The 144,179-nt window shown below is 41.4% G+C and overlaps 3 protein-coding genes across 3 annotated transcripts; all 3 read right to left on the bottom strand.

Moving 5' to 3' along the window:
- Nucleotides 1–31,000: 31,000 nt before the first annotated feature.
- LOC110489000 (mitogen-activated protein kinase kinase kinase 5) lies at nt 31,001–67,142 on the bottom strand. The gene is made up of 28 exons (XM_021561532.2): nt 66,657–67,142; nt 66,337–66,476; nt 65,467–65,654; nt 65,035–65,203; nt 61,290–61,396; nt 60,741–60,911; nt 60,212–60,324; nt 59,624–59,783; nt 55,503–55,653; nt 53,762–53,866; nt 53,330–53,382; nt 52,521–52,616; nt 51,805–51,889; nt 51,002–51,135; nt 50,162–50,289; nt 38,980–39,116; nt 37,269–37,374; nt 36,951–37,108; nt 36,485–36,677; nt 35,911–36,082; nt 35,382–35,553; nt 34,639–34,824; nt 34,106–34,211; nt 33,655–33,898; nt 33,233–33,345; nt 32,441–32,538; nt 32,042–32,118; nt 31,001–31,749 (listed from the first exon to the last, which is right to left on the bottom strand). Exons 1-28 carry the CDS (start codon nt 66,985–66,987, stop codon nt 31,635–31,637), a joined length of 4,008 nt encoding a protein of 1,335 aa, XP_021417207.2. The 5' UTR covers nt 66,988–67,142; the 3' UTR covers nt 31,001–31,634.
- A 6,276-nt stretch (nt 67,143–73,418) lies between these two features.
- Nucleotides 73,419–88,201, bottom strand: LOC110488991 (smad nuclear-interacting protein 1). Its single transcript, XM_021561519.2, has 4 exons — nt 87,894–88,201; nt 76,020–76,143; nt 75,225–75,841; nt 73,419–74,757 (listed from the first exon to the last, which is right to left on the bottom strand). The coding sequence occupies exons 1-4, from the start codon at nt 88,058–88,060 to the stop codon at nt 74,478–74,480; spliced, it is 1,188 nt and encodes a 395-aa protein (XP_021417194.2). The 5' UTR covers nt 88,061–88,201; the 3' UTR covers nt 73,419–74,477.
- A 3,798-nt stretch (nt 88,202–91,999) lies between these two features.
- gnl2 (guanine nucleotide binding protein-like 2 (nucleolar)) lies at nt 92,000–122,890 on the bottom strand. Its single transcript, XM_021561508.2, has 16 exons — nt 122,654–122,890; nt 122,102–122,192; nt 121,798–121,892; nt 121,432–121,571; nt 110,436–110,620; nt 110,059–110,125; nt 108,771–108,929; nt 102,801–102,914; nt 101,887–102,015; nt 97,675–97,779; nt 96,702–96,860; nt 95,922–96,029; nt 94,859–95,361; nt 94,391–94,467; nt 92,819–92,901; nt 92,000–92,662 (listed from the first exon to the last, which is right to left on the bottom strand). The coding sequence occupies exons 1-16, from the start codon at nt 122,715–122,717 to the stop codon at nt 92,519–92,521; spliced, it is 2,223 nt and encodes a 740-aa protein (XP_021417183.1). The 5' UTR covers nt 122,718–122,890; the 3' UTR covers nt 92,000–92,518.
- Nucleotides 122,891–144,179: the final 21,289 nt, after the last annotated feature.

The following is a 144,179-nucleotide window of genomic DNA, read 5'->3' as shown; positions in this document are numbered from 1 at the left end:
ATGACATTTCATTTTCAAGAGATGAAGAGTAAATTAAGAATTAATATCCTTCTGCCTTGCAGTCAGGCATAGATTCATGTACAGTGGAGAGCAATACGCTTATAAACATGTGAGATTATTATTAAAAATGGGGGAAATACTTTACATTTGGTGTTATGAATTTAATATAACATAAGAGCTCATGTTACATAGACTGGGTTGGACATGCTCATAGCTCAATGTTGCATAGTGCAATAACCTAACAACTGTGTTGGCAAAACAGGTTGACTTCGTATGTTCTCTTTCTGAATACTAGAATGTGCTACTGTGAGTGGCACAAGCTGGAGTCCAAGAACATTGTACAGTTAGACCTTTCAGCATGACTTCCCTGCATGCAGTATTTGGGGAGATTTTGGGGGTTTAGTGAAACAGTTTAAAAGGTTAATTCACTACCTCTTTCGAGCTCCTTGCTTTGGCTTTGTCATTGTAATCACAAAGTTTCTGCCAATCTAGCAATGTTGCTGTACTCACACAGAACAGTAAAGAGCAACTTGCCATGGGTAATTTAATGAGGAACAATGCTTTTCTCAATTAGCCCTCTCCGTGATAAACTACTCTTCGTACTTTGCCTGTGTTGTAACTACCCATGGCGGAACAGGGATGAAATGGCATGTGAAGAATTTGATCAACAATACAAAAGCACCCTTTTCTTATTTCATCCTGTTTACTCAACTTGAGAAACCTTTTAACATCCTTAAAATGTTTCACATGGACTGTAGCTGAACAAATGTTCACTTTTTATTTGTCACATGCTTTGGTAAACAACAGGTGTAGACTAACAGTGAAATGGTTACTAACCAACAATGCAGAGGGGAAAAAAAGAGAAATAATAGAAGAAAAAAATGATGTAAAAAAAAAAAAAAAAAAGGAGAAGATTAAAGGATCAGTGTAGAGTTTAGCACACGGAACAACATTGTGTTCGTGCCATTTCTAATGTGTCAATCTTTGCAGAGGAATTCCGGTCCCAGATCTGTTTGTGCTGTATAACCAACTCATATGGTTGTTATCAAGGCTATACAGCACAAACAGATCTGAGACCAGGCTAAAGTGAACTCGTTGGTTTGATCACACATTTTTATTTGTCTCAGTTCTGATGACAAGAAAAACACGCTTTTAAAGAAAGGTTTGTAGATTGGGCCAATCTATAGGCTCATAATACATAACTGTGACAATGACAGTAAAAGTAATATACATGTTTTAGATAGTCTCCTACCTGGAAGTTACTTAGTAAGCTTTTCATTTCAAGAGCCTTTTTCTACTGCCCTCTCAAACCCAAGCTTGAGGGAGAAAAGCAGTCTTCCACCCTTTCATTCTATGTGTTGGAGGACACTTCTTTTTAAACCCCCTTTTCAAGAGATCTGCAAATGCACCTAATCTTTTGTACCCCCTCTTTCCAGGGTATACAGACCCCCACCCCCCCCCCCCCCCATCCTTTCATCTGTCTCTCAATGACCCCGCGCGCGCAGTCAAACATAGGCTTAATATTTTGGATAGATCTTTTGAAAAACATGCATTTGCTAAAGCCTGCAGTGCCAGCGAACTTATTTCAACTGAATTATCTTGATTGCGTCATGCATTGGGTGTGCAGTGGATCTAAGTCTTCACCCTATCTTAAAAAATATGAGTATGACTGTTTCTCTATGCGCTAAAGTAATGGTTGGTGATAAGGCCACACAAAGGAGCCAGTTACACTTGTTATAAAGTTGGCCTCCAAAAATACAGTACCAGTCAAAAGTTGGACACCTACTCATTCAAGGGTTTTTCTTTATTTTTACTATTTTCTGCATTGTATAATAATAGTGAAGACATCAGAACTATGAAATAACACATATGGAATAATGTAGTAACCAAACAAGTGATAAGCAAAACAAAATATATTTTACATTTGAGATTTGTCAAAGTAGCCACCCTTTGCCTTGATGTCAGCTTTGCACACTCTTGGAATTTTCTCAACCAGCTTCATGAGGTAGTCACCTGGAATGTATTTCATTTAACAGGTGTGCCTTGTTAAAAGTTAATTTGTGGAATTTCTTTCCATAATGCCTTTGAGTCAAATAGTTGTGTTGTGACAAGGTAGAAGTGATATACAGAAGATAGCCCTATTTGGTAAAAACCATCAAGCGATATGATGAAACTGGCTCTCATGAGGACCGCACAGGAAAGGAAGACCCAGAGTAACCTCTACTGCAGAGGATAAGTTCATTAGAGTTTACCATGCTCAGAAATTGCATCCCAAATAAATGCTTCAGAGTTCAAGTAACAAACACATCTCAACATCAACTGTTCAGAGGAGACTATGTGAAATCAGGCCTTCATGGTCAAATTGCTGCAAGGAAACCACTACTAAAGGACACCAACAAGAAAATGAGACTTGCTTGGGCCAAGAAACACGAACAATGGACATTAGAGTGACTTGATTCAAGAAGCAAGGTGTATGTCGCAAGACAACTTCATAGGAGAGCCATTTCAAAGTAAAAACAATTTTTTTAATCAAAATGTGTTTCTTGGCATAAATGCCTTCTCAAACATGTGAATTTCCATGTGCCTTAATAACAAACCTGTATGCCATCTGTCAATAAAATATATTTTTTAAATTACGAGCCTTGTTGGTTAAGCCACAGAAAAAGTTAGCAACCTTCCCACTAGCCATGATTGATAAAGATAATGAGTGGGCTGGACATGCCGAGAGAGGAGTTCGGATTGGTCTGCCATATAGAAGGCTTCTGTCTATTTGAGCTGGCTCCCTAGCTGATGTTATTATTTGTTTCCCAGAGATGTTTGCTTTTCTAGTTAGAGCCTAATGTTTTCTAGCTAACATTGAACCTGGTTGATTAGGTCCCAGCACTGTGGCATTGTTGGCACTTTGTTTATTGTTGTTTAACTAGCTAACCCGTTAGCTAACATTACGTGACGTGTGTACAACACCCATTGAATATGACCGGTGTCAGTAAACTTCTGCAAAAAAAGCGTTATGAAATTGTTGCCAGCAGAGCTGGTTAGGCTGTTTTATCAGAAAGGTATTTGCGTGGTTTTTACACTAAAATATTACTGTCCTGAATCAGTCACTCAGTAAACTTGTACTGCTTTGTACATGAGCTATGTAGATGAGGTTAATATATTGGGGGTCTGTCCTTAATGCCTACAGTTGGACACTCATTCTCACCGCTGTACCATAGCAATAAAGTCCTCATTGAAAGGCCACTACACAACACAATGTTAGGTAAATGTTTTGAGGTCCTAGCCTCCAAAGAATATGACAAACTTGAACCACAAGGATGAAGGGACTGTCATTCTGGTAATCTTTATTGTGATTTGTAAAGTGTGACTAAGAAAAACAGCTAAACCAAGTGTGTAGCTCACAACATGATATATATATATATATAAAACAGTCATCAACCAGAGGAAGAGAACACGTGTGCACATATTTTCCAAACCACATTCCAACATTTACTGTAGGGTGCCATGCGTGACAGCAGCAGCATCCTGGAAAGACACTTTGACAGTTGTTGAGCATGTCTATAGCAACTCTGGTTGCCCTGTATGCTGACATGTTTCTTGGGTCCAGGAAGCTGGTGTCCCCTTGTACCAGTTGTCTCCAATCTCCTGGACACAGGTCCCCAGTGGGTGTGGAGTGGTCAACAAGCGTGGGTGTGAATGTACCGCGTTGATGACTTTGTTGCCAGTGTCTACAGTGCAAAGGTAATTGTGGAGTGCCACGCAGGACTTCACAATGGTCTCAGCTTTCTCCGGGGCAACCTCAAGGGCTCGTTCCAGGATCCTCCATCTTGCAGCAAGGATCCCAAAGCAGCTTTGAAATTGAGAGTGGTGGTAGTTGTAGATATTCTTGACGTCATCAAGGCCAGAAGAATCTTTAAATAAAATAAAAATTTCCATTAGTATTGAACAACGACATGAAGGCTATCAAATGTGTTCTGTAATAACCGTGTGGCCTATGCTTTGGACATAGGTCTTTATCCTCTTACTGGGATGCCAGATCACTTTTATGTGAGGCATATAATTACAACATCTATATGTATTTAGCGTACCTTACCTGGATATGGTCACATTAGGTTTACCATCAGAGGGAATGCTTTGTCTCCCACGAAGACATATGGGCTCAGTGTTTGGGTCCATCGGCAAACACTCTGGCCTTGATAGCGGCAGCTGGCCGAACTTGCTCCAGACTATGCGGCAACGTCGATCATGGTGAAGCCCATTTTGCCAAGGAGGGATCGGCAACAAAATCCTCCTTCAGGACATGCCAGATGGCACGGCACACTTCCGTGACGATGACACAAACTGTTGAGATCCCTAGCTTATAACTCACAGTAATACTTTGCTGTTTGCTGCCAATTGCCAAAAGCTGAAGGGTCACAGACAGCCTGCATCAATTACGGGCAAGCTGTGAGTTCTCGCGCATACACGATGTGAGAGGCAAGCCGCTGAAGCAAGCCATCAGATCTGGCAACAGACAGCCGAAAGTATTGAAAATGTCTTTCCTCGTCAATGCTTTGCATAGGTTGGACAAGAGACGTGTATATTCTCCATCGTCCCCTCTTGTAGGGTTCAGTTTTTTTTCTTCTCCTCCTGAAGAAGTAAGAGCAGTTCTAGCTCTTGCTATTCAAACTTTAGCAAATGCAATTCATAGAGAGACATGTTTGCTTCTGTAGCTAGCTAGCTTTCGGAAACAGACATATGACACCGGGTGCCGAAGTTCAAATGTTATTGCTAGCTAGAGTCAAAAAGAGTGCTTCGGCCCCTCTTGCTTGGTAAGCTACACTGGCTTACCCCAAGCCCCCTAGTGGATATATACCACACAAGGCAGACTTCTTCTCTGGGTGTAACGCAACGAAAAGAGTCTATGCACATAAACCATGTAGCCTGCTTTTAGACTTCATTGCATTGCACACACTTCACTGCACACAGGAAGAGGGGTCCCACCCTCCCCTCTCTCATCCCTCGCTTATTCACTGACTGCTCAAGATAGGGCTTGATTTGAGAGTCGCAGCTGCACTCTCTTCACCCAAACACTCAAAGGGAGAGGGAGAGGCCCTCAAACTCAGACACATTCATAATCACTAATAGGAACAAGTGCACAAGCAAGCAGGACAGTAAGCAAGCCGAAACACACACATGGAGTCACACGTCGCTCATTAAATTGCTACTGATTGCTTTGAGTGGCGCAGGCCTGAGGCCCAGCAGTTAATTAAGGAAATTGGGAAATAGGGGGGTAAATAAATGGCACTGAGATTTTTAAACTATCACTGAGGGAACAAATGAACAACAAACAAACAATAGAAAGACAATAGAAAGAACAATAGAAAAGCAGAGGAAATACAGATGATACATGATGATAGCAAACAGACAGATCACAGATCTTGCCATAAAATTATGGAGAGCCTTTGCAGGGAGACTGAAAAGCGACTGATACCACAAAGAATGAAAGAAAGCCACGCAAGATAACTTATCTACAGACAGATAACACTCGAAACTCGCCTGATCTGATTATTTATTTGTACAGTTCACTTTTGAGCATTATACTCTTTGAACATATTGGCTATGGTTGTCCCTAATGGGTAAAGATATAGGCCACAAGCAAGGTTGGTTAGGTTACTTTCTAAATGTAATCTGTTACAGTTACTAGTTACCTGTCCAAAATTGTAATCAGTAACGGAACTTTTGGATTACGCAAATTTAATAACTTAATTAATCTTTCAGTTACTTTTAGATTACCTAGAAGACAGGGTTCCAACAAACACATTTGGTGTGTCATCATAGTCATCTCTGACTTGTGGTCAGACTCAGGTGGAACAAACTTAAACTTGCGCCTTTTTTCAATGCTGAATTGAATGTCATTGAGGAAAGAGAAAGGTGTCATAATGTATTTTTTCACAAACATCCTTTCTGAATTTAAAAGTAATCCAAAAAGTAATTATCTAGTTTTTCAAAAGTATCTGTAATCCAATTACAATATTTTTTTACTGGTAACGAAACTGATTACAGTTACATTTTTTGGGGGGTCAGATTACATGATTACATAAAATCAATTACTCCTCAACCCTGACCAGAATATATTTTAGAATGTGTTTTTTTTACAAAATGACAGCAAAAAACAGATAGCTGTGTGTGTCTGTGTGCGTGCGCGCGCGCGCAAGTGAGTGAGAGAACACTCATTTTAGAGGGTGCAGTGCAGTGGCCACAGACTTGTTCTGGTCTCTATTCCACGGAGCCTAGTGTTCACCGCCACAATGAGTTTGGACTCTGGAGGTCAGCTGCTGTGAATGGCCGAGGTCATCCATGGCCCCTTAATGAAATAACAATAGCAGGAATGTCCAGAATGTCCCTGGAGAGCGTACCCCGAGCCAGCTCGTATAGTCTACTGAACATGCTATCTCTGTCTGTCGCCAATGCTTTCTGTAATACATGGGTAGAGTAGCATCAAGGAAGCTTGGTCAAGACAGTAGTTAGCTGTCAGCATATATGCTGGATTTCATGGTGTCTGAATTTATTTTCATGCTAACCCGAAAAGCACAAATTGCATAATTGTTGCTATACAAAACTATTGGTCAGAAATAAGTGTTTCGTTAATGTTTTTTATTATGTGTTATAACCTATAATACAACCCTGAAATTACTTACCAGCAACAGACACGGGTGTTTGTACAATGCCTTCGAAAATGATAAGCGTAATTACACAATAGCAGCACATTGAGCATGTTAAGACCTGACGGATACATGTGAGCTGAGCCATCCAAACATATGAGTTTGCTTTTAAATTACAGGTCTGGACGTGCAAAATATCCATTTTGACCTGATATTGTTCTGGCTGCCCACCTCTGGAAGTGTTCCGGAACAATCAAGTGCAACGTGTCCCGAGTAATGTTAACTATTTATGTTGTGAGAGGATAGCCTAAATATCCTGTAATTAACATTTTATACTATGTGTAGGAGGCAGGGGTGGGCAACTCCAGTCATCGAGGGCCTGATTGGTGTCACACTTTTTCTTCATCCCTAGCAAACACAGCTGATTAAATTGCATTCTAAACTGAAGATCATGATTAGGTGATTATTGGAGTCAGGTGTGTTAGCTGGGGCTGGGGCAAAGCTGTGACACCAATCCAGCCCACGAGGACTGGAATTGCCCACCGCTGGTATACAGGGAGTACAGGAGGGGACTGGGAACTCACCCTTGTGGGGCCCCCGTGTTGAGGATCAGTGTGGAGGAGGTAGTGTTCTCTACCTTCACCAACTGGGGGCTGCCCGTCAGGAAGTCCAGGACCCAGTTGCATAGGGAGGAGTTCAGACCCAGGGCCATGAGCGCAGGGATGATAGTGGACATCTTTTTTTTTTTTATTCTTTAAAAATATATATTTATTGAATATTCGAAACGTACAATATACCTGCAGTGAAGCCGCTCAATACCTACATCATACCAGTCATCCAACAGATTCCCATTCAGAGCGACACACAGAAGCATCCAGGGTCAATACCCTGCTCAAGGGCATGTTGACCGATCTACCACAAGGCCAAAAACGGGAACCCCGAACCCTCCAAGATCCCCCCACAGTTCCCCAATAGCTGTCGCTCAACCATTCGAGACCCCTCCAAAAGTCACCCCCTCAAGGAAAAATAAAAAAAATAAAAAATACAATTAATTCCATTCCCCACCCACAAGAACCCCCCAATGCACCAACAACCAAGATAATTAACTAAAGAGAAAATAGGAAAGACAGAAGAAAATGGCAAACAACAATGCAAAAATGTAAAAAAATTAAATAATAATAATACATTTAAAACAAAGGACATCAAGGGCAACTGAAATCATAACAGCAATGCCTACTTTATGTGTTTGTATGCATGACTGGCATTATTACATGTATGTGTGTGTTCTTGTATGTGTTTATTTGAATGATAGTGTGTGTATATGCATGTGCACAAACACCTGCACGGCATCAGCCTCAGGCAAACCGGCATTAGTTGTAAAAACACTGCCACTTAGTGTCATTCATATGTACTTTTATTATGTTTTCTTTTGACTTTTTTTTCTTTTTTACTTCTACCATCATTCTCTCTCACACACAGCAAATCCACTCCCACTTGTCTCCCATTCCACATACCAACCCTCAGCTTCCTTCAGCCCATCCCCATCTATCTCTGCTGGCCACCCACTTCGGGTTTCTACTCAACACATATCTTTCAACTATGCTGTGATGTTTAATGTACAATTTCAATCTATCTAAATTGAAAAGAATCCAGATTGCGAGTTGAAGATAAATACTTTACTAAGAGTATTAGTGTATTAGTAACTGGCTGACCCGGTCTCTCCAGATCTCCTAACAGTACTATTTCTATGGTCAATTTTATATCAATGCTATGCATTTTCAGCTATTCCTGAACCTGAGACCAGAAACAGGCTACCTGAGGGCAATACCAAAATAAATGGTCTATTGATTCTGTGTCCTCACAACAAAATCTGCAGAGCTTCGATGATTTTATGCCCCAAATATTCAACATTTTGTTGGTGGCAAGAATTCAATATAATAATTTAAACTGAAAAGCACGAATTCTTGAATCTTGAGTTGTTTTATATATCAACTCATACACCCAGTACCATGGAATCGGTACATCAAAAATCTCTTCCCAACTATTTTGCAATCTGCATGTAAGAATTTGTTCTTAACTGACTTGCCTAGGAAGGGGAGGCCCATCCTCCTCAGTGAATTGAATAAAAATATAAATAGTGAAACATTAAAAAAGTTATCCCTTTTAGATTAAACTACACTAAATATAGTCACATCACTAAATTATTGATTAAAACACACTGTTTTGAAATTAAAGTCACCCCCCTTCATAGACATACACAGTAATTATGACAACTTCCGGAGGACGTCCTCTAACCTATCAGAGTTCTTTTTTGTTTTGTATTCAAGTCAATGTACTCAGAGGAGGCTTGAAGCTATCTGTCTTTCGGCTACACCATGGTGCTACCCTACACTACTGTACTGTTGAGGCTTTGCAAAATAGGTGTTTCAATCAATTATTTGGTGACGTGATTATATTTAGTGTCATTTTACCTAAAAAGGATAACTTTTTAAAAACGTTTTCGAAATTTTTATCATGAAATTCACTGAGGAGGATCTTCCCCTTCCTCTTCTGAGGAGCCTCCACTGCCGCAGTGAAACTTCATTCCATGAGGAACTTTTCCTTATCACGGAGTGACGTTTGACTGCGGTTAACTGGGTTGTACTGGGGTAAAAATCCCTCAAAATATGGTGTTGGAGACCATTCAAATTAGCCCCAAGGTTGCCTTATTAAATCTTGTTCATTCTCTCAAACTAAATACCATGACTGTTTTCTCATTAGCTGGAAATGTTATTTGATATGTCTGATGCAACATAATTTGGTCGATATCATTACCAAGCTACTGCATACTCCATAAACATATATACATGTCCTGTGCAGGGTGTGCTATTAGCATTGCTAGCATTCACTGGTTGAAGTTGAAGTCACTTTTGAGTATAATGACATGAATATCATTCACAACATTTTGACAGGAGTTATAATAAAGTTATAATACCCCCCAAAATGTAACTATGGTGTGTCAATATTGCTTTAATTCAGGCTTGGCTGAACTGCTCTCAATTGGGAAAGGTTTGCCCTTTCCTCGATTCTGTGATTTTCAATGAAAAAGTTACTTCCCCATGTGGACCTATGAAAAAGTTATGGACTCCAATTGAAAATAAATGGTTATCTTTCTAATTGGCATTATGGCTGATGCTAACCAGATTAGCACCTATTTTCTTAGAGTATATCAGATAACATCTATACACGCAGTACTTCCGCATTCCACTGGGCCAGCTTGCCAACTTCTTGTGCTACTGAAAGCTAGCCACCCGAGCCACTGCCTGTTCTCCCCGCTTCCATCACCCGCCCCTCCCCCACCCTGCCTGCTGCTCCCCCCCATGGACATTTACACCCTCCCCCGCTGTAATCAAATGGTTACCCGGACTATCTGCACTGACTCTATTTTGCACGAACTCCATATACACTTACAGGACTCTATCCACACACTCAAGCTGACACTCTTACACAAACACATGTACACATTCACAAATGTCATACGCTGCTGCTACTACCTTGTACTCCTGCACATTGATATGGTACTTGTACCTGCACATTGATATGGTACTTGTACCTGCACATTGATATGGTACTTGTACCATATCAATGTGCAGCTTCCTTCTTGTGTTTTATTTATCTTGTTTGTCTTTTTCTTATTTTACATCTGTATCGTTGGGAAGAGCTTGTAAGCAAGCGTTACACTTGTTGTATTTAGCACCTGTGATAAATAACATTTGATTTGACATTCAAACGTAAACAACCAGTCCTCAGCTAGCTAGCTAGTTATTCCAAATAACATCTGTTCTGAAACTAATGTCAAGATGACACATTGTAAACTATTCAAGTAAACTGTCAAAAACAAAAAGCAAATGGAAACTTGGTCACAAAAAAAAAAGCACTTTAAATAAATACATTTACAAAAATCTACAGGAGTGATCAGTCATGACTAAAAAAAATAATAAAAGGAATCCAGGGTTATGTGGTAATTATGTGGTTCTAGACCTTATAGTTATGTGGTACTTTTTGGTTAATTACTTCTCCTGTGGTAACTCAAACAATGAAAATGATTTTAAACCAATAAAACCTATTGACATAAATTGTAAGAAATTAAGAAAATGAATATGACTTAAGAATTAATTATACAGATTTAACTCAAATTCGTATTTATTTAATTATTCCCTATAAACAAGTTCCCAGTAAACCAAAATTGGTTCTGGGAAAGTTCCCAGAACATTCGTTAGGTTGCCGCAAATGTTCTCATAACCCAAAAACTGTCCAGTCGTGATGATGATTATAGAATGTTTGTATAAAACACTTACCTGATGTTGCAAGAAGGTTCCTGGGAACAGTCTGGAGAGAACAATTTGGGGACATTACAAAAGATATGTTCCCAAAACACAAAACTGTCCAATTGTGTGGATGATTCTACAATGTTTATTTTAGGATTTCTCGTAATGTTCCCAGAACACATATAATCTGTTCTTTCAAAGTTCACAGAATGCCTCAATAGGTTTTGGGAACAGTCTGGTGGGAACATTGTGGGTGCATCACAAAATATATCTTCCCAAAACACAATAACTTTCCAGTTGTGCGGAGGATTCTACAATGTTTATTTTAGGTTACAAAAAAACATTCATCTGATGTAACAAGAACATTCCTAGAATGTCTGTTCTTTAAAGTTTCCCAGAATGTTTCTTTAGGTTGTGGGAACATTGTGGGGACATGACAAGACATAGCTTCCCAAAACACAAAAACTGTCTAGTTGTGCTGAAATTCAGATGATGTTAGTATCAGGGTGCAAAAAACATTCATTTGATGTTGCAAGAATGATGACAGAACAGCCTTAACTAAGTTCTTTAAAGGTTCCTAGAACTTTTAATGAGGTTGTGGGGGTGTTGTTCCCAAAACACAAAATATGCTTAGTTGTGACATTGATACAATGTTTAAGATAAGTTGCACAGGACATTCCAAGAATACTGTTAGAATGTTGACAGAAGACCTGGTCTAAGTTCTTTAAAGGCACCCAGAACATTTAATTACGTTATGGGAGCTGTCCGGTATGTTGCAAGAATATTCTTGTGATTTTCACAAAGGTTGCACAGGACATTCCCTTTATGTTGTAAGAATGAAATAAGTTGGCTTTTATGACATTAATAGCATATTTGTTTTAGGTTGAACATAATATTCCATTGATGTTCACGCAATATACATTTTACCTCATCTTGGAACACTTCAAGAACATTTTTACAATGTTGTATTTAAGTTTAACCCAATAATACCATAACATTCTCAGCATGCAAATTAAAGCAGATTGGAATAGATCTCCATTATGTTTTCTCCAGATTGAATGGCAATTCGCATTTGGGGACTGTTTTTGAACAGCATTTAATGATAAACACATTTTTTTACACTACATATGTTGACAATCTTCACATGATTTCTTTCATAGGACATTTGAACAGCAGTTACTCATTCAAACACAACCATATTTTTTTACGCTTCATATATTGACAATCAGAACATGTGGGATTTAATGTTTGTTTCCCAAGCCATGTCTTTTATCTTAGCTAATGTTATGGGAATGTTCCCGGTTTGCTGGGTTCCCTTTCATTGGAGTTTTTGTTTGGTGCAGCTCCCTCAAGATATTCAGATACAGATTGCCCCGTCTACAATTTTATTGATTATTAACGTTTAAAAATACCTAACTATAAAAGTAGTTTGAAATATTTTGGCAAAGTTTATAGGCAACTTTTGAAATATTTTATGGTGACGTTGCGTTTTTGTAAGCTGTTTTTTTTCTGGATCAAATGCGCTTTATAAATGGCCATTTTGGATATATATGAATGGAATTAATCGAACAAAAGGACCAATTGTGATGTTTATGGGACATATTGGAGTGCCAACAAAAGAAGCTCCTCAAAGGTAATGCATGTTTTATATTTTATTTCAGCGTTTTGTGTAGCGCCTGCAGGGTGTAATATGCTAACTCCTTTGTTCACTGCTGGTGCAGATGGTGCAGGCTATCAGATAATTTCACCGAAAAGCATTTTTAAAATCTGAGATGTTGGCTGGATTCACAATGAGTAGCTTTAATTGAGTATCTTACATGTGTGATTTAATGAAAGTTTGAATTTTATAGCATTTTATTTGAATCTGGCGCTCTGCATTTCCCCTGGCAATTGGCCAGTTGAGACATTTGCATCCCGCCTATCCTTAAGAGGTTTTAATGGCTGTGATAGAAGAAAACTGAGGATGGATCGACAGCATTGTAGTTACTCCACAATACTAACCTGAAAAGAAGGAAGCCAGTACAGAATAAAGATATTTCAAAACATGCATCCTGTTTGCAATAAGGCACTAAAGTAAAACTGCAACAAAAAGAACTTCATGACCTGAATACAAAGCGTTATGTTTTGGGCAAATCCAACACAAAACATCACCAAGTACCATTCATATTTTCATGCGTGGTGGTAGTTCCATCATGTCATGGGTCTGCTTGTCATCGGCAAGGACTATGGAGTTTTTTTAGGATAAAAAGAAACAGAATACAGCTAAGCACAGGCAAACTGCTAAAGGAAAACCTGGTTGCCCAGCTGCTGGGTCAAGCTACCAACCCAATTTGCTGGGTTTGTGGCACAACCCAACACACTGGGTTGATTTAACCCAGTAATACAGTCCAATTTACCCAGCAGTTGGGTCAAGCCCTCAACCCAAGGCACTGGGTTGAATTAACCCAATTCTGTGTTTGTCCGATATTGACCCAGTGCTGGGTTGTCGAAATTACCCAAATTGGGTTATTTGTAGCCAAGCATTTTTAAACTAAATTTGTACCTTTTAAGACGCCAAAATATACATATTTTTCAGTAGTTGTTTTCATTATCCTCATTTATTTTGATTGTTTCAGTACATGCATTCAACAAGCTTTGGATGAAGGACTTGGCCTTCATCTCTCCTCTACTCTCCGAAGTTCACTCAAAAAGACAATAGTTCTGAAATGGGTTTGATTTCGTTTTGGTTGTTTTAATTACTCATATTTTGTTGATTCTCTTTTAAACTTCCATTGGTTAATCTATTGCTCAGTTATCATTTGGCTCATGTAAATAATTCTGTAGTTGTCCCTTTAAACATCCTAAGGTCAACATCCCCATAGTGTTCACACTTCTCTCATGTAAATGTTGTAGCTACATAAAAAGATTAAACCATTTATTTGTCTTTGCTATTTTCTTCATTACCATGCTGATGATTTCAAGTCGTATTGGATTTATTTTTTATATGTTAAAAGACATTCAATGCATGTTTTAGTAAATATATACAGTATATTTACTACATTTAGTATGTTTAGTTTTTTTATTTGAAGTAAGTTCAAAGTTACGTGATTCGATTTATTTAGATATATTTCATGTTTAACACACAGTAACCAAAAACCTGATCTGATTTGCATATTCATACTGAGTTCGCAGTAAACAAAATGTTCGCCAGAAGTTTCCCAGAATAGTTTGCCAGAAGTTCAGAAGTTACCCCAACAGTTGGCAACAAAACAAATGTGCATGTGAATATGAGTTGGCCGCAAATTTGTGACAAATTGGCCAAAGGTTTGCCACAACTGTTTGTCAGAAGCCTGTGTTTTTTGGTAAGGGTCTACCATATTAAGTTAAGCATTATGTAAGTGGAAGAAATTATACACATTTCAGACTAATGTGATGCCAAACGTGTTTTCTGTTGGGCAACAGGGCACAGGAGGCTAACTCCAGACCGCTCCACAACATGTGGGCCTGCATGGTTCCATGCACTCAGTCCACCTTGCCTGCCCTCAGGGTCCCGCGCCATACCCCCTTTTCACCACCTTTATCCTCCTTCTGCTTCAGTGCACTCCATGTTTATATGACTGCAACGCTCCATTTCACTGGACCCCCCCCCCCCCCCTTCACATGCACACAACCCCCCTCAGCAGCAGCTTAAAGAGCCTCCCTCAGTGCCTTCATTACCATGACAAACCAGAGAGAAAGAGAGAGAGAGGGAAAAATAAATGAGAGAATGGCACCTCCTTCCCTTGTCCTCTGGTTGCAGCTGAACATTTTAATTCTCCCTCCTCTCCTACTGGCCCTAACAGAGTATTCCTTAACCTCCATTGTTCAGCACATTTATGAATTTTTGTGTGTCAAGAAATGTAATTGCGTGTATTTAGATACACTCTGAACAAATCATTTAATTAGAGTGGGAGTACATCAGTGCTTTTCATTTAGAAGGATGACCAAGAGAAGGACAGATTCATGCTGTTAGGAAAGACAAAATGTTTTTTAAGGAGTGTATTAATGTAAATAATTGTCATTAAAAAAGAAAGAAACAAGCAAGCGTGGTGCACTGGGTTTATAGACTGAGCTATTAGGTAGAAATGCTCACATTTGCTTTGCCGTCTGCAGCCAACTGTTGGGCTTAGGTCACTGTTCTGTGAAAAAAATGTATTGATTAGATGTCACATGGCCAGACAAGTGTAAAAGTGTCACACAGGTACAGCAGGTTGAGATAACTAAGGGGAAAGGTTAAAAGGTCAAGCCCTGGTGACTGTGACACTCCATTTTCCATTAACCTTCACACACACACATACACACACACACACACACACACACATACACATACACACACACGTCGTAATGAGTAGACCAAGGCGCAGCGTGCGTAGAGTTCCACATAATTTTTATAAACCGAAACTCACCGAACAAAAACAACAAACCAAACGTGACTCTACTGGTGTGCACACAGGCAACTACGTAACTAGACAAGATCCCACGAATAAACATGGGGAAATGGCTACCTAAATATGATCCCCAATCAGAGACAACGATAAACAGCTGCCTCTGATTGGGAACCATATCAGGCCACCATAGAAATACATTTCACCTAGATGACCCACCCAAGTCACTATCACGCCCCAATCAACACAGAGAATAAACAGCTTACTATGGTCAGGGGCTGCTGCCTGCCTGCCACGCACGCACAGACGGACGCACGCACCCAGGCACTATGGGTGCATTTGGACAGCTGGCAGATGAACAGATTTTCTTATGACAATGTCTGTTACAGTAATTAATTCTCTCTCATCATTGTCCATATATCATCCCATTGCCGCCAACATGGTCATTAAAAAGTCCCATTCCCTTTTAACTGGCCACCACGAGACTCAGTCAACCAACTGAAATACAGGCCAAGGTCCCTTACCCACGGGAGTAATCACATTCTTATCATCAAAAGGGAATGACGACACTGAGGAGTGAGCTCACACGCTGCCTGCTATATGCCCTCGCTACACAGTTATAGCATACACACTCAGAAGATAAGAGTCTGTGCTCTGTGTAGAATGTGGTGTCCGTGTTAGGACAGCTTCCACCTTGGGATGCACCACATACACACAAGAGCTCAGTAGAAGCAACACAGCATGTTATTGATTTTGAAAATTGTCTGTAGTTTGCAGTATGATTAGGCAGATGAGTTGGTTATTTACCAGCTGTGCCCCTCAATATGACCAGATGTTGGAATTGTATGTACTCAAGAGGATGCAGTCTTTAAGATGCAGTCTTTAGGATGCAGTCGTACAGAATACACTCTACTTGTATACTATTAGTCCAAAGAGATGTTTACAAGCAGTACACCAGAATGATCTATTTTAGCACAACACCCCCCCCCCCCCCCCCCCCCCCCCCCCGTGTTAGTCCCCAGTGGTTTAGACCGGACTCTTAAAGAGACCCCAATCCCCTTGACATAGATTCTCATTATTCGCCTATCAATGGATTAGCCCCACCCTCCAGCCAGCACTGCAGAGGGGGAGGATGGGGAGAGAAGAGGATTGAGGAGTGTTATAGGTTATAAGCAATGAAAACAGAGCTAACTGTTGTCCTTAGTTTACCTATAAACTTAGAAATGCAAACAGTACATTTTAATGTAATACATAGTGTATCAAATATGAGAGCAAGAAGAACGCTGCAGGCTTAGTATTCAATTTTCAGTTAAATACAGTCAATTGGGCCTGTCCAACATCCACTGGTGCAGTGTTGGCAGCTAAAATTAGTTTATAGACCGTTCCGTCACTCAGAGTACATAAAAACCTTTTAAAAAGCCCCACTATCAACCAACCATCTTACATTGAATTTCCTATCCGCATTACTGTCAATTGGTTTTCTGTCCCACATCAGATTGGACGCAATCATGTTTACACAGAGAAACTCAACATAATACCAATAGAATCCTACAGGAATGACTTCTGGCGACGACAACAACCATTTTTTTTTTTTATCCCATTAGATGGACATGCTTAATACCACTGAGGTACAAAGCCTGTTACAGCAGCGACTCAAGGGCTTCTTTTGACTTTACGTTCAATTATCCTATGAGGAATGCCTTTGAAAAGACAGCTGCAGTCAGCGCAGCCTGCGACAGTGCTGACTGTCATGGCATTATGTGATGGAACCATGGTAACACATCAGCCAAGTCATAGGATGTGGAAGTGATCACACATCACAAGAGACACCTATCAATCTACATTTACCAAATGTACATTTGGATGCCATCCTGACTTATACAGAGTTAAGTCTTGTAATGCAAAATAACAAAGAGGTTGCTATTTAAGCAAGATCATTCTAAGATAAGACATTATAAAAGGTGTTATTCATGCTTATATCAAGTCTTACAATGCATAATTTGACCCATCATAATGCACTATACCTGCACACTATCAAAGGTTTTACTGAAATGAATATTGGAAAGTCGTGGACAAAGTTTGTCTGCTGACACCTTGGTCCAAGGACACAGCAGCGAACGCCTGGCTCGATTTATTGGTTCTTTAACCAATGTGCAGTATATTGCCACAGAGAGAGATTAGTACTGATACTCACAAGTCTGGTCATGGCAGAAAATATTCTCTCGAATAAGGGGCGCTTGTTCCTCTTCTCCTTCTCGGACAAACAGGAGGCAGAATTCACCTCTTGTGCAGTCTGTGGTGTCATAGCGCTGCAGGCTGAAAACAGAATATTGTCTGCCCTACATATACAAACAAACAGCATTAGGATATCTTAAATAATTGTGGAAATATAGACCTGTAAACACAGATACCATAGGAGGAAGTATCAACTATGAATAGTTATGATGAACTTCACTTTTTGGTTCAATACACAACTTTCCAAGTCAAATTTCCTCTCATTCAGTGCGGTGTGGTCCTGCCTGACAAAAATGCATACAGTTACACGTTTTTTGATGTTGTGGCTATTGTCTCCAAATCCAAGAGTCCAAATTCCAATATGGCTGCCACATTATCATTAAATGGTGGTTTAATCACCTGTATATGTACACATTTTAAATTCAGAGCCATTTTTCAGATTTGTGTACTGCACGTCTGACCTGTACTCAAGATTATTTTGTGTAAAAAAGTATGGGCATTCAAATGGAGTTGGTCCCACCTTTGCTGCTATAACAGCCACCACTCTTCTGGGATGTCCTTCCACTAGATGTTGGAACATTGCTGCTGGGACATGCTTCCATTCAGCCACAAGAGGTCGGGCACTGATGTTGGGCGATTAGGCCTGGCTCGCAGTTGGCATTCCAATTCATCCCAAAGGTGTTCGATGGGGTTGAGGTCAGGGCTTTGTGCACTCCAGTCAAATTCTTCCACACCAATCTCAACAAACCATTTTTGTATGGACCTCGCTTTGTATATGGGAGCTGTCGTGACGTGATTATCATTAATCTGATGACTGTTATTTATTTGATCAACTAACTATGTTGAATTGTTACTTGACTAAATTAATCATGTAACAATTAACTCATTAGGAATTTGGGGCACCACTGGAAAAGTTGTTTAACGAGTTACTATCTCCCAACTCTAAAGATATATAGTTATTTCTTACATCAATAACAGTCACTTATTAATCCTTACCTCATCAGTCTCATTCTGAATGTCGCATACTCCTTGATATCTGCAAGAACCTTAACCTTATTGATGAATCACTAACTAACTAAATAATAACACAGAATACAAACACACCTACATGAGATAAAAGTCCCTAGTAGACTGACAAGATATGATGGCTTGTTATACATTTGGACAGGGAGGGGTAGGTAAAGAGAGGGAGAGACATAGAGAGAACACTTGGATACACTTGGAACCTATGTTCAAAGGAATAGTACATACATTGCACATGAACCACCGCTCATTCGGATAAGAAATACAATATATATATATATATATATATATATATATATATATATATATTTATGCGTAGATGTCTTTCTAGGTCGTCTATCTGTTGAAACCAATCGAGCCGTCTATGGGGAGTGGCTCGATGTAAGGCTCTGGTCGTCCACAAGAGGTCACAATGGCCTTCTAGGTTGTAGAGTTTCTCTGGTAGTGAAGCGTTTGTTAGAACAGCTACTTCAGATGTACCAACGGTTGTCGGATGGGATTCTCCTTCCCACCTTGTGTCTTTAGAAAAAGTTCTAGATGACTTTACATGCCAGCTGCAGACTGATATGATAAGGTCTAGTGAGTTCATCTTCTTGTGTAGAGGTTGAGAGCTTCAGAGTTTCTAACCATTTCAATGTGTGGACCATGGCCTCACGTCTTTTGGTCTTGTAGTGATCACAATGATTGATTAATCAGGGTTCATCTCACAACCACTTTACACGCCAGTAGTAGCCCGGCAATGTCCTGGTCTCACCATTTTCAGCCATGTAGCCATCGCTCCACGCTTTCTGGTATTGTAGTTTTAACCATTCGTGATGTGCGTCTGCTTGGTCGCGCTGTACATCGGCTGGGCTTTTATCCTCGGGTAAAAAGAGGGATGTTTCATCACGCCGACACATTGTCTGTGCTCACTTTGGCGTGGTTATTGACTGGGCACAAATTGAAATGATAAACTCTCATTTAGAAGGCTAAAATCACGTTGCTATCTTCACAAAAGTATTCTCATATTTAATCATATATTTTAAACAACATTTAGATGTAAAGTTGATACATAGAATGCTTACACTTTCAGAGTTACAGTTACTTTGTAATACAATCCTTAATGACATCACAAAATAATAAACAATATGACATGATTATCCTTTTGATCCCCACCGACGATTCTTAACATTTGGATGTCAGGAATAATGTTCCAATGTTTCCCTTTTATTGACGTAAATGTTTTGGTGGCAAAGAGTCTCATTATTCCTCCACAACCAAACTTTATAGTTGGCACTATGCTTTCTGGCATCCACCAAACCCAGATTAGTCCGTCGGACTGCTAGATGGTGAAGTGTGATTCATCAATACAGAAAACGTGTTTCCTCTGCTCCAATGGCGCCAAACTTTACACTAATCCACCCGATGCTTAGCATTGCACATGGTGATCTTAGGCTTGTGTGCGGCTGCTCGGCCATGGAAACCCAACAGTTCTTGTGCTGATGTTGCTTCCAGAGGCCGTTTGGAACTCAGTAGTGAGTGTTGCAACCGAGAACAGATGATTTTTAAGCACTATGTGCTTCAGCACTCAGCAGTCCCATTCTGTGAGCTTGTCTGGCCTACCACTTTGCGGCTGAGCCGTTATTGCTTATAGACGTTTCCACTTCACAATAACAGCAGTTACAGTTGACCAGGGACGGTCTAGCAGGACAGATATTTTACCAACTGACTTGTTGGAAAGATGGCATCCTATGACGGTGTCACGTTGTAAGCCACTGAGCTCTTCAGTACGGGTCATTCTACTGCCAATGTTTGTCTATATAGATTGCTTGGCTGTGTGTTCGATTTTATACACCTGTCAACAACAAGTGTGAAATAGCCAAATCCACTAATTTGAAGGAATGTCCACATACTTGGCCATGTAGTGCATGTTAAGAATCCAATATGCCCACCATAAACACTCAAACACCTTTATCTGGATAATTAAACGGCAGCAGACTGCTTGGCATGGAAACACCAATTATTCCAAGTCACAAGTCTTCTTTGAGGATCAATGAGGCAACAGGGATGCTCCAACGAATGGAAAGAGATTCCAACCCTGACACCCTCTCCCTAGCTCTACAACTTGCCCCCACTGTGGTATAACTTACCCCTCCAGGATTGCTAATTCTTAAGTCACCTGCTGATCATTTAGAAGTGAGCTTTGATTCATTTCTAGTCCAATACGTCTGCCTGAATCCAACATGACCTTCTGCTGGCTCACTACAATTGCACATTTGGATGTTCTGGTGCACTCATCTTGTTTGGGTTGAGCTAGCACATTGCTTCTGCCAGACAATCATGTCCACCATCCTGGCTGTTTTATGCTGGGGTGACTCATACATTGGTCTGGGAAACTGTGCAGTAATCCCAACAAGGACAAAAAGAGGTACAACTTGCTTTATGTGATCGTTTATGGTGGTGCAAAAATAATAGGGATACTCCAAGAGGACCCCGTTGTAGCACTAATAGTGATATTGTCAAAGTACGTCTCCAATCTCACAGAGTACCAATAAGTTGTATCAGAGGAGGAGCAATCCTTCATGTGGAACAACAAACTGTTCAGAAATATACTGACCTCCATGGAGGTTTCAGATTTTCTCTCCCAAAGATTCCTCTGTTGTATTCTCTGATAAGTAAGAGAGGTCAATAGTACCAATAACCTTTTTGGTCCTCGTGTCTACGTGGCCTTGGTATGCCTCCTGGGCATTGGCAGACAGGGAATGAGAACTCTTGCTGAGTTTCTCACAAAGGTCCCAATGCCTTTACCTGGGTCTCTGAAAGTTTATCATTCTCCTTGGATGGAAGTACTGTATATAATTGATAGGAACAATGGAAATGGCAGCATGGTTCAAGTCATCCTGAAGCTCCTCAGGTGTGGTTGTGTCTTCTTGAACTGGAAAAGGCATCTCTAAGTCCAAGTCTTTATCTAGTCTCAACATTCTGGGAAACTGATGACAACATTTGGAGTTTGGAGTGTCATGGGGCACTGATTTTGGTGGTGAGTAAGGCTTGTTGAGGATCAGACAAGGACCTCACTGACACCACTAATGGCCATGGTCAAGTCCTCCATCGATGCCTGTTGTGCAACATGTTGGTCAACAAGGGAGCTGAACAGTGACTACTGCCACTAGCTGAGCAGCTATCTGGGCATTAGCCGTTGGGAGTTCTAGCCATGTTGCCCTAAGCCCACTAAGGTTGGCCAGGGTCTGCTGTATACGGTCCGATATAAAAGCATTGATCTGCTTCACCACAGCTATGAGCGGTCTGATCTCCCAAAACAGATCTGTTTCAGCTTGGAGAAGTGTTGTACTCACCATCCTGTCCACTATATACTCACGGCCCTGGCCTTAAAGATTAGTCCTTGGTGACTTCGAAAAGCTTGTTCAATGGGTCGGCCAAAGCTCAGATGCAAATTGCTTTGCCCTCGGAGTTTCCAACATCCTAATTGTGAGCCTGGTCTTCTTCAGTAAGTGGTCTGCAACAGACATTCAAAATCAGCATCATATTGTTTTGGAATAGGTTAGGTAGTTTAGACAGCACAATACAGCTCAGTACCACGCTCAATTCCCCCAGGGGGCAGGAGCAACCTGGTCCAAGTGCTGAGCCTGGTTGATAAGCACATCAGGTGCTTATCAAAAGACCCCTGGTGGGATGTCTGGTGGGGTAAGTGTATGCGTGTGTCACGCAAACAATTTGGGATTTAAAACATTAATGTTTCTTATAAAAAGAAGAAGTGATGCAGTCAGTCTCTCCTCAGCTCTTAGCCAATAGAGACTGGCATCCATAATATTTATATCAGCCCTCTGACTATAAGGAAGAGCAAGGCATGCGGCTCTGTTCTGGGCCAGCTGCAGCTTAACTAGGTATTTCCTTGCACCACACGACAGGACAATAATCCAGACAAGACAAAACTAAAGCCTGCAGGACTTGCTTTTGGGAGTGTGGTGTCAAAAAAGCATCTCTTTATCACAGACAGACCTCTGCCCATCTTTACAACCATTGAATCTATATGTTTTGACCATGACAGTTTACAATCTAAGGTAACAAGCAATTTAGTCTCAACTTGTTCAATAGCCACACCATTCATTACCAGATTCAGCTGAGGTCTAGAACTAAGGGAATGATTTGTACCAAATGCAATGCTCTTAGTTTTAAAGATGTTCAGGACCAATTCATTGCTGGCCACCCATTCCAAAACAGACTGCAACTCTTGGTGATGGAAGATCCTTCACATGGGAAACCGTCCAACATCATCAGGACATCTTCGGACTTGGCTCCACAAGCCTCTACTTAGAATTTGTATTCTGAGCTCCCATTGAGATACAATAGGACACTGCAAAGGCAAGGAACACTATCTGTATAAAGAGCATGATTTACAACTCTTACTTTGGTCATTGTCCATTGTCCGCCAAGATGTGCATGGTGTACAATCCTAAACAATTAAGCACTATGGACTGTGACGCGACCATATACAGTTGAAGTCGGAAGTTTACATACTCCTTAGCCAAATTGAGTTTAACCTCAGTCTTTCACAATTCCTGACACTTAATCCTAGTAAAAGTTCCCTGTCTTAGGTCAGTTAGGATCACAACTTCATTTAAAAAATGTGAAATGTCAGAATAATAGTAGAGAGAATTATTTATTTCAGCTTTTATTTCTTTCAACACATTCCCAGTGGGTCAGAAGATTACATACACTCAATTAGTATTTGGTATCATTGCCTTTAGTACAATCTTTGTCCCCATGTGCAGTTGCAAACCGTAGTCTGGCTTTTTTTATGGCGGTTTTGGAGCAGTGGCTTCTTCCTTGCTGAGCAGCCTTTCAGGTTATGTCGATATAGGACTTGTTTTACTGTGGAAATAGATACTTTTGTACCCGTTTCCTCCAACATCTTCACAAGGTCCTTTGCTGTTGTTCTGGGATTGATTTGCACTTTTCGCACCAAAGTACGTTCATCTCTAAGAGACAGAAAGCGTCTCCTTCCTGAGCGGTATGACGGCTGTGTGGTCCAATGGTGTTTATGCTTGCGTACTACTGTTAGTACAGTTGAACGTGGTACCTTCATGCATTTGGAAATTGCTCCCAAGGATGAACCAGACTCTACAATTTTTTTTCTGAGGCCTTGGCTGATTTTGATTTTCCAAAGATGCAAGCAAAGAGACACTGAGTTTGAAGGTAGGCCTTGAAATACATCCACAGGTACACCTCCAATTGACTCAAATTATGTCAATTAGCCTATCAGAAGCTTCTAAAGCCATGACATCATTTTCTGGAATTTTCCAAACTGTTTAAAGGCACAGTCAACATAGTGTATGTAATCTTCTGACCCACTGGAATTGTGATACAGTGAATTATAAGTGAAATAATCTGTTGGAAAAAGTACTTGTGTCATGCACAAAGTAGATGTCCTAACCGACTTGACAAAACTATAGTTTGTAAACAAGAAATTTGTGGAGTCGTTGAAAAACAAGTTTTAATGACTCCAACCTAAGTGTATGTAAACTTCCGACTTCAACTGTATCACTGATTCAGCTCCACGGTCATAGACAGCGCCGCGTACAATTTGGCCAAGATGGCTCGCCTCTTTATTGACACTGCTGCCACTTCCCATTCCTCTTCCACCTAAACCTAGGTTGTAAAATGGCGACACGCATCTCTACGTGCCTGGCAGATATCTCAGCTTGGATGTTGGCCCATCACCTCAAGCTCAACCTCGACAAGACGGAGCTGCTCTTCCTCCCGGGGAAGGCCTGCCCACACAAAGACCAACCATTATGGTTGACAACTCCAGTGTCGCCCTCCCAGAGTGCGAAGTACCTTGGCGTGACCCTGGACAATCTTCCCAAGTTCTCCCATGTCACCCCGCTCCTCTGCAACCTCCACTGACTTCCAGTCGAAGCTCGAATCCACTACAAGACCACCTCTGGTCTCTCGGCCCTCCACCCCTACAGGGGGGCAGCTCCCACTCAGCCCAGTCCAAGCTCTTCTCTGTCCTGGCACCCCAATGGTGGAACCAGCTTCACCCTGAAGCAAGGACAGCAGAGTCCCTGGCCATCTTTCGCAAGTACCTATAATCCTACCTCTTCAAAGAGAATCTTAAATAATAACCCTCCTCACCTCGACCCACCCCCCAACAAAAACAACTTCCTAAACCAACACTTGCACTTGACTGCCCCCCTTTCTAGCTCTGATTTTGCTGACACTTACTTAATTGAGGAAAAGTTTACTTACTGTGCCTGTGATATGTGGTTGTCCTGACTAGCTATCTTAAGATGAGCTGTAAATCGCTCTGGATGAAAGCGTCTGCTAATTGACTAAAATGTAAATGTACTATTTTTTATTCTGAACTAATTTCTCTGGATGTTTTTAATCATGTACCCTCATGTGCTACATCCAATAGCAATAGGGTAAAACACTCTTATAAAGACAAGAAAGGAGAGGACTTAAACATTTATCTAAATAAAAAACAGACATTACTGTTACGCCTTTGTTGGTGTTTTTCATATATTAAAGTGAACCAAGCCCAGTCCCTAAATGACTTCATATCCCTTATGACGCAGTGTTTGAGTAGACTTATACTTCACTAGCCCTCTAATAGTTTCCGCACTTATTGTAGTTATGAAAATAATTGACTTCATTGTCCCATCTCACCAATTGCATGTAGGACCATAGAGAATACTGGGGAATAATTACACAACTAAATGAATGAAACACACACAAACACAATGTGTAGACATATGGCCTGAGATAACAGGAAGGCCCAAACACTTGTCTCCATGGTGATGTCAACAGTATGAAAACAGATGGGGAAGCATGTGTGGAATTTTACAGTGTGGGCACCACTGCATCACTTCTTCCACCAGACTGTGTGTCTGTGTGTGTGCGTGAGTGAGAGCAGGGGCGTGTGTACACTGTACACTCACATGCAAATATGATCATCTTTCCTTCTATTGATCTTTCAGCGTGTGGGTCTTTCTATAAACTAGGGTACCAGTGAACATTTCTTGTAGTGGGAAAATGTTTGGAGCTGTTACAGTCATGAATAATACTCAGCTCTTTCTTCATGTGAACACATTAAGATATAAAACTGGGAACATACAATCAGTGGATAGTTTATTAGGTACACCACCCCGTTCACGGAAATAGTCTGCTCCTACACACAGTGAGTAACGGGGCTTGCTATATAAAGCAGGCAGATGGACATCGAGGCATTCAGTTACTGTTCGAACGAATGTTAGAATGGGCAAAACGAGTGACCTAAGAGATTTTGAGCGTGGTATGACCACTTGTGCCAGGCGAGCCCGGTTCCAGTATCTCAGAAACGTCCGGCCTCGTTGGGTCGTCCGGAGACCATGGGCCCATCCTGCCTGGTGCCTAACAGTAAAGGCTAGTGTCGGTTGTGTAATGATGCGGGGAATGTTTCCCTGGCACACCTCTGACAACCACAAACAGTTTTGATCCTAATAGATGGACATGCTTAATACTCAAGTTTTTTTTTAACCCTCCTCATAGGATAATTGAATGCAATGACTTTGAGATGACAGCGACAGTCGATGCAGCCTGCGACAGTGCTAACTGTCATGGCATTATGTGATGGAATCATGGTAACACATCAGCCAAGATATAGGATGTGGAAGTGATCAAACATCACAGGAGCTACCTATCAATCTACACTGGTCCCATGTTTCATAAAAGATCCCAGTAATTGTCCAAATGCACAAAAAACGTATTTATCTCAAATTTTGTGCACAAATTTGTTTACATCCCTGTTTGTGAGCATTTCTCCTTTACCAAGATAATCCATCTACCTGAAATGTGCAGTTTTGTCACACAACACCACATGCAATTGGCATGCTGACTGCAGGAATGTCCACCAGAGCTGTTGGCAGCTAATTGAATGTTAATTTCTCTACCATAAGCTGCCTCAAACATAATTTTAGAGAATTTGGAAGCACGTCCAACCGGCCTCTCAAAACGCAGACCATGTGTAACGACACCAGCCCAGGATCTCCACATTCAGCTTCTTCACCTGCAGGATCATCTGAGACCAGCCAACTGGACAGCTGATGAAACTGTGGGTTTGCACAACCGAAGAAACTGTCAGAAACCGTCTCTGGGAAGCTCATCTGCATGCTCGTCATCTACACCAGAGTCTTGACCTGACTGCCACTTGGCGTCGTAACTGACTTCAGTGGGCAAATGGTCACCTACGATGGCCAATGGCATGCTGGAGAAGTGTACTCTTCATGGATGAATCCCGGTTTGATAGCAGACAGCGTGTATAGCATGATGTGGGCAAGCGGTTTGCGGATGTCAACATTGTGAACAAAGTGCCCCATGGTGGCGGTGGGGTTATGGAATGGGCAGACATAAGCCACTGACAGGACAACGAACACAATTGCAATTTATCAATGACAATTTGACTGCTCAGAGACACCGTGATGAGATCTTGAGGCCCAATGTCGTGCAATTCATCTGCCGCCATCACCTTTAAGCATGATAATGCCATGTCGCAAGGGTCTGTACACAATTCCTGGAAGCTGAAAATGTCCTTGTTCTTCTATGGCCTGCATACTCACCCATTGAGCAAGTTTGGGATGCTCTGGATCAATGTTTACGACAGCATGTTCCAGTTCCCGCCAATATCCATCAACTTCGCACATCCATTGAAAAGGAGTGGAACAACATTCCACAATCAACAGCCTGATCAACTCTATGCAAAGGAGATGTGTTGTGCTGCATGAGACAAATGGTGGTTACAACAGATACTGAATGGTTTTCTGATCCACACCCCTACCTTTTTTTAAAGTATCTGTGACCAACAGATACATACAGTATCTGTATTCCCAGTCATGTGAAATCCATTGATTAGGGCCTAATTGATTTATTTCAATTGACTGATTCCCTTATATGAAGCGTTCAGTATAATTCATGAGTAAAATCAAAACCTGTTTAAACCTTTTCTCATGTTTGGAATTTTCATAGATTTGGCAAAAATGGTGATAAAACACTACTTTCCTTTTTCTTACATTTATAATGCTGTTTGTTGTTATATCATATACTAAGCATTTAACAATGTACTTACATATTGAATTTGATCCTGTAAAATTCCTGGAGATTGCTGTCGGACACTTTTTTGTATGGAGAACTCAGAAGTGCACTGTCACCTCGTAACATTTCGTATCTCTCTATGTTACATTGTGAAAACAGTTGATGGGCACACATATCCAAAATCATGTATACGATTGCAAAATCAAATGCATCTAACAGAAAGAGTAACTAACATGAATAAAAAATGTGATACTGTCATTAACAGGGTTCTTCAATAATTACAGTGTCAAGAAAAAGTATGTGAACCCTTTGGAATTACCTGGACTTCTGCATAAATTGGTAATAAAATTCTAAGTCACAACAATCGACAAACAGTCTGCTTAAACAAATAAACAATTCTACGTTTTCATGTCTTTACTGAACACACCGTGTAAACATTCACAGTGCAGGGTGGGAAAAGTATGTGAACCCTTGGATTTAATAACTGGTTGACCCTCCTCTGGCAGCAATAACCTCAACCAAACGTTTTCTGTAGTTGCGGATCAGACCTGCACAACGGTCAGGAGGAATTTTAGACCATTCCTCAATACAAAACTGTTTCAATTCAGCAATTTTCTTGGGATGTCTAGTGTGAACCGCTCAAGGTCATACCACAGCATCTCAATCGGGTTAAGGTCAGGACTCTCCAAGACCACTCCAGAAGGCGTATTTTCTTCTGTTGAAGCCATTCTGTTGTTGATTTACTTCGGTGTTTTGGGTCATTGTCCTGTTGCATCACCCAACTTCTGTTGAGCTTCAATTGATGGACAGATATTTTGCAGGAGAATGTAAGACGTTAAGATGTCTTAATAAACTTGGGAATTAATTTTTTCTGTCGATGACAGCAGGCTGTCCAGACCGAGGCAACAAAGCAGCCCCAAACCATGATGCTCCCTTCGTCATACTTTACAGTTGGGATGAGGTTTTGATGTTGGTGTGCTGTTCCTTTTTTTCTCCACACAGTGTTGTGTTCCTTCCAAACAACACAATTTTAGTTTCATCTGTCCACAGAATATTTGACCAGTCACGCTGTGGAACATCCAGATGCTCTTTTGCGAACTTCAGACGTGCAGCAATGTTTTTTTTTTTTGGACAGCAGTGGCTTCTTCCATGTTGTCCTCCCATGAACACCATTCTTATTTAGTGTTTTACGTATCTTGAACTCGTCAACAGAGATGTTAGCATGTTCCAGAGATATCTGTAAGTCTTTAGCTGACACTCTAGGATTCTGCGCTGTGCTCCTGCAGTCATCTTTGCAGGGCGGCCACTCCTAGGGAGAGTAGCAACAGTGCTGAACTTTCTCCATTTATAGACAATTTGTCTTACCGTGGACTGATGAACATCAAGGCTTTTAGAGATACTTTTGTAACCCTTTCCAGCTTTATGCAAGTCAACAATTCTTAATCTTGGTTCTTCTGATATCACTTTTGTTCGAGGCATGGTTCACATCAGGCAATGCTTCTTGTGAATAGCAAACTAACATTTTGTGTGTTTTTAATAGGGCAGCGCAGCTCTAACCAACATCTCCAATCTCGTCTCAATGATTGTACTCCAGGTTAGCGGACTCCTGCCATTAGCCTCGGGATCCACTTATTTTTTTCCAACCTACACTGTGAATGTTTAAATGATGTATTCACTATAGACAAGAATATATTAGTTTACAATGGTTGTTGCACAATAGTTGTTTGATGCGCATTTGATGTCTGGCTGTTTAGTATGAGGGGACATTATCGCACTACATCATCTGATTCAGGATTTTTTTGTGGAATGACAGTCAAGCTCCTGTTATACCGCATGTGATTGAACAACAGCCAAAGTGCAGGAATGACTGTTGATCTCCAGGATTGACAGAACATTCTTGTGTCCATGTTACAGCAGTCAACATAATTAGCCTACTTCGTGGACAACATTAAGTCAGGATTCCTGAGATAAGATTACAGTCAGTGCACATTTTCCTCGAGTTACAAAGAATGTGAAAACAGCCAAATTTTTGTTTTGGAATAAAAATATTTAAAATGACTTTCAAATGTTCACGTGTGGGGTTTAACGTGGAATGCCTGTCATTGGTCAAATGCACAGCTAACACTTCCTGTCCTTTCAAAGTAGGAGTTCACCCTTCCAACTCCATTCTATGCATCTATTATTTATGAATGACTAATCAGCTACACAGAACTGCCGGATAGGTGTAATCTGGACACAGCCACGGCACCATGTGCAAATCCGTGTGTACAGCAATGGAATTCACCACAAACACAAAGGGTTGTGGGGTCCTGTCCAGAAACAACCTCTTCCCCTAGACACTTGTGGAGATCTGGGCAACAGGTAGTCAAGTGGTTAAGAACGTTTGGGCCAGTAACTGAAAGGTTGCTGGTTTGAATCCCTGAGCTGACTATGTGAAAATTCTGTTGATGTGCCTTTAAACAAGGCACTTAACCCTCATTCCTCCTGTAAGTTGTCAATGGATAAGTGTGTCTGCTTTATGACTAAAATGTGCAAATGTAAGCAATATGAGAAAAATTCAACCAAGGTAGGTAGATCTTTCACCATGTCACCACCCATGGGTATTATGGTAGCTCAGTCCCTCACTCACTGTCACTGTCTGTCAAATACTTGCTTCCTCTGTCCTCATCTCCTTCACTCCCCTCTCACCTTTTTAATCCAATGGACTTTGAGGCGGCGAGAGGACGCGAGGATGCAATTGAGATTCTCCCCTGGTTTCCTCACCTCCCTTTCAAAGCACATTGTGGGAGAGTGACGGATCCTCCCCTCGGGCCCCAATGCACTTTCAGAGAGGCAAGGAGTGAAGGAAACAAGGACAGAGAAAGCAAGCATTTGATGGCTAGTTTTCACTCAGCCAAACAAAATGCTTGATAAATTCACAGATTATATAGATTTAATTATTGATCAATTTTCTTGACAGGAACCATTGTATTTTATAAACTATAAAAACATATAGAAGCCGTTTATCTTTTCCATTCTTCAGAAATGTTTAGCATGGCTATAAATTATAGAGAAGTTGACTAAAGCACAAACAGACCTGGCTACTAGGCATGACAAAGAAACATGCAGTGTCCATGTTTCATGTGACTTTTTGAATGACATGTAGATGTTTTGTTGTTGCTAGGTGGCGTTAGTGTCATTATGCCTACCTAGACTTTTATTCCTGTACCTACCCATGTGAAACTGAAAGAAAATCATATTTAAAACATGACAGTTTTTAACATGAACATTGGCACCTTTCTTTATCAAAAGACCCATATACACATCTTACAGACACCACCACTATTCCCACTTATTTTAATGACCAGTCAAGTCACCAGTGCAGACTCGCAAAAGTGTATATTTACCATCAATAACATACCTTTTCTTCAAGCTTTAGGCCCTTCTAAGATCTCAGAAAGGGTGTACATTAAAGAGGTACAATAGAAATAAGTTATTTTGTTTTATACTACACACCAAACTAACAAAGGAATATAAAGTATCCATGCAGGCATGGAGTGTCTGTTGAGGTAAAAATATGACAGCTGTTGGCCCCAAATATTCCCCTTTCCCCTGCATATGCATTTCAAATATCAGAGAATTGTCAATGGTTTAGAACGCCATTTCAACCAATCAGATTGCAGATTTCTCAAACCCGTTTTTATAAGTATAGGTATTCACAATAAGAAATGACAGAAACACATATCCTTTACTGTTCATCCATCTTTCTGTAACCATTTCAGTTTCAATATAACATCTTTGGGGAAATACTAAGGTAGGTCCACTTTTTATGACATGATTATCTTGTTCTCAGAAAACTGCACATGCGTACACACACACACACACACACACACACCTTAATTATGAGATAAATTCACTCAGTAAATCTGTACCATGTTGTGCTTATAGGACCAGCCTATTCGTGGAACATGTGACTACCCATCCGAGAATGTGTCCTCGCTCTCTTCAGAGTGTGTGCTGAGCTGAGATTTGAGCTGTGACTTCCTCCATGTTGTGATGGCCGCCCAGATACGACAGAGCATCCCTCCTCTGTGGAGAAACAGTTACAGTAAAGAAAACAACCATTACGGTACAGACCCTTTGTGTGTGGGTGTGTGTCCATGTGTGTGTGTCACATCCGTACACCCTCACACTGCACAGATCCCTAGTCACATCCACATTGACAAATCTCAGCAATCCACAGTACTTTCACAGTCCTTTGAATAACAACATAACAACCATCCAAACAGAGAACAGCGGGTTTTCCCTCATTAAGCGCAGATCAGTTGTTTCCTGTTTCTGCTTTAAGGATGTGTGAACATGATTGGAGGAGGCAGGTCACCTTATGGCACAGTACATCAAGTCATCCCTGCAGGCCATAGTGAGGAGACAGTCCAAGGTGAACTCGTGAGAGAGTAACTAGAAACAAAAGCACAGCATGAATTCTACTTACACAACATCGGTGAGAACAAGCCTCTAGACTCACGCAAACACTGACTGAAACTGAGCTACATCATAAAGAGAATATTGTCATAATGGATTACGTCCTCTTTTTTTCAGATTTTTCGTGGTCTAGACTTTTGTGACTTGTCATATTATTATAATGTGAATAAGTCTCACTCTTCTCACCAGTTAGATGGTTTATTCCATGCATGTAGTTACGCATCAATCAATAGTCACACCATATTTTGGTAACCAATCCCACATCATTAAATCACAAGGTATTTTTGAAGTTCCTTACCTTGTCTATGGTGTCCTGATCTACTGGGATAGCCTTCAGCCAGCAAACCAAGGACTTGACTTCTGAGTTCGAACTAATCTGCAGGGACAACTCTGTATCTACAGGAGGATGAGAAGACAAGTCGGCATGATCTGGTCACCAGTTTGCACCATCATGCTACTAAGCTGAACAGTATGAGTATTTCAAATACAGATTTTCAGTAATGGTTAAGGTGTTAGCCCCAGTCTGGGATAATCGCGACAGTATATGTTAACATGGTAACTAGGTAATTAGGGTCTAATAAACAAAAACAGTCCAACATTTTCCTATGCCAGTTTCTAAATCATTATTATGACTGACACATCTGGTTCGAACTCTCGTATCTCAGCAGCAATGAGCTATACGCCTTAAACTCAAACCAGTAGAGCAGAAATCCACTGCCTGAGGGTGAGGTGTGGAGATAGATCTAAAAACACAGGGTGTGAATCACAAGGCCTACCAAGTGTCTCAATGGCATTTACATATCTCCATTTTAGGAATATTACAGTAGGCAGGCTGTAACTTGTGGGCCTTCAACCTCCAGTATCTACATGTATACAAAAACAGAGGATTTAACGGCTGATATTCATTACTTGTTGGGCAAGGAGTGTTTGGCCTTGCTACATACTAAGGCGTGGCAGAGTGACACAGAATTTGGCTCACTAAAGGTACCTCACCCAAACCTACAATCTTTACCAACACTCTAGCCTTATATGTGCTGACATTAGCAATAGTCAGACTGCTTTGGGGCGGAGTAGGAGCAGAAAACATTACCTGTGGGTTCTGATGTGTTCCTGGTAGTGTCGATCTGACCCTGTCTACTCTGGACAGAGTTCCTCAGTAGCTCCTGGTATTCTCTCTCTTTCTCACTCAGCTGGGTCAGCAGTCTAAAACACACTTAGTCATTATGGACCAGGCCTGAAGTAAACAGTACATTTCACTATTTACACATATCACTTCACTGTCCATTTTGTAACTGGTTGCGATGTAATCCTTGGTGGTGTGCTGGCATTGTTCACTGAATCTGTAGAAATGACCTTATTTTCTTTACATTTTACAGCCCGTTATACTAAAGGTGAAAAAAAAGGAAACCCCCACGTTAAAAGGTGGAACAAAGAATAAAATGACAACACAAATGCATTTATGCCACACCAAAAAGCAATGTAATATAAACAGCTAAGTAAATGGTACTGAACCTGCGCGTCTCTAGCCGTAGATCTCTCAGTTCCTGACTGAGGGGACAGTTAGTGTTGTACTGGAGGCCATTGGGTAAGCAGGGGCTTTCTGAAACCTCCTCTATGGGCTCTGTGTCGGCTGGCGCCGCCACCTGGTCATCTGAGAGGACTGCAGGCAAAAGCTCTGCTAGCTCACTGGGCTGCTGCTCTCTTTCTGGGCTACTCTCCTCCGTCTCAAAGGAAGACTGCAGCTGAAGCTTGAGCTCTGAAAGTCATCGAGGTGTGTGTGAGCAAGTGTGTGTGTGTGTGTGTGTGTGTGGAGGTGGGACGGGGGTTGGGAGGTGGTGAGGTATTTGAATGGCGGGGTTGGACTCATATCATGAAATTGAACTGTAGTTCTATGAGGAATTTCCATGTCTAAACAACTGATAGAAGTTTAGATGGAATTAGGCCTGACTCTGCTGGTTCTTACCTGGTAACAGCACAGTGATGGCGTCCTGTACGGCCTGCCTCAGAAGGTTATCCAGAGCAAACATCCAGTGAGGTTTCACCCGCTGCTGCCTCAATACCTTTTTCACCTGCGCACACACACACAAGGGAGTGAGAAGAATGGGTTAGCACAATACTACTGGGTGTGACACAGAGCCTGTGGTCGAGTGGTAAATCTCTTGCCTATTGACACATATAAGACTCCCCCTGTTTAATTCCACATCCACCCTTGCCTTGTGATTACTAACTATCTAATACTTGAGGAACCATGTGTGTGAAATATATGGCCAATCAATGACAGTACGCAATCTTTTACATGCCAGGGAGAAATGGAAACTGGCAGGGCTACTGCCCTCAAGGACTGGCTTTGCAACTCCTGGGTAATGTTCATTATGTACCAAATTTTAAAAAACAGGGAGGGACTACCCGAACTAGTCCAATAAGATGTTGCAAGATGTTTATAATGTTTTCCGTTGCATACCCTAATGAACACAACCGTGACCTCCAGTGACCTACCGCATCCTGGAGGCTGAAGAGCACAGCTCGCAGGTTTTTGAGGGGTACTGCAGTAGCAAGCAGTGTGGAGCGCAACTTCAGCAGGCTGTTGGTCAGCTGCCTTCTGTCTGGAGAGCGGATGTTCTCCCGCAGGCAGCCAATCAGCTCAGAGATGTGCTCTGAGGTCACGGACCCAACGTCTGTTTGCTTAGAGGCAAGGAGAGAGGAAACGCGATAAAATAATTATAGGCAAAGAAACCTACAAATGTAAAATGCAGACATAAACACTCATTCTTTCACACCTAACATGTACAGACGACTCCTGTTCAAGTGCCTTGTGGCCCTGTGTAGCTCAGTTGGTAGAGCATGGTGCTTGCAACGCCAGGGTAGTGGGTTCACTTTCCTGGGACCATCCAGACGTAAAACGTATGCACGCATGACTAAGTCTGCTAAGTGACATATATTATTTCACCACACATTGTCTTTAATTGCTCTAGATATATTCATGCTCAGATCGGTTGGGTGCATGCCCTCATAACAATCACAAGCCATTGCATTTATCAGGAGTTGACTATCTCAATTAGGGATAGACCCTTCTCTGGGCCCATAATCAAAAATGGTCAAATACTAGAAGTACTGATCTAAGATCAGGTCCATCCTGTCTTATTCATTATGATCTAAAAGGCAAAACAGATCCTAAAATCAGCACTCCTACTCTGACACTCTTGATACATACATACAGCCCAAGATCTCTCGCTCTCTACCTGAGGTAGTGTGTTCTGGATGTTGTGCACCACATCGGTGATGTACTCAGTGAGGATCCTGTGCAGTGTGGCCCTCCTCTCGCTGTCCTTCCTCAGTAGGAACAGGCCCAGGTTCTCCCCTGACGTGGCTGGACTAGCCATCATGTCCACAGTACTGGGCTCCTCTGACACCCTGGCCACCACAAGGGGGAGACAGATATACACCAATGTCACATAGATAAAACATTCTGCCATACAAATATGGTCTTTGGCAATATATAGCATGGGCTCTATCTCAATTGCTTGAAAATCTGACCTCTCCTCTACTCCCCCCTCTATCTGCAGTGATTGGAAAATAAGACCACATGGTGGAAGCTCATCACGGAGCAGCTGGATTTTTCAGACAATTTAGGAAAAGCCATGGTCTATCTTGAGGTTATCTATGGCATTATATTGCATTTACAGTAAGGCAGTGATCTACAATGAAGTTGCGTCACAAATCTGATGTAATCGAATGGGGAACCAGAGGGTATAGGATGTTTTGACCTACAGCAGGAAGCCTCTGGTGCTGGGTGGGCTCTTTGTAATGTCCTTTCCTCTGAGGGGGGAGATGGTCCTCCGGAGGTCCCATGAGCACGACAGGTCCATCCTGTCAGTGTCCCTGTCTGCATCTGTCACACGTATAGACACTGGGACAGACATACTCCGCTGGTAGATGTCACCTACAGGACACAAAGCAGGGCAGTCATTAATTACCCCAATAATGGTGACGGAATGGCGATGAGCGTAGCATTTCTAAATTAGGAAGACTATACACAGACAAGGGCTGTAATAATTAATATTTCAGACAATTATGAAAATAATGAGTGTGGTGATTGAAATTAGGATCCCCTTTTATATTTTATCTGTATTTTTAAAAGAACACAGACAAACAGCCAGCCTGAGAGGCCAAGAAAGGGATTGTGTTCCCATCGTCGGGGGGGTATGTGGTCCAGAGTAGGCAGTGCTACCACAAGACTGGACTGGCACTGATGATGATGACGACTATAAAAATGATAAATATGATGATTAAAATAACACTCTCTCTGATTATGATGATTACAATAACAATGAAGATGACTCACCAGCATCTGTAGGCAGTGTTTCAGGCTCTGGCTTGGCCTTCCTCCGGGATGTGGATTTGAGGAAGGAATCCTTGAGCAGCTCAGAGGCCGTGGCCCTGTTGTCTGGGTCCGGTGTGAAGCAGCTCATGATGCAGCCTTTGGCCTCAGCTGACATACACTCCGGCACCTCCGGATGGATCTTGAACATACCAACCTAGAGGGAGATGGAAACAGAGTATGTACACTTCAAGGTTGTGTTCAGTAGGGCACGCAACGTAAAACATTTTGCAATGGACATGTTCAGGTAGTCCCTCCCTGTTTCAGTATATCTTCAGTTTGAAGCTTTATGAACACAACCCTGGTTTCAGCTGGTAAAATTCTTTACAGTCCAGTATTTATCTAGTATTCACAAGTACTAACAAAGTATAGGTTACAATGTAATAACATACTAATTATCAAACCTTCTGGTTTCCAAGAGAAAGATTACCTTGAACATGGCTGCCTGTGGGCTGCCCAGCTCGTGGAAGGGTGGTTTCCCCGTGGCCATCTCTATGATGGTACAGCCCAAGGACCAGATGTCTGCAGGCTTCCCATAACCCCGCGGGCCCTGGTCGATGATCTCTGGAGCCATGTACTGCAGGGTCCCTAAAACACCACAGTGACGTTTAGACACCCACCTACACAAACATGTAGGCAACACATGTAAATAATATTCATACCAACAAAGTTAAATATAAATGTTCATATGAAAAAAGCATGGCCACATACCCAACCACACACATACACAAGCATCAAACACACACACCTGTAAAGGTCTCTGTGCAGGGGTTGATTCCCGCCAGTCGTTTTGAGGTGCCAAAGTCAGAGATCTTGAGAACACCACTGTAGGTGTTAATCAACACGTTGTCACCCTGTGAGAAAATGACTCGTTTTTTTTTACACTGTAGAGGTCGACCAATTAAAATCGGCATGGCCAATTAATTAGGGCACCTTGTGGCTGCAAGGAGCCATGGTAAGCTGCTAGCTAGCATTAAAAGTATCTTATAAGAAAACAATCAATCTTCACATAAATCACTAGTTAACTACACATGGTTGATGATATTACTAGGTTAACTAGCTTGTCCTGCATTGCATATAATCAATGCTGTGAGTGTTAATTTATCATCGAATCACAGCCTACTTCAACTTCGCCAAACGGGTGATGATTTAACAAAAACACATTGCTGAAAAAAGCACAATCTTTGCACAAATGTACCTAACCATAAACACCAATGCCTTTCCTAAAATCAATACACAAAAGTACATATTTTTTAAACCTGCATATTTAGTTAAGAAATTCATGTTAGCAGGCAATATTAAGTAGGGAAATTGTGTCACTTCTCTTGCATTCAGTGCAAGCAGAGTCAGGGTATATGCAACAGTTTGGGCCGCCTGGCTCGTTGCGAACTGTACACTAATTTGCCAGAATTTTACATAATTATGACATAACATTGAAGGTTGTACAATGTAACAGTAATATTTAGACTTAGGGTTGCCACCCGTTAGATAAAATACGTAACGGTTCCATATTTCACTGAAAGAATAAACTTTTGTTTTCGAAATGATAGTTTCCGTATTTGACCATATTAATGACCAAAGGCTTGTAATTTCTGTGTTTATTATATTATAATTAAGTCTGATTTGATATTTAATAGAGCAGTCTGAGCAGTGGTAGGCAGCAGCAGCAGGCTCGTAAGCATTCATTCAAACAGCACACTACTGCATTTGCCAGCAGCTCTTAGCAATGCTTGAAGCACAGCGCTGTTTATGACTTCAAGCCTATCAACTCCCGAGATTAGGCTGGCAATACTAAAGTGCCTATAAGAACATCCAATAGTTAAAGGTATATGAAATACAAATGGTATAGAGAGAAACAGCTGACGTGTTATAATTCCTACAACCTAAAACGCATTAACTGGGAATATTGAACCACCAGCTTTCATATGTTCTCATGTTCTGAGCAAGGAACGTAAACGTTTTTACATGGCACATATTGCACTTTTACTTTCTTAAAACCAAATTGAATATGTTTCATTATTTATTTGAGACTAAATATATTTTATTTATGTATTATATTAAGTTAAAATAAAAAACTGTTCATTGAGTATTGTTGTAATTGTCATTATTACAAATATATATATATATTTTTTTTAAACGTCCCATTAAATCGGTATCGGCTTTGAAAAATCATAAAATCGGTCGATTCCACTGGATTCACTTTCCCCATAAAACATGGTAACACAGTAGTTGAGTAAGCAACATACACCAGGTTCATGCTCAGTGGGGCACAAAGTAGCAAAACGTTTAGAAATGGAAATAATAAAGGAGCGTTTCTCAAGTCCAGGAAGTCCCTTCCTGTTTCACTCCAACACAACCAGCTTGGACTGTGTGAATTCAAATCTGCTGTGGCATTGGAACTTTTTTGAACATTTATTTAGCAGCAGCAACAACAAACGGTCTCCTTGAGGACACCTCACCTTGATGTCTCTGTGGACTATCTGGTGGTCATGGAGGTACTTAAGCCCTTCAAGGATCTGTTTGGTGTAGAAAATGACGGTGGCCTCGTTGTCTTTCAGGGGTCCCCATTTGGAACGCAGGAGAGAGGACAAGCTTCCTACATGGGAGAGATGACATTGGAATGGGTTACAGTTAGATATGCAAGGGGTTCAATTTAGGATTCGCAACACCTCTGGGCCTCGTTTCCCAGTTGCGATGTAACTTAAGCGTTACGATGACGTACCAGACACATCGTTATTTTACGAGCCAACTTTACGAGTGTTTCCCAGACAACCACGTAAAGAGAAAATTTGCTTAGTGCGTTGTTATACCGCGTGTCGACACTGATAGGATCAAAAGAAAAGCAGCACTGCTTTCAGGTCAGATTTCTCCATTCAAATCTTAACATTACAACGATTCCACAATACTGACCAAGGATCAGCTCCTAGAGATATTACCACCTACGGCTGCAAATAGGCTATTGAGGCAGCTTATTATGCTTACCCAACAATACTGCACTACATCACAGATTGGGCACATTATTGACCACGTTGTCACACATCATGAAACACTTAAGCAAAAATAATAGACAATACCCTAGTCGAAAAATATAACTTAATTGATGGAAATAGCCCATGTAGGCTATGCATCTTTAAATGCAGTCATCTCAGTTTTCATTCCAAACATCATTTTTTTCTTCACTTGTTGTATTTGTAGTCAACAGCTGTCACAGTCAGACAGAAAAAAATCTAGATGTTTATGCTGTGTTTAGCGAAGATCTTCTGTGAATAAAGTGATGCGAAAGGGCAACAAAAAAAAAAGCACCTAATGATGCACTTTGGCTGTGCTACGAGTGGTCTGGATCACTAGATGTGCCACGTTACTAACGAAGGAACTGGGAAACACCTCGGCTACGAAACATACATCGTAAGAAGGTTGTAACGATGATCTTAACGCTATGAAGGCTCTGGGAAACAAGGCCCAGAATATTCACAAAGATAAAATGTCGGAAGCTGAAATAAAACATTACTTTTTAAAAGTATTTTCACTTTCTTTAAACACTGGTACATCAGTGACTTGATTGCATTGTGAAATCCATTTTTCCTCTATCGCTGGGATACTGGAAACACCCACACATCCGGTGTGATATCCTGCCTGTAGCTATTGCATTGAGTTACACACACACACACACACACACACACACACACGACCTCCAGACTTCCTGAAAACTAAAATATGATCATTTCGTAATATTCCAGTGGGTTTCACTAAGCCTTCACAACAGTATGTAGCTGAAATTGTAGGGATTTGTACAGTCCTTTTTTTACAGTGCATTCAGACCCCTTGACTTCCACATTTTGTTACGCTACAGCCTTAATCTAAAACGGATTACATTTTTTTTCCCCCACATCAATCTACACACAATACCCCATAATGACAAAGCGAAAACATGGTAAGACATGTTTGCAAATGTATTAATGTTTTTTTTTAAATATTTTAAATACCTTATTGCCATTAGTATTCAGACCCTTTGCTATGAGACTCAACATTGAGCTCAGGTGCATCTTATTTCCATGAATCATCCTTGAGATGTTTCTACAACTTGATTGGAATCCACCTGTGGTAAATTCAATTGATTGGACATGATTTGGAAAGGCACAAACCTGTTTAAATAAATGTCCCACAGTTGACAGTGCATATACAGTGGGGCAAAAAAGTATTTAGTCAGCCACCAATTGTGCAAGTTCTCCCACTTAAAAAGATGAGGCCTGTAATTTTCATCATAGGTACACTTCAACTATGACAGACAAAATGAGAAGGAAAAAAATCCAGAAAATCACATTGTAGGATTTTTAATGAATTTATTTGCAAATTATGGTGGAAAATAAGTATTTGGTCAATAACAAAAGTTTCTCAATACTTTGTTATATACCCTTGGTTGGCAATGACAGGGGTCAAAACTTTTCTGTAAGTCTTCACAAGGTTCACACACACTGTTGCTGGTATTTTGGCCCATTCCTCCATGCAGATCTCCTCTAGAGCAGTGATGTTTTGGGGCTGTTGCTGGGCAACACGGACTTTCAACTCCCTCCAAAGATTTTCTATGGGGTTGAGATCTGGAGACTGGCTAGGCCACTCCAGGACCTTGAAATGCTTCTTATGAAGCCACTCCTTCGTTGCCCGGGCGGTGTGTTTGGGATCATTGTCATGCTGAAAGACCCAGCCACGTTTCATCTTCAATGCCCTTGCTGATGGAAGGAGGTTTTCACTCAAAATCTCACGATACATGGCCCCATTCATTCTTTCCTTTACACGGATCAGTCGTCCTGATCCCTTTGCAGAAAAACAGCCCCAAAGCATGATGTTTCCACTCCCATGCTTCACAGTAGGTATGGTGTTCTTTGGATGCAACTCAGCATTCTTTCTCCTCCAAACACGACGAGTTGAGTTTTTACCAAAAAGTTATATTTTGGTTTCATCTGACCATATGACATTCTCCCAATCTTCTGGATCATCCAAATGCTCTCTAGCAAACTTCAGACGGGCCTGGACATGTACTGGCTTAAGCAGGAAAACACGTCTGGCATTGCAGGATTTGAGTCCCTGGCGGCGTAGTGTGTTACTGATGGTAGGCTTTGTTACTTTGGTCCCAGCTCTCTGCAGGTCATTCACTAGGTCCCCCCGTGTGGTTCTGGGATTTTTGCTCACCGTTCTTGTGATCATTTTGACCCCACGGGGTGAGATCTTGCGTGGAGCCCCAGATCGAGGGAGATTATCAGTGGTCTTGTATGTCTTCCATAATAATTGCTCCCACTGTTGATTTCTTCAAACCAAGCTGCTTACCTATTGCAGATTCAGTCTTCCCAGCCTGATGCAGGTCTACAATTTTGTTTGTGTCCTTTGACAGCTCTTTGGTCTTGGCTATTGTGTTATAGAGTTTGGAGTGTGACTGTTTGATTGAGGTTGTGGACAGGTGTCTTTTATACTGATAACAAGTTCAAACAGGTGCCATTAATACAGATAACGAGTGGAGGACAGAGGAGCCTCTTAAAGAAGAAGGTACAGGTCTGTGAGAGCCAGAAAGTGTGCTTGTTTGTAGGTGACCAAATACTTATTTTCCACCATAATTTGCAAATATATTCATAAAAAATCCTACAATGTGATTTTCTGGATTCCCCCCCCTCATTTTGTCTGTCATAGTTGAAGTGTACCTATGATGAAAATTACAGGCTTCTCTCATCTTTTTAAGTGGGAGAACTTGCACAATTGGTGGCTGACTAAATACTTTTTTGCCCCACTGTAAAACCAAGCCATGAGGTCAAAGGAATTGTCTATAGAGCTCAGAGACAGGATTGTGTCGAGGCACAGATCTGGGGAAGGGTACTGCAGCATTGAAAGACCAAGAATACAGTGCCCTCCATCATTCGTAAATGGAAGAAGTTTGGAACCACCAAGACTCTTCCCAGAGCTGGTCGCCCAGCCAAACTGAGCAATCAGGGTAGAAGGGCCATGGTCAGTAAGGTGACCACAAACTCAATGGTCACTCTGACAGAGTTCCTCTGTGGAGATAGGAGAACCTTCCAGAAGGACAACCATCTCTGCAGCACTCCACCAATCAGGCCTTTATGGTAGAGTGGCCAGACGGAAGCCACTCCTCAGTAAAAGGCACATGACAGCTCTCTTGGAGTTTGCCAAAAGGCACCCAAAGCACTCTCAGACCATGAGAAACAAGATTATCTGGTATGATGAAACCAAGATTGAACTCTTTGGCCTGAATACCAAGTATGACGTCTAGAAGAAACCTGTCACCCTCCCTACTGTAACAATTGCTTAACACTATGGGCTACTGTATGTTTAAGCTTAAACTCTATTGGACCAGTTAGGTTCACTACTGGAACAGTAGGGAGAAATGAAAACTGCACAACTGAATAATTTAGGATAATAATGCCTGCTTGTATTTTGTAAATAAAAATATTTACAAAAAATTAATCACCTCACACATCCATATGTGAAATTTGTACAATGAGCTCAATATGAATGAAATACATAAATGGTACTATAGACTTAGATATCAGCCATATATCCGGCCTATAGTTTACTAGGGTGAGAATCTCTCAGATTTCAATATTCAAAATTCAATAGCAATACAATAAACATGAATCCACAGAAAACACAAACCAATTCACAAATACTGACATAACCCACTATGAGATGGAATCAAATGTGAGTAACTGTGCCCACCAAGAAACACTAAGGTTTTTAAGTGTAGGATCTTATAACTGTCCCACAGCAATGTATGATGCAATGACGTCTTGCAAGAAAAATCCTATCACACCATAGTATGGCAGTGCAAATTCAGTGTTCTCCATGGAAAATCTTCGCATGCAAATCTTCTTATTTATGTCCTGGATTCGGGCGGCTCACCATCCTTGGTGGAACTGAATCCATAATCATAAAACCTGACCCGTCTTACAAAGAGGATCACACAATATATGTGTGTGGATATATATATATATATATATTGTATATATATTGTATATATATATATATATATATATATATATATATAGTATATATATTGTATATATATATATATATATATATATATATATATAGTATATATATATATATTGTATATATATATATAGTATATATATATATATATTGTATATATATATATATATATATATATATATAGTATATATATATATATATATATATATATAGTATATATATATAGTATATATATATAGTATATATATATATATATATATAGTATATATATATATATATATATAGTATATATATATATAGTATATATATATATATATATAGTATATATATATATAGTATATATATATATATAGTATATATATATATAGTATATATATATATATAGTATATATATATATAGTATATATATATATATAGTATATATATATATAGTATATATATATATATATATATATATATATATATATATATATATATATATATATATATATATATATATATATATATATATATATATATATATATATATATATATATATATATATATACACATACATACAGTGCCTTGCGAAAGTATTCGGCCCCCTTGAACTTTGCGACCTTTTGCCACATTTCAGGCTTCAAACAAATATATAAAACTGTATTTTTTTGTGAAGAATCAACAACAAGTGGGACACAATCATGAAGTGGAACGACATTTATTGGATATTTCAAATTTATTAACAAATAAAAAACTGAAAAATTGGGCGTGCAAAATTATTCAGCCCCTTTACTTTCAGTGCAGCAAACTCTCTCCAGAAGTTCAGTGAGGATCTCTGAATGATCCAATGTTGACCTAAATGACTAATGATGATAAATACAATCCACCTGTGTGTAATCAAGTCTCCGTATAAATGCACCTGCACTGTGATAGTCTCAGAGGTCCGTTAAAAGCGCAGAGAGCATCATGAAGAACAAGGAACACACCAGGCAGGTCAGAGATACTGTTGTGAAGAAGTTTAAAGCCGGATTTGGATACAAAAAGATTTAAACATCCCAAGGAGCACTGTGCAAGCGATAATATTGAAATGGAAGGAGTATCAGACCACTGCAAATCTACCAAGACCTGGCCGTCCCTCAACTTTCAGCTCATACAAGGAGAAGACTGATCAGAGATGCAGCCAAGAGGCCCATGATCACTCTGGATGAACTGCAGAGATCTACAGCTGAGGTGGGAGACTCTGTCCATAGGACAACAATCAGTCGTATATTGCACAAATCTGGCCTTTATGGAGGGGTGGCAAGAAGAAAGCCATTTCTTAAAGATATCCATAAAAAGTGTCGGTTAAAGTTTGCCACAAGCCACCTGGGAGACACACCAAACATGTGGAAGAAGGTTCTCTGGTCAGATGAAACCAAAATTTAACTTTTTGGCAACAATGCAAAACGTTATGTTTGGCGTAAAAGCAACACACCATCCCCACTGTCAAACATGGTGGTGGCAGCATCATGGTTTGGGCCTGCTTTTCTTCAGCAGGGACAGGGAAGATGGTTAAAATTGATGGGAAGATGGATGGAGCCAAATACAGGACCATTCTGGAAGAAAACCTGATAGAGTCTGCAAAAGACCTGAGACTGGGACGGAGATTTGTCTTCCAACAAGACAATGATCCAAAACATAAAGCAAAATCTACAATGGAATGGTTCAAAAATAAACATATCCAGGTGTTAGAATGGCCAAGTCAAAGTCCAGACCTGAATCCAATCGAGAATCTGTGGAAAGAACTGAAAACTGCTGTTCACAAATGCTCTCCATCCAACCTCACTGAGCTCGAGCTGTTTTGCAAGGAGGAATGGGAAAAAAATTCAGTCTCTCGATGTGCAAAACTGATAGAGACATACCCCAAGCGACTTACAGCTGTAATCGCAGCAAAAGATGGCGCTACAAAGTATTAACTTAAGGGGGCTGAATAATTTTGCACGCCCAATTTTTCAGTTTTTGATTTGTTATATCCAATAAATGTCGTTCCACTTCATGATTGTGTCCCACTTGTTGTTGATTCTTCACAAAAAAATACAGTTTTATATCTTTGTTTGAAGCCTGAAATGTGGCAAAAGGTCGCAAAGTTCAAGGGGGCCGAATACTTTCGCAAGGCACTGTGTGTGTGTATGTGTGTATATATATATATATATATATATATATATATATATACATACACACACACACACACACAATCATATTATACTATATTGCACTATATATATATATATAGTGCAATATAGTATAGTAGCTATATATACATACATACATACATACATACATACATACACACACACCCCATAAGTACCTTTCATATAACCATTAATATAGTGCTTAGCTTTAATCTCTTCAGGACTAAGAAATCAAACTTAGTCAAAATACTTTACACTTTTAACTACAGCACCCGGCTCACGCGGACTGAACAATAAAATAGCCTGGGTAAATGAAAAGTACTAGTGCTTACACCTACACGTCATTTATTATAAAGTAATCTAAAACATAAGTGTACCAAAATGGATTGTGATACTAGTTAATCACATTTCATAAAAGTATGAAAACGAAAATAGTTCGCCATGCATGATTAGCATGCTCACTAACGTTTGCTATTTCAATTGATCGATAGCTGAGCTAGCCTAAATGTTAATGGCTTGTGCGTATGCTTGGTTCAGTATGAACGCGCACAAAATGCTAGCAATAGTTTAGCTAGCCTAATCATTAGCAGCTCGTTTTCCTTATGAAAACTCACCAAATCCTGGCATCAACCATTCCCTCAATCGCTTCACAGCACATTCGTACAGATAAGTGAGTGTTAATATCCAGGTCTCTCTTTTTAGTTCAGTTTTATAAAACTTCTCAACGATTTGAAATGTTATTTTTCTTCCATGGAATGGCGGTAGCTCATCACGGTCCGTTCTAGCTCATTTTCAGCATGTTTGCGCCAACTGGTGTATAACTTGAGGTTAGGAGAGGGACTAAGAGAATATTGATTGGCTCAAAATAAACTGCACGTCATGCAGCTTCTGACAGCTGATTTGTAATATCGCTCAACTTAAAACATATCAATAGCAATATAGTATAATATGATTGGTTACTGGAATCTCACTAGTACATATAATTATTCGACATTAGTTGACCTGCGTTACACTATGGTGAAGCATGGTGGTGGCAGCATCATGCTGTGAGGATGTTTTTCAGCGTGCCTGGGAGACTAGTCAGGATCAAGGGACAGATGAATGGAGCAAAGTACAGAGCGATCTTTGATGAAAAGCTAATCCAGAGCTTTCAGAACCTCAGACTGGGGCGAAGGTTCCCCTTCCAACCTGACAACGACCCTAAACACGTAGCTAAGACAACGCAGGAGTCACTTCTGGACATGTTTCTGAAGGTCCTTGAGAGGTCCAGCCAGAGCCCGGACTTGAACCCGATGATCAAACATCTCTGGAGAGACCTAAAAAGAGCTGTGTCGAAACTCTCCGCATCCAACCTGACAGAGCTTGAGAGGATCTGCAGAGAAGAATGGGAGAAACTCCCCAAATACAGGTGTGCCAAGCTTGTAGCATCACACCCAATCAAGAAGACTCAAGGCTGTAATCGCTGCCAAAGGTGCTTCAACAAAGTACTGGGTAAAGGGTCTGAACACTTGAGTAAATGTGATTTTCCTCTTTTTATACATCTGCAAAAATTTCTAAAAAACTGTTTTTGCTTTGTCATTATGGGTATTGTATATAGATTGATGAGGGGAAAGACAATTTAATACATTTTAGAATAACAAAATGTGGAAAAGTCAAGGGGTCTGAATACTTTCCGAATGCACTGTATAATTCTAACATATGAATCCTATCCCCTCCTCTTTACTCTCACTTATGTGATAGCTCCATAGTCCAGTCAGTGATGCTTCCCAACATGGGTGTGATGGCAACGCCTTTTTCCCCCTCAAGAGGCTGAAAATATTTGGCATGGGCCCTCAGATCCTCAAAAATATGAGAGAATATTGACTGACTGCATCACCACTTGGTATGGCAACTGCTTGGCATCTGACCGCAAGGCGCTACAGAGGGTAGTGCGTACAGCCCAGTACATCACTGGGGCCTAGCTCCCTTCCATCTATACAAGGCGGTGTCAGATGAAGGCCCTAAAAATTGTCTAAGACCCCAGCCACCCTAGTCATAGACCGTTCTCTCTGCTACTGCACAAGCGGTAACGGAGCACCAAGTCGTAAGACCCCCAAGCCGCAAGACTGCTAAACAGTTACTGAAATGGCTACCCAGACTATTTACATTGACCTACATTTTTTTGTACTGACATTCTTGCACTGGCTTTATGAACACTCACTGGACTCTACCCACACACTCAAGCATACTACACTGACACTCCAGACACACACAAAGCATATTGAAGCCACACACACTCACACTGCTGCTATTCTGTTTATTATCTATCCTGATTGTCTAGTCACTTTTACCCCTACCTACATGCACATATTACCGCAAACACCTCAACTACCTTGTATCCCTGCACATTGACTCAGTACTGGTACTCCTTGTACAGTTGAAGTTGGAAGTTTACATACACTTAGGTTGGAGTCATTAAAACTAGTTTTTCAACCACTCCACAAATGTATTGTTAACAAACAAGAGTTTTGGCAAGTCCATTAGGACATCTACTTTGTGCATGACAAGTAATTATTCCAACAATTGTTTAAAGATAAATTATTTCACTTCATCACAATTCCAGTGGGTCATAAGTTTACATAAACTAAGTTGACTGTGCCTTTAAACAGCTTAGAAAATTCCAGAAAATTATGTCATGGCTTTAGAAGCTCCTGATAGGCTAATTAACATAATTTGAGTCAATTGGAGGTGTACCTGTGGATGTATTTCAAGGCCTACCTTCAAACGTAGTGTCTCTTTGCTTGACATCATGGGAAAATCAAAAGAAATCAGCCAATACCTCAGAAATTAATTGTACACCTCCACAAGTCTGGTTCATCCTTGGGAGCTATTTACAAACACCTGAAGGTACCACATTCATCTGTACAAACAATAGCACACAAGTATAAACACCATGGGACCACGCAGCCGTCATACCTCTCAGGAAGGAGACGCGTTCTGTCTCCTAGAGATGAGCGTACTTTGGAGCGAAAAGTGCAAATCAATACCAGAACAACAGCAAGGGACCTTGTGAAGATGCTGGAGGAAACAGGTACAAAAGTATCTATATCCACAGTAAAACGAGTCCTATATCGACATAACCTGAAAGGCCGCTCAGCAAGGAAGAAGCCACTGCTCCAAAACCGCCATAAAATGACCATCTTTATGTTTGGAAGAAAAAGGGGGAGGCTTGTAAGCCGAAGAACACCATCCCAACCGTGAAGCACGGGGGTGACAGCATCATGTTGTGGGGGTGATTTGCTGCAGGAGGGACTGGTGTACTTCGCAAAATAGATGGCATCATGAGGTAGGAAAATGATGTGGATATATTGAAGCAACATCTCAAGACATCAGTCAGGAAGTTAAAGCTCGGTCGCAAATGGGTCTTCCCAATGGACAATGACCCCAAGCATACTTCCAAAGTTATGGCAAAATGGCTTAAGGACAACAAAGTCAAGGTATTGGAGTGGCAATCACAAAGCCCTGACCTCAATCCCATAGAAAATTTGTGGGCAGAACTGAAAAAGCATGTGCTACAAGGCCTACAAACCTGACTCGGTTACACCAGCTCTGTCAGGAGGAATGGGCCAACATTCACCCAACTTATTGTGGGAAGCTGTGGAAGGCTACCTGAAATGTTTGACCCAAGTTAAACAAGTTAAAGGCAACGCTACCAAATACTAATTGAGTGCATGTAAACTTCTGACCCACTGGGAATGTGATGAAAGAAATAAAAGCCGACATAAATAATTCTCTCTACTATTATTCTGACATTTCACATTCTTAAAATAAAGTGGTGATCCTAGCTGACCTAAGACAGGGAATTTTTACAATGATTAAATGTCAGGAATTGTAAAAAACTGAGTTTAAATGTATTTGTCTAAGGAGTATGTAAACTTCTGACTTCAACTGTATATAGCCTCATTACTTATTTTATTGTGTTAACATTTCCTTTAATGTTATTTAATTGTATTATTTTTTAACTCTGCATTGGTGGGAAAAGGTTTGTAATTAAACATTTCACGGTAAAGTCTACACCTATTGTATTCGGCACATGTGACAGTTTCATAATTAGGGGGGCAGAGAAAGATGAGCAATAGTGAAATTATTGATGAGAGAATACAGTACCAGAGTGTGTGAGTGGTAGACAGAGATTGAAGGAAGGAGAATGAGTAGTAGAGAGACACAAAAACTGAGAAGTGAAGACTGAAACCATTAGTTGTACGGCAGTTTAAAAGTTAAAGCAGGACAGTATAAGATTACCAAAGCTTTCGTCAGTGAGAGAATGAATGAATACTGTACATACTGAGTGAAGGAGTGATATAAAGACTTGTCTAAAGACTACTAATTTGTAGTGGACAGGCACAAAAATCTAAATTAGAACACTGAATGGTTCTATGTGACCTGGTTTATGGGACATTAGAAACAGAATGAGATTTTAATATAGAATTAAATAAATTATATTTATATCCTCTGTACCTCCAGGAACCTCCTCCATAAAGATCTTGATGAAGCCGTCCTGACTCATAGAGCCCAGGTACTGAACGATGTTCCTGTGCTTCAGCCTCTTGTGCAGAGCTATCTCCTCATGCAGAGGCTGGGAGTAACTGAGATTCACACGCAGATGGGGAGAGAACCAACAGTTAACATTGGCACTAGATTTAGCATAGCATTAGCAAATGGAACAGTGTTCATCTGCCGTTATAACAACATTGCTACAAAACATAAACAATGTTAGTGCTAGCTGTGCCGTCATTGAAAAACAACAAAATTCACACTCTAATCTGGCAGTTGTGCTGACATGGTGTAGCTGTGACCCATACATACTGTATGAATATGATGAGAGATTTACAATCACCCGTCATGTGCTGCTTTGGCCTATGTGGCCATTAGTTCTGCAGAGGAACTTAGTATTAACATTTCTTGAACTATGGGGCTAAGCTCTTAGTCGAGGTCGAAGGCTCGTAAACAAGGAATGGGAAAATCTAAATAGACATCCATCTCTTCAGGGAGTAGATTCCGGTGTAGCTATGGGGATACTGGACAAACATTACACATTTGGAATGTTGAGGAAAACATATGCACATTCATTATTCTCATCATTAATCGTGAATGGTTTCGCTCACAATTATATAATATATTATACATATTAGGCTCAAATAATAAATTGGGATTTATGGTATAATGTGCAAAGAAAAGTAGCCTGGTCCCAGATCTGTTTTGTCGTGTCAACAAGTATGGTCATTGTTTGACAATACAGAAAAAACAGATCTGGGACCATTCAAAAAAAAGTAAAAAGGGGAAATGTGTTTTCCATACGTTCTGTCTTTCTCTGGGATCTCCTTGATGGCGATGCGGACTTGGTTGCTCAGGTCCCTCCCAGCATACACCACGCCATAGGTTCCTTTACCCAGAACCACCTTGTCTCCGTTTTCGCTGGTCTCATAGATAAACTGCAGGAGGTAAGGGAGAAGGTTTAATTCAACAGGAAGACGGATGTGAAACTAAATGTGTGTGAGTTTCATAAAAAAATGAGTTTTAGAGTGTGTAGGTTAGAAATATTGTAAAGAATTTCACAGGCAACCACAACAGAAAAAGGTTGAGTGAGAGCACAAAGCAATGGAAAAATATGTTAATTTAGAAACCTTCTGCTGCTCTGAACTGCAGTGAACTGAAATACTATTTCAAATTATTTCAAATAGTATTTGAACCCATGTTTGCTGGAGTGACATGCTGGACTGAATCCAATGTTCTGTGAATACCAGGAACTTAACACACAAAAATGAGGGGTCGGGAATACGTTAACCATTGGGGAGCGGTTAAGGGAAACTTTTCACCTTTTGACCCCATCATGACAGGGCTTGTTTGTGTACTGGTAGGGTCGAAGGGGGGTCAGAAACAGAAAAGCAGCCTCGAGAGGGAGGATTCTAGGCTTCTATGGCCCTATCTCAATTTGTCTCTCCGCAATTCCTTGAATCCTTTCTCCTCACCTCCTTTTCAACCGTATTGGAGGAGAAGGTCCAATGTCTCTCCCCTCGAACCATGGTTTCCAATGCGCTTTCAGAAGGAAGCAAGAAAAGAGGAAATCGAGGAAAGATGAATTGAGAAAGAGCCTAGCTGACCTCCAGTAATCCTCCAGTGAGCTCGCTGGGGTACTCCACTGGGGCTTCTGCCTGGCTTAGGAGAGAGTTGACCAGCTCACAGAACCTGATGGAGAAACAACACACACAAGAAACTAAATCATATTGAAAGACAGTCATATATTCATGGACCTCACAGGCAAGTCCTAGATGAGACCTGCTGAAACACACACAAACAAATTCAGTACACAGCACTGTTATCAATCTTATATGTCATGACATGTCATGACATATTAAAGGGGACCTTTCAATTGCTAGTTATTTGCCTTTCACTGATTCCGCAAATACTACTATGAAAACCACTTCCTATTTCCTTCCTTCTCAGAAGGTCTTGGATAACACTGAGTATTTACTGTTTCCCAATACACAACACCTAGATAATAATGTACTGTATAAGCACACAATGTAAAATACATACACCTATCAATCCACACAGAAAGGGGAGAGAGAAGCAGGCTCTATTTCCATATGCCAGTGTAAAATAAACATTAACAGTTGTCATGTCAACACAATCAAATAATGTGATAATGGTCGAATGAACAGGCCCAATCTGTATGTACGTTTTATGTGGGGAATGAATCATTGGTTGATATGGTTGGTTGTTACGCCAGTTCCTGCTAGACAGCTGGGCTAAAGGCTGTCTTTTGGTGTGTGTTTGTGTGTGCGTGTGTCTGTGTTTGTATGTGTGTGGGACCCACCCTTTACAGTGCAGTTCGCTGGGAAAGCAGAGTTGGAAGTCATCCGAGTTCTCCAGGACATACAGGAAGCAGCTACGCTCGTCAAACTTGGAAACACTGAGCAGGTCAAAAAGGTTAAAGAGGAGGATTAGGAGCTACACAACACTTCAAAGCGAACTGCGGCATCACAACAAGTACTCTCAAAATAGCAATGCAGGCAAACAAAGTTAAAAGGAATACGAATCAAGACAAGAAAAGCCAATAATAACACGTGGCTCTGCAATTCAGAGAAAAACTTTTTCTTTGTATCTCATATAGATTGAAATACTGATATGTTTCAAGCCACCGGTTGATAGTGTTGCAAATGCAAACTGAAATAAAATAAATATATCTACTGCCCCTGGAGGCAGTTCGGTAAGCAAAAAAAGGGGAAAATACACAGTGACCTCCACAGCCAAATAGACACGGACTCACACACACATATCCAGTCACAGTCTTTGAGAACAGCACAGACAAAAACACCCTGATGGCCAGTGGCCAAGTCCGCCAGACAGTTAAAAAGTGTTTAGACTCAGTAGACCGCAACCTGGGTTCAAATACTATCCTTTGAAATACTAAAGCTGGGCTTGACTGAGCACAATGGAACCAATAGAGTAGTCACAAACCTGCAAACTCCACCCATCAGGCTAAAGCAAACGCTGAAATATTTCAAATAGTATTTAAATCTAGGTCTGGTAGACTAGCCCTGATGATGTGTATGGGCTGCAGGCGTGAACACCACACACCCACACAGCAAATGTTAGCACACTCTGTACTGTCTGTTACCGTACCTCACTCCCCGGATTTGCGAGGCAGGGAAAGTCCACTGGGCTTTCTGGCCTTTCTATGGAAGGGAAGACATGGCAGACTGTCAAAATGCTCACTCAACAACCTAAACACACAAAGTATGCACGTGCCTGCACACACTGGCGGCCTCGCACGCACACTTCCTCATTAGGCTTGTCTTCTTTCCCCATCACTGACGTGGTGCCGTTAAGAAAACACTCCACGCCTATTCTAGTTAAAACACACCATTCTGTCTCACACCATTCCTGAACTACCATTTTCAATGTCTTGACACGTTGAAAAATGTAGACCTGTACAGTATAGCTCAGTAGTTAAATATCTACGAGGCGGTAGGGGTCCGTTTACCTGGTCCCAGATCTGCTTGTACTGTATTAGCCAACTCTTATGGTCATTGTCATGCCAAACATGGTCTGTACCTTCAGGGGTGTGATGTGGTTGAGCTGAACTGTGCAGCTGTCGTCCTCCTCACTCACACACACTATGGTGGGTTGGAGCACTTTGGTCGGCTCCAGGATCAGAACCTGAGGAACGGTTAATGGTGCTAACAATTTTTATAAATACTTTTGCTGCAGAAAGGCACCTAAAATTGTGAATGTGACAAACTATCCCGGCAGGGTGACGCCAAGTGCCAACTTCGTTAACAAATTATCTAACCATGACGGTGCAGTTAAAATACATGTTAAAGCAAATATGTTTTTACTGCTCTGCATTTGAATTAGAGGTCGACCGATTCTGATTTTTCAATGCCGATACCGATTATTGGAGGACCAAAAAAGCCGATAACGATTAAATCGGCCAATTTTTTTTTTTTGTAATAATGACAATTACAAAAATACTGAATGAACACTTATTTTAACTTAATATAATACATCAATAAAATCAATTTAGCCTCAAGTAGATAATGAAACATGTTCAATTTGGTTTAAATAATGGAAAAACAAAGTGTTGGAGAAGAAAGTAAAAGTGCAATATGTGCTATGTAAGAAAGCTAAGGTTTAAGTTCCTTGCTCAGAACATGAGAACATATGAAAGCTGGTGGTTCCTTTTAACATGAGTCTTCAATATTCCCAGGTAAGAAGTTTTAGGTTGTAGTTATTATAGGAATTATAGGACTAATTCCCTCTATACCATTTGATTTTCATTAACCTTTGACTATTGGATGTTCTTATAGGCACTTTAGTATTGCCAGTGTAACAGTATAGCTTCCGTCCCTCTCCTCGCTCCTCCCTGGGCTCGAACCAGGAACACAACGACAACAGCCACCCTCGAAGCAGCGTTAGCCATGCAGAGCAAGGGGAACAACTACTAGAAGGCTCAGAGCGAGTGAAGATTGAAACGTTATTACTGCGCGCTAACTAGCTAGCCATTTCACTTCGGTTACAGGGAGTTGATAGGCTTGAAGTCATAAACAGCGCAATGCTTGACGCACAACGAAGAGCTGCTGGCAAAACGCACAAAAGTGCTGTTTGAATGAATGTTTACGCGCCTGCTTCTGCCTACCACTGCTCAGTCAGATACTTGGATACTACTAGATATTATCTAGCGTGCATCAACCATGTGTAGTTAACTAGTGATTATGATTGATTGTTTTTTATAAGATACATTTAATCCTAGCTAGCAACTTACCTTGGCTTACTGCATTCGCGTAACAGGCAGGCTCCTTGTGGAGTGCAACGAGAGAGAGGCAGGTCGTTATTGCGCTGGACTAGTTAACTGCTCGGATCCCCCGAGCTGACAAGGAGAAAATCTGTCATTCTGCCCCTGAACAAGGCAGTTAACCCACCGTTCCTAGGCTGTCATTGAAAATAAGAATGTGTTCTTAACTGACTTGCCTATTTAAATAAAGGAACACAAAAATAATAATAATATATATATATTTTTTTAAATTGACAAATCGGCACCCAAAAATACCGATTTCCGATTGTTATGGAAACTTGAAATCGGCCCTAATTAATCGGCCATTCCGATTAATCGGTCAACCTCTAATTTGAATGCCCAGAACTGTTATATACTAGACAGAGAGAATCTATTGAGATCTCACAAAGCAATGTGGGTTTGAGGAACTGGGAGTGTTGGAGTCTGACAGAGTGTCTTTGCAGCGGTCAAGACACTAACTAAATAAAGCTGAATGGACTGGGAGCTGTGGTGAGGTCTTACTGGGCAGCGGTCAGTGGAAACAGTAGGCTTGCAGGCTTGCAGCATCAGCTCCATCCAGAAGTCCACAGTCTCCTGTTTAGACATTTTCACCTCTGGGGGCTTGGTGAACTGACGATACAAGATGAACGTCTCCATGATCGAGCCCACATACCTCAAAAGAAAGATGCGAGTAAGTATTTGAAAATCAAAATAAAGTTGACCTTAAGGAGACATTGACCTTAAAGAGGCCATATCAATATTTTTCTTAGTGTCCATTTAGGGGACCCCTTTCCCCTATCTTTAACATTAAAGGTCCCGCAAAAAAACATGTTTTCCATCAAATGGATGATATTTGGATGAAACCAGATCAGAGTTGGATGACCTAAGTATGAAAAATGACTGTTGCTGGTACATTGATCAAGTCTGATCATAAAGTTACTGGTCCCCTCCCCCGTTGTCAAACACTTGAATTCAGATGGTGGAATTATTTAGGGCTTTGTGTTCCATCACATAAAGCCCTAATTTGAATATACCAATGGTAATGTCTTATTCTTTTACCTAATTTAAATAAGTACCGCCTGGTAACCATCAGCACAGAAGGTGTGTTTGCATAGCTAGCCAGTCTACTGGTGCCAAAATTTGACTGCAGGGTGACATCAGATTACAGGTTTCTCCTATTCATCTATGGCCAAAAAAATGATACGTTTCCCATTTCATCTGTGTCTGGTGTTTGCTAGTTACTGGCTAGCTAGTTCTTTAGTCATCATGGAACAAAGGGGGGGGGGGGGGGGGTCGTTCAAAATTCAGAAGCAGTTGTCATGTAATATATCTGTCAGTGCTGCTGCAAACTGCAACAGAAGAGGCATGGCAAATGGGAGATTTTGACATCATTGATAGTCATGGTTTATGAACATGGTCTGGCAGTCAACACACACACACACATATACAGTGCCTTGCGAAAGTATTCGGCCCCCTTGAACTTTGCGACCTTTTGCCACATTTCAGGCTTCAAACATAAAGATATAAAACTGTATTTTTTTGTGAAGAATCAACAACAAGTGGGACACAATCATGAAGTGGAACGACATTTATTGGATATTTCAAACTTTTTTAACAAATCAAAAACTGAAAAATTGGGCGTGCAAAATTGATCAGCCCCTTTACTTTTTGTGCAGCAAACTCTCTCCAGAAGTTCAGTGAGGATCTCTGAATGATCCAATGTTGACCTAAATGACTAATGATGATAAATACAATCCACCTGTGTGTAATCAAGTCTCCGTATAAATGCACCTGCACTGTGATAGTCTCAGAGGTCCGTTAAAAGCGCAGAGAGCATCATGAAGAACAAGGAACACACCAGGCAGGTCCGAGATACTGTTGTGAAGAAGTTTAAAGCCAGATTTGGATACAAAAAGATTTCCCAAGCTTTAAACATCCCAAGGAGCACTGTGCAAGCGATAATATTGAAATGGAAGTAGTATCAGACCACTGCAAATCTACCAAGACCTGGCCGTCCCTCTAAACTTTCAGCTCATACAAGGAGAAGACTGATCAGAGATGCAGCCAAGAGGCCCATGATCACTCTGGATGAACTGCAGAGATCTACAGCTGATGTGGGAGACTCTGTCCATAGGACAACAATCAGTCGTATATTGCACAAATCTGGCCTTTATGGAGGGGTGGCAAGAAGAAAGCCATTTCTTAAAGATATCCATAAAAAGTGTCGGTTAAAGTTTGCCACAAGCCACCTGGGAGACACACCAAACATGTGGAAGAAGGTGCTCTGGTCAGATGAAACCAAAATTTAACTTTTTGGCAACAATGCAAAACGTTATGTTTGGCGTAAAAGCAACACAGCTGAACACACCATCCCCACTGTCAAACATGGTGGTGGCAGCATCATGGTTTGGGCCTGCTTTTCTTCAGCAGGGACAGGGAAGATGGTTAAAATTGATGGGAAGATGGATGGAGCCAAATATAGGACCATTCTGGAAGAAAACCCGATGGAGTCTGCAAAAGACCTGAGACTGGGATTTGTCTTCCAACAAGACAATGATCCAAAACATAAAGCAAAATCTACAATGGAATGGTTCAAAAATAAACATATCCAGGTGTTAGAATGGCCAAGTCAAAGTCCAGACCTGAATCCAATCGAGAATCTGTGGAAAGAACTGAAAACTGCTGTTCACAAATGCTCTCTATCCAACCTCACTGAGCTCGAGCTGTTTTGCAAGGAGGAATGGGAAAAAATTTCAGTCCCTCGATGTGCAAAACTGATAGACATACCCCAAGCGACTTACAGCTGTAATCGCAGCAAAAGGTGGCGCTACAAAGTATTAACTTAAGGGGGCTGAATAATTTTGCACACCCAATTTTTCAGTTTTTGATTTGTTAAAAAAGTTTGAAATATCCAATAAATGTCGTTCCATTTCATGATTGTGTCCCACTTGTTGTTGATTCTTCACAAAAAAATACAGTTTTATATATTTATGTTTGAAGCCTGAAATGTGGCAAAAGGTCGCAAAGTTCAAGGTGGCCGAATACTTTCACAAGGCACTGTGTATATATATATATATATATTATATATATATTTTTTTTAACCTGGGTTTAGGAGAGGGAGAGGGAGAAAGAGAGGGGGAAGCCATGATCTATACTCATGAGAGATACCCAGACCTCACCCTGTCCAGTTTCAACTGAAATTGTCCAAGATGAACTAGCTACAAGATGAACAAGCTAGCTATCTTCATGATCTCACTGCAACCACGGCTGTCATGACGTGGACCTTTCTGGGTGTAGATCATGGCTTCCCCCTCTCTTTCTCTCACTCTCCCTCTCCTAAACCCAGGTTTTATTGCCCCAGGTCGTAAATACCACAGAGACTCTCCCTGACCATGCAATTGAGAGAGAGTTTCACAGTAAGACAAAGGGATTCTCCAGCCCAATTCTACCATGTCCCAACATTAGTTAGTTAGTAAATAAATAATTAAGCCAATTGGTCTATGGATGATTCATGGTGTAGGCTGGGTTTGTGCATATAACCAAGAATTCTACGATGTTTGAAATGAGACTGACGTAAGGTAAAGAATAATTCAGTAATTGAAGACTAATTGATCAGATATTCAAAGATTAACTTTGTAATCTGAAGATTTTCCATGGTGCCCCAACTTCCTAGTTAATTAAATTTACATGATTAGTTTAATCAAGTAATAATAATTACAGAGAATTGATTTGATAAAATAAGACTTCACCTTTAATGATAGCCAGAGACACGACACAGCTCATTACGTCCAAGTTGCTTGACATAAGTATTTCAAAGAAATGTCAGTCAAGGTGAGCCCCCCCCCACTCAGCCGATTAGCTCCCTGCCCACTCAGCCTGTCTTTTCAGCCTTACTGATAGTTAGACATATGAGAGAGTACATTTTTCTCAAATTCTGAGCTCTTTTTAATTTTTTAAAATTTTTAAAATTTTTAAATCGGGGAAAAAATATAAAGGCTATTTTACATGATAATCCGAATGACTGTGCGGGCCCTTTAACAATATATTTTGAAATGTGCCCTCTCATTCTGGTTTATAATCATCTCAATCTCAAAAACAAGGTGCATATAACATCTGTGTTTTTTTGAGTACATCACTGGGGCCAAGCTTTCTGCCATCCGGGACCTATTTAATTTATATTGACACCCCCTCCCTTTTGTACAATGCTGCTACTGGTTGTTTATTATCTATGCATAGTCACTTCACCCCCACCTACATGTACAAATTACCTCAACTAACCTGTACCCCCAACACTGACTCGGTACCGGTGCCCGCCGTGTATATAGCCTCGTTATTGTTATTCTTATTGTGTTACTTTTTCTTATTACTTTTTATTTTAGTCTACTTGGGAAATATTTTCTTAACTCTTCTTGAACTGCACTGTTGCTTAAGGGCTTGTAAGTAAGCATTTCACGGTAAAGTCTACACTTGTTGTATTCGGCGCATGTGACAAAGTTAGATTTGATTTGAATCTGTTAGAATGATATGCTCATATATTTCACATCAAGAATGCCTGCCTGGTCCCAGATCTGTTTGTCCTGTCTCGAATGTTTGCAGTGACAATGACCATAGGATTTGACTAAACAAATTGTGACTCCTCTCACCACATGGGTGCATTGAGCCGGTAGAGTTTTTCTGAAGCCTCGATGACCTTCCTGTGTTCGTTAGCCAGGATGCTGGCTCCCAGGTAGAAGCCTACGTCCCAGTAGTCCTGCATCTTCTCCAAGCTGCCCTTCCTCCCCAGGAGGCTGCTCAGGGTCACGCCTGGATACACACACACACACACAACACAAACACAGATGGGCGCAGACAGACACACATGCTAGATAGTGAGAATATTAGTATTATATTTATATTTTCAGGCTAACAGTATGGCATCGAAATGTAACAAAAGAAAAAGAGACCTATGACATGGCACAGAAGCCCAGCATAACAGTGAAATGCATTGATAAATAATGTACGGGTGTAATTATTTAGTGTCTTTATGCAGGCTGTTAGCAATGATGATACGGATTGGCAGGGATTACGACTGCCCCAACAATTAGCCCACACTCGGTTGATCCCAGACATGGATAAAAAAATAAGGGAATTGTAGTTTATTTAAGCAATTAAACAAAACAAAACATGCACACACAAGTTCCCTTTGACAGGCTACTGATTCAGGGCAGTGGAGTGTCGTGAGAACAATGTACCTATTTTCCGCAGCTCGATGGAGGTGTCAAATTCGTGGCCGGCAGCCATCAAGAGGACAACGTTGTTGATGCCGGAATGAAGGGTTGGCTCTGTCTCGAAGGCTTTGCCGTACCTGGGGGAGAATCCATGAAGGGAGATTAAAACTGATTCATTAACTAATACATATTGCTGCCTAGTCAATGAGCTGACCTAAGCAATGATTTGTTTAATAACAGAGTAACATATAGTATCAGGTGTGTCATGTCTGTTTATGCCATCTGCTATGTTATAATTCTAACAGTGTTATGCAGCCTTTATGACAGAGGACTCAAGTAAAGTGTAACTGAAAGGACGGAGGGAACTCAAAGGGATAACATGACATAGACTGATGTAGAGCGCTAGTAAGGAGGACTTGACTGGAGTGAGTGAAGGGATGCTGTGTCTATGGTGTGCATATTAGGACGACTTACAAGTCCAAACTGCCTCTGACACAGACTCCTTGTGACTCGAAGGCTGTACTAATATGGACACTGTAATGGTGTGTCTCACCAGTAGCAGGCCTGGTCTCGACTGCGATGGTCTTTAAAGCCAGAGCTCATGAACATGTCTTTGTAGATACGGCCGCAGAGGCAGTGCACGTCCGACACCACCCGGTCACCTGACTCCACAATGGGCAGAATCACCTCCAGGGCCTTGGCACGGTCACCTGGACGATTCCTCCTGAAGGTCAAAATTAGGAAACATTATGACAGATGGAATCCTCAGAATCAACAGCATGTGCTGTGCTGCAAATTTAAAGTGTCGGGTAAATTTCTTGAAGAAAATCTGTGTGCTTGCTTCAAGCTGTCTAAAATAATAAAGATAGGGGGGAAAAACAGTAATGTGCTTTCAGAAAGCGCACTAATTAAGTGTTAAAATGAGGGAAGGGGGAAAAAACAGTAGTGTGCTTTCAGAAAGCCCACTAATTAAGTGTTAAAACGGGGGAAGGCTTTAACCCATTTAGTGTTATATACACATTATTTCCTTCTATTATATAATGTGAAAGACTATCGTCAAACAGAATATGTGAGCAATACACAAGTGGAGGAACAATGGTACCTGTTTAAAGCAAATATGTAGTGAAATTTGATATTCTGCTGGGCAGCCACCAAGCACATGGGCAAGTTGTTCAGAGTCTCTACCAGTTTGATAATGGCATCGTAGTCCTAAAGTCAGAAAGAGGACTGGATTACAGCAAACCCTTTATCAACATTAGAATAACATATCTGATGTCAATTCATTATAAATTAGGCATGCAGACACCTTTAACATTTTTAAATAGACACAGAGTGAAGATCCTCATTCAAATGCATTTACTTTAACCCTTGCAGTACTTGTTAGGGTTGGGCGATGTCAACCTTTGTTCTAACTTGATTAAGTAGCCATAAAAAAAAATGGTGACATAAAATGAATATCCCCCCCTATTTGCCAAGCCAAAAATATATACAGTGCCAGTCAAAAGTATGGACACACCTACTCATTCAAGGGTTTTTCTTTATTATAACTTTTTTCTACATTGTAGAATACTAGTGAAGACATCAAAACTATTAAATGACACATATGGAATCATGTAGTAACCAAAATAGTGTTAAACAAATCAAAATATATTTTAGATTCTTCAAAGTAGCCACCCTTTGCCTTGATGGCAGCTTTGCACACTCTTGGCATTATCTCAACCAGCTTCACCTGGAATGCTTGAAGGAGTTCCCACATATGCTGCTTTTCCTTCACTCTGGGGTCCAACTCAATTTAAACCGCCTCAATTGGGTTGAGCTCAGGTGATTGTGGAGACCAGGTCATTTGATGCAGCACTCCATCACTCTCCTTCTTGGTCAAAATAGCCCTTACACAGTCTGGAGTTGTGTTGGGTCATTGTCCTGTTGAAAAGCAAATGATAGTCCCACTAAGCGCAAACCAGATGGGATAGCATATTGCTGCAGAATGCTGTGGTAGACATGCTGGTTAAGTGTGCCTTGAATAATAAATAAATCACTGACAGTGTCACCAGCAAAGCACGCCCACACCATCACACCTCCATGCTTCACGGTGGGAACCACACATGTGGAGATCATCTGTTCACCTACTCCGCGTCTCACAAAGACGGTTAGAGCCAAAAATCTAAATTTTGGACTCCTCAGACTAAAGGACAGATTTCCACCGGTCTAATGTCCATTGCTCGTGTTTCTTGGCCCAAGCAAGTCTCTTCTTCTTATGGGTGTCCTTTAGTAGTGGTTTCTTTGCAGCTTAAAGGCCTGATTCATACAGTTTCCTCTGAACAGTTGATGTTGAGATGTGTCTGTTACTTGAACTCTGTGAAGCATTTATTTGGTCTGCAATTTCTGAGGCTGGTAACTAATGAACTTATCCTCTAACTCTGGGTCTTTCTTTCCTGTGGCAGTCCTCATGAGAGCCAGATTCATCATAGCGCTTGATGGTTTTTGCGACTGCACTTGAAGAAACTTTCAAAGTTCTTGAAATTTTTCCAGAATTGACTGACCTGCATGTCTTAAAGTAATGATGGACTGTCATTTCTCTTTGCTTATTTGAGCTGTTATCAAAGGCAGAGGGTGGCTACTTTGAAGAATCTCAAATATATTTTGATTTGTTGAACACTTATTTTGGTTACTACAGTAAAATAAAGAAAAGCCCAGGAATGACTAGGTGTGTCCAAACTTGCGACAGGTGCTGTATATTTTTATTTATTTAAAAGAAATACAATTATAAAATGGACACTAAAAAGACTGCTAAAAATATATTTTAGTAGCCTAGTCCTCTCTGTTGGAGCTGTGGCATAAAAGAAGTGTGAGTGTGTGTGTGCCGACACGCAAGACAGCCTCGTGGGCTGTGCTTCTGTGATATATTATGGTTTGTAAATAATGAAGGGCCTGGCTGCAGAGCAAGCAACTCTGCTGTCCCCAGAACTGGATAATTATTCAATGATTTGCATTTTTGACAAATCTTCCTCTCTTATTAGGCCAAGGCCTACGTTGTAGGTAGGTTCTGTACATTGCTAATAATAGGCTATTGAAATAGGTCTACTCTACACATCATTTCTTTCATAAGCTTGGCTCAGCTGTAAGTTTCCTTTTGACTTCATTGGTCCACCAAAATATTGTTTGCACAATTTCACTTCTTGTTGCCTGTAATAGTTGCCATTCAAAATAAATCTGTATCAGAAAATCCCCTATAGATTCTGACTTTCACAATTGTTTCCATTTGAAAGCTGCAACTTTAGGACATTAAACACTTTATTAGAATGGCCTACTTGAGAAATATATTTTATAATGTTAACTCGTCTTAATGCTTTTGATAAGCTTTTTTAATTAGTAGGATTTGGCTTTTGGCCATTTGGTTCGCAACGGCAAGTAGGAGGCATGAATCATTTATTTCAGACTAAGCTTGGCTCAACTGTAAGGTTTGTTCAAACTACTCATTCTATTTTTCTATCTTGCTATTGTTTGTTCTACCTCTCATTATTACCATAGGTCTATCATGTTACGTTATTCAAAAACAACTTGAAACTGTCTGAGAGCTCTGTTAAATAAATGTATTGTTTGATCAGGAAGTAGTACAGAGGGAGGAGCCGGGAGAAAGCCAGCATGCATAAAAACAGGTGTCATATTCATATCAAATGGAGAGAAAATACAAAATGAGGCTTTTAAAATAATTAGACACCGGATTGTCCGCTATAAAAATAAAAATAAATGTATAGGCTTCGGCTATATGCCCAGATCACCCGACACTAAGAGAGAAAAAATATATGTTTCTGACAGGACATTTTGAGCTGCTTTGGTGAAAATCTTAGCTCTGTCTACATTGTTCTTTTGCATTGTATAAATTGTTTATAACATATATATTGAAATAGGTTATGCAGGCTATAGCAAAGAAATAGGCCACTCGGCATGGCTCTGCTGTGGGTTGCCCGGGCAGCTCTTTACTGCTTGGTGCCAATCAAGTTGAAATAGGCTATACCTTGTCTGTCACGTCACGATGTCATCACCATCAACGATGGCTGTCAATCAGCTTCGATATCCAATACTATCATAATATCAGCCAACCCCTACTAGACAGTGTTCTTGCCTACAACTGAGACCCCGATAAGATGAGTTTATTTTTTTTTACTTAGAATGACCATGGAGGGCTGCCATCTAATCATTGTTAGCATTCAATCCCCTTTATATTGGTATTTGTGTTCGCAGACAAAGAGCATTAATGTTTCAATGAAGGCAACCGTCATACAAAAACAGACAACCGTCATGCAGACTGTAGATCCGCCACACCAACACACAGGTTTTAAAGGTAGATTCAGCGATGCTTGTCGTAAACTGTAGAGTCGGGCCAATTTCCACAAAAACAACTAAAAGTATGAGCACGAGGCTAAACTTCTCAGCAATTGTGGTCCTGCAGCTATCACATTGCAGCAGTTACTCTGTGCGAGTTAACTGTCTTGCATCACGCTTATCTGCAACATGCGTGGTTCATTCTTCTGCTCGTGGTAACGTCATATCGCCGATTCTCTGTTTAAAACACCACAAAAGCATTCCACAGCCATAAAAGTGAGCCCATGCCCAAATATATACTGCCCAAACACAACAGCCAGCATAACATAAATAAGGGCAGTCTTGCCACTGGCAAACACAGTACCACTGAGCCCTGAGTCATGTTCATTAGGCAACAAATAGTAGGAACTACCTGGACTTGTCCAATAAGAAGCGCTCATTTTCATTTTCCATTACACAAAGCTTTGCTACAGTGTAACCTAATAAACATGATCCAGGTCCCTCGCTCCAATAGCTAAGCCCACCTGGACATCCCGGTAGGACAGCAGTAGGTTCATGATGATGTCTGGGCTGAGCAGCTCCACCGTGTCAAGTCGCTTCTGGATGCGACCCAGCTCCTGACTCAAGTCCTGGCCACTGAAGCGCTCCCGGGCCGTGCGGATCTCATGCCGGATGGACTCCCGGAAGTACTCACTAATAAGAGAGACAGTTGTACCCTTAAGCAAGGCACTTAGCACCTGAAACTGCTCTTGATCCAGAGGCATATATTGTATACAGCACGAAAGACTGATAATTGCTAACTGAAAGACATTTGCAGATGGGCAGTCTAGACATTTCCAAGTGTAACCTTGTACTTTATTTGCCAAGCAGTTTGGTTGAGCAAAACTAAGTGAAAAACACAAGGGAGTCATAAGGGAATAATTAGACATGCAGCGGGGGTAGCATGACATGCTGACCTGGCATGAACGTGCACATTATCCAGCAGTTGAATGAGCCTCTCTACCAGTGGGGTGAGGAGGGGTTCCAGTCGGAAGCTTGGCTGCATCAGTTCTTTGATGCCGTTTAAGAGGGTCGCGTCGCAGGCAAACACCTTGCCCTGTGGCAACACTACATACGGGATGAACGTGTAGCTCCCACACTGCTCCTGAGGGAAGACACACATACGGACATTAACATACAAGCTCTCACACACACACAAGCGTTATCTATATGCAGCATACATAAACATTTTATGACGAAAGCCCAGCACACTATTAGCGAACAGAAACATACACAATATTCACTTTGGTACCACTGTGTTAACATGTGTTCAAATATTATGATTTTTTTTTGCTTAATTAACATAAATGAGGTTATGAACACTGTTCCATTGTCTTATCCATACCAGAGTGGTATCATGCTCTAATAGCGGTGCTGCTTTAAAACACACAGATCTACTAAACACACACATCCGCTTGATAGGTCAAAGGAAATCCATTGACCTATAAACCCATAAAAGACTGCAATTCAACCTTTGTTCAACAAGCCAGAGAAAACAACCCTAGGATCAACTTATATCAGAGAAATCAGGGCTAAAAATATGTCGCAAATGTTTTAGTTTTTTTAAGTACAGCAGTAGTTATTGGCAATATTAGCAACTGGTGGTGGGATTGTTGTGGCAACGGAGGGGACATCTTTATGGCACTGTAGCCTGCTTCTTCCAAAATGTCACACCCTAATATCTGTTTACAACCCAATTTCCCCCCAAAGTGAGCTGGCAAAAGGCCAACTTGGTCCCTTCCTCAATCATTTAATAGTTGTAAACTCTCACGATGCCCTGGGTGTACCTTGAGTGCTTCCAGGTCACTGTCCTGCTTGTGACAATACAGGATGATGTTATTGGTCATGCTGAAGCTCTCTCTTACACCCAGGTGATAGAAGAGGGACTGCTGGCAGTAAGTATCACTCATTTCCACCACTGCCACATCTGTCAAAAGAGAAGGGTCAAATTGGGTGTCGAAATTCAAAAACACCCGTTCAGCGCAGGTACGCACTTAAAATACCTGTGTGCAGAACACACACACACACACTAACTTGTTGGCCAACAACACTTCAGAAGAATTAGGTCGTGTGGTGTGGCCAAGACAGTCGGCATGACTATACTTGCCTGCATTGTAGAATATATCAAGAATGTCAGTCGTCCCAAGCGATATTCGCTCGAAAGGAATGGTTTTGAACACCGCGTGCGTTTCCGCGCAGGCTTCTTTCACGGACTTCAGTGACAAGTTCTCTTCTGTCTGTGGCAGGGATGCATCCTCAGTGACAATGTATGCAACAGCAACAGCCCTAGTCCGGCTCCGGGGGGAAATAATGTGTTTATTCGAGGTGCTGAGTTCAATAGCCAAAGGGTCCTGCCATAAACTTCCAGCTGATACCCAAACAGGATCCTTTCTCTTAACCTCGTGCAGACTCATACGCCTGCGTTCGGTGGTATACATTTCTCCAAATATTCAAGAACGCATATTCCAGTGTTGAATACCCTTCATAGACAGTGCAGCTCTGTTCTTGCAAATTCCCCAGGTGCGTTTCGTCTCGCCCCCGTTTCCAGTGACATTCCGCGAACTGTTCCATAATCTCTACACGTCTTTAACCCCTCCCATATCCCCGGTTGCAATGCACGATTTCGTTTTGCGTGGCTCGGTGCACCCGGTCGGCGTAGTCTTTATATTTTAGACCATTCCATTGGTCCTTAACTGATTCTCTACTCACCAGGGAACCGGGCCATGCGAAACGAATTTGCCCCATGTCTAGCCCAGATTAACTGTTCGATTTAGAGAGGCTCTTCTACGACCTCTGCTGACTACGTAGTGGTGTAGCCAGAAATTCGTTGGTGGGTGAGCCTGCAGAAATGTTGCTATGTGGTAGAGAGATACATTTGTCGTTTTATAGCTCATCTCATGCTATTCTACACATTTTGCAATGAGGCTGAGAGAACATAATTCAGTTTATGTTACAAAAAAAAAACATAACATCTTACTAACGAAGTGCAATGCTTGCTATGAATTCTACCTGATGGTGTTTGCATGCTTAGGTAAAAATACAAATAATGTCCTGTTTGGAACACTGACATGTAAAGAACATAAAAATATGTTTGGGTGATTGGGTGGGTCTGGCTCCCCAGTGGGTGGGGTATGCTGATGATTCAACCATACACGCATCAGCAACCACAGCTAATGAAGACACTGAAACCCTTAAGAGTTGCAGTCTGTTTTTGAATGAGTGGCCAGTAATAAACTGGTCCTGAACATCTCTAAAACTAATAACATTGTATTTGGTACAAATCATTCCCTTAGTTCTAGACCTCAGCTGAATCTGGTAATGTATGGTGTGGCTGTTAAACAAGTTGAGGAGACTTAGATTGTGAACTGTCATGGACAAAACATATACAGTGCCTTGCAAAAGTATTCGGCCCCCTTGAACTTTGCGACCTTTTGCCACATTACAGGCTTCAAACATAAAGATATAAAACTGTATTTTTTTGTGAAGAATCAACAACAAGTGGGAAACAATCATGAAGTGGAACGACATTTATTGGATATTTCAAACTTTTTTAACTAATCAAAAACTGAAAAATTGGGCGTGCAAAATTATTCAGCCCCCTTAAGTTAATACTTTGTAGCGCCACCTTTTGCTGCGATTAGAGCTGTAAGTCGCTTGGGGTATGTCTCTATCAGTTTTGCACATCGAGAGACTGAATTTTTTTCCCATTCCTCCTTGCAAAACAGCTCGAGCTCAGTGAGGTTGGATGGAGAGCATTTGTGAACAGCAGTTATCAGTTCTTTCCACAGATTCTCGATTGGATTCAGGTCTGGACTTTGACTTGGCCATTCTAACACCTGGATATGTTTATTTTTGAACCATTCCATTATGGATTTTGCTTTATGTTTTGGATCATTGTCTTGTTGGAAGACAAATCTCAGTCCCAGTCTCAGGTCTTTTGCAGACTCCATCAGGTTTTCTTCCAGAATGGTCCTGTATTTGGCTCCATCCATCTTCCCATCAATTTTAACCATCTTCCCTGTCCCTGCTGAAGAAAAGCAGGCCCAAACCATGATGCTGCCACCACCATGTTTGACAGTGGGGATGGTGTGCTCAGCTGTGTTGCTTTTACGCCAAACATAACGTTTTGCATTGTTGCCAAAAAGTTCCATTTTGGTTTCATCTGACCAGAGCACCTTCTTCCACATGTTTGGTGTGTCTCCCAGGTGGCTTGTGGCAAACTTTAAACAACACTTTTTATGGATATCTTTAAGAAATGGCTTTCTTCTTGCCACTCTTCCATAAAGGCCAGATTTGTGCAATATTCGACTGATTGTTGTCCTATGGACAGAGTCTCCCACCTCAGCTGTAGATCTCTGCAGTTCATCCAGAGTGATCATGGGCCTCTTGGCTGCATCTCTGATCAGTCTTCTCCTTGTATGAGCTGAAAGTTTAGCGGGACGGCCAGGTCTTGGTAGATTTGCAGTGGTCTGATACTCCTTCCATTTCAATATTATCGCTTGCACAGTGCTCCTTGGGATGTTTAAAGCTTGGGAAATCTTTTTGTATCCAAATCCGGCTTTAAACTTCTTCACAACAGTATCTTGGACCTGCCTGGTGTGTTCCTTGTTCTTCATGATGCTCTCTGCGCTTTTAACGGACCTCTGAGACTATCACAGTGCAGGTGCATTTATACGGAGACTTGATTACACACAGGTGGATTGTATTTATCATCATTAGTCATTTAGGTCAACATTGGATCATTCAGAGATCCTCACTGAACTTCTGGAGAGAGTTTGCTGCACTGAAAGTAAAGGGGCTGAATAATTTTGCACGCCCAATTTTTCAGTTTTTGATTTGTTAAAAAAGTTTGAAATATCCAATAAATGTCGTTCCACTTCATGATTGTGTCCCACTTGTTGTTGATTCTTCACAAAAAAATACATTTTTATATCTTTATGTTTGAAGCCTGAAATGTGGCAAAAGGTCGCAAAGTTCAAGGGGGCCGAATACTTTCGCAAGGCACTGTAGATTCAATGGTTGAAAGACAGGGAGAGGTCTGGCCGTAATAAAGAGATGCTCTGCTTTTTTGACACCACACTCCAAAAAGCACAGCTCTGACACACACACTTGTCCCACCAGACATGCCACCAGGGGTCTTTTCACAGTCCCCAAATCCAGAACAAATTCAATAAAGCGTACAGTATTATATAGAGCCCTTATTGCATGGAACTTCATTCCATCTTATATTGCTAAAATAAACAGAAAACCTGGTCTCAAAAAACAGATAAAGCAACACCTCGCTGCACAACGCGTCTCCCCTATTTGACCTAGATAGTTTGTGTGAATGCATTGATTATGTAGGCTACGTGTGCCTTTTCAAAACGTTTTATGTCGTTCTGTCCTTGAGCTGTTCTTGTCTATTTATGTTCTGTATTATGTAATTCTGTATTATGTTTTATGTTTTGTGTGGACCCCAGGAAGAGAAGCTGCTGCTTTTGCAATAGCTAATGGGGATCCTAATAGAATCCCAAATAAACTCAGCAAAAAAAGAAACGTCCTCACACTGTCAACTGCGTTTATTTTCAGCAAACGTAACATGTATAAATATTTGTATGAACATAACAAGATTCAACAACAGAGACATAAACTGAACAAGTTCCACAGACATGTGACTAACATAAATGGAATAATGTGTCCCTGAAAAAAGGGGGTGTCAAAATAACAGTCAGTATCTGGTGTGGCCACCAGCTGCATTAAATACTGCTGTGCATCTCCTCCTCATGGACTGCACCAGATTTTTCAGTTATTGCTGTGAGATGTTACCCCACTCTTCCACCAAGGCACCTGCAAGTTCCTGGACATTTCTGAGGCGAATGGCCCTAGCCCTCACCCTCCGATCCAACAGTTTCCAAACATTCTCAATGGGGTTGAGATCCGTGCTCTTCACTGGCCATGGCAGAACACTGACATTCCTGACTTGCAGGAAATCACACAGAGAACGAGCAGTATGGCTGGTTGCATTTTCATGCTGGAGGGACATGTCAGAATGAGCCTGCAGGAAGGGTACCACATGAGGGAGGAGGATGTCTTCCCTGTAACACACAGTGTTGAGACTGCCTGCAAAGACAACAAGCTCAGTCCGATGATGCTGTGACACACCGCCCCAGACCATGTCGGACCCTCCACCTCCAAATCGATCCCGCTCCAGAGTACAGGCCTCGTGTAACGCTAATTTCTTAGACGATAAATGCAAATCCGATCATCACCCCTGGTGAGACAAAACCGCCACTCGTCAGTGAAGAACACTTTTTGCCAATCCTGTCTGGTCCAACGACAGTGGGTTTGTGCCCATAGGCGATGTTGTTTCCGGTGATGTCTGGTGAGGACCTGCCTTCCATAATAGTTTGTAGGTCAAACCATTCGGACGCATTAGAAGTAGTGCTGCCACCTTCACCACAGATGCGGAAGGGTGATATCTGCGGAGCCGTCGGATTAAGACGCAGCCCATGCAGAAATATATAATTTTTAAACAGGATTTTGATGGGGATTTTTATATTATGTTAATTTGGTTTCCGCAGGGCCGTGGAAATTGTATAAGGGTTAATATGCCATATTTGGGAAAAGAGCCCCATGTTTAATGGTATAGTCCACAGGGAGGGGACATAGGTATAAAGGTACCTGTGAGCTGGAAATATGTTCTGGCTCTGCTATGTGAGCTGTGTGGGAAATAAATGACTTAAATGACCGAACTGGACAACATTTTACCGTTGGTGCTACAGTGCATTTCCTCTAAGTAGACAAGCAGCTCTACTATGACACAAACAGTTACTGAGCCAGGCACCAACTATAGCCTGGTATACCCCAACCTGCTATAGTTGGTTTAGTAGGGTAGGTCTGATTAAGGCTTAAGTTTTCGATTTAGAATTAAATCTGTATTTTGAGAGTCTGTTCATATTGTAAATATGTAAACATTGTGTAAAAATTGTGTAAATATTCATTCATTTGATTCCGTCATTCACCAGGAACCACCTTTCACTGTTAATAAACTGGACACTCTTTTGCACCTGATCCTGCTGCCTCCTGCTACTTACTGCATAAAAGGCTGCTTCAACATCCAGTCTCGACAACAGCATCAGAGAGAAAATGTGTCACTTTCCAAGCTAATATCCTGCAATTCTACACATTTTGCCATGAGGCAGATAACAAAATTTTGTTTATGTTCCAAAAACATTTTAAGGGGAATACAAGAAGTACTGAGTACTATGGAGCCTCCAAGACCCATGTTGCCCAGGGTTAAGAACATACATTGTAGAATAAAGGCGCTAGGCTATTTGTTATAGTTTTCATTGTTATTTCTAAAAGTATTCTTCATATCGACAATAATAGTGGAATGAGTGTTTCACAATATTATTTTCCCCAAAAATGTATTAGGGCCACACAAAATTGCATTTAATGGCAGAGCGTTGTTATTGGCCAACAAAAGACTACTATCTCGTTATCAACATGACTGAGTTTCCATTAGGTTCAATAGACAGGTTAGCTGACGTCGCAAAAACGATGTGGACGCTTACAAGGGGCAGAAGGCAGTGTGTTATGGTTCTGGATGGCCAGAGAGCTAGCAACAATGTCAAGAAACTGCCATTTGGTGAATCTTTAGTGGCTCGTTTCAGCTCATTTGATGTCTTATTTGTAGGTGTTTTGACTGTCACATCTATGCTAATATGGCAACAAAAAAAATGCTATCTATCTAATGTAAACCTAACGATGTATTTGAGAAACAAGTGCTCATTGTTCAACTTTGTGTTTTCAATAAACATTGGAGATGGAATGTGTTAACAAATAATGTCAAAAATCTACGCCAACCCCGTGTTTTGTCCCATAGTTGCGCACTTCCTTTTCTTTTGCTAAACAATCAATCCCCAAAGTAAGATGCCAAAAGTCAAAATTGGCTACAAAAAAATAGGTCAGGGTTTAATTTAAGGTTAGACATAAGGTTAGCATTGCGGCTGTTAGGGTTAGGTTTAAATTCAAATGTTAGAGAAATTGTAGAAATAGGCAGGGTTTATGACTTTGTAGTTATAGAAATGAGTGACGACCAATTGACTGGGGCCAGCAAATCTCGTCAAATTGACTGGGGCTGAGCGATTTCTACGTTTAACATTTGCTGGCCCCAGTCAATTATGACAATAGATTTGCTGGCCCCAGTCAATTATGACAATAGATTTGCTGGCCCCAGTCAATTTTGACAAGAGATTTGCTGGCCCCAGTTGTTGACCAATAAGGCTGCACCATTAGAATGCAATTGTGTCTGCCCACAACCTTTTTGGGGGAAAATACTATCACTGTTTATATTAAGGACATTTAAAGACTTATGAAATTATAATACAAAAATAGTACATCTAGCTCCTTTAATATTATTAAATTGCATTACACCCTCAACTTATTCGACAGATACCGGTCCTTGGCCAAAATGCATTTTGTAATATTCATGTAATTTTTTATCTTGCAGTACCTCCGTAGCCCACACTGAGAGCCGCCAGGGGTACTCAACTCTTAACCTACGAGGTCCAGAGCCTGCTGGTTTTCTGTTCTACCTGATAATTAATTGCACACACCTGGTGTCCCAGATTTAAATCAGTACCTAAAAAAATGCAGTGTGGTCCAGAGTTAAGTTTGAGGGGTCTACGTGATACTATTACTAATGATATGACAGAAATGTATGAGAAAATGTTACACACAACGCAGGCGAGGCTAATAAAACTGAAATAACCATGGTTATCAGAATTTTGGATACATTAGTTTGTAGAAGTTGCAACATTTACCTCTGGTTTATCACTTGATGTATGTGGCTTACTGTAAGGTTACGATGGTTTTACTTGACCATACAGTAAACCAAAGGAATGGCAGATTTAAACCTGAACTACGAACAAACATCAACAAAACTAAGTCTTTCACAACCTTTATGTACAATACAAAACATCTAAAATGGAACTACAATGTAGATGGTGTCTGAAAAAGTAAAAAAACAAAATTGTCTTTGTAGTAGGAATAGTCATGCTTTACAGTGTGGTATGATTTTTCTCCAGAAACCTCCATAGCCTAGTCAATTCGGTGGTAAAGACCGGACAAACGAGAATACACTGCGATACACACGTTTTTCCTACATCACAAGAAACACACATTTAAAGCAGATACATATACGCCTATGCTTTCTTTGCAACTTGCAATGCTCAAACCCAAATACAGTACACCATATGATGAATCCAGCATTCACATTCAATACATCCAGTGTATTTACATTTAAGGTCTGGATATGGTCTATTGCTGAAGGCTAGCCTTACTTTGTATTCAATGTTGTATTCCAAAAATATAATAACAAAATATTTATTTTGTCAAGGAACTTCTTTCTGGCATTTGAGCACTTGTGTTGAACGTATGCAGTCAGATATGGGGGGGGGGGGGGGGGGGATCAACCACACTACTGATCTTATACTAATGTCCTGAGAATAGAGAGTACTGAGACCCGGTTACTGCAGGTTAAAGCAGGTTTCTATGACCGCCAAATAGAGACCACACCGACTTCTCCTACCCCTTTTTTTATTTGTTCTGTTAACCCGGAAAGATGCTTAACCCAACACGCCATCATGTCAGGTCATTGTTCCATTCATGTTTTTAAAGAGATGATGGTCAACAGGTGGCAGGCATCGGTGAGAACATTATTTTCCCACAATACACTTGATGGGATAATCTGTGCCACTGTCAGAATACTTGAAATAATGTGCATTTCCCCTTCCTTGTTTCCCTGAGGTAAGCACATATTTATAAGTGACTGAATAGGTTTAACTAAGCAAAATCCTATTACTTTCAACAATCCAACCAATTAAGATCTGTGATTACTTCAAAGGAAAGTAGGACGGAAAAACGCAAGTCAACTATTCGAAAAGACTCAGAGGTCTTGCATTTCCTCATCCAGGCCCTCGTCCAGGCCCTCGTCGTCTTCCTCCGCCCTGGCGTCCACCTCGGCCGTGTCGGAGAACTCATGCAGCAGGACGTACTCGCGGCTACTGAAGCCAAACTTGAGCACGTCCTTCTCCTTGAGCTCGTAGTAGCGCTGCGCCTCGATGCGCTGGTTGTTCAGGTAGGTGCCATTGCCCGAACCTAGGTCAATGATGTAGGGCTTCACCCGCCGCCCGCCAGTTCCATCCGAACGCGTGAACTCCACCAGCCTGGAAATCAGCAAACACAGAACTACATTACCCAAAGGTTGAAAGTGTCCCAACTCAGAACTACATAGCCTAGAGCAGGCCTGTCCAGGCCTATCCAACACTGTTCCTGGAGAGCTACCGTCATTGAGGCTTGCGCTCCAACCCTAATCATCTGATTCTAGTTATTAGCTGGTTGATAAGCTGAATCAGGCTAGTTACAACTGGGGTTGAAACAAAAACCTACAGGTGGGCAGCTCTCCAGGAACAAGGTTGGAGAGTCCTGACCTAGAGATTGAAATCACATAAACCCAACAGAACTGCATTAACCAGATGTTAAGTGTCAGACTTCAACAAAATGTTGGGAAATGATGTAAGATGGGAAAATGGCATAATTTCAAAACATAGAGATGATTTTCGAAGGATCAGCAGCTAAAATAATGTCATCCCGAGGGCCTGATTTGAGCAACCAAGTGATTGTCAGATCTCACCTGTACTGGAACACTGCGTGCTGTTTGGAGCAGGAGGGGTGGTCGATGGGGATATCAGCAATCTTCCTCTGCCGCCCCATCAGGTAGGCACTCTGCCTGTGGACGTACATGACCGGGAGCTGCTCATCGTTCTTGAAGGGGTACAGTCGCCATCTGCGCTTAGGGATGCGAGCCTCGGGGGGCTCGTTGTACTTGATCACTTCCCCCCTGAACGTGTTGGTATCTTCCGTGAGCGCACCAGACAGTTCAAAGTTGGGCTTCTCTTTATCAACTGGGGGGCTGTCTTTGCCCTCGCCCCCCTCTTGGGTACCTTGTCCGAAAGCTTGCCCCTCGCCGTTGTTCTCCTCAAACCGGTGCCGGTTGTCCCGTCGTTGATTGTCATGCTGCTGTCTCTCAGCCTGCTGCTCCTGGAAGGAGCGGGATTCGCGCTCTCTGGGCCTGTCCCCACCTCCACCCCGCTCTCTCTCAACTCGTTTTCTCTCCCTGGGTCTGTCAGATTCTCTGGGTCCGTCAGCCTGCTTCCACCTACTTCGCCGCACTGGTGGCTCCGAGGGCTCTGGTTTGTCATTGCGGTCACGCCTTCTACGGTCATCGGCACCGCGGTGGTCATCCTGCTCCTATAGGGGAGACAATGGGACAGGAGATAAGGGAATTAGCCTGATTCCAGAGTCAAGCATGGGGTCAAAATTAGTTGGTAAATTGTTACTATTTAAAGAAGACAATTGCTGCATTAAAATTGTACATGAATGCATTTCCCCAATTGTTACATTTACTCATAAGTAGTGGCAGAATCACCCGCTTTATTTTGACATCGGCACTGCGGGGAGGGCTTCGGCTCCTGCCGGTGTTTTTGGGCGATCTGTCTCGTCTTCCCAACGCCCTTCTACCTGGCGAATGACCTTTTGTCCTGGGTGGCGATCTAGTCAATCAAATCAACAAGGAAACTCTTTAAAACCAATAGTTGAGTAATTTAACACCAAGGTTAGCTAGCTACAACGGACAGCTCCTACTGGATTCTTCTCTGAGCGACATCTGACAAATAATTCGTAATACAGGGTTTGACATACAGGATGATCGCTGGCCTAGGGAGTCAATCATCCCTGTCAATGGCCTGCTTGGGCCAGTGAAAAAAATATATTGTAATAATGCTATTTTCAATCTGGGCTATATAATTGATGAAAAACAGAAATTCCCAAAGCTGTTACTTCTTCATGTATATTATTTATTACACGCATCGCACACACAGCCTTTGAGAGGAATATAATCTGTTGGGCAGCAAGAGGATGCAGCTCTCAACTGGTTGTCACGTAGAGCAGCTCACAGAAGAACGACAGCAGTAGGGAAGACGTCTCAATTTATGATAACTACCAGAAAAAGCTAAGGCAACAAATGGGTATGCAAACCAGGTATTTAAAAAGTTTGGTCCGAAGTCATGGTTAAATCCCTGCGATGCGCAATTCAGTCATCATGATTTGTTTGAATGGACATCTCTGAATGCTTACCTAAAAAAAAAGTTTAAAAATTACAATAAGGACTGCTATGTAGATTAGAGGTCAACCGATTATGATTTTTCAACGCCGATACCAATTACTGGAGGAACAAAAAAGCCGATACCGAAAAAAATAATATATTTGTAATAATGACAATTGCAACAATACTGAATTAACACTTATTTTAACTAAATATAATACATCAATAAAAATCAATTTAGCCTCAAGTAGATAATGAAACACATTCAATTTGATTTAAATAATGCAAAAACATTATGGAGAAGAATGTAAAAGTGCAATATGTGCTATGTAAGAAAGCTAAGGTTTAAGTTCCTTGCTCAGAACATGAGAACATATGAAAGCTGGTGGTTCCTTTTAACATGAGTCTTCAATATTCCCAGGTAAGAAGTTTTAGGTTGTAGTTATTATAGGAATTATAGGACTATTTCCTTCTATACCATTTGTATTTCATTAACCTTTGACTATTGGATGTTCTTATAGGCACTTTAGTATTGTCAGTGTAACAGTATAGCTTCCGTCCCTCTCCTCGCTCCTCCCTGGGCTCGAACCAGCAACACAACGACAACAGCCACCATCGAAGCAGCGTTACCCATGCAGAGCAAGGGAAACAACCATCCCAAGGCTCAGAGCGAGTGAAGTTTGAAATGCTATTAGCACGCGCTAACTAGCCAGACATTTCACTTCGGTTACACCAGCCTCATCTCGGGAGTTGATAGGTTTGAAGTCATAAACAGCGCAATGCTTGACGCACAACGAAGAGCTGCTGGCGAAACACACGAAAGTGCTGTATGAATGAATGTTTACGCGCCTGCTTCTGCCTACCACCGCTCAGTCAGATTATATGCAACACAGGACACACTAGATAACATCTAGTAATATCAACCATGTGTAGTTAACTAGTGATTATGATTGATTGTTTTTTATAAGATAAGTTTAATGCTAGCTAGCAACTTACCTTGGCTTACTGCATTTGCGTAACAGGCAGTCTCCTTGTGGAGTGCAACGAGAGAGAGGCAGGTCGTTATTGCGTTGGACTAGTTAACTGTAAGGTTGCAAGATTGGATCCCCCGAGCTGAAAAGGTGAAAATCTGTCTTTTTGCCCCTGAACAAGGCAGTTAACCCACCGTTCCTAGGCCGTCATTGAAAATAAGAATGTGTTCTTAATTTACTTGCCTAGTTAAATAAAAGGTGTATAAAAAATAAATAAATAAATAAATAAATAAATTATTTAAAAAAATAAAAAATAAAAAATCGGCAAAAACTTGAAATCGGCCCTAATTAATCGGCCACTCCGATTAATCGGTCAACCTCAAATATATATCTACCTGGCAGAATGATATGATGATTTTGAGCAATTGGGTCAGCATTTGTTTTGCAAACCCTGGCATCAAATTTAGGCTACACTGTACAGTAGAGAAACACCACTAGCCAAACAACTCTTGGCTAGGTGTGCAATTGAATTGAAAGGCAACTACACCCTCCCCCAAAATCACTTATGAAGTCTGGGAAAAAAATGTAGTCCCCTGATGTGGTTTATGCATTGTTTGGGATGTAGAATGTCAAATTTAAAAAAGTGTGATTTTGAGAGTGAAACCCTGACAAAAATAGGAAACTCAGAAACCGGGAATTACAAATCTGGGAAATGGAATTTAGCAAAAGATAAAACAGATTTTATAGGGTCCTTTAGCCTGCTGACTGTTCAAAATCACTAACAATAACAACCTGAGATTACGATAAGATTTTTTCCCTCTAAATCAATCAATGTAAACATTAAATTGTCAAGTTAAAATGCTATTATTAGTGTACTTACTAGGCCGGCAAAATATGTATACAATTACCTGATATTGAAATTATGCGCACATTATCCTTTTTCACGTGAGATCTTGGCCCGGGACAGTATATCATTTTTCCCCATTTGGGCCAGTAGCTTTCAGTTGGCACTGGGCCGGTGTGCCACTGGCAAATGTACCATTTATAGATAGTCCGATTAATCAGACTAACACAGAATTAATGGCTATATACAGCCTGAAACTAATGACTGCAAAATCATAAAAAGGTTCCTTAAAACTAATTTTACCTCGTTCCGAACCATATACCTATCGGCTCTCTAAAAAGTTGGGTAAACAATACCTTCCTGTGGATATTTTCTCAAATTGGAGAAGATGAAGGACAAACCACTCAGACAACCAGTAATGTTTAAATGTAATTTTATTAAACATTCTGGAGACATTTGTTTCAGACTGTGTACCAATTAACCATGTATTACTGCCTGATTAATCAGACTAAACACATTCAAGGCCCTCCCTCGTCCTCCGTTGGGCAAATCCGACCATGACTCCATTCTCCTGCTTCCTGTTAACAAACCAAAGCTCAAAAAGGAAGCACCTAGTGATGTGCTCAATATAGAAGTGGTGGGAGCAGGCGCAAGGCTACAAAGCTGTTTTGCTAGTACAGACACTCGTGATGTGGCAGGGCTTGCAGGCGATAAGGGATTACAAAGGGAAACCTAGAGTAGCCCTACGATGCAGAACTCCCAAACAAGCTAAATGCTTTTCATGCTTGCTTCAAAGAATAGAGCACTGTGCCTTGCTTGAAAGTCCATTTTTACAGATGACTGTGATACAGCTCTCTGTGGCTGATCCGAGCAGAATGTTTGAAACAGGTTAACAATCACAAGGCCAGAATACCAGGGCACGTTCTCAAAGCATGCGTAGACCAGCTGGCAGTGTCTTCACAGACATTTTCAATATCTCCTTGTCCCAGTCTGTAACCCCAACATGTTTCAAGCGGAATACCATTGCCCCTGTTCCCAAGAGATTCAAGGTAGCCTGCCTAAATGACTATTGCCCTGTAGCAATCACATCTGTAATTATGAAGTGCTTTGAAATGCTGGTCATGACACACATAAACCCCATCACCCCACACACCCTAGACCCACTACAATTCGCATACCGCCCCAACAGATCCACAGACGGTGTCATCTCAATTGCATTTCACACTGCCCACTCCCACCTGGACAAGAGTGGAAATAATTATATGAGAATGCTTTTCAAAGACTACAGCTCAGTGTTCAACACCATAGTCCACTCCTTGCTCATAACCAAGCTAGGGGACCCAGTGACTGAACCCCTCCCTCTGCAACTGGATCCTGGGTAGGCAACAACAACTCCGCCACGTTAACCCTCAACATGGGGGCCCCTCAGGGGTGTTTGCTTAGTCCTCTCCTGTACTCCCTGTTCACCCACACAGCTGCATGACCGTGCACGACTGCAACACCAGTATCAAGTTTGTTGACAACAACGCTGGTAGGCCTGATCACCGACGAGTCAGCCTACAGGGAGGCCGTCGGAGTCTTAGCAGAGTGTGGTGCCAGGAAAACAACCTCAACATCAGTAAGATCAATGAGCTGATTGTGGACTATAGGAGAAAGAGGGGAGAGCATGCGTAGTTCCTTGGCGTCCACATCACCAAGGACTTAACATGGTCCACACGCACATCCCCAGTCGTGAAGAGGGAACGGCAGCATCTCTTCCCCTTCAGGAGGCTGGAAAGATTTGGCATGGGCCCTCTGATCCTCAAAAAGTTTGACAGGCTGCATCACGTCTTGGTATGGCAAATGCACCAACCCTTGAGCACAAAGCACTTCAGAGGGTGGTGCGGACAGCCCAGTACATCACAGTCAGAGGAAGGCTTGAAAAATTGCCAAAGACTCCAGCCACCCAAGCCATAGACTATCCACTCTGCTGCCGGACGATCGGCTCTCAGACAGCATCTACCCCCAAGCCATAAGACTGCTCAATAGCCAGTTAAATGGTACCAGAACTATCGGCATTGACTAGCTTGCACTGGCCCTATGCACACTCACTAGACTACATACACATTACACTGACACTCCCACAGACAATACAAACTCGCACACTTTTACACTCATCATTTGCTGCAAATGCTGCTCTGTTCTTTATTTTACTCTTATTATCAATCTTGATACCTAGTGACTTTACCGTCTTCATGTGCATATCTAGTAGAGGTCGAACGATTATTGGAGGACCAAAAAAGCAGATACCGATTAAAAATCTGCCAATTTTTTTATGACAATTAATTAATGACAATTACAACACTTATTTTAACTTAATATAATACATCAATAAAAATCTATTTAGCATCACATAAATAATGAAGCATGTGCAATTTGGTTTAAATAATGCAAAAACAAAGTGTTGAAGTAAAAGTACAATATGAGCCATGTAAAAAAGCTAACGTTTGAGTTCCTTGCTCAGAACATGAGAACATTTGAAAGTTAGTGGTTCCTTTTAACATGAGACTTCAATATTCCAAGGTAAGCGGTTTTAGGTTGTAGTTAATATTGTATGTATAGGACTATTTCTCTCTATACCATTTGTATTTCATATACCTTTGACTATAGTATTGCCAGTGTAACAGTATATCTTCCGTCCCTCTCCTCGCCCCTACCTGGGCTCGAACCAGGAACACATCTACAACAGCCACACTCGAAGCAGTGTTACCCATCGCTCCACAAAAGCCGAGGCCCTTGCAGAGCAAGGGGAATAACTACTCCAAGTCTCAGAGCGAGTGACGTTTGAAACGCAATTAGTGCACACCCAGCTAACTAGCTAGCCCTTTCACATCGGTTACACCAGCCATTAGGCTGATAGGCTTGAAGTCATAAACAGCGCTGTGCTTGCGAAGAGCTGCTGGCAAAACGCACAAAAGTGCTGTTTGAATGAATGCTTAGGATCCTGCTGCTGCCTACCATCCATCGCTCAGTCAGACTGCTCTATCAAATCACAGACTTAATTAAAGCATAACACAGAAATACAAGCCTTTGGTCATTAATATGGTCGAATCCGGATACTATCCTTTCAAAAACAAAACGTTTATTATTTCTGTGAAATACGGAACCGTTCGGTATTTTATCTAACGGGTGGCATCCCTAAGTCTAAATATTATTGTTACATTGCACAACCTTCAATGTTATGTCATAATTACATACAATTCTGGCAAATTAGTTCGCAATGAGCCAGACTGCCAAAACTGTTGCATATACCCTGACTCTGCGTGCAATGAGCACATACTTATCCCAAGATGGCATAGCAGTTCAGACATATTTTTGTCCTCGTTCTGTCGTGTATATAAATATATAGATATATTTACAACTTTTTTTTTTTCACATACATTTTTAATTTTCCAAAAACTCATCTTCAGAACACTCTCCTGCAATCCGCTTCACCTATTTATATAAAAAAGTATTATTTACCTCAGATCTGTAATCCTCCGAGAGGCTAGCCAGAAATTAGCCAGAAGCTAGCCGGGAGCTAGCCAGAAGCTGGTCCAGAAGCTACTCTGAAGCTGGTTCAGAAGCTAGTTAGCTTATTTACTGGCTAATCATTAGTACTCAGCTAACCACGGTTTGTGGTCATCGGCTGTCCTTTGGCTCGAGAATCTATCGCCAGTTTTGTACGGCGCGGTGCAGCGCAGCGCGGCTCGGAACGGAACATACCGGATTTCGGCCGCTGGCTCTGGACATCCATACCTGGATCGCACAGCTAGCTAGCTGCTATCCGTGTGACTATCGGCTTTCGTCGATTCCGGAGCTAACATCAATTGTTCCGGAGCTAGCCAGCTGAAGAGTTCCATCAATCACTCCTGGGCTGCAGTCACCTATCCGGACCCGTTTTGCTGCCTATGCGGAGCCCCACCGGGCCTTCACAGTTGGAGTGCCGACGTTGTCTACCCGAAGGAATTGTCCGGCTGGCTCCTCCGGCGCAACGTTGCCTGGGCGCCCATCTGCGGCCTGCTAGCCGTTGGCTATCTTATCGGCTGCTATCTGAATAGACAATCGGACAATTTTTATTTTATTTTTATTTATTTTTCTTCTTGGGCCTCTAACTATATCTATTGTTGTTATTTTTGTTGTTGTGTGATTTGGATTAATCCCCTCTACCACACGGAAACCCACTAATCTACTGACGGAACGCAAGAGTTGGCTAATAACAGACCTCCATTCTATACTAGCTTGCTCCTATGCTAGCTTGCTACCGATTTAGCTGTCTAAATCGCCGTGACCCCCAACCAACCTCTCCACTCACTGGACCCTTTTGATCACTCGACTGAGCATGCCTCTCCTTAATGTCAATATGCCTTGTCCATTGCTGTTCTGGTTAGTGTTTATTGGCTTATTTCACTGTAGAGCCTCTAGTCCTGCTCATTATACCTTATTGTAAGGAAGTGCTATTTCTTATGCAGGTGACCAGCCTACTGCTATTACATTGCTATAACTGAGACAACGTATTTTCACAGCAAAACATGTTAGGTCCCATACAGGATAGCTCCCACACCCACACACACAGCACACACACATTACACACACTAACTGCCGAGGACACACAGATAAGACATACACCCACACATTGGGAGGAAGAGACAGCCTTGACTTGCAGAAACCAGCGCACACACCTAATCTCCTTTTTTAGCTGAACATTGTGTGACAAGGAACGGGAACCAGAGGGATGACGGACGGCCCAACAGGGCCAATCCAAGAAGACTACACCTCAGCCTGAACCAACCCGAAGACCCGATCTTCTAGAATCAACCTACTTTCTGTACTGTATATAACATACATGCACTCTGTTATCTGCGCTTCTTTTCTGCTGGTTCCTTAAGAACCGAATGAAATGGCCCGTATACGTTGTACCAGATATCTTTACTCATAATTAAACTCACTTGTCATACAATAGACCACCTTGTCTGAATCGATCCTTGACCGGCTCACCCTCCTACATATCCCATTATCAACATTATCCAACCTATTAGTTCCACCACCCACACATGCAATGACATCTCCTGGTTTCAATGATGTTTCTAGAGACAATATCTCTCTCTTCATCACTCAATACCTAGGTTTACCGATGTCATTTACAAAATAGCCTCCAATACCCTACTCAACAAATTGGATGAAGTCTATCACAGTGCAATCCGTTTTGTCACCAAAGCCCCATATACTACCCACCATTGCGACCTGTACGCTCTCGTTGGCTGGCCCTCGCTTCATACTCGTCGCCAAGCCCACTGGCTCCATGTCATCTACAAGACCCTGCTAGGTAAAGTCCCCCCTCATCTCAGCTCGCTGGTCACCATTGCATCTCCCACCTGTAGCACACGCTCCAGCAGGTATATCTCTCTAGTCACCCCCAAGACCAATTCTTTCTTTGGCCGCCTCTCCTTCCAGTTCTCTGCTGCCAATGACTGGAACGAACTACAAAAATCTCTGAAACTGGAAACACTTATCTCCCTCACTAGCTTTAAGCACCAACTGTCAGAGCAGCTCACAGATTACTGCACCTGTACATAGCCCACCTATAATTTAGCCCAAACAACTACCTCTTTCCCTACTGTATTTTATTTATTTATTTATTTTGCTCCTTTGCACCCCATTATTTTTATTTCTACTTTGCACATTCTCCCATTGCAAATCTACCATTCCAGTGTTTTACTTGCTATATTGTATTTACTTTGCCACCATGGCCTTTTTGCCTTTACCTCCCTTATCTCACCTCATTTGCTCACATCGTATATAGACTTGTTTATACTGTATTATTGACTGTATGTTTGTTTTACTCCATGTGTAACTCTGTGTCGTTGTATGTGTCGAACTGCTTTGCTTTATCTTGGCCAGGTCGCAATTGTAAATGAGAACTTGTTCTCAACTTGCCTACCTGGTTAAATAAAGGTGAAATAAAAAAATAAAAAGAGAAATGACAATTTCACCTGGTTAATATTGCCTGCTAACCTGGATTTATTTTAGCTAAATATGCAGGTTTAAAAATATATACTTCTGTGTATTGATTTTAAGAAATGCATTGGTGTTTATGGTTAGGTACAGTCGTTTTTTGCAAATGCGCTTTTGTAAAATCACCCCCCCCCCCAGCGTTGCATTGATTATATGCAATGCAGGACACGCTAGATAAACGAGTAATATCAACCATGTGAAGTTATAACTAGTGATTATGATTGTTTTTTTTTTTTACAAGATAAGTTTAATGCTAGCTAGCAACTTACCTTGGCTTCTACTACATTCACATAACAGGCAGGCTCCTCGTGGAGTGCAATGAGAGGCAGGTGGTTTGAGCATTGGACTAGTTAACTCTAAGGTTGCAAGATTGGATCCCCCGAGCTGACAAGGTGAAAATCTGTCGTTCTGCCCCTGAACAAGGCAGTTAATCCACCGTTCCTAGGCCGTCATTGAAAATAAGAATGTGTTCTTAACTGACTTGACTAGGTAAATAAAGGTATAAAAAAAGTTTACATTTCTATATCGGCGCCCAAAAATACAGATTTCCGATTGTTATGAAAACTTGAAATCGGCCCTAATTAATTGTCCATTGTGATTAATCGGTCGACCTCAAATAGCTCGTACCTATGCACAATGACCTGGTACTCACTGTACATATTGTCAAATAAAATAACTGTTATTCCTCATATGCGCCGAATACAACAGGTATTGTCAACCTTACCATGAAATGCTTACTTACAAGCCCTTAACCAACAATGCAGTTAAGAAAATATTTCCTAAATAAACTAAAGTATATATACACTGCTCAAAAAAATAAAGGGAACACTTAAACACAATGTAACTCCAAGTCAATCACACTTCTGTGAAATCAAACTGTCCACTTAGGAAACAACACTGATTGACAATAAATTTCACATGCTGTTGTGCAAATGGAATAGACAACAGGTGGAAATTATAGGCATTTAGCAAGACACCCCCAATAAAGGAGTGGTTCTGCAGGTGGGGACCACAGACCACTTCTCAGTTCTTATGCTTCCTGGCTGAAATGTTGGTCACTTTTGAATGCTGGTGGTGCTTTCACTCTAGTGGTAGCATGAGACGGAGTCTACAACCCACACAAGTGGCTCAGGTAGTGCAGCTCATCCAGGATGGCACATCAATGCGAGATGTGGCAAGAAGGTTTGCTGTGTCTGTCAGCGTAGTGTCCAAAGCATGGAGGCGCTACCAGGAGACAGGCCAGTACATCAGGAGACGTGGAGGAGGCCGTAGGAGGGCAACAACCCAGCAGCAGGACCGCTACCTCCGCCTTTGTGCAAGGAGGAGCACTGCCAGAGCCCTGCAAAATGACCTCCAGCAGGCCACAAATGTGCACGTGTCTGCTCAAACGGTCAGAAACAGACTCCATGAGGGTGGTATGAGGGCCCGACGTCCACAGGTGGGGGTTGTGCTTACAGCCCAACACCGTGCAGGACGTTTGGCATTTGCCAGAGAACACCAAGATTGGCAAATTCGCCACTGGCGCCCTGTGCGCTTCACAGATGAAAGCAGGTTCACACTGAGCACATGTGACAGTCTGGAGACGCCGTGGAGAACGTTCTGCTGCCTGCAACATCCTCCAGCATGACCGGTTTGGCGGTGGCTCAGTCATGGTGTGGGGTGGCATTTCTTTGGGGGGCCGCACAGCCCTCCATGTGCTCGCCAGAGGTAGCCTGACTGCCATTAGGTATCGAGATGAGATCCTCAGACCCCTTGTGAGACCATATGCTGGTGTGGTTGGCCCTGGGTTCCTCCTAATGCAAGACAATGCTAGACCTCATGTGGCTGGAGTGTGTCAGCAGTTCCTGCAAGAGGAAGGCATTGATGCTATGGACTTGCCCGCCCGTTCCCCAGACCTGAATCCAATTGAGCACATCTGGAACATCATGTCTCGCTCCATCCACCAACGCCATGTTGCACCACAGACTGTCCAGGAGTTGGTGGATGCTTTAGTCCAGGTCTGGGAGGAGATCCCGCAGGAGACCATCCGCCACCTCATCAGGAGCATGCCCAGGCATTGTAGGGAGGTCATACAGGCACGTGGAGGCCACACACACTACTGAGCCTAATTTTGACTTGTTTTAAAGGACATTACGTCAAAGTTGGATCAGCCTGTAGTGTGGTTTTCCACTTTAATTTTGAGTGTGACTCCAAATCCAGACCTCCATGGATTGATAAATTTGATTTCCATTGATAATTTGTGATTGTTGTCAGTACATTCAACTATGTAAAGAAAAAAGTATTTAATAAGAATATTTCATTCATTCAGATGTAAGATGTTATTTTAGTGTTCCCTTTATTTTTTTGAGCAGTGTATATTATACATTAACAATATCAGATAACAAAAATGAGACTTTATACAGGGAGTACAGGTACCGAGTCAATGTGCAGGGGTACAGGTTAGTCAATGGTAGCGCTATTCTATTTTATTCCTCCTTACCATTTCATTTTTAAACTCTGCATCAATGGGAAGGGCTCGTAAGCAAGCATTTCACGGTAAAGTCTCCAGTGTGTGACAGTTTTATTTGAATTCTAGCTAGCTCTCACTGTTTCCAGTCAACTAACATTAAATGAGACTTAGCTAGCTAATTGAGGGGAAACTAGGCAGCATTCTGCTTTGATCCCACAGTTCAGTCATTTACTTTGCACACTACCAACTCATGTGAACTAGGTACAATCCTGACACCGTTTTAACGTTTAGAAACGTCAATAATCTTCACTTCCCATACGTCTTTGAAAACATATGGGAGTTATCCATCATCAGAGAGAAAAAACAAACAATTAATCGAACCGTTTTGCAGATCCATTCGGCTATGGTAGCCTCCACCCGATATAACTACACTTCCCGAGTTACGCTTACACACAGGTGTTGGGATGGAGCATGCTAGCTAGATAGCACAGGTGGTCGGTAGCCTCGTCTTCCGTAAACTAGCACTTTAACATGGAGATATTTCAGTGTGGGAACACTAACCTTAACCCTATCAAGGCGTGTATCAATTTAACATTGTTTTTTTTTATTAAATACAAAAAATAAGGTCCTTATACTTCCAAAGCCGCACCGCCAGCGACGCGTTCCAAAGACGCATTTGTCCAATGACTTGTGTAAAATGTAACAGAGTCATGATCAAGGGATAATTGAGGACTGACGTTAACGTTCCAAGACTAACTCATAACAATGACGCCTGCTGGTTAGCTAAATGGTTAACTAGTTGCTATTATTGATATTGTGTAAAATCATGGACTTGCAACCGCACTGTGTAATTTGTGCTCGCTAACTACAATACCATACACCCATGAAATCAGGCTAGCTACCTGCTCGTTCGTCTCCTCTGTAGCGGTGGGCTTGGGCTGCCGTTGGACCCCGAACTCGAGTGGCGTGATCTCTGGGGCCTAGCAGGGCTCAGTTTCTCTTGTTTGATTTTCGGTTTTGAGTTCCGCACAGGGGATTTCACTCTTTTATGTCGTCTCTCTTTATCCATTATGAAACTCAACCAATCGTTGTTAATCGACTAAATAAAGGGCACAACGAATACATATGTATAAAACGTGAACAACAAACTCCACTGCAAACGCTGAGAAAGTTTTCCTATTGTGAGCAAGGAAACGCGTTTCCACTTCCGGCAGAACGCTTTTTATATTTTTCACCGTGGCTATAGACCACAACACTTTAGTTCCGTTGTAATATTGCAGACCTATTCTATTATATTTACAATGAGGTAATGCACCTACAGATGTTATAATTAAATGTACTTAATTTTCCTGAAACAACTCTAAATCATGCCTTCGAGCAGCTCGGAGAGGTTAGTGAGTCGCGCATGGAATTAAGTTGCCATGGTAAAAAAAAATTAACAAATGAGTTATCAATTCACATTTCAACAACACATACATACATTCATTGAGACATTACTTGCTACAACAAACCACGTTTTTTTGTAGTAATCAAAGTATCACAATGATTCCTCCAGCTGATTCTCTGCTGAAATATGACAACCCAGTCTTGGTGAGCAGAAACATAAAATAAGTCACCAAAGGTAGAGTGAAGTTAACAAAACGTGTTTAATGCTGGCTGCGAGCGTTACTTACAGTAGCTCCAGGTAGCTAAATGTATCCATATAGTGGTATCTAACATACATTATTACATCCACAGGCATTATTTTGAAATCAATATCATGCCAATGTTCCTAGTGAGCGGTGAGAGATGTCAAACAATTGTCTTTGCTTTTTTTCAACATCAAATTGGCTGAAGATGGATATTCTTCTAATCTCAATGAGTACTGCAAATTCAACAACCTGCCATGACTGGACCTGTGTCACCTCCACCCAAACCCAAGACCCCCTCAGCCAATGCCAACAAACCGAGGAGATCCTCAATGCCATCCTACCACCCCGGTATGACATGACACGCACACATCTTTAACACCCTTCTCCCTATTTTTTCCCCCTTAGGGAAATTAACCAATATTCCCGGTTTTGTAAAACCTGAAATCGGGCAACCCTGTGTTAATCTCAGCTGTACCACTGTTACAGGGAATGTATGGAGACCAACCAGCTGTGGGTGCAGCAGGTGTCTAGCACGCTGTGTACCCACATGGATGTAGTGCACCTATAGAATCAGCTGGACCTGAAGCTGCAGCAGACAGGCCAGGGAGACTGGCATCTGCCCAGTCCTCAGGGAGCTCTACTCCCAGTGCTTCGGTAAGGAGAGAGAGGAAGGAAAGATGAGGTGCATGGATGGTAGTAATATTGGAAAAGTGTGTTGGATACAAATTCTAAAGCCGGGCCAGTTTCCAAGAGGACCTAGATTAGGCTAGCATAAACCTGGTTCTGAACTAAAAGGCAATTTCAGTGGGTTTAATCTGTGTCTGAGTTGATCTGATTGGTTAAAATATCAAATTAGTGAAAACAAATAACAGAATTAGGCTGCCTGTCGAAACCCAGCCCATGACGTCAGAGAACTCTCATCTTTTAGCACTTCATCAGATAAAGATAATGCTATGCCATTGAATGATTAAAAACCTTTATTACCCCAAAGTGAATTTGATTTGCATCTACTTGTGTAGATCTCCGATGTGTAGAACAAGAAGCGGGACCTAGAGAGACAGGTTAACGAGCAGAAGGCCAAGACTGAGGCCATTGAGAAGAGGGAGACAGAAGGCAGGTGGAGAAGAAACACACAGAGGAGATTTAGTTCCTGAAGAGAACCAACCAGCAGCTCAAGGTAAAGGCGCCCAGTCACCATCCCTGTGCAGTCTTGCCAACTCCTATGGGCATTGTCGCGCCAAATAAGGCAGGATTTTCCTAACTCCTAGAAAGTTTTTGGAATGAAATCAATCAATTTATGTAATTTAAAATATACTTAACAAAAATAAACGCAACATCAAGTGTTGGTACCAGCTGAAATAAATTATCCCAGAAACTTTCCACACACAAAAAGCTTATTTCTCAATGTTGTGCACAAATTTGTTTACATCCCTGTTAGTGCGCATTTCTCCTTTGCCAAGATAATCCATCCATCTGATAGGTGTGACATATCAAAAAGATGATTAAACAGCATCATTGCACAGGTGCACCTTGTGCTGGGGGCAATAAAACAAACTCTAAAATGTGCAGTTTTGTCACACAACACAATGTCACAAATGTCAACATTTTTGAGAGAATGTGCAATTGGCATGCTGACTGCAAGAATGTCCACCAGAGCTGTTGCCAAAGAATTTAAAGTAGATTGCTCTACCATAAGCTACCTCCGTCATTTTAGAGAATTTGGCAGTACGTCCAACCGGCCTCACAACTGCAGACCACGTGTAACCACGCCAGCCCAGGACATCCACATTCGGCTTCTTCACCTGCAGGATCTTCTGAAACCAGCAAACCAGACAGCTTATGAAACTGTGGGTTTGCACAACTGAAGAATTTTTGCACAAACGGTCAGCTTATCTGCATGCTTGTTGTCCTTACCAGGGTCTTGACCTGACTGCAGTTCAGCGTCGTAACGAACTTCAGTGGGCAAATGCTCACCTTTGATGGGCACTGGCACGCTGAAGAAGGGTGCGCTTCACAGATGAATCCCTGTTTCAACTGTATCTGTGACGAACAGATGCATATGTTTTCCCAGTCATGTGAAATCCATAGATTAGGGCCTAATGAATTTATTTGAATTGACGGATTTCGTTATATGGACTATAACTCAGTAAATATTTTAAATTGTTACATATTGCGTTTATACTTTCGTTCAGTGCCTTCAGGAAGTATTCAGAACCCTTGACTTTCCATTTTGTTAGGTTACAACTTTATTCTAAAATATTTATTTCCCATCAATCTACACACAATACCCCATAATGACAAAGAAAACAGGTTTTTAGAAATGTTTGCTAATTTATATTAAAAAAAACGTTTACATAAGTATTCAGGCCCCTTACTCAGTACTTTGTTGCAGCACCTTTGGCAGTGATTACAGCCTTGAGTCTTCTTGGTTGACACCACAAGCTTGGCACACCTGTATTTGGAGTTTCTCCCATTCTTCTCTGCAGATCCTCTCAAGCTGTCTCAGGTTTGATGGGGACCGTTGCTGCACAGCTGTTTTCAGGTCTCTCCAGAGATGTTCGATCAGGTTCAAGTCTGGCCCCTCAAGGACATTGAGTCTTGTTTGGCATTCGCCAAACCCAGGTTTGTCTGTTGAAGCGTGATTCAACACTCCAGAGAACACGTTTCCACTGCTCGAGAGTCCAATGGTGGCGAGCTTTACACCACTCCAGCCAACGCTTGGCACTGTTTGTGTGCGGCTGCTCGGCCATGGAAAACCCATTTTATGAAGCTCCCGACGAACAGTTCTTGTGCTGACATTGCTTCCAGAGGCAGTTTGGAACTCGATAGGGAGTTCCAAACTACACGTGTCAGCCCCGTTCTGTGAGCTTGTATCCTACCACTTAGCGGCTGAGCCATTGTTGCTCCTAGACGTTTCCACTTCACAATAACCACACTTACAGTTGGCCGTGGCAACTCTAGCAGGGCAGAAATTTGACAAACTGATTTCTTGGAAAGGTGGCATCCTATGACAGTGCCACATTGAAAGTCACTGAGCTCTGGCAGTAGAATGCCCTTACTGAAATGTTTGTATGGAGATTGCATGGCTGCGTACTCAAATTTATACACCTGTCAGCAACAGGTATGGCTGAATACACTCATTTGAAGGGGTGTCCACATACTTGTGTGTATATTTGATAGATATTTAACATTTCAATTTCTTCTCCTTTACAGGCCCAGCTGGAAGGGTTCATTGCCCCAAAAAAGTGACCCCTTCATTCCACAAGTGATCTATAACTGGCAGATTTCAGATCGTCCAACACAGCATTATGTAATAAATCTACTTCCTAACCATAAAGCCTTGCATTACTATAGCGGAATAAATAAAACAATTCTAATAATTTGTTCATATTCTTTATTTTATGGTATGACATGTATATTTGGAGAAAAATTGTGTCACTGTTTTTTTTCCAAAAGTGCTGTACATAACCTGGGTGCCAGTGTGTTTCTGCTCTCTAGCCAACTCCTTATGGAATTGTCATGCCAAATTTGACAGTTCCATGAGGAGTTAGCAAAATAATGAAAACAGACTGGCATCCAGGCTATGCAGTACAAATGTACTTTTTTTGGATGACAGACTCATCCTTTCACTTCGCAGTGAAACTCCTTATGAGTTTAAGTAATAGTTTGATGCAACATTGATCGTTGTCACTTCGTTGAAGGTCACTCAGGATTAGGTTAAGGCGTCAAGCGATTAGGTTCATCAAAATCTAATTCACTCAATGCAACCTAACCCAAATCACTTTCCATCAAGAAGGGTAGGTACCAAGACAACTTAAAACAAGTCATTACAATGACAGGGTCATTAAAATAAATATTTATTAGAAATGACCCAATTTGGTGTCTCGAACCCCAGACTAGCGCTTCGATCTCTTGGCTTTCTTGCCCTCGCTGGGCGCCGTAGGCATCTTTCTGTTCTTGTTCTTGTTCTTGACGTTGTGTGTTTCGTAATAGCGCGTTCCAACTTTCTTCACCTTCTGAGCACGATCCGCTGCTCTCCTCTGCAGAGGGGGGGGACAAATGAGGGAGATTTAAGCTTAAGGAGGAACAGGGCCGTCATTCCATTAACAATAGCGGTAGGGGAGTGGCTTTCCACTCCAGTCAAGATGGATGGGCCTGTTTGATGTCAAACAGCAGGATAAGTGAACATGCAGTACCTGCTTGGATGTTAAACTTCTGTGTGGACGCGTGGGCTCTTCTGCCGCCTCGGTTTTCCTCTTCTTGCCGACCTGTATTACGGCTGAGGAACAAAAAGGTTGGCAAGTAAGTGGATGACCCGTAGGCATGGAATTACTAAAACAGTTAATAGGACATTCCCATTGGGGCGGCAGGCAGCCTAGTGGTTAGAGCATTGCGCCAGTAACCAAAAGGATCGAATCCCCGAGCTGACATGGTAAAAATCTGTCGTTCTGCCCCTGAGCAAGGCAGTTAACCCATTGTTCCCCGGGCGCCGAAGACGTGGATTTCAATTTAAGGCAGCCCCCCGTACCTCTCTGATTTAGAGGCATTGGGTTAAATGTATAAGACATTTCAGTTAACCTGTTGAGTGTAGGGGGCATTATTTTGATGTTTGGATGAAAAAAGTACCCAAATGAAACTGCCTATTTCTCAGGCCCAGAAGCTAGAATATGCATATAATTGTCAGATTAGGATTGAAAACACAAAAGTTTCCAAAACTGTCAAAATATTGTCTGTGAGTATAACATTGACATGTTTCTACGAACTTCACGGATACTATTTGGAATTTGTCTGCCCCGTCGTGACCTGCACAAGCCTGGATTTCTGAACAAAACGCACCAACCAAATGGAGGTATTTTGGATATAAAAATAATCTTTATCGAACAAAAGAAACACTTATTGTGTAACTGGGAGTCTCGTGAGTGCAAACATGCGAAGATCAAAGGTAAGCGATTCATTTTATTGCTTTTCTGACTTGCGTGACCAATCTACTTTGCTGCTAGCTGTTTGTAATGTTTTGTCTGCTGAGAGAGATGTCCTAACAAACACTTGGATAGCTTTTGCTGAAAAGCTTTTTTGAAATCTGACATGCCAGGTGGGTTAACAACAAGCTAAGCTGTGTTTTGCTATATTGCACATGTGATTTCATGAAAATTAAATATTTTTAGTAATTTAATTTGAATTTGGCGCTCTGCAATTCAGCGGATGTTGAAGAAAATGATCCCGCTAAAGGGATCGGTGCGCCAAGAAGTTAAGGGCATTCAGTTGTACAACTGACTAGGTATCCCCCTTTATATGGTTCGATTGCTTGTTTGGTGGTCAGTTTAACAGTGGTCTTTGGCCAAATACCTACTCTAGTTATACATTGTATCTGCTGCCATCCATGAAGACGTGTAAAGGAAGGTGCATATTTTGCAAGAAGGCCCTTTTATTCTTTGATGGAATACATTTCATGGGAAAATACAGTCATGGGAAAATAAATCCCATGACTGACACTAAAGTTGATCTCAGATCGAATGTCTGGAGGGAAGTTAATCTCCCCTTTCATGTAACAAAAAAGTAATGACCATCATGCTTTTAGGGTAAAGAGGATCATTTTGTAAATGTATTAAACTGCAAGTTTGACCAATTCCAGTCCTTTTCAATTGGAAATATATAGATTTTTTAATCCATACGACAGAAATCCGTCAGTGACAGAACTTTAACCCCTGCATTTGGGATGTCAGCTAAAAGGAAGGAAAATCACAAATAAATTGAAATTAAGTTGTTACCTTTAGGTTGTGGGTTATTCCCCGCCTGCTTCTCTTTCATGTCTGTGAGCACTTTGTCAGAAAGTGCCTTCGGAATCCTGTACAAAAAAAAAGAAAAGTAGAGACGTCACATAACCTCATTACTCCCTACACATCCAGACGGTTTAGTCCAGTTGTTATTCGCTGAGCCGACAATGGAAAGCAAATTGGCCGCAGACGACTCTTATTTGAAGCTGCCAATCCCGTTTCACCTCAAAGGACCCAGGCACCCTTCATCTCCCTCTATGGCTTCGTCCCAAATGGCATCCTATTTCCTGCATAGAGCACTACTTTTGTAGTACACTATATAGGGAATAGGGTGCCACTTGGGACAGAGCTATGTCTGTCTTTTGGACAAGCTCTGGGGTTGATGGGAGCTTAATTAAGCACATATTCAAAACAAGACTGAAACGATAAGTGGTGGGGAGAACTGAGAAGAATAAGACAAACCGGATGGCGGAGAAGCGCTTGAGTCTGGCCCGGTCCAGGAACTGCTTGTACTTCGCAATCTTCCCGTCCAGCTCGCGGATCGTCTCACGAGAACTCTTTTTTTCCTCCACCTTGGCAGGCTGACCGGCTGGGGTGGTGGCAGCGGCCTCAGCGTCACCGGCTGCTGTCTCCCCATCCCCCTTCTCTTCATCTCCATTTTCCTCTTCCTCGCTATCCTTCTCCACGTCCGAGCCGGACAGGTCAGAGAAAGCGAGGTCGTCTGTCTGCACGGGTGCCAGGTCTTCGTCGTTGAACTCGGGCGCCACGTTGATCTTGCCGAAATTCTGCCGGACATTGGAGAGGATCTTCTGCACCTGCTCATGTTTGTGTTTCTGCTGTTGCTGGGCCTCCTGCTCGGCCGACACTGCAGCCACCATCTCCTTGCACTGCTCCTCTGTTGCTCCTTCTTCCTGTACACACTCTGTAGCTTCTGGTGCCCCCTCCACTGGCAGTTTATCCTTACCCTGAAAACAACATACCAGTCAGTACAGTTTTCATAATCATGGCTAGGTTTCGATTCACCTAAAGTGGGCACTTGCAGTTATTCGCGTGGATTTGAAAATGGAAACTACCTTCAGCCAATGCTTACACCAATCCAATTAAATCCACAATGGGGAGTGTATGAAAGTGCACACTTCAGGAGAAAGGTAGAGAATCGGGATGCATGCGGACCATGTGTACATTTCAGAGTGGACAATCTTGTTGCTCACCTGAGATGACCACAACGGAAATAAGACTTTGGGTTTTAGCCTCAATCATTTCAATGTATGCATTGTTGTCCGGGCTGGAGCAGCTTTATATCTATTTTTACTTGTCAAGTAAATCAAATAAAAAGATAACTTGAGCAAAGAAAGTCAACGTGACCATGCATGCACTCTTGGCAAGTCCTGTGATGATATTTTACATTTAGCCAGAGGGTGGCAGACTATAACTAGAATATGTGCTAACATTGCTGTTGGGAATGTCTCTTTGCATTTGTATGCGAGACAGAGGGTTTTATTCCAGCCGTTCGTCCACCCCTCACCTCATGCTCTTCCTCACAGCCAGGGGGTTTTACGAAGAAGGGGATGCGTCCTCTCTGCCAGTCGTTCAGCACCATTTTGGAGACACAGGTAAGGTCTGGCTCACCCCCCTGCAACAGATCATGCATTAGGGAAACATGAGAAGAAAATAAAGTAGGAATAAATGGAGCATCCTTATACAGACCTTGTGCCACTTGGATTGATGAGTTCCAAATAAGCTTTAGGGTCAAGTGTAGAATTTAAAACAGATTAAAAAAAGGCCCATACAAAAACAGTGTATGTTTAGGGAAGATCTTTTTTACCACTGACCTATAGCTTCTCAAATACACAAAGATAAATCCTGAACATACACCTTTCAGGACTAATATATATTGTGACACTCAAATTCCATTGACCACAAAGAGTTATAAAGCTTATTCAGACAGATGAAAGATGGTCAGAAATGAAGACAAGCAGCCCAGACAATGTAGCCTGGTGGTCTCAGATCTGTGCTCTGTCTTGCCAATCCCTATGGTCATTAGCATGCCAAACGACAACCACAGGGGTTGGCTATGAAGCACAAACAGATCTGGAGCGACCAACAGCCTACAGTCAATGACCCTGGACTGTGACTCCAGCCCCCTTTGATACACTCCAGGGAGCTGTTAATTAAGTACCAAACAAGAGACAACTGACTGGAACAGGGAGGGACTATCTGGGGTTGTCCAATAAGAAACACTTTTTGTTTTCCATTAAAATGTTTTGCTACGGTGTGCGGCAATTCATATGACCCAGGCCCTGACCTTGAGGAGTTTGCCCATGCGCATCGCCAGTTTCTCCAGGAAGTCTTCTGGGGAGCTCCAGGTGGGGATGCGGTACGTCTTCTGGATGTACTCTGGTTTGGCCCGCTCTAGCACCGCCGGGATATGCTCCTCCGGGTTACGGATCTTCTCCACTTGCACCTGGGAAACAGCAGTGAAGCGTACAATGATACACTTGTTAGGTTAGAAATGGTACAGGTTTAGACATGGAAGTATACAAAATTATCAGTGAGAAAGTTAGACAAATATCATACCCCCAAAACATGCTAACTTCTCACCATTACAATAACAGGGGAGGTTAGCATTTTTGGGAGGGGAGGGGGGTATGCTATTTGTTCGTCTAACTTTCTCACCCATCATTATTCACTATTCATTAAGGACCATCTGTAATCATGGTAGCATCCACATTAATATACAAGTGTTCGGAAACATTCTATTCACCATGAAAGTGACACCAAAATGATACATTATTTACCATTAATTTCTATTGGGCACAAAATAATCTGAAACAAACAGCAAATGCATCCAACAAGTTTGGCGTCACAAGCTTGACGAAATCATTGCATGCTAGGAATATAGGACCAAATACTAAACTTTTGACTATTTTAATACAGAAGTGAATTTGTCCAAATATTTTTGTTCCCCTAAAATGAAGGGGGGGGGGGGGGGGGGGGGGGGGGAGACCAGGCACAAAAAGTACATTTCCAAACAGTTTACCCAACATGGATGAAAATACCCTCGAATTAAAGATGACCGTCTGCACTTTAACCATTTAAAATCTAATGTGCTGGAGTACAGAGCCAAAACAAACCATTTTCCACCGTCCCAATACTTTGAACTCATACACACACACACACACACATATATAACCCTGCCTACTCAAAATATAATAAATGGTTTTCCACAAAACAAAAACAACCATATAGATTATTGATAGAGAAAATTAATAACATACCACTCCTTTCAACACGATGTCGCTCTCGCTATCTTCAGAGGGGTAAACGACACCGGGGCAGTCGATGAGGAAAATGCGTCGCATCAGAGTGATGTACTGCCACACCTGGAAGAAGAGACCGGGCCCAAGATCAGCTAAGTAACAGGATCTAATGATTTTATACTCGGAGCCTGTTCACAACTTTTCATTGGTTTGGGACAATCACATTTGATAATGTAGCAGAAATAAAGACCCTAGTGCATCAACATAAACAAAACAGATCTTAAAAAAAGAGGACAGACCATTCAGAGCGCACCACAGAACTGTCCACATGTACTTTGTCAGCCAAAAAGGTCAGTAGGACTAGCGAACACCAAAAGCACTAGCTTATGTCAATCGACTAACCCCCATAGTACAAAAGTTGAACTATTGTTTTCAGTGCAAGAAATACATATTTCTCAAATGTTCCATTAGCGGGAAAACACAATTTTCAAAAGTGACCACAAATGCGATTATGCATATAATGCTTTTATTAAATCTTGTCTTTACATATACTAAATAAAATGTGAAATTTGTTTTGATTTAGAATGGACCATTACCATGTACCTCTCTCGAAACAGGGGTAGGTGGAAAAAAATACACGTCATCTATGCTTGAATAGCAAATGGAAGACGCTTTCCCCCGTGGTTTATTTTTCATGCCAGCCAGGTAGGCTATACTCCTGTTGCAAAGACAAGCAATGTGCTTAATATTAGGAAAGTTGAGAAATTAATATAGTAGGCCTAGCCTATAGAAAACTGATGGGATTATCTTTTAATAGAAGCGATCACGCTGTTCTCTCACACAATTGCATAGCTTATAGAAATGTTGCGCAACATGAGCTCATGGGCTCTCATGAAGTATTTGATTAGATTTTTGATCACATTTGCATCGATAGAGTGAATAGAAGGGACAATAGAGTGCTCAGTACCTGGCAGTTTGGCAGGCTACTAATGATCATCAGCAGCATCAGAGCTTGGAGAAGCCTAATTACCGTGACTAAACGGTCACACAGAATTTGACTGCCTTCATGACTCGTGACCGCTCAGTTGTGGGTGAACAGGGAGTACAGGAGCACACACCCAGAGAGCCCCCATGTTGAGGGTCAGAGAGGCAGATGTGTTGTTTTCTACCCTACTACCTGGGGGGGCGACCAGAGTCAGACGAACTCATGAATACCATTTTTATATGGCAGCGTGCAGTTTGGGGATTGAAGTTCGCTTAGCGCAATTGCTGGAAATCTCCCGGTACAGTAGCCAGCTCCTCTCAAAAGCAGGGAAATAGACCTAACTACACCAAAACTGGGTGGTTGGTCATTTATAGTCTTACAAATCTATACATAGTAATCAATATTTTATACATTTGTTAATTTCAATAATCATATGAAATGAGTTTCTATCCACTTCCTCATTCTCTGACCAGTTGTTGCATAGAGATCGTAATGTTGTATTGGTCTCAATGGCGCTGCCTGTGTGCTTACAGACGCCATAATGGGACAGAAAACATTACTAGCTCTATAAATCTCTATGCAACAACGGGGACATAATGAGGAAGTGGATAGAATCTCATTTCTTATGATTATCAGTGAAAGGAACTATATTTGTTAAATCCATGCTAGTTAAGGATACTATAGTTATCACGTTTCACATTGAATTTTGTAACTACAAAAAGGTAAGACAGTTGAATTTTAATTCTGGTGCCACTCTGCACATATGCTTGTTAGCTAGCTAGCTCTGGTCTAGCTCTCAAACTATAGGCGGCATTGTGTGTAATGTAATGGAACAGCGTCATGATTAAGGGCTAGCTCTGGTCCAACGTTAGTTAAGCCAAATCTCTGAAATTCAAAGACATTCAAAGTTCCTTCATAGAAGCCACTCCTCTGTGGGTATACTTCTGTAGGCCTAATTCAGATAATGCATGTCATAAGAACAAGATTCCCAATTTCAGTCACATACCGCACCCTACACTACACTTGTCTGTCCAATGCATGTGCATAGCCTGCCTGCTCCATAGCAAGCGGTTCTATCCATTGGTGAAGTCATTTAATGTTGAGGTAAATGGAAAAAAAGTATTGATTTCAGAGGTTTGAAAAGGAACGAAACAACTGGAAAATAATTTCAGTTCCAACCCCTGGTAAGAAGGTCTATTCCCCTGCTTTTGAGAGGAGCTGGCTACTGTACTGAGAATCACATTTCTTTTTCTCTTCTGCCTGAAAACCAATACTCATATCCCAATTTGGACGACGGAAGGAAATATTTGACAAGCTTTTTTTTTTTTTTATACACAGAAACACAAACACATTGCACATCGATTCAAACAACCGGGGCGAGAGAGAGCGAGGAGGGCCAGCCCAATGCTGAACAACCTTGTTTGGCCACAGACAAAGGCAGACAGACAGACGCTAGCAGCCTCTGGCAAGAGCCACCTTGCATTGGGCGATAAACTCTTGCTGGTTACACGCCGATCTGATAGATCCCAAAGGGGAGAGAAAAAAACTGATCTTTTTTGCACGCTCACAGCTCTGGCAACAGACGGCCAACTCCGATAGTATGACCCTCAGTGGGGTTTCCAGACCTCCAGATCCACCGTTAGGTTCCAAACAGGATAAACGGGTCCAGAGAGAGGAAATGAAGGATGAGGGTTATTGTTTTTCTTGCTTTTTGGCCACGTCTCTGCCAGGTATCAGACGTACACTACCGTTCAAAAGTTTGGGGTCACTTAGAAATGTTCTTGTTTTTGAAAGTAAAGCAAAAGATTTGTCCATTAAAATAACATCAAATTGATCAGAAATACAATGTAGACATGTATGAAACTCAGTCTATTCTTGTTCTGAGAAATGAAGGCTATTCCATGCGATAAATTGCCAAGAAACTGAAGATCTTGTACAACACTGTCTACTACTCCCTTCACAGAACAGATCTGGCTCTAACCAAAATATAAAGAGGAGTGGGAGGCCCTGGTGCACAACTGAGCAAGAGGACAAGTACATTAGAGTGTCTAGTTTGAGAAACAGACGCCTCACAAGTCCTCAACTGGCAGCTTTATTAAAACACCAGTCTCAATATCAACAGTGAAGAGGTGACTCCGGGATGCTGGCCTTCTAGGCAGAGTTGCAAAGAAAAAGCCATATCTCAGACTGGCCAATAAAACGAAAAAGATGGGCAAAATAACATAGACACTAGACAGGGGAAGATTGGAAAAAAGTGTTATGGACAGACAAATCTAAGTTTGAAGTGTTCGGCTCACAAAGAAGAACATTCGTGAGAGGCAGAAAAAATGAAAAGATTCTGGAGGAGTGCTTGACGCCATCTGTCAAGCATGGTGGAGGCAATGTGATGCTCTGGGGTGCTTTGGTGGTGGTAAAGTGGGAGCTTTGTACAGGTTAAAAGGGATCTTGAAGAAGGGAGGCTATCACTCCATTTTGCAACGCCATTCCATACCCTGTTGATGGCGTTTAATTGGAGCCAATTTCCTACAACAGCACCAAACTATGCAATAACTATTTAGGGAAGAAGCAGTCAGCTGGTATTCTGTCTATAATGGAGTGGCCAGCACAGTCACCGCATCTCAACCCTATTGTTGTGGGAGCAGCTTGACTGTGTGGTACGTAAGATATGCCCATCAAGCCAGTCCAACTTGTGTGAGGTGGTTCAGGAAGCACGGGGTGAAATCTCTTCAGATTACCTCAACAAAACTGACAACTAGAATGCCAAAAGGTCTGCAAGGCTGTAATTGCTGAAAATTGAGGATTCTTTGACGAAAGCAAAGTTTGAAGGACACAATTATTATTTATAACCTTGTCAACGTCTTGACTATATTTCCAATTAATTTGACAAACTCATTTCATGTATGCTTTCATGGAAAACTAAGACATTTCTAAGTGACCCCAAACTTTTGAACGATAGTGTATATAGTCGAGGCGAAGGGTTTAAATACATACACTTCAGCACATCGTTGGGAAGTTACTTAGGCTATGAGTAGCACATTGATACACAAACAGTGCTGCCTGCAACATCCCATTTTGTGTGCTCTCTTAGCAATCAAGGGAATAGCGTGAGATTGTACCCCCTGCATTGGCCTCTATTGAGATTACATGGACATATGTCATTTGCTCATGACACCTCCGGTATCAATATGGGCTTATGTTCAAGTGTTTTTATTTTGAAGGTATTCTTGAGGGGAATGATACCATACCTTAGTCTCACCGGCGAGGGGTGCCACGTTGCAGACCTTCTTGGAGCGTAGAGTGTTGATGACAGAGCTCTTTCCCACGTTGGGGTAGCCAATGAATCCAACGCTGATCTGTTTCTTGTCTGTGTGGAGCTGAAGAGGCAAAACAAGTTAAAATAGCAGTTTCCTGAACAATAGTCTAAACTTACCCTGTCTTCAATTCCGGAGAGCCACAACTCTAGAAAGCACTTCGACAGAGGCCAATACTAATAAAACTTATGACCATGTAATCTAAAAAAGCTTGTTTTCACCAGAGAAAAATAGCTACTGGAAGCAGATAAGTCTACACCATGGATGAAAAATCTGTCAAAACCAAGAGGTAGGTATAAATATTAGTCTCTCCACTTTGTCCTGAAAGGTCAATTCTAACAGCCATTTATTTTAACTGTTTCTTTGCCTCGTTATCTCTCTGACATGTCTGTGAGCCGAGGCCAACAACTTAAACCGCTGGAGTGGGGCAAATGCCTAAAGAACCTCAGTTCACACACACACACACACACACACACACACACACACACACACACACACACACAGAGATCATGGAAACCTTAGTATGTTTTCTACTCAACACGGTTATCTTAACCCAACAGGGAAAGTGTCAGCGATATACCTTTCAACTTTATTTATGTTAACTAAGCCTCCTCTGAGCATCCAAGGCCCTGTTTTATGGCCCGTGCATACCAACAATAGCTCGGCAGCAGATGGGAGAACCTTGTGTGGAGCCGCACGTTCAAAAGGGTGGTTAGAGTAGGGCGCCATGACAAAAGTTGCCCATTTGTACCAACCTCTGCCCCTTAGGGACCTACTTTTGACCAAATGGGGAGTTTAGTTCGGTCCGTGTGGAGTGGGAGACTCATGTGTGAGAAGGTGGTACCTACCTTGCCAAACTGCCTGAGGAGTTGGATGAGGGAGCCCTTGCCGAACGAGTTGGTGAGGCTGGCATGGAAGGCCAGAGTGGGGTACTCTGCGGAGAGCACGGCTACCCAGCGTTTCTGGTTTGAAGACAAAACAGACAGACCTAAGTCAGACAGACATGGACATACATTTACTCCATGTGAAATTGTAAATAGTTTGCCCAGAACGTGTGTCAGTATGAAAGGAAAGTGTGTAGATTGTAGCCTACAAACCAGGCGAATGTCAAATCCATCAAATATCCTGCAAGTATGCACAATTCAGTTGGCCATTGAAAAATGTATGTCTAGAAATGTATCATTAGGGTAAGGCATCATCTTCTCTGATGCCGATGGAGTAAATCATATAAATACATAAATTATAAAATAGCACTGGTTTTACTAAAATAGAAAACAGATACATTTCTTAATGTATTATGGTCAGACAAATTACTGTTATCACTGAACAACGTGAAATCTAATTAAAAGATTTGACACCGTTTTTTGCTTGGGTGCCATTATTGCTAGTTAGACTAGCCTAAACCATACTTAAAAGGGAGATGGCAAAGACATGTGTTCTGATTGGTCTGCATTTGTTGTGATTGGATTGCAAATAGAACTTCCTAGTTTATTTTTCACTTAATTTACTTTTTTTTAAAAAAATCTAACTTCACAGACATGAAAAAAACACCTAAAATATCTATTTTTTTAATTTTTTTATTTTAAAGTCAGACATAACTACAAATCGAGACCTTGGGACATAAGGTTAAGTCATTGCACAGATGCACAGATGTACAGATTCTTTTTACTTGATTTGCTCAGAATGCATGACTTGAGACTCGGCCCTTGTGAGTTGGCCTCACCTCTGGGCTCGGCCCTAATTGATGTGCTCTCTGTCACCTGGAGCTGTAGGGCGAGGATAACTGATGCTATCTACAGTGCCTTGCGAAAGTATTCGCCCCCCTTGAACTTTGCGACCTTTTGCCACATTTCAAGCTTCAAACATAAAGATATAAAACTGTTTTTTTTGTGAAGAATCAACAACAAGTGGGACACAATCATGAAGTGGAACGACATTTATTGGATATTTCAAACTTTTTTAACATATCAAAAACTGAAAAATTGGGCGTGCAAAATTATTCAGCCCCTTTACTTTCAGTGCAGCAAACTCTCTCCAGAAGTTCAGTGAGGATCTCTGAATGATCCAATGTTGACCTAAATGACTAATGATGATAAATACAATCCACCTGTGTGTAATCAAGTCTCCGTATAAATGCACCTGCACTGTGATAGTCTCAGAGGTCCGTTAAAAGCGCAGAGAGCATCATGAAGAACAAGGAACACACCAGGCAGGTCCGAGATACTGTTGTGAAGAAGTTTAAAGCCGGATTTGGATACAAAAATATTTCCCAAGCTTTAAACATCCCAAGGAGCACTGTGCAAGCGATAATATTGAAATGGAAGGAGTATCAGACCACTGCAAATCTACCAAGACCTGGCCGTCCCTCTAAACTTTCAGCTCATACAAGGAGAAGACTGATCAGAGATGCAGCCAAGAGGCCCATGATCACTCTGGATGAACTGCAGAGATCTACAGCTGAGGTGGGAGACTCTGTCCATAGGACAACAATCAGTTGTATATTGCACAAATCTGGCCTTTATGGAAGAGTGGCAAGAAGAAAGCCATTTCTTAAAGATATCCATAAAAAGTGTCGTTTAAAGTTTGCCACAAGCCACCTGGGAGACACACCAAACATGTGGAAGAAGGTGCTCTGGTCAGATGAAACCAAAATTGAACTTTTTGGCAACAATGCAAAACGTTATGTTTGGCGTAAAAGCAACACAGCTGAACACACTATCCCCACTGTCAAACATGGTGGTGGCAGCATCATGGTTTGGGCCTGCTTTTCTTCAGCAGGGACAGGGAAGATGGTTAAAATTGATGGGAAGATGGATGGAGCCAAATACAGGACCATTCTGGAAGAATCTGATGGAGTCTGCAAAAGACCTGAGACTGGGACGGAGATTTGTCTTCCAACAAGACAATGATCCAAAACATAAAGCAAAATCTACAATGGAATGGTTCAAAAATAAACATATCCAGGTGTTAGAATGGCCAAGTCAAAGTCCAGACCTGAATCCAATCGAGAATCTGTGGAAAGAACTGAAAACTGCTGTTCACAAATGCTCTCCATCCAACCTCACTGAGCTCGAGCTGTTTTGCAAGGAGGAATGGGAAAAAATTTCAGTCTCTCGATGTGCAAAACTGATAGAGACATACCCCAAGCGACTTACAGCTGTAATCGCAGCAAAAGGTGGCGCTACAAAGTATTAACTTAAGGGGGCTGAATAATTTTGCACGCCCAATTTTTCAGTTTTTGATTTGTTAAAAAAGTTTGAAATATCCAATAAATGTCGTTCCACTTCATGATTGTGTCCCACTTGTTGTTGAAAATAAGTTTTATATCTTTATGTTTGAAGCCTGAAATGTGGCAAAAGGTCACAAAGTTCAAGGGGGCCGAATACTTTCGCAAGGCACTGTATATGGATGTATGATCTGTGTTTTTTTTAAACCTTTATTTAACTAGGCCAGTCAGTTAAGAACAAATTCTTATTTACAATGATAGCCAAACCCGGACAATGCTGGGCCACTTGCGCACCGCCCTATTGGACTCCCAAACACGGCCGGATACACTTTGGAATCGAACCAGGGTCTGTAGTGATGCTTCTAGCACAGATTCAGTGCCTTGGACCGCTGTGCCACTCGGGAGCCCCCAGAAAATGGTGTCAGAAGTGGGAAGTGAGTCAGAAGTGGTAACTCATCTGTACAGGGTGAACACGGAATTACTCTATGCAAAGGGGTTATTGTCTTCAGGAATTCTGTCTTACTTACAATGGTCTCATACTCCACACAAGCCTTTAAATGCTGTGACATCCTGTTGAGATTGGGCCTTGGTGATCAGGTTACTATAAACTTGGTGTCGTTTGATTGGTCAATTGTAGTTGTTTTTAGGTTGAAAAGGTTACACCTCAGAAGGTATCAATGGAATCAAGGTCTGTTTGCCCTCTTATCCTGTATCCAGTCCACGGAGGAAGGTTGTATGATCAATTCTCATTTCCTAGGCTTCTAGGTCTCTGGCCTAATAGGCATATTTGTTCATGCTTTGTCTTGAAAGCTAAGGTTAAGATCTATAAGCTTGGAATAATGCCTTGTAATGCTTGCAACTTAAGCTTTGTGCCTCATTTTACAAAGCCATTAACTTCTTCGATATAGGGGGCGCTCTTTTAAATTTTTGGATGAAAAACGTTCCCGTTTTAAACAAGATATTTTGTCACGAAAAGATGCTCGACTATGCATATAATTGACAGCTTTGGAAAGAAAACACTGACGTTTCCAAAACTGCAAAGATATTGTCTGTGAGTGCCACAGAACTGATGTTACAGGCGAAACCCGGATAAAAAATAAATCAGGAGGTGCCGCATTTTTTGAAACCGCCTCATTTCAATGACTCCTTATATGGCTGTGGAGGAGCTAGGAGTCAGCTTACGTTTTCCACGTTTTCCCCAAGGTGTCTGCAGCATTGTGATGTATTTGTAGGCATATCATTGGAAGATTGACCATAAGAGACTACATCTGCCAATGGTCGCTTGGTGTCCTCCGTCGCAATTATTGCGTAATCTCCAGCTGCAGTATTTTTCGCTTTGCCTTTGATGAGAAACCAACTGCCAGGAATGATTTTTCATCGAATAGAATTGTGAAAAACACCTTGAGGATTGATTCTAAACAACGTTTGCCATGTTTGTCGATATTATGGAGCTAAAAAGTTCGGCGTTGTGTTGACTGCATTTTTTTTTTTTTTTTTCTTAGCCAAACGTGATGAACAAAACGGAGCTATTTCTCTTACACAAATAATATTTTTGGAAAAAAATGAACATTTGCTATCTAACTGAGTCTCATCATTGAAAACATCCGAAGTTCTTCAAAGGTAAATGATTTTATTTGAATGCTTTTCTTGTTTTTTGTGAAAATGTTGCCTGCTGAATGCTAGGCTTAATGCTATGCTAGGCTATCAATACTCTTACACAAATGCTTGTGTAGCTTTGGTTAAAGCATATTTTGAAAATCTGAGATGGCAGTGTTGTTAACAAAAGGCTAAGCTTGTGTTTCAATATATTTATTTCATTTCATTTGCGATTTTCATGAATAGGAAACGTTGCGTTATGGTAATGAGCTTGAGGCTATGATTACGCTCCCGGATACGGGATTGCTCGACGCTAGAGGCTAAACACACTTCTATTTAGACATTTCTTGATTGCCTATTACTTTAACTCAAACATAGTCTCATGCATATTGCCATTTATCTTTTGGAGTCATATTTTAATAGGTTAATTGCTTAGTCTTATTATGAGACGTACGGGAGGTGTATATACACAGAACAAAAATATCAACGGAACATGCAACAATTTCAAAGATTTTACTGAGTTACAGTTCCTATAAGGAAATCAGTCATTTTAAATACATTCATTAGGCCCTAATCTATGGATTTCCCACGACTGGGAATACAGATACGCAGCTGCTGGTCACAGATAACTTTTAAAAAAGGTAGGGGAGTGGATCAGAAAAACAGTCCATATCTGGTGTGATCACCATTTTCCTCATGCAGCACGACGCATCTCCTTAGCATAGAGTTGATCAGGCTATTGATTGTGGCCTGTAGAATGTTGTTCCACTCCTTTTCAACGGCAGTGAGAAGTTGCTGGATAATGGCGGGAACTGGAACATGCTGTTGTACACGTCGATCCAGAGCATCCCAAAAATTCTCAATCTGGTGAGTATGGAGGCCATGGAAGAACTGAGACATTTTCAGCTTCCAGGAATTGTGTACAGATCCTTGCGACATGGGGCCGTGCATTATCATGCTAAAACATGAGTTGATGGCGGCGGATGAATTCCACGACAACAGACCTCAGGATCTTGTCATGGTATCTCCACACATTCAAATGACCAATAAAATACAATTGTGTTCGTTGTCCGTAGCTTATGCCTTGCCAATACCACAACCCCACCACGGGGCACTCTGTTCACAACATTGACATCAGCAAACCGCTCACCCAAACACGCGGTCTGCCATCTGCCTGGTATAATTGAAACCGGGATTCACCCCTGAAGAGCACACTTTTCATTGTGACAGTGGCCATCAAAGGTAAGCATTTGCCCATTGAAGTCAGTTACGACACTGAAAAGCAGTCAGGTCAAGATCCTGGTGACGACGACGAGCACGCAGAGACAGTTTGACAGTTTGTTCAGAAATTCTTTGGTTGTGCAAACCCAGTTTCATCAGCTGTCCGGGTGTCTCAGACGATCCCGCAGTTGAAAAAGCCAGATGTAGAGGTCCTCGGCTGGCGTGGTTACAAGTGGTATGCAGTTGAGGCCAGTTGGATTTACTGCTAAATTCGCAAATGATTTTGGAGGCGGCTTATGGTAGAGAAATTAACATTCAATGTTCTGGCAACAGCTCTGGTGGACATTCCTGCATTCAGCATGCCAATTCATATCTCCCTCAAAACTTGAGACATCTGTAGCATTGTGTGACAAAACTGCACATTTAGAGACGGGCCTTTAACAGTGTACGGACCTTCTTTTTTACTGGCTTTGTATTGTCTCCAGCACAAGGTGCACCTGTGTAATGATCATGTTATTTAATCAGCTTCTAGATATGCGACACCTGTCAGGAGGATGGATTATCTTGGCAAAAAATAAATGCTAACAAGGATGTAAACACATTTGCGCACAAAATTTGAGCGTATGGAACATTTCTGGGCTCTTATTTCAGCTCATGAAACATGGGACCAACACTTTAAATATTGCATTGATATTTTTGTTCAGTGTAATCCTCATATACGATAATTATTACCCCACTACACGTGTATTTGTCTCAGGATAAAGGGGTCTCTTACCGTGACCCAGGTGGGGATGAGGTCGCACTTGTTGAGCACGAAGATCAGGTGCTTCCAAGGCTTCTCCTTCCTCATGTAGGTCTCGATGCTCTGCGAGCGCGTACCCATGGGGTCACGGGCATCCAGCACCTGTATGATGACGTCTGACGAGTCTATCACCTGCGGGTTAAGGAGTGAGATTGAGAGAGGAAGCAGATTCAGGGTTTGAGAGTTCTTAGTTGATCTAAAATCCCTATACTTCAGGGATGCAAACCGATGAGGGCCCAAAAATGTGCCAGAAAGAGGTTGTTAAAATACCAACTTCATACGATATAATAGAAAAGGCCAAGGCAGAAAATAGCTGATTTGCTCATATTTAAAGGCCTCAATGTAGGAAGGAGTATAAATGCATAATGATCCTCTTTCCCGCTCACTCATTCACACATCCCTCACACACTCCTCCCAAATGTTAGGCGCCAAACAGAATTTAAGGAACACCAGAAAAATACATTTTTATTCAGATTTAGCTTAGAATTACATTGATTATGCATATGCAGCCTACGTTTGAAGCATCTATCCCTATTCCTTTATCCCTGTGCCAGCAAAATGTGTGCATAACCATGGTACCATGTTGTTAGCTAACATGACTAAACAAGGTTGCTTGTTATCAAACCAAAAACTTGCGGCCCATGAGTAGTATAAAAACAGCCCGTGACATGATTTATAAAATTATATAACATTAGCCCCAATTTGCAGTAAAAAGTGGTTTGGAACTTTATTTTCAGTGATGTAAAGGTATAAGCATGACTGTCACTGTGCTCCATTTTCCCTCTATGGCAGTGACTGAGGCTCCATGACAACAAAGCTTAGTCAGACTGGCCTGCTTTAGCCTTACAGCTGAAATGAAAAGATGCATATTCAACCCCATAACTGCCTGCACACCCCAGCTCGCCATCAAGGCTAAATAACATTTTTTTTTTAACTGATAGAGCTGAACAGAAAGAATGGGAGAAAAGCAGCTGAGTAGACTAATGGCTAGTTAGGGGATACGGAGAGCTGCTCACAGCCATCACACGTGATTTTATTGGATGAAGAGTTCCGTTATGCCATATTGGACATCACGCTCTGAACTTTGATATTCTATTTGTAGGAAGCACAGGGACGCTTTCTGTCATTAATTTCCATATGAGAAACATACAGTGGCAAGTTCGCATCCCTGATACCTGCACCGTACGCAGTATCTATTAGGAAAGATCAAGGTGAACTACAATAAACATTCCTATATCAATCCGATAGAAAGATGCTGTACCTTGTAGAGTTCTCCCCAAATCCTCTTCGACTGGCCCTTCTTGAAGATCTCCTCACGAGCTTCCTCTCTGTGTGTAGATAACATACAGTTCAACAGGTGCCCACACCCTAACAATAACCAAAGACTGGAACTGCTCATGTGGTCCGACATACAGTCAAAACCTAGGCAATATTATCAAAACAAAGAAAATGAAGTATCAATCATGGAATTGGGGTAGTAGTAAATAGAAAATGGTTAGTAGTTATTGGTAGACATTGAATACCTGAAAAAGCACAGTACTGTTTGAAGGCATTGTCACTGTCAGTCAAAGTGACATCAGTGACAGTAGCCAGTGACAGAATTAACAGTGCCAAAGTGACAGGAGCTTCTGCACTTACCTGACCCCGTCGTCCTCGGTGACCAGGTCGCGGTCCTTCTCAGCGCTGTAGGTCTGTGCCGAGACCTCGGCCTGTTCTGCCAGGTCCTTCACGTCTCCCACCATCAGGCTGGGTCGTTTACGCTGCGCCTTGGGCCCGAACGTGGTCTCAAAGCCCTCGGTGTCCAGGATGTGTACCTTAGAGTTCTGCAGAAGATGGTGGCCAGGGGGGAGATGGGGAGAGATAATTTAGACAAAATTGCTTGACAGACTGCATAGGTTAGATAACAGGAGGAGAAAAAGGGGCTTTTGCAATCTATTTGAGAGGCCATTCTATCACAGCTGCTTCCTGAGAGAAGCAGCAGGAGGGAGACATTCGGAAGACAGACAAGGGGAAGACTTTACGATAGATGTGAAAGACGGATGTGGAAATGTAGGACGATAGATGCAATTACGTCTGTGCTGCACTCTCTTATTATGGTTTTCAATGGGTGTCTGAGCTCTACAACCACAAGTGTCCTCAAAACGTAACGTCTGCAAGTTGTTCAGCTGCCTAACAGACAAACCACAACCCTGGGGGGCTGGAGGAGAGCAGCTCTGTGCTCGCACAACAGATTTATGGCCGCCTGCGTTGTATAGTGTGGCTTTGTAATGGTGCATGCAATGCAAAATAAATGCTTCCACTAAAGCAACAGCTTATTTCTCTCACTGCGAAGAAACAAGCAGAACTAAAACATAACGGCTTGGAGGGGGTTACAGCTGGAACAAAACTCTTGGGTGGAACAGTGGTGGAGAGAAAGAACAGTGATGTAGAATTCCATGTGTGTTCCGTGTGAGGTATATGTTAGGTTATAATTAGTTGGTGCAAACCGCAAAGCTTTATGCGACGGAGCTGGTGGCCATGTTCCAGGGGTTCCACCAATAAACAACGGTGGAGAACACACACAACACACAGAACCCCAAGTACGCAGTGAAACGGTCAATAAACTGCATTGTCTGTGCCAGATCTGATTAGGAGTTAAATTACCCTCCAACACAGCCGTAAAAGGAAGCCTTAGTCCTATTGCAACACGGAGAGAAACAGAAAACAAACAGTTTATGGATCTTGTCAAAAGCAATGATGTTTAAGATTTCAGCTTCACTTTGACTACCCGCCAGGATGTTTTGGAGGTTGTTCTTTCTAAAACTATGCGTCTATCACCTCCCGTTTCCTTCTTCCACCCCTTCTGGTCTTTTTTTGCAGTATTCTATTGCTAACCCTGGCTTTTAAAATTAACAGTAAATGACAACAAAAAATCCTTGAAGGGGAGCAAAAACTCCAAATACGTGTTACCGACTGAAGACAGAAACTATGGTGAAAACATCACCATAAAATAGAATAAGAGACCTGACAAAGACCATGGCGAGAGAACACTCTGCCAACAAACAGTGAAGATCAGGAACAGATCAAAAGATAGAGAACCAAAATTGACATCCAATTAAAAATAATTTATGCAACATATCTGGACTTGCTCACATTGCTTTGGCATGGGGCTCAATTCCCTGAAATGGCTTAAGACATAAAATGGCAAGAGAAGGAAGGAGGAGTGGGGAAAGCAGGGAGAGTAAAAAAGGAAAAGGCCATTCATCTCCAACAGCTTTGAGCATCTTGAAAGGTCTTACACGCATATGGAGCTATTTAGAGGGAAAAGAACACTGAAACTCAGTCAACAACAATGTTCAGAGAGAACATGAAGAACTGGACAGAAGTGTTGCTTGGAGACATTTGGGGCGTTTTTAGCAGGGCGAAATGGACAATAAGTCAAATAGTGATACATTTGACCATGTTGCTTGATAACAAATACAAGGACACTCACTGCACATTAGTGGCAGGGCTCTGGACAATTACTCAGTGCCAAGTAATACAGAGATGGTAGACTTTGATCAAAAAAAGCTATTATTTCATCTAACATATACAGGGAGTGCATGATTGATATTTTGATATGAAACCTGTCAAAATAGGATCCAGAATTATGAGATGTATTTTTTGCTCTTTGTGCATATTGGCCTATAAGCTATAATACTTACATCCAAAGGAAGAGGGATCTCAAAACATCTAGCTAGATTGATAACTATAAATATGATAGTGTTTATATATAGCCATGTAGGATAATTGATTAATCCATCAGTAAAATGTGGGCTAATGTCCTACAATCATTTTTTTAATACATACAGTTGAAGTTGGAAGTTTACATACACTTAGGTTGAAGCCATTAAAACTCATTTTTCAACCACTTCAAACTATAGTTTTGGCAAGTCGGTTAGGACATCTACTTTGTGCATGACACAAGTAATTTTTCAAACAATTGTTTACAGACAGATTATTTCACTGTATCACAATTCCAGTGGGTCAGACGTTTACATACAGTAAGTTGACTGTGCCTTTAAACAGCTTGGAAAATTCCAGAAGATTATGTCATGGCTTTAGAAGCATCTGACATTTTGAGTCACTTGGAGGTGTATCTGTGGATGTATTTCAAGGCCTATCTTCTAACTCAGTGCCTCTTTGCTTGACATCATGGGAAAATCAAAAGAAATCAGCCAAGACCTCAGAAAAAACTAATTGTAGACCTCCACAAGTCTGGTTCATCCTTGGGAGCAATTTCCAAACACCTTAAGGTACCACATTCATCTGTACAAACAATAGTACGCAAGTATAAAACACCATGGGACCACGCAGCCGTCATATCGTTCAGGAAGGAGACGCGTTTTGTCTCCTAGAGATGAACATACTTTGGTGCGAACAGTGCTAATCAATCCCAGAACAGCAGCAAAAAGGACCTTGTGAAGATGCTGGAGGAAACAGGTACAAAAGTATCAATACCCACAGTAAAACGAGTACTAAGTCAACATAACCTGAAAGGCCACTCAGCAAGGAAGAAGCCACCACTCCAAAACTAACATAAAAACACCAGACTACAGTTTGCAACTGCACATGGAGAAATGTCCTCTGGTCCTCTGATGACAAAAATAGAGCTGTTTGGCTATAATGACCATCGTTTGGAGGAAAATGGGGAGGCTTGCAAGCCGAAGATCATCACCCCAACCGTGAAGCGTGGGGGTGGCAGCTTCATGTTGTGGGGGTGCTTTGCTTCAGGAGGGACTGGTGCACTTCACAAAATAGATGGCATCATGAGGCAGGACAATTATGTGGATATATTGAAGCAACATCTCAAGACATCAGTCAGGAAGTTAAAGCTCGGTCGCAAATGGGTCTTTCAAATTAACAATGACCTCCAAAGTTGTGGCAAAATGGCTTAAGGACAACAAAGTCAAGGTATTGGAGTGGCCATCACAAAACCCTGACCTCAATCCCATAGAAAATTTGCGGGCAAAGAACTGAAAAGGCATGTGCGAGCAAGGAGGCCTACAAACCTGTCAGGAAGAATGGGCCAAAATTCATCCAACTTATTGACCCAAGTTAAACAATTTAATCTACCAAATACCAATAGAGTATGTAAACTTCTGACCCACTGGGAATGTGAAAAGGCTGAAATAATTATCTTTACTATTATTCTGACACATTCTTAAAATAAACCTCCCGGGTGGCGCAGTGGTTAAGGGCGCTGTACTGCAGCACCAGCTGTGCCACCAGAGACTCTGGGTTCGCGCCCAGGCTCTGTTGCAACCGGCAACCGGCCGCGACCGGGAGGTCCGTGGGGCGACGCACAATTGGCCCAGCGTCGTCCGGGTTAGGGAGGGCTTGGCCGGTAGGGATATCCTTGACTCATCGTGCACCAGCAACTCCTGTGGCGGGCCGGGCGCAGTGCACGCTAACCAGGTCGCCAGGTGCACGTTGGTTCCTTCCGACACATTGGTGCAGCTGGCTTCCGGGTTGGATGCGCGCTGTGCGGCTTGGTTGGGTTGTGTATTGGAGGACGCATGACTTTCAACCTTCGCTACAACTCCCGTACAGGCTCGGGATAGACGATGAGACAAGATAGTAGCTACTAAACAATTGGATTCCAAGAAATTGGGGGGGAAAAGGGGTAAAATTCAAAAAAATAAAGTGATGATCCTAACTGACTTAAGACTGGGAATTTTTACAGGGATTAAATGTATTTGGCTAAGGCTAAGTAAACTTCAGACTTCAACTGTACATACATATAATTTCCAGCACTAGGCGAAGGCTACTCGATGTAACAAACAGTAGAAGCTTTGAAAACTGTACATTTTCCTGTAGTAGCGTTTTGAGCTTCTCAAAATGCCTCTCTCCCTCCACCATGCGCACAGTTAGGAGTGACTCGCACACACAGCAGCCGGCCACAAAACAGGCAGATACTTTCATAGCAGGAATCCTCATATATATCCTCATATTACAGTTGAAAATAATGGTTTTAGAACTATCTACAGGAATGCCGTGTAGCAAAATCACCGGTGGCAGGGGTGCAAAGTTGGCCGACTGCATTAAACTATTTCTTGCAAAACAACGCGATACAGGCAGATTGGTTCACTGTGAAGAGGAGCAAAACAAGCGGGAATGGGCCAATAGGTCACAAATATAGCCTGGTTAAACCCGAAAGATCGTTCAATCTGGTGTAACCAGGCTCTAAGAAATTGGCTACCTGAGGAATACAGAGTACTGATTTTACAATGAGTTAACTACTGACTTTCAGCAAAAATAAGGAGAAGGGCACTCAACTTGTAATGCACTGACTCAGATGACTGATGTTTAAAATAAATGGATAATAAAATGATAGATTTCAGTGAAGCCTTTAATTTTATTGATCATAAATTGGGGGAAAAAGAAAAAACCTCACTTGCTATGGCTTTACATCACATGGTTGCAAAGTTATTTATTCAACAGAACCAAGAAAGTGTTCTAACATCAGATATACTTTTGTGTGTGTACATACACTGCTCAAAAAAATAAAGGGAACACTAAAATAACATCCTAGATCTGAATGAATGAAATATTCTTATTAAATACTTTTTTCTTTACATAGTTGAATGTGCTGACAACAAAATCACACAAAATTGATCAATGGAAATCAAATTTATCAACCCATGGAGGTCTGGATTTGGAGGCACACTCAAAATTAAAGTGGAAAACCACACTACAGGCTGACCCAACTTTGATGTAATGTCCTTAAAACAAGCCAAAAATGAGGCTCAGTAGTGTGTGTGGCCTCCACGTGCCTGTATGACCTCCCTACAACGCCTGGGCATGCTCCTGATGAGGTGGCGGGTGGTCTCCTGAGGGATCTCCTCCCAGACCTGGACTAAAGCATCCGCCAACTCCTGGACAGTCTGTGGTGCAACTGGTGGATGAAGCCCATGATGTCCCAGATGTGCTGAATTGGATTCAGGTCTGGGGAACGGGCGGGCAAGTCCATAGCATCAATGCCTTCCTCTTGCAGGAACTGCTGACACACTCCAGCCACATGAGGTCTAGCATTGTCTTGCATTAGGAGGAACCCAGGGTCAACCGCAACAGCATATGGTCTCACAAGGGGTCGGAGGATCTCATCTCGGTACCTAATGGCAGTCAGGCTACCTCTGGCGAGCACATGGAGGGCTGTGCAGCCCCCCAAAGAAATGCCACCCCACACCATGACTGACCCACCGCCAAACCGGTCATACTGGAGGATGTTGCAGGCAGCAGAACGTTCTCCACGGCGTCTCCAGACTCTGGCACGTCTGTTACGTGCTCAGTGTGAACCTGCTTTCATCTGTGAAGAGCACAGGGCGCCAGTGGCGAATTTGCCAATCTTGGTGTTCTCTGGCAAATGCCAAACGTCCTGCACGGTGTTGGGCTGTAAGCACAACCCCCAGCTGTGGACGTCGGGCCCTCATACCACCCTCATGGAGTAGGTTTCTGACCATTTGAGCAGACACACGCACATTTGTGGCCTGCTGGAGGTCATTTTGTAGGGCTCTGGCAGTGCTCCTCCTGCTCCTCCTTGCACAAAGGCGGAGGTAGCGGTCCTGCTGCTGGGTTGTTGCCCTCCTACGGCCTCCTCCACATATCCTGATGTACTGGCCTGTCTCCTGGTAGCGCCTCCATGCTCTGGACACTACGCTGACAGACACAGCAAACCTTCTTGCCACAGCTCGCATTGATGTTCCATCCTGGATGAGCTGCACTACCTGAGCCACTTGTGTGGGTTGTAGACTCCATCTCATGCTACCACTAGAGTGAAAGCACCGCCAGAATTCAAAAGTGACCACCTGCAGAACCACTCCTTTATTGGGGGCGTCTTGCTAATTGCCTATAATTTCCACCTGTTGTCTATTCCATTTGAACAACAGCATGTGAAATTGATTGTCAATCAGTGTTGCTTTCTAAGTGGACAGTTTGATTTCACAGAAGTGTGATTGACTTGGAGTTACATTGTGTTGTTTAAGTGTTCCCTTTATTTTTTTGAGCAGTGCATATACGTGTGTGTGTGTGTGTGTGTGTGTGTGTGATATATATATAAATAAATAATAGTATGGAAACACTTTCAAATTAGTGGATTTGGCTATTTCAGCCACACCCGTTGCTGACGGGTGTATAAAATACGAGCAGACCGCCATGCAATCTCCATAGACAAACATTAACAGTAGAATGGCCTTACTGAAGAGCTCAGTGACTTTCAACGTGGCACTGTCATAGGATTCCACCTTTCCAACAAGTAAATTTGCCAAATTTATGCCCATCTCGAGCTGCTACTTTCAATGCCCTGGTGCACAAAGCCAGGTCCATACTGAAATGGTTTGTCGAGATCGGTGTGGAAGAACTTGACTGGCCTGCACAGAGCCCTGACCTCAACCCCACCAAACACTTTTGGAATGAATTGGAACGCCGACTGCGAGCCAGGCCTAATCGGCCAACATTAGCGCCTGATCTCACTAATGCTCGAAGCAAGTCCTTGCAGAAATGTTCCAACATCTAAGTGGAAAGCCTCCCCAGAAGCATGGAGGATGTCATAGCAGCAAAGCGGGGACCAATTCCATATTATTTGCCATGATTTTGGAATGAGCTGTTCGCATACACTACATGACCAAAAGTATGTGCAGTGTCCCTCAGGGCAGTCGTCTTGGGCCGTTACACATCTATTTATTTTTTTTAAACAAACGATTTTACCCAAAGCTATAATGACTATGTATGCGGATGAGTCCACACGCTACATTTCAGCAACCAAAGCCAGAGAACTCACCGAAATTCTAAAAAAAAAGGAGTTTGTCAGCATCAGAATGGGTAATTCATAATAAACTCTTAAATACATTAAAACTAAAAGCATTGTATTTGGTTCCAAACAATTTCTAAGACCGAAACCTCAACTAGAGTTGCAAATAAAGGTGTGACCATTGAGCAAGTCGAGGACGCTAAACTCCAAGTTATAACATTGGATGGTCAATTATCACGGTCAAGTCATATTGCCAAAGTTGTGAAGATGGGGAGGGTTGTCTGTGTTTAACACAAATCAACTGTACTGTTTTTTCAGGCTCTGATCTTGTCCCATCATGATTACTGTCGTCTTGTAATATGGTCAAGTACAGCAGAGAAAGACCTAGCAAAGCTGCAGCTGGCTCAAAACAGAGCAGCACCCCTTGCCCTTAACTGTACATACAGAACTAACAACATGCATGCCAGTCTCTTGTTTGAGGGTTGTGTTTGTATAAAAGTGTAGTATTGTTTGTATATATTTGTATTAAAAATGTGTGACTTGTCTATCAGAGTTGTTACTGTTTAGAGTTTTTTGTTGACCGCAGGAAGAGTAGCTGCTGCTTCTGCAAAAGCTAATAGGGATCTAATAATAATAATAAAAATGCACATTTATAATCACAGTGACTACACAAGACAGACAGCTACAGCTTTGCCAGATGGGATAATATTGAATAACATTGTGTGGGATTGAAAACAATCGATACTCCCTGTAGTCAAAAACATCATATGAAAGCACAGTGGGGAAAGTGCCATCTGCTCAGCATCAAGTAGTCAACTCCACCCCAGTGTGGGTCACTTGGATGTACTAATTTGACCGGGTTGTATTCATTAGGCACCAAACAGAAGACAAACATCTGAAACACTTTCAGTCGCGTTTTCAGTCGCAAAAGAGAGAGGAGAGCGAGAGAAAATACTGACAGCATGGCTTCCTCAAACTAAAACATCATACCTCCACAACCCCAGCTTGTTGACGAAACTGTCTCCAGAAGCGCACAATGGGAATACTTTGCGTACAGAGCATGAGGGCCAGCCAACCGAAACTACTAAGCAAAAGGTGCCACAAAGCAGTGCAAGGGAGGTTAAGTTCCAAAACGACAAACTTTTTCTCCCCACTGTGAAATAGTATGTGAACCCTTTAGAATTACCTGGATTTCTACATTAAATTGTATCTGCTCTTCATCCAATTGTTCATGTCTTTATTGAACACATTGTGTAAACATTCACAGTGCAGGGTGGGAAAAGTATGTGAATCCTTGGATTTAATAACTGGTTGACCCTTATTTGGCAGCAATAACCTCAACCAAATGTTTTCTGTAGTAGAGGATCAGACCTGCACAATGGTCAGGAGGAATTTTGGACCAGTCCTCTTTACAAAACTGTTTCAGTTCAGCAATATTCTTGGGATGTCTGGTGTGAAACGCTCGAGGTCATGCCACAGCATCTCAATCGGGTTGAGGTCAGGACTGACTGGGCCACTCCATAAAGCATTTTTTCTTCTGTTCAAGCCATTCTGTTGCTGATTTACTTCTATATTTTGGATTGCTGTCCCATTGCGTCACCCAACTTCTGTTGAGCTTCAATTGATGGACAGATAGTCTTACATTCTCCTACAAAATGTCTTAATAAACTTTGGAAAAATGAATTCCCATCGATGATAGCGAGCTGTCCAGACCCTGAGGCAGCAAAGCAGCCCCAAACCATGATGCTCCCAACACCATAGTTACAGTTGAGATGAGGTTAATGTTGGTGTGCTGTGCCTTTTTTTCTCCACACAGTGTTGTATGTTCCTTCCTTCAAAACAACTGAACATCCAGGTGTACTTATGAACTTCAGACGTGCAGCAATGATTTTTTGGACAGCAGTGGCTTCTTCCATGGCGTCCTCCCATTAACACCATTCTTGTTTAGTGATTTACTTATTGTAGACTCGTCAACAGAGACGTTAGCATGTTCCAGAGATTTCTGTAAGTCTTTAGCTGACACGCTAGGATTCTTCTTAACCTCATTGAGCATTCTGAGCTGTGCTCTTGCAGTCATCTTTGCAGGACTGATGAACATCAAAGCTTTTAGATACTTTTGTAACCCTTTCCAGCTTTATGCAAGTCAACCATTCTTAATCTTGGGTCTTCTGATATCTCTTTTGTTCAAAGCATGGTTCACATCAGACAATGCTTCCTGTGAACAGGAAACTAACATTTTATGAGTATTTTTTCATGGGGCGGGGCAGGGCAGGTCTAACCAAAATCTTGTCTCATTGATTGGACTCCAGGTTAGTTGACTCGTGACTCCAATTAGCTTTTGGAGAAGTAATTAGCCTTGGGGTTCACACTTTTTCCAAACTACACTGTGAATGTTTAAATGGTGTATTCAAAATAGACAAGAAAAATAACATTTGTGTGTTATTAGTTTAAGCACACCGAGTTCGGATATTGGTGTGACTTATGTCAAATTCCAAAGGGTTCATACTTTTTCTTGCCACTGTACACAGAACATTTGCATTGTAATCTTATTCTACTAGCAACTACATTTGAATGATTTGAGTGACAATGACGAACACACAGTACCAGTCAAAGTTGACACAACTCATTCCAGGGTTTTTCCTTTATTTTTCCTATTTTTTACATTGTAAAATAATAGTGAAGACCTGAACACTATGAAATAATACATATGGAATCATGTAGTAACCAACAAAGTAATTTCATATTTAAGATTCTTCAAAGTATCCACCCTTTGCATGATGACAGCTTTGCACTTCATTCTCTCAACCAGCCTCATGAGGTTGCTTTCCCAACAGTCTTGAAGGAGTTCCCACATATGCTGAGCACTCGTTAGCTGCATAACAGAAGTATGAAGGCAATATATTTAGACTATTTAGCATTTGTCTGGGCTTGCTAGCCAGCATTCCTGGGCGGTGCATTTCACCCTGGGAGTTAAAGTGCACTCTTGGAATTGTAGTATGCTATGTAAAAATCCATTGTATTCCTATGGTGTGTACTGCGTAGACCAACTCTTACCATACGAGGTCGGGAGCCTGCTGGTTTGCTGTTCTACTTGAAAATGTATTATACCCACCTGGTCTGCCGGGTCTAAATCGGTGCTTTATTAGAGGGTAACAATGAAAACAAGCAGTGGAACTGGCTTCGAGGTCCAGGGTCGAGTTTGAGGGGTGTAGACTACTGCAGTATAGAAGCTTCAGAAATGACCCTCAAATACTTTTTTTTACATTGTTTTGGAACTATTAAAATGATTTAGCTGTAATGAAAAATGGATCATAGGTCTAATGAATGTCATTTGACCCAATATTATGGCCATCGATGATTATATTAACCATGATACTGTATGTCAAATTACATTTTAGAAGAGATATTCTTCTGTTATTTAATGCTTAAGAGTATAAAAATGTGATAAATATTGAATTTGGCCTTTACTACTGTAGTCCATAGTAACAAATTGAATAGCACATTCACAAATGGCAAAAATGACAGTAAAAATGTTTTTACATTTTAAAGTGTCTGTCACATCTAGGATATATAATAAGTCTCTCACTCTCACACACACAAACCCCCAACTCTAGGGGGTTATTTATACGGTGTTTTACTTTTTGAAAGAAATTGAATATATTATTTTAGATGTACTAAATGAAGGTTTAATAAAACTAGTTATCAACATATGTTTTTAAAAAATTACGACCAGTGGTTATGCGGTGACATTTTTGCAACGGTATTGTTTCCATATCATGATACTAGACCTGCTATCGAGGTCAAAATGCTGGTATCGTGACCACACTATAGTGTGCCCAAATTAATACGACCCTGTTTGGTACTTACGTGTGCCTTGACTCTGTCGTGCAGGAGTGACATGGGCAGCCTGCTCTGTTTCATCACCACGCGGTATGGGTCCTTCTTCACTGCACCCATCTCATCCTGGAACTTCTGTAGAGACGACTGCTTGATCACCCGAGTGTTTGCTGAGACAGAGGAGACCAGAGGGGAAGAATTATCCAGTGTGTGTGTGAGTTGAGGCTACCATCTTATCTCTCATACAGATATTTTTCAAAAAGGCATAAAAACTGATTTGTTAAATCAAGAGTTTGCCAGTCATTATTGACAAGAACTTTGCCATTCTGTATACAGTTTGAACTTGCTCAGAGCTGATCAATTGTTAGACAAATTGCTGTTAACAGCACTACTCACCAAACCATTTGATGTTGGGCTCCACTCTGGCCTGTGTCCCATCAGAAACAGTGGACTGGTACGACAAACGCTTGATCACCTGGCCTCGGTTGTTGCTAATGGCAAAGGATGTTACAGTCAAATATATTACAAAACAATCATTTTAAACAAGAAAGAATGAAGATGAGCTAACTTTGGAATTCCAGGAACTAGTGTGCTCTATCTGGGTAATGTGTCAACCCCTGACCTGAGCGTTACACTAGCATTATAGGAAATATGTAAGTCACAGGGGAAGTGTCACATTTTTCCCCCACCCATCATTTACCATCTCTGCTTTTGTCTGTACATATTCAGACGCCTGACAGTTGCTCGGTCCCTCATGCTGTTGCCTGAACCTGCAGGAGTCTTGGGTCGGTCTGTAAAAGGTAGTCTCATAAGGTAAAGTTACGGTGATTTAGCAATTTCATGTCACACACAGTGTTGGAGACTATAGGTGGTGGTATTTCGGGTTAATTAATTGTCAGTGTCAGAACAATATTGGAAATCCATATAACGTGTAGTTCTCAATGTTGTTATGGAAGTTGTGTTGTGTTTTTGGCATAACGTTAGACATAATGTGTAGCTAAATTAGGTAGTTACTGTAGCGAACTAATTATGTCAGTGCCAAACATATTGTATACTTTTCAATTTGTAGCTAACACGAATGTCACATATGGAGCAAATGTTTCTGCATAGATAACGTTAGTTAGGTAAGGTTGGATCTGTCCATTTCGTATTTTCAGATAGAAAGTCTATCGGCTTAGCCAACTAACGTTAGCTAGTTAACATTAGCTATAAACAAACAGTAACGTTACACCGCGCAAGGACTGTAACTTACCAGGATTACTGCTGGCCGCCGAGGTGTTTATCGTGCTTTTCCCCTTGAACCGTGGCTTCACCATTTTGGCAGGTTATCTGACACACAGGTAGACGATGAACAATAAGCGAAAACACTCCAAATGTAAAGTGATATCTTCAACTTCTTCTATGTACCCGAACCACGTGTTGTAACTCAGCGTCCCGCACATTCCGGAAAGACGTCATCAGAGAGCGACAGTACGTGTATTTTTTTTTTGTCTTTTTAATTTTTTTATTTATTGCAGACAAACCAGTATACATACAATAAGTATACAAACAGACAATTATAACATATGCTAGGGGGTACAACAAATTACAGATTAGAAGATTAGCTAATTAGCAGCTTTCTTATTAGAAGAATGTAAAATGTACTGTTCTAATTCCTTATAGACAACACGGAAGAGTGTTTTTTTTATTCATGAATTTCCATTCATGAATATGAATTTTACATTTGCACAATTCGATATTACGAGGTAAAATTCTGTTTCTTTATCCCTATTATAGTTAAGGAAACACTCTCCCATAACAAAACTAAAGTCATCAAGAATATTCATAATTATAAAACTATGAACATACATCCAAACAAATCATTTATTTACATGTAAACAATGCCAACATAAATGTAAGACTGTTTCTGGATGCTCAACACAAAAAGTACAGTTAATGTTAATGTATTTTTGGAGTTTCTTCAAATAATGATTAGCAGGTTAATACTAACAGCAGGTATGTGTGGTAATAACCATACTTTTTTTTAGAACAGATATTATTGACAAATATATTCTAGTAAGATGTGACATAAGGAATGGATACAATATACCTTTGAAATAAAGCACGTATAGATCTGTTGTTCTGAGGGAGCAAGGAGAAACACATTATTCCTATTGGAGAGTCAACTGAATTAAGCAAGGGTAGTTCAAGAAGGTGAGGTCTGGTTACACCTCTAAACAACATGAGAGTTCCAGATGGAATAGCATCAAAAACTATGGCAAACTCTCTATGTGTAACAGGAATATTGTAACGAGATAAACATTCGTCATGATTAAGTAACAATCTTTCTGCATTAAAAAGTTGACTTACCAGCATTTTAAACTTATTTTTAAAGACATACCAGTTCTTTAAAAATAAAGACTTGTTTCTATACAAAATATCCATCCAAATGAAATACCTATGCGGGGAAAAGAATGATGTTTATATATTAATGATCACGCTAAGAATACTTGTCTATGAAAAGCAGATCATTTTGAAGGAATGTTATCAATGTTATAGTTACAAAGTAACATCAAATTGAAGCCACCAAAACGGGAGAAGATGTAATGAGGGAGGAAATTCCAAATTAAATTAGGATTCTTTTAGAAATGTTTAGTCCAAATTATCTTAAAAGTATTATTCAAAGTAGGAAAATCAAAAAAATTCAGACCACCATATTCATATGTGTTCAAAACGAAAGATTTCCTAATATAATGTTTAGGATTTTTCCAGATGAAGTTGAAAAGTCAACTGCTTTACCTATTTTGTTGTCAAGATGTAGGGACTGGGCTGCATAGGTAAGTCTGGAGATACCTTCAGCTTTAGAAAGCAATACTCAACCTTTCAAGGATAAATCATTTTGCAACCAATGGTTCAACTTCTTTTAGTTTTTTTCTATAATATGACATTTAATGAGCATCTTTCCTGTTGATCCTTAGAAATGTTAATCCCAAGGTATGTTACTTTTTTATTTACTGTAATGTTGCATATAGAGGGTATCACACAGTCGTTAACAACAAACAATTCACACTTATTAAAGATTAGGCAAATACCAGATGCTTTGGAAAAAATATTTATTGACTGCTCTAGAAATCTGGTCAGCATCTTTGAAAAAGAAGGTGATGTCATCTGCAAGCTGACTTATGATAATATCTCTGTCAGCAACAGAGATCCCTTTTATATCGCTGGATTTAACAAAACTTGTAAGAAGTTGGGTTGCAAGCAGGAAAAGGTAAGGTGAAATTGGGCAACCTTGCCTAATTCCTCTTTTCAAATCAAATCTGGGAGAAGTGCCATGCTTTAATTTAATGGAACTGTTGCCATTCATATTAAGAGTTTTAATAGTACTACAAAATAACTCCCCAAAACCACATTTCTCAAGAGAGAGAAATATAAACTTATGTTCCACTGTATCGAAGGCTTTATAAAAGTCTAAGAAGACAATAAAACTATCTTCGAAGATTAGATCAGAATAGCCAATAAGGCTAACACCAGCCGGATATTATTAGATTATATGTATATTCCTCATGAAGCCAGGTCGGGTTTCTTCTATAATTGAGTCCATTACTGCCTTCATTATTTTTTCAAATATAGAGGCTAATATTTTGTAGTTGTTATTGAGCAGACAGATTGGACGCCAATTATCGAGGAGAAGCAAGTATTTATTGGGCTTAGGGATTCATGTAATCAGACCTTGAGTCAAACTGGGAGGGAGAGCATTATTTGCAATGCTTTCAGAAAAGACCTCCAACAGAAATGGGGCTAAATGTTGAGAAAATGTTTTGTAAAACTCAGCAGATATACCATCAGTCTCAGGAGACTTATTATTTTTAAGCTGTTCAATAGAATAAATGATATCTTCAACTATAATAGGGTCATCACACTGTTCCCTCTCAGCCTCCCCAATTGATTTCACATCCCCCAGAGAGTAAAAAAAAAAGAGTTGAGGAAACCTCACAATACTTAGAACTATAACTACAGTTAGTGATTCATTTGGGATCATCTGTGATGAGACCATTAGCATTTAATTGTTGAAATGTGTTATTTTTAGAGTAGTATTTTTCTAACCTGAAAAAATAAGATACATTTTGTTCACCCTCCTCTAGCCACTTCTTCCTAGATCTGACAAAAGCTTTTGAACAAGAGAGGTGATTTTTGTAATTACACTTTCTTCTTCAGCTCTCCTCGTCTTGGCAAGAATATTCCCATATTTTCTTGAATATTTTCCAACCTCATATTTAAAAAGTTCCCAATAATTACTTGTATGAATTGTAATTTATAGCTTTGTTCCAGAAGTTTGTAATTAAATTGGTTATCTCCATCTTGACCAACTCATGTTTTAATATAGAGCTATTAAGCTTCCAGTAGGATTTTCTTCCAAGGACCATTATTAGAAATAAAAAGTTTAATGTCAATATAAATAGCTCTATGATCAGTAAGGGGAGTGGCAAGGATGTTAACCGAAATACCCTGTTTATCAAAACATTTAGACACCAGCCAAAAATCTATTATAACTCCAAGTTAAAGACTGCTCATAAAGAAACTTCACTCTCCAAATATATATAATATCAAACCTTTCCATAAACTGCCTCAAACTTGTATTCATAGAAGTGGACTGTCCCGGAGGCCATCTATCAATTAAATGATTCTGAGAAATATTAAATTCCCACCTACTATAAGTCAAGCATTAGTGAACTTGGTTAGCCAATGGAGAATACGCTTTCCAAAGATTCAAGTAAATGATCATTTTCAAGTTTGGAATTGTACCCATAAATGTTGTTAATAATAATAGTAACAATGTTGTTACAGTTGATAACAAGACAAAAAAAGTGACCGAAAGGGTCACATCGACAATACATGTACCAAAACACTGATCTGGAGCTCTCGAAAGATGGCAGTTTTCGACTTGGAATTCAAAGTTGGATGCCGTTCAAAAATATTTTTCCCAGTCGGAGCTAGTTTTTACCTAGTTGTTTTGAATGCTGCATGAAATCTCTGCATGAAATCTCTCACTTCACCTCTTCCTCTCTGACCATGTGATGCTCAAGTAAGGGTCAGTGCTATCCAGGATCATTAGGACTTTTCCACCCTTACCTTAGCCATAACCCTTAACCCATAGCCATATTGTTCCGCTAATAAAGGACTATTAAAAGCGCAGTGCACTACTTTCATGAACATTTTTATTTTTTTATTCAGATTTTTCAGGGGTTGCTGTAGCGCCCTCAGCACCCCTACTTCCCGCGGCTTTGCGGGGGTTACTGTTCCCACACAGCCATATATCCATGTTACAGCATGTATTTACAGAAGTCAGAGGGACCACCTGTGCTAATTAGTTATCTAGCATGCTACACCTGTGCGTGATGGATGAAGGTCGCCAGAAACGTGTTGTCAGTGTCCACATTTACATGCACACCAATATCCCGTTATTATTCGGGATACTCAAGTATTCTGTTTTTGAGTTGACAAGCCTCATATCTCATTTACAATCACTCGAAAAAGCTTGTATCCCGGTTATGAAGAACCCAGATAAGATGCCTGGGATATGCTGATCTAAAACAGGATACTGTTGCATGTAAACATCTTATCCTGTTTACTGTTGTTATTGCAGTCTGCGCAGGCTCAGTTTCACATGGATGTTGTGAGATGATGTTTTCATCTGATTGTCAAACAAATCACTTCAAAAAGCAGGTTACCTGCGCAGTTCAATCCAACATAATAATATTTTATTATTATCTATATTTTACTACTGGCTACTTTTACCCCTAATTTAGACAACTTTCTGCTTATAATTTCCAACATTTGCTAGGCCATATTTTAATTTCCGACATTTGGTAGGCCATTTGTTTGTCAACTATAGTTTGATACATGTACAGTAGCTTCTCTTCTATCATCACTTGTTCCCACAGAAGACTAAATAAAGTTGTGCTCACCAGAATAATGTCTTACATCGATAGAATTAATGCATTAGTAATCTTTACTGAACAAAAATATAAATGCAACATGCAAAAATGTTTAAGATTTGACTGAGTTACAGTTCATTTAAGGAAATCAGTCAACTGAAGAAAACGTATTAGGCCCTAATCTATGGATTTGGCGTGGTCACACGTGGTCTGCGGTTGTGAAGCCGGTTGGACGTATTGCCAAATGCTCTAAAACGATGTTGGGGGCAGTTATTGGTAGAGCAATTAACATAAAATGATCTTGCAACAGCTCTGGTGGACATTCCTGCAGTCAGCATGCCAATTTCACACTCCCTCAAAACTTACAAGATACAGTATGTGGCATTGGGTTGTGTGACAAAACTGCACATTTTAAAGTGGCTTTTTATTGTCCCCAGCACAAGGTGCATCTGTGTAATGATCATGCTGTTTAATCAGCTTCTTCATATGCCACACCTGTCAGTTGGATGAATTATCTTGGCAAAAGAGAAATGCTCACTAACAGGGATGTAAACAGATTTTTTGTGCCCATGGAACATTTCTGGGATATTTTATTTCAGCTCATGAAACATGGGATCAACACTTTACATGTTGCGTTCATATTTTTGTTCAGTGTAGTTAACACTGGTTAAGTTTTGTATTCCAACAGTGCAAAGATTGGTCCTGTGCAAAATGACAACGTCTCATCAGTTTGAACAGTTTTATAGGAAATGAAAAGTTGACAAAACAATGAAACACGTATGGGTGCATATTTTATGTGGTTGAAATACTGTCTGCTTGCTTAACAGTGTCAAAGACAACAGATTACACCAGCATTCACATTTTCTCAAGAGATACCAAAAAAATAAAAAAATATTTATTCACTCCTGTTCCTGAAACAAAATTAAGATGTCTTGTATAATTTAATTGAAAGAAATGCATAATTCTGCAGGAATTCATATTATACTATACAAAAACATAAATGCAACATGTAACAATTTCAAATACTTTACTGAGTAACAGTTTATTTCAGGAAATCAGTCAATTGAAATAAATTCATTAGGCCCTGATCTATGGATTTCATCTGTTGGTCACAGATACCATAAAAAATTGGCCTCATAATGGGCCTCAGGATCTCATCACGGTATCTCTGTGCATTCAAATTTCCATCGATAAAATGTAATTGTGTTTGTCGTCCGTAGCTTATGCCTGCCCATGCCATAACCCCACCGCCACATTGGGGCACTCTGTTCTCAACGTTGACATCAGCAAACCGCTTACACACATGACGCCATACACATGGGCAACGGTTGTGAGCCGGTTGGGCGTACTGCAAAATGTTCTAATACAATGTTGGGAGCGGCTTATGGTAGAGAAATTAACATTCAATTCTCTGGCAACAGTTCTGGTGAACATTCCTGCAGTCACCATGCCAATTGCACAATCTTTCAAAACTTGAGACATCTGTGGCATTGTGTTGTGTGACAAACTGCACATTTTAGAATGCCCTTTTATTGTCCTCAGCACAAGGTGTGCACACAATCTGAGAGAAATTAGCTTTTTGTGCGCATGGAACATTTCTGGGATCTTTTATTTCAGCTCATGAAACATGGGACTAACACTTTACATGTTTCGTTCAGTGTATATTACTCAACAGGTGAGCGGTTATAGGCCTACAGTCAGAGTTCATATTTCAGTTACTATTCCATTTATAACCCATATATTTAAATTAGGAATATTCTGTTTATTCATAGATACAGGGATATTTATGAGCGGGTTATCAAAGGTGCATGTAAACAGCTCCCGAGTAACACCTTAAGCGGGGTATGAGTTACTATCTGGAATACTGTGCACATGTAAACTTGATCATTGAAAAATAATGTCTGCTGCAACTGTGAAGTCGGTTAACACAGTGCATAGTAAGTGTGTATATTTTGCATTTGTGAAATAATTTCGATGTGACATGAAAGTAAAGGGCTTTATGTTTCTAAAACCGTATAGCAATTGGGAATCAATTCACCTTTAGAATGAGCTTTTGGCTGTTTTGGCTGGCAGAGCCAGTTACCTATGAATGTAATAAATATCATCCTTGGATCTTAAGGAGTAACGGTAGGCTCCTTAAGAGTAGACCTACATTTTGGGGAATGTCCTAAAATCGTTTAGCTGGTGGTCTCAGGTCTTCTGCTTATTTTACATTCCCAAACAAATTCCCAAACGGGCGCTGTTTAGCCAAGCGAAATACTAACAATGTAAACTACGCCCCAAAACGACAAATAAAATACATTTTCTGTGTTTTTCGAGGTGACCTCCCTCCCTCCCCAAACTAAATGTTCTGCTGTTTCATTTTTTTTGTAGAATTTGTATATTTTTTAATCACCAACTGAGAAAGCAGTTTTTTTTTATATAGACCCTATTTATATAGTTCGTAGCTTGTAGTAGCTTGTACTGGTGATACTAGCTACTAAATGCTATAATTCTGCACATTGCTGCTTTTTCCAGAAGAGGGTGCTACACAGATGCATTGGTTTGCTTGCCTGGGTCATTGAGGATTATGCACAGAAGTGTACATTAAGCCTTTTACTGTCAATCCTATACATATATTCCTATTGCAACTGTTCTGTCAGGTTATAAATTGGTTTTACAGTTGCACTTTATTCAACCACATAACATGTATTTTACACCCTACCCATGTGTGCAGTTTTTAGGCATACACAACTATTTATATAGGCCTAACTACCAACTTTGGACTGTTTGTCATACATTCTACCTGTCTTTTTGCTGTTGTTTCCACTCAGCATTCCTAACTGAAAACACTGTCATTCTGATTACTTGTCCACTAATTTATTAAAAAGTTAGCTTAAATGCATCAGTTTCAGCTCAAATGCAAATGTTGGTTAGATTACATTGTTATTCTGTAACAATCTGTGCTCATAGTAGATACATTGATGAAAATGTGATCTTAAAGGTATTTTCTGTGTGTGACAGTACAGCCCAGGCAAATATAATAAATGTGTTTAGCCTACGGTATATAGGCTAATACACTCGAAACCTGTACAGATAGCTTGTGGAATGCGTAGATAATGGCATCAAAGGCCTTGCACGTTGCCAATAAGAAACAGGCATACCCAGCCTAATAATGCCCTCTATATCCATTTTATGAGGTTTAAATGAATTTTGAAACGTTTTACCTTGACTGTGTATTTAGAGGCATTTTACCCTGTCAGAAGAGACACGTAAGGTACCATTTTAACTGCCAATTAAGCGTGTTTTACTTTCATCATCAGGTATATGACGCAATAACATAAATTGCACTCAACACTAGCAATTTATAGAAGTAAAGATAAGATTGTGTAGAGTTGGCTACTGTGGTAGTACTACACTATATGGCACAGTGCCATGCCGTAGAACCAATTTTCACTGCCCCTGAAGGTGGATCTGCCAGTGTTCAACTCCAGTAAACTCGCAACAGCAGCAGGAGAAAAGTTCAGACCAGACCAAGGAATGTTCTCTGTTAATTTTCATACAGATGAAATTGAAACAGACGGCGTCAGCAATGCACTGCGAATAAATAAATAAAGCGCCCTCATATCATAAAGCTGCATTTTCCCCTCAAAAGGTATTGAAATGTCAAGTGTCAAGTCTTGTTAGGACAAACAAAGAGAGAACAGACAAATGCTCCTAAATTATTTTCAGGTTTTATACCTTTTGCCCCTTTTGAGCTCATCTGTCTTTTTAACATTCGAGCTGTTGTCGGAGCAAAAGAAGCAAATCTTTTTTGCTTCAGGAACACTTCACATTTTCCTAACCATTTAGATTAGAGTGGGAGTTCAATTTAGGGTAATTTCGGAGTATTACTCTGGTCATATCATACGTCACAGATAATACCCTATTCCTGTTAATCTGTTTAACATGTTGTTCTTTGAGCAATAAAGTGTTGCAAAATGAACGTTGCAAAGTGTAACCAGTCATTACTACCATATGTAACCAGCCATCGACAACATACGGAAAATGTTTTGACTAAGATTTGTTTTCGTTGTAATTGTAACTATCTAACAGAAGCAGAACACAGGCTAAACTGAATAGACAACAAAGACAGAATGCAATATGGAATTTTATTGAATAGTTTGGGGTGTACTCATCGGAGCCAGATGCTGATGACAGCCCAATGCTGGGCAGCTGGCATCAAAACTCCCTCGCTGGGGGAAAGGAGTTCCAATGATGGGGGCTTATGGTTATTATGCTGGTGGTGATGGGGAAGTGAATGGTTGTCGACAACTGTTGCTGAAAAACAGCAAGTGAGAGAACATGTGTAAGTTGACAAAAATACCTCCCAAGATTTACACCCATTGGTTGAGAGAGATGGTGAAAATTGCAAGAGTGAGACCATAGGTTTAACAGCATGAGGGAATGTACATCACTGTGCCGTGCTTATAGGCTATGAGGTAAATAGGTGAATGACATTTCACACGTGACTAATAGGAAAGAGGAGAAGAAGCAAGACGCTATGCTGATGATGATATGTTTGTATTCATTCCCACCATGCCCATTTAATAGGAAACAAAGTCAATTATGTTCTGCTTAATTGATGAATTTAAACAAGCATTCAGACCAGCCTTCTTGATTGAACTTTCGTAAACTATATACTATGTCACTTTGTATCAAAGGGGTTTTTGCAAAGTATTTTACATTTTCAGTAGGTTGACTTTAAACAGACAAAGTGTACATCCCAAATGGAACCCTATTGACTATTTAGTGCTCTACTTTTAACCAGGCCCCATAGGGCTCTTGTCAAAAGTAGTGCACTATATAGGGAGTAGGGTGCCGTTTAGGACGTAGTCAAAGTGATCCTGATGATGTTTGCCATGTGAGATGGGTCTATATTCTCCTCCACTTGTGTGGTAAGGTTATTTATGCCCTACTCTTCAGGCAGGTTTACAAAAGCATGTATCAGTGCTCCCAGACTCTGGTACGTCTAAGCCATGTCTTGGAGGGAGAGTGAGGTCACAGTGCTCTCGTGCAGACAGAGCAAGTTGCGGCAGACACAGCTAAATTACACCACTGCAATAAATTGCAGATTTACCAAGCAATCTTGTATTAAAATACAGGATTCTGCGTGTATTAGTTTTTATAGCACTATATAAAAAAAGTGGGCTAGCAAGTAGGGGGAGCCCCATGTGCTCTGGCCACTCATCCAGGAGCCAGTGTGAGAAATGTTTGACAGATGACTTGCAGAGTGCTTCTCTTCCCTTTCTTCTTTTTGGGTCCTCTTCTGGAGCCTCACGGGAAGGAGAGTCTGTTTATTTCGTTTCTGCCTCTGCCCAGGGCCAATGAGCGAGGTCATGGCATCCCTCTGGCGGGTTGGTATTCACTCAATCAAGTTCATGGATGGATGCGGACCTCCTCCATGGAGCGTGTTCGTGACTGACATCACAGAAGTAGGACGTGAGATCCAGGCAACACCGTTTCCCATCCGAGCTCTCAGAGCTGATCGTATGTTTTATAACACTGGACCTCATATTGTTCTACGGGTCAAGGCATCTCATATTTGACTGTACTGTTGGGTAACACTTTACGTTAAGTTGCTCTTACACCTGTGGATACTGTAAACGTTGTCGTTAGGCCACCATTGCTTTGCTTTGAGATTGCATAGTAATGGGAGAGATCATTCAGTTACGGTATGTCTTTAATAACACTGCAGGGCTAATTATGTATTCACCTCTGATGTTGCTGTCCTTAGGCTACAATATAGAACAAGGTTCGGAGATTCCAGAGGTGGTGTCTTCAAGCTAACCTAAGTATATGAGGGTTCAGAAAGGCTGGTGCAGTTTAATGAATGAGAACCAATTCCCCTTGGATGGCTTACCTGTACCTGGTAACATAGATGATATAAGACAGAGGAACCTGAGCTGTTCCATTGCTGTACTATGGCTGTTGATGGAATGCAGGTCAAAATCAGGTCAGCGTTGTTACCATTCAGTGAGGGGATTAGGTGTTCAGTACAGGAACATGTAGTGTGTGGCCTCGGTCTTGATTTTGTCAGAGCAAAACAAATCACATAACTTCTTCAAAATCTGTAACCGAGGACAGATTTTGGCCTACAGGAAAATGTCATTCCAAAACACAAAGCCAGGCGTTAAAGCCCCCCTCTGTAGAGTGAAGCCCTGAAAAATCTCAAAAGGCCACAGCAGCATCAAATTAAAGCTGGTATAAAACCAGAGTGCCCGAAAAGCACAATGATTCGTCATAAGCAATGCAATTAGGTGATTCCTCCCTCGCTATTGTTTGGCGGGGCACTAATACACTGTGGCAGCAATTATAAACATTTTCTTTTTGTGGAAAATATATATATTTCTCCCTATCCACTAGCTAGACAAATGCCAGATGCAGAGGATGCAGCGAGGCTAAAAGGTACAGTTGCCTTTTTAAAATCGACAGCATGCGGCGAGAGGGGATAATCAAAGCAGCCGTGGCGTCGCATTGAAGTAAGCTCCTAATTGACTGTCTATGTACATTTGTAGATAATATCTCAGTGTGGTTAATTAGAAGGGTCTCAAATCAGCTCTGCTGGATAGGTGGCCCTGGTGAGGGAGTACAGCTTTCTACCGGCCTGACTAAACAAAAAGAGATGAATTGCTGACGGTCTAAGCTCTCACTCCAGAGCGCTGTGCTGTGGAGACCCTGCTGTAGAAAACCTGCTCTCATGACAAGGGGGTTTCAGAGCTTAACTGAAGTGCTACCGAAGTGCTGACGGAGCCACTGCTGCTTTGAGCCATTTCAATCAAAATAACTGGAGAGAAGTTGTGGGTTGGGAACGTAGAGAAACGAGATTCCATCTTCTTTAGGTGGTAGTATGTTCAGTGGAGCCAAACCCAGTTGTAAAGGCGGTTCCAACATCCACACTTTGTGTCATTATATAGCATTTGAAGATCCTCTTGGCGGCTTGTGGTTTTTGCTATGAGGCAGCGGCAATCTCAGCTCCTCGATCTCCATCTATCCACACTCTGCGAACAGGCCAAAGCAGCTACCCAGCAGTACTGTCTGCAGATCACTCATACCCGTCTACACCTCATTAAATATGTGGACAGACTATTGCCAGTTTAATGTGGGATTAGACCGGTTTGGAATTTACGGTAGAGGATCGAACAATGAAAGATGTAAAGACGGGAACAAACGGTGAATCACTAAAACTAATGAAAACAATGTTGGAAAAACCCAGCTAGGATGGAATTATGGCACTTATTGTATTTTCTTCTTTAAGGGGATACGTTTTACTAATGGGTTTTATCCTCTGTTTATTTTTGCCCCACTTCCCCAAAACCTTCCACTTGTTGAGTTCTCTAGCTTGACGTGGACACGATAATCACACCACATAAATCATGGCATTATCTGCTGGCTGGGGCTGTGTGAGGTGTTCTCTGTGCCTACTTTTTTAATGAATGGTGTTTATGGGGCCTAATCTGTGGCATGTAAACCACTGTTTGGTCTATATGTCTCCATCAATAGGGTCAGGCCAAGTGTATGTAGTACACTAGCTGAACCTTTCCCTAGATTGCCTGTAGGATCCAATCTGCTAGCCTGGCTAGAATCCAAACTGATATACTCAGTTTCACCATTGTTCGACTTCATATCAGTTAATTCCAGGCTACCAATTTACAGTCGTTCAGTGACTTTTCCTCTAAAATTGGAATCATATTGGGGGCAACCCACTGGGCAAAAACTGGTTGAATCAACGTTGTTTCCACGCCATATCAACAAAAACATTTAATGTGACGACGTTGAATCAATAGGGGAAACTGATTGGATATGCAAAAAGTAATCAACGCAAGGGAATTTCATCTTATTTCCTCACCCAACTTTGAACCTAAATCCAATGAAAGGGTGACAGTTCTTGAACTGACGTCGTTGCCCAATGGGAAGTAATGTAGGCCTCACAGTAGAGAGGAAAACCCGGCATCATTCTCATAATGGCCGCTAATTCGCCACCTACGTACTCTCTCTTTGCCACAAATCACAAGTAAGCATCATAGTTAAAGGAAATGCGTGCATGGTCACTGAGAGTAAAACAGCCTCTGCACTCCTAACATTGGAATACAGGCAGCTTTGAGCTGAGACAATCAAACTGACAACTCCGATGTAAGTGGAAAGAAGCAGTTGCCTTCACATTGAGCCAGTGATTGAATGTGTTTTATAGCGAGTCAGGGGCTTTACAAATCATTTTTTACATTGAAATGCATTTATTAGTTAGCCTGAAAATAGTTTTCCACTTTTGTTTAGTGTTTTATCTGATCAGATAGCGATCTCCAATGAAACATGTGGGAGCAATTACGAGCAAAGCCCAAAAAGTCTAAATAACTATACTTTCAAGGGTCTTTTGATGGAACAATATCAAGGACTACAAAATCTGTAAAACAGGGTGCATGACTGAACTAACACAGAAAGACTTGTGTCTTGGAGCGACCAAGGCAACAGGTCATCAAGGAAACTGCTCTCCCACAGCCCTTTAGGACCAAAAAGGTTCAAAGCTTGCTCTCCTTTATTATTCTACACAGCTTGTTTCTTTATGTGACTGAAAACACACTCATCTGTTTCTTACGGGCCTAGTATTTCAAAAGAAACACACTAAGGAAGGCAAGTATGCAAACTATCCCAGAGTGTTTAAAGTAACAATAAAATAATTACCTTCTGATAAGAAAAATATGTGCAGCCGAGGGTTTCTCGGAAACCCGACGCTAATCTGAAGTGAAACGCGAAAACGATTCCCCGCCCGCAATCTCAGTTTCCCGAGCCATTTGCTCTCTGCCAGAGCACTTGCTCAGAGAAGCTGGCAGATGTAGGTCTGTCTATAGTTGGTCCAAAACAAACACGCTCGGACGCTCCTCACTCTCCAAAGTCCAACGATGAGCTGTCATGGAGTTCAGGCCTCTCCTTCGCACCACGTCTGTGCATCTGGGGTGTTCGTGCAAACGTACAGAGCTTGGACTGCAGGCCATAGTTTGAATGTCAGTAACTGGATTGCGGTCAGGCTGTGATGTAAAACTGGAGGGGAAGGCTAAAAATATGTTTTGCAAGGTAAGTTTAAAGAGGGCTTAATACCATGCTTGCTCCGCTGCCAATAGTTCTCTCCAGTTGAAACGAAACAGTGTTGTGTTCCCCAGTGGGCACCTCCACCCCTCTCTCCTATTCCTCTTGTTTTTCTGTGGTGGGCGCTACCCGCTGTGCCACCTTGTCTCCACTGTTTATCTGGTGCCCTTTGCATTAGATAGAGACAACAGAGGAGACCATTGTTGCCAAGGTTTGTGGCACCCTGAAACTTTTAGGGGGGAACCACTGAGGTCATGCAGTGAGATGTATCTGCAGCACAGATGATTACAACAACTCTCTGCCCTCTCCAAAGAGTCATGGACCGGTGTGGATCAAAGAAAACCAAGAAACCACTGCCTCTCACTTCTCTTGCCAGGAGAGAGGGCCTGGGGAGGAAGGGAAAGGGTCTGGGGCTCTGGGCAGAGGGACTATGGCACCATACCTCACATTTCCATCTTGAACTTTGTGAGAACAGTGTGTGATACTAAAAACCACAAGATGCTTCAGTTAGGGGCTCTTTGAATTTGTTTATCTTGTGCCTTTTACCCAGTAAAACAAATGGTTGGCTGATACCTCAATCTATGAGGTAAAATATGAAGTGAGACCAATGGGTAAAGAAATACCTCTCCTACTCAAGCACATTTGCAGAACTTTCTATGCGATAAGGAGACCTTTCAGTAATTACCTACTGGGCACAAGCTGCGTAAATCAATGTTGTTTTAACAAATTTTGTCAATGTATTGTGTTGTGGAATCTATGTGGAAAATACATTGGATTTGAAAAAGTCAGCAACTGTTGTTTTGAGGGTAAAATTTAAAACCACAAGATTATGTCATCATGGTAACCAGTGTTCTATGGGATAATGATAACGGAAGCCCATGAGTTTCTATTTTGAATTTCGTGGTCACACATTGAGATTCGTGGTTTCAAGTACGATTCCCAAATGTATAATGTAATTTTGCAAACTTGTATCATGATGTGTGAAAAATGTAACAATGGTCGCAAACTTGTAACTTGACATTTAAATACATTCAATAAGATTTTTTGGTCCATTTACGACTATAAATATTCTGCTGTGAATCAAAAATACACCTGCAGATTTTGAATCTGTGCACGCTCAGAGTTCTATCACTTTACTAAAAGATTTGTAAGCTTGTTGAATGTTTTTTAAGTTTGTAGAAAGAGATTCGCAAGTAAAAACGAGGTTTGAGCAGCTCTAGCGACAGGACCTTTTACTCCTGACCATTCAGCCAAAAACACAGCTGCCTATTGCTGCAACTATTGCTAGATTGGTCCATCAATCAAATCTCAGAAAGTAGCTTGAAAAGGTGAAGATAAGTAATTTCTGCAAAGTAATGCTATTAACGTTATTCCTCGGCCTGGTAACCATCTATATTATATGTGTCCATCGATTTTTGGTGAAAAGGCATGACAGTAGTTTGTTTATCATGTGAAATATAGTGGTACATTTCAGATGAGCTCCATTGACAGCATCTAACGTCTGACATTCATCCTAGCTTTACTATCACCTGGCTAGCTTAATCAGCCAGGTTTAGTTGCGAGGGGAAAACATATATTTTCTTGTTAACCATTTGATTGATAAAGTTGATATGAATGCCAGTATTTGTATTTGTTTATTTGGATCCCCATTAGCTTTTGCAGAAGTAGCAGCTACTTTTCCGGGTGTCCACAAAAACCCCACAATACAAGTAACACAAAACAAACCACTGATAAAACAGGATATACAACAAATACAAACAATACAACAAAAATAGTGTTTTAGTGTGTCCCCTCACAGTCCCCACTGTTCAATGTTTAATCTGTTTTTAAAAGGTAATTTTGCTGGAGACGGAAGTTCCATGTGATCATGGCTCTGTATAATACTGTGCATTGGTGTAAATTCATTTTGGACTTGGGGACTGTGAAGAGACCCCAGGTAGCATATCTTGTAGGGTATGTAGGAGTGTCTGAGCTAAATGTTATTTGATTACGTAGACAATCTGGAATTGTCACAGTAAAATTTCTCAAAAAGAAGCAGTTAATCTCTCGTCAACCCAGAAAGACTGGCATGCATGTTGTTAGTTCTGTATGTACAGTTAAGGGCAAGGAGTGCTGCTCTGTTCTGAGCCAGCTGCAGCTTTGCTAGGTGTTTCTTTGCTGCACTTGACCATATTAAATCAGACAAGACCAGAGCCTGAACAACTAGTACAGTTGATTTATGTAAAAAAAACTTTTTTTTATAACATACATACCCCTCCCCATCTTCACAAGAACTTTGTTAATGACTTGACCATGATAATTGACCATCCAAATTATTGGATCATACCTACGTTATACCTAGGAGTTTAGCTTCCTCTATGGTCACACCCTTTATGTACAACTCCAGTTGAGTTTTTAGGTCTTAGCGAATGGTTTGAACCAAATACTGTTGCGCGGGGCGGAGCAGGTGAACCCAAATGCAGACTCAGACGAGGAGACACGGATAGGTAACCAATGTATTTTTTGAAAAGCGGGAGAGGAGATGGGGTGCAGTCCAGGGGGATCTCGGGATGTTAGTAGGGAATCTGGACTGAGGCTGATGTCAAGGAGATTAGGAACTGGGTAAGCAGGTCTGGAACGGAATCCAATGAAGCAGCAGAGCAGGGATCCATGAATGAATGCACAAACAGCTCGCACAGCATACTGACTGAGTAGAGGCTACAATCTGGCGGTGTAGAAGTGGCAGGGCTGAGTATTTGTAGGGTTCTTGATTATGGAACAGGTTGCAGCTGATGGGAATCTGCTCTGCTTCCAGCACACCTGTCTCCACTCACACAGTCACATACACACAGAGAGAGAGAGGGAGAGAGCACTGGGGGAGTGGTGGCAGGTTTAGGGAGGTCCAGGATGAGAAGTAGAGGGCGTGGCAGGAGCAGATGGAACAAATACAATGCTTTTAGTTGTATATGTATAAAAGGAAAATATAAACGCAACATGTAAAGTGTTGGTCCCATGTTTCATGAGCTGAAATAAAAGATCCCAAAACTTTTCCATACGCGTTAAAAGCATATTTCTCTCAAATTTTGTGCTCAAATTAGTTTACATCCCTGTTAGTGAGCATTTCTCCATTGCCAAGATAATCCATCCACCTGAAAAGTGTGGCATATCAATAGGCTGATTAAACAGTATGATCATTACACAGGTGCACCTTGTGCTGAGTACAATAAAAGGCCACTCGCAAATGTGCAGTTTTGTCACACAATGCAGCAGATGAGGGAGTATGCAATTGGCATCCTGACTGCAGGAATGTCCACCAGAGCTGTTACCAGATAATTTAATGTTAATTTATCTACCATAAGCCGCATCTAACGTCGTTTTAGAGAATGTGGCAGTACGTTCAACCGGCCTCACAACTGCAGACCACGTTTAACCATGCCAGCCCAGGACCTACACATCCGGCTTCTTCATCTGCGGGATCATCTGAAATCAGCCACCCGGACAGCTGATGAAACTGTGCGTTTGCACAAACAAAGAATTTCTGCACAAACTGTCAGTAAACATCTCAGGGAAGCTCATCTATGTGCTCATCGTCCTCACCAGGGTCTTGACCTGACTGCAGTTCGGCGTGGTAACCGACTTCAGTGGACAACAGCTATTGTTTAAATTCATATACAATACATATACAGTAGGCCTAGAGTTTCAAGCTTTGGTTGATTTCAAATGGAATCTACAAGTTAATATTAAATATGTGTCCATCTCAACCAAAAATCTTGGAATATTAATATCTTGGAATATTAAAGAATATGATTAAATCAAATCAAACTGTATTTAAAGTGCATTTAAAGTTTTTAATTTGATATAGTCCTATTCTTTAACTTCAATTTTTGGTTGAAATGGAGACATGAATCCAACAAATCAATTATTAATTTGTAGACAAACTGGGATAAAGCTAGACTCATTGGCGCAGGTGGAGCTATCCAAGCAGAAGAAACATCTCCTTCAAATATTGATATTTGGTTCCGTTGACAACCAAACACCATTCAGTATCACTTTTGCAATAAGGCAAATAGCCTGTTAACTTGTTAACAAATTATATGTGGATTCACCTCTCCATCTCAACCAAAAATAAATGTGAAAGAAATAACAGAACAGGATTAAGCCAGTGGCTCAGATCGAACTATCCAAGCAGTAGATACAGTGCATTCGGAAGGTATACAGACCCCTACCCCTTTTCCACATTTGGTTACGTTACAGATTTATTCTAAAATGTATAAAATTACATGTTTTCCTCATCAATCTACACACAATACCCTATAATGACAAAGTGAAAACAGATTTTTTTTAAATGTTGCATATGTATTCAATATAAAAAACTGAAATACCTTATTTCCATATGTATTCAGACCGTTTGCTATGAGACTCGAAATTGAGCAAAGATGCATCCTGTTTCCATTGATCGTCCTTGAGATGATTCAACAATTTGATTGGATTCCACCTGTGGTAAATTCAATTGATTGGACATGATTTGGAAAGGCAGTTGACCATGCATGTCAGAACAATAACCAAGCCATGAGGTCAAATAAATTGTCCGTAGAGCTCCGAGACAGGTTTGTGTAGAGGCACATCTGGGGAAGGGTACCAAAACATTTCTGCAGCATTGAAGGTCCCCAAGAACACAGTGGCTTCCACCATTCTTAAATGGAAGAAGTTTGGAACCACCAAGACTCTTCTTAGAGCTGGCCGCCTGTCAAACTGAGCAATCTGGGGAGAAGGGCCTTGGTCAGGGAGGTGACCAAGAACCCAATGGTCACTCTGACAAAGCTGCAGTTCCTCTGTGGAGATGGGAGAACCTTCCAGAAGGACAACCATCTCTGCAGCACTCCACCAATCAGGCCTTTATGGTAGAGGGGCCAGACAGAAGCCACTCCTCAGTAAAAGGCACATGGCAGCCCGCATGGAGTTAATCAAAAGGCATCTAAAGGATTCTCAGACCATAAGAAGCAAGATTCTCTGGTCTGATGAAACCAAGATTGAAATCTTTGGCCTGAATGCCAAGCATCATTTCTGGAGGAAACCTGCACCATCCCTATGGTGAACCATGGCGGCAGCATCATGCAGTTGGGATGATTTTTAGCGGCAGGGACTGGGAGACTAGTCACGATCGAGGGAAAGATGAACAGAGCAAATTACAGAGCGATTATTGATGAAAACATGCTCCAGAGCGCTCAGGACCTCAGACTGGGACAAAGGTTCCCCTTCCAACAGGACCCTAAGCAAGCAGCCAAGAGAATACAGGGGTGGCTTTCGGACATGTCCTTGAGTGGCCCAGCCAGAGCCTGGACTTGAACCCAATCTAACATCTCTGGAGAGACCTGAAAATAGCTGTGCAGCGATGCTCCCCATCCAACCTGACAGAGCTTGAGAGTATCTGCAGAGTAGAATGGGAGAAACTCCCCAAATACACAGTGTGCCTAGCTTGTAGTCTCATACCCAAGAAGACTCAAGGCTGTAATCGCTGCCGAAAGTGCTTCAACAAAGTACTGAATAAAGGGTCTGAATACTTATGTAAATGTGATATTCTATAATTGTTTTGTAGTCCAAAAAAATCTAAAAACTTGTTTATGCTTTGTCATTATGGGGTGCTGTGTGTAGATTGATGAGGATTATTATTTTTTTAAATCCATTTTAGAATAAGGCTGTAATGTAACAATGTGTAAAAAGTCTGAATACTTTGTGAATGCACTGTACATCTCCTTTAAATGTTGATATCTGGTTGCATTGTCAAACAAACACAATTCAATATGACATTTGTAAGACAATAAATAGTGTAATGTTAAGGCTATTTTTTAAACTAATGTAACAGTAATTATTCAAATTTGTAGAGTGATCAGATGAATTGCAAAGTCCCTCTTTGCCATGCAAATGAACTGAATCCCCAAAAAACATTTCATTTCAGCCCTGCCACAAAAGGACCAGCTGACATCATGTCAGTGATTCTCTCGGTAACACTGCTGTGAGTGTTGACGAGGACAAGGCTGGAGATCACTTTGTCATGCTGACTGTTTTTCGAACTCAGACTGGAAGCTTCAAAAGGAGGGTGGTGCTTGAGATCATTGTTCTTCCCCTGTCAACCATGGTTACCTGCAAGGAAACACGTGCCGTCATCATTGCTTTGCACAATAAGGGCTTTACAGGCAAGGATATTGCTGCCAGTAAGATTGCACCCAAATCAACCATTTATCGGATCATTACCAACTTCAAGGAGAGCGGTTCATGGCCAGGAACTTGTGGTCAATCCTCAAGAGGCAGGTGGACAAACAAAACTCCACAAATTCTGACAAACTCCAAGCATTGATTATGCAAGAATGGGCTGCCATCAGTCAGGATGTGGCCCAGAAGTTCATTGACAGCATGCCAGGGCGGTTTGCAGAGGTCTTGAAAAAGAAGGGTCAACACTGCAAATATTGACTCTTTGCATCAACTTCATGTAATAGTCAATAAAAGCCTTTGACACTTCTGAAATGCTTGTAATTATATTTCAGTATTCCATAGTAACATCAGACAAAAATATCTAAAGACAATGAAGGAGCAAACTATGTGGAAATTAATATTTGTGTCATTCTCAAAACTTTTGGCCACAACTGTACACTAAGTTGACTGTGCCTTCAAACAGCTTAGAACATTCCATAAAATTATATCATGGCTTTAGAAGCTTCTGATAGGCTAATTGACATCATTTGAGTCAATTGGAGATGTACCTGTGGATGTATTTCAAGGCCTACCTTCAAACTCAGTGCCTTTTTGCTTGACAGCATGGGAAAATCAAAAGAAATCAGCCAAGACCAAGAAAACTGTAGACCTCCACAAGTCTGGTTCATCTTTGGGAGCAATTTCCAAACGCCTGAAGGTACCACGTTCATCTGTACCACACAGCCATCATACCACTCAGGTATGAACGTACTTTGGTGCGAAAAGTGCAAATCAATCCCAGAACAACAGCAAAGAACCTTTGTACCGGGGGTACCGGTACAGAGTTGATGCGGGGGCACCGGTTAGTCGAGGTAATTGAGGTAATATGTACATTTAGATAGAGTTAAAGTGACTATGCATATAAAATAAACAGAGAGTAGGGGGGGGGGGGCAATGCAAATAGTCTGGGTGGCCATTTGATTAGCTGTTCAGGAGTTTTATGGCTTGGGGGTAGAAGCTGTTAAGTATCCTTTTGGACCTAGACTTGGCGCTCCGGTACCGCTTGCCGTGTGGTAGCAGAGAGAACAGTCTATGACTAAGGTGGCTGGAGTCTTTGACAATTTTTAGGGCCTTCCTCCTTCCTGACACCTGGTATAGAGGTCATGGATGGCAGGAAGCTTGGCCCCAGTGATGTACTGGGCTGTACGCACTACCATCTGTAGTGCCTTGCGGTCGGAGGCCGAGCAGTTGCCATACCAGGCAGTGATGCAACCAGTCAGGATGCTCTCGATCGTGCAGCTGTTTAGCTTTTTGAGGATCTGAGGGCCCATGCCAAATCTTTTCAGTCTCCTGAGGGGGAATAGGCTTTGTTTTGCCCTCTTCACGACTGTCTTGGTGTGTTTGAACCATGATAGTTTGTTGGTAATGTGGACACCAAGGAACTTGAAGCTCTCAACCTGCTCCACTTAAGCCCTATCGATGAGAATGGGGGTGTGCTCGGTCCTCCTTTTCCTGTAGTCCACAACCATCTCCTTTGTCTTGATCACGTTGAGGAAGAGGTTGTTGTCCTGGCACCACGCGGCCAGGTCTCTG

This window comes from Oncorhynchus mykiss, chromosome 2, assembly GCF_013265735.2.
Source record: "Oncorhynchus mykiss isolate Arlee chromosome 2, USDA_OmykA_1.1, whole genome shotgun sequence".
NCBI lineage: Eukaryota > Metazoa > Chordata > Actinopteri > Salmoniformes > Salmonidae > Oncorhynchus > Oncorhynchus mykiss.
The sequence above is the reverse complement of the archived record's forward strand: the minus strand, read 5'-3'. Positions and strand labels throughout refer to the sequence as shown.

Coding starts and splice junctions, on each gene's coding strand:
- LOC110488991 (XM_021561519.2), bottom strand. CDS start 88,060: ATGGATAAAGAGAGACGACATAAAAGAGTGAAATCCCCTGTGCGGAAC. Junction 76,144..87,893: donor CAGAGGAGACGAACGAGCAG/GTAGCTAGCCTG, acceptor TTGATTGACTAG/ATCGCCACCCAGGACAAAAG. Junction 74,758..75,224: donor CACGCAGTGTTCCAGTACAG/GTGAGATCTGAC, acceptor GCTGATTTCCAG/GCTGGTGGAGTTCACGCGTT.
- gnl2 (XM_021561508.2), bottom strand. CDS start 122,717: ATGGTGAAGCCACGGTTCAAGGGGAAAAGCACGATAAACACCTCGGCG. Junction 96,030..96,701: donor GCATGGGCAAACTCCTCAAG/GTCAGGGCCTGG, acceptor GATCTGTTGCAG/GGGGGTGAGCCAGACCTTAC. Junction 92,663..92,818: donor GAAGTTTAACATCCAAGCAG/GTACTGCATGTT, acceptor CCCCCTCTGCAG/AGGAGAGCAGCGGATCGTGC.
- LOC110489000 (XM_021561532.2), bottom strand. CDS start 66,987: ATGTATACCACCGAACGCAGGCGTATGAGTCTGCACGAGGTTAAGAGA. Junction 60,325..60,740: donor CGAGACCAGGCCTGCTACTG/GTGAGACACACC, acceptor ATTCTCCCCCAG/GTACGGCAAAGCCTTCGAGA. Junction 52,617..53,329: donor TCGCAAATCCGGGGAGTGAG/GTACGGTAACAG, acceptor TGACCTGCTCAG/TGTTTCCAAGTTTGACGAGC.